Source organism: Heterocephalus glaber, unplaced genomic scaffold (genome assembly GCF_053883595.1).
Source record: "Heterocephalus glaber isolate CG9 unplaced genomic scaffold, H.glaber_assembly_v1.0 deba00001538, whole genome shotgun sequence".
NCBI classification, from domain to species: domain Eukaryota; kingdom Metazoa; phylum Chordata; class Mammalia; order Rodentia; family Bathyergidae; genus Heterocephalus; species Heterocephalus glaber.
In genome coordinates, this window is record NW_028258333.1 from 31927548 (window position 1) to 32068521 (window position 140974).

The 140974-nt window shown below is 39.5% G+C and overlaps 1 protein-coding gene across 1 annotated transcript; it reads right to left on the reverse strand.

Moving 5' to 3' along the window:
• Positions 1–6074: 6074 nt before the first annotated feature.
• On the reverse strand, positions 6075–76019 carry Emb (embigin). The gene is made up of 10 exons (XM_087189224.1): positions 75876–76019; positions 63089–63593; positions 54965–55054; positions 32523–32706; positions 32212–32300; positions 17467–17594; positions 14493–14775; positions 13611–13644; positions 10844–10898; positions 6075–10131 (listed from the first exon to the last, which is right to left on the reverse strand). The coding sequence occupies exons 1-10, from the start codon at positions 76017–76019 to the stop codon at positions 10114–10116; spliced, it is 1530 nt and encodes a 509-aa protein (XP_087045350.1). The 3' UTR covers positions 6075–10113.
• Positions 76020–140974: the final 64955 nt, after the last annotated feature.

Here is a 140974-nt window from a genome sequence, read left to right on the forward strand (position 1 = left end):
CTGATTTCAAGTTTGATTTCATTTTGTTTGAAAAGCATACTCTGTATTTCAATTATTTCATGTCCATTAATGTTTCATGGTGTATCCTGGTATATGTCCTATAGGTGCGTCTGCATTGTTTTGAGTTAGTGCTCTCTATATATAAGTCAGATACTGTTCATTAATAATGTTGCTTTGTATACCTATTTTCTGCCTAGCTGTTCTATGCGGGGGGGGGGGGGGACGCCTGTTGACGTCTCCAACACTAATTGTGGATTTGTCTACTTCAGCTGTATCAGTTTTTCTCATAGTTTCATGACAATTTATAATTCGGTTGTTCAGTCTGTATTTTCTTCCTGGGTTAATGTTGATCATTATGTAATGTCCCTAAACATCCCTGGTAATCTTTACTGATATCCATTTCATCTCATATTAATAGTCACTCCTGCTTTTTTTTAAATTAAGGATTACATGGAATATATTTCCATCTTTTTACTTTTACACTACTACACTGCTACATTTGAATTGCATTTTTTAAGACAGCATATAGTTGTTTTAAAATCCATTCTTGCCAATCTCTACATTATTGGCATAGAAGCCTATTTAGGTTTACAGTATTGTTATTACAGTATTAGGATCTAAGCCTGACATTGTTTCTTCTATTTTTCCCATTTTTTCTTGTATTCCTGAGTCACCAGAACATTTTTTACAATTCCACTTTGATCTATCTGTAATGATTTTATCAGGTCTTTTATGGTTTTCTTAACAGTTGCTCTAGATATTACATAATTTATATATAACTTATTATAATCTCCTAGTGTGTACATTTTACCAGTTTTAATGAAGTGTAAAAACCTTACTTTCCATGTCCCTTTGTATCCTTATTTCAGTATTTCCTTTATGCACGGTGACAGCTAGATCAGTATAATTTGTTCTAATAGTCAAATGACAGAAAAATCAGGGTTTATTGTATTTATAGTTTTACTCTTTCCATTGTTACATGGCTGTTGTTTCTCTGTCATTGCTCTAAGATTATCATGGTCTGTTTTCCTAATATGGAAAACTTGACTTAGCATTGGTTTTACTGGACTTCATTTTATGGCTTGCTCAGTTTCTTCAATCTATAGGTTAACGTCACTGGTCACATTTGGGGAAATCTTCAGTCATTATTCGAACGTTTTTACGGCCCTTTCTTTTCTCTTCCTACAACACCAATGACACAAATATTCTTTCCTTTTTTATAATAATTCCACAGGGTCCTGAAGCCCTGTCCATTTTTTTTTTCAGTCCGTATTTTCTCCATTGTTCAGACTGAATATTCTAATTTTTATTAGAGATGGAGACGATATGTAGTCCAAGCTGGCATCAAATTCTCAATCCTCCTGCTTCAGCCTTCCCAGCTCTGGGAGTATAAGTGTTTGCCACCACACTTAAAGATAATTTCAGTAGTTTATTCTTCCATCATTTCCACTTTGTTGTTGAGCTTATCAAGTTTTTTCATTTTTAAATTGTGGTTATTTTATAAAATGGAGTACTACTCAAACACAAAGAATGAGAAACTAGAGACATTTATAGCTAAGTGGATGCTCATTGAGGCCATAAGTGAAATAAATAGGACACACATGTGTAAACACTGAATAGTTTCTCTGCTGTGAGAAAATGAAAGTGTAAATGAGGATCAAAATGTATGATAATGTGAAATAGGAAGAAAAGGTCCAAAGGGGAAGGGGAATAATAATGAGGGGTAGGGGTAAGGAAAGTAGGGAAAGGAATAAACATGAAAAAAGGAAAAACTGGAAAACAAAGTCTTTGTAAACAGGGAGGGGCTGCGGGGTTGAAGGGAGGGCAGGGGAAGGGGGAAAAAAACTAAGAACCAGGATATATACATGTAAAGGTACAAATTCCCAGTGATGAATGTCATATTGTATACCTACAATGTACCAATAAACTTAATGAGATTTTTTTTTTAATTGTGGCTATTGTGTTTGTTTCTAAAATTTCTATCTGGTTCTTTCTTGTATCTTCTGTTTATTTCCCAACACTTTCTATTTGCTGAAGCTTTCAATTTTTATTGAAGCATTGGATGATGGTTGTTCTAAAATTGTCAGGTAATTCTAACAGTATTTCCATCTTGTTATCTGGTGATCTTTTTTGTTTCTCAGTCAAGTTGAGAATGGATGATTCTTGGAATGAAATCACTTTTTAATAGAAACGTGGATGCTTAAGGCATTATGAAACTGTAGATCTTATTTAAATCTTCTGTTTAGCAGGCCTCCTGTGACATCAGTTTGGTGGGGAGAAGGGTACTTCACCTGTTTAGTGTTGGGCACAGTTAGAAATCCAGTTTCCTCACTGCTTTGATTGACAATCCTGGGGAGAAACAATACCTGACTTCTCTAGGGCAGGAATGGGCGTTCAGGCTTTAAGAGTAGCAACATGATGGCTTCTTCATTGTTTGGGGTGAAAGTTTTGGTTCCCAGCTCCCAACTTCCCACTGAGTATTTGCTATTAGAGGTGGGGATGGGGTAACAGTAGTACTATTTGGGTAACATCACAATCTTTTACTGTTGGTTTACATTGTTAGTTGTATTTACCAGAAAAAGAAAAAGTATATTTATTCCATATTTCTAGAAGGTACTTCCCAACCACTGTTTTTTTTTTTTTGTATTAAATTCTTTTATTGGTACATTGTAGGTATACAACACAATTACATTTCTCATTGGGAATTGTACCTTTATATAATGCATCTTGGTTCTTATTTTTTCCCCATTCCTAGCCCTCCCTTCACGCCCTCTACCCTTCCCTATTTACAAAGACTTTATTTCCATTTTTTCCATTTCTCATCATTTTTTCCTTTCCCTTCTTTCCTTTCCCCTGCCCCTCCCACTACCCCTACCCCTTTGGACCTTTTCTTACTATTTTACATTATCGATTATTCATTCTAATCATTGGTACATTTTAGGTATACAATATAATGACATTCATCATTGGAAATTTGCACCTTTACATAGTCTCTCTTGGTTCTTATTTTTCACCCTTGCCCAGCCCTCCCTTCAACCCCTCCAGTCCTCCCTATTTACATAGATTTTGTTCCTATTTTTCCATTTTCTCACATTAATCCCATTCCCTTCTATCCTTTCCCCTAGCCCTCCCACTTCCTTCCCCTTTGCCCCTTTTCTTCCTATTTCACATTACCTATTATACATTTAGTCCTTATTTACACTTTCAGTTTCTCACACCAGAGAAACTATTCGCCCAACCAGTGTTTTTAATCCAGTTACTGCAAAACACAATTGCTCACTTCCTTTAGATTGTCCTCACATGCTTTAGAGCACAAAAAGTTCTTTATTAACCATTAATCTTAACACACAGATTAAGCAGGAGTCAAAAATAGCACATATTAATATATTCTACTAGCATCCTCCTTTTTTCCCTCAACTTTAAAATGTTCCATGTAGAACACTAGTTCTCTTTTACAGTAGTAGACATTTGCAGAGAATACAAATTTTGATCTACTTTGCAACTATTTCTGCTGAATCTAAAATGACATTAATTGAAAAAAAAATGTTACTCAGGACAACAAGCAAATTTCTATCAATTTCATTTTAAATGTTCATTTGTGTCAAAGTCAGAGCTGACATTTAAATTTTCCAAATGAATTTTGGTACATTCTGAAAATTGTTTTCGAATTTTCAATTCGATCCATCAAAATACAATGTCACAGCTCTGGTAAACTTTTTTTGTGGCACTTAAGAAATATGAATTGTTTAATAAATTTCTTATGAATATATAAAAGGGGAAAAAATCAATGTTCTCTATTATCTAGTCCTCTACATTTACTTTTAAATCATTCTAAAAATGAAAAATTTGGAAGTATATTTTCTAATCCTTAAAAGTTTTTTTTTGGTACCAGGGATAGAACTCAGGACCTTGTGCTTGCATGGCAGGCGGCAGAACTACTGAGCTAAATAAATCTCTGGCCGTTCTTAAAATTTTAATTCAAAGTACGTTTTGTTTAAGTTTAAATGCCTATTAGATATATTCTGAATTATATATATGCAACACAATTTTTCAGAACATTCCTTATTGACATTTGTTGTGCTATTTACACAATACAGAAAGACATCAATGAGAATTTAGATCCACATGCAGAAAAAAAGAGAACAATTATTAGGAAATAAGTCATAATAAATCAATGGTCCTTAATTTAAATAAAACCGAAGCTTATGGTCAAATTCCTGTCTTAAAAGGTATAAAAGCAGGCAATACAATCATATTTTGGTGCTATGTTTACAGCATTAAGTAGTATTACATTTATAATAAAGCTAATCTTATTTAGCAAATAAGCTTTAGAAAAATAATCTGTGCTGTTGTATTTTGAATTAAAAATTGCATAGCAAAATCCTTTTTTATAGCTTTTGAATGTAATAGACAACACACCAGTATAATATATAGCTTTTGACCAGTACTCTCAAGAGGTTTCCCCTAGCATTTTCCCATTGATGTAATCAGACTAAGAAACAACGATGTTACAGGTTAATCACAGGATTGAAAGTAATTTTGACAATGCTAATCATGAGTAGTTTTCACTGATTTCATAGTAAATTTTACCATAAAGACATAATCACTAATTCACTGAAACCCACACAGGTATTTCTATCGACGCACTAATCAAAGGATACGCAAACCCAGAGTTTCAGCCACAGGCCAGCAAAAACATGCCTTTGCCAGCTTACAACTTGTGAATCGTGTTTAAATATTAATCATACTGGATTTTTGTGTGAACTAATAACACCTGAAGCTTACTAAATGGTCTCTCATTAGAGGCACTTCTCTGTGGTGATACTACAAATGGCTGTTACTACAAATGGCTATTTCCTTGCATTACCTAAAATTGGCTATTCCCTTGAAAGTTAGCTTCTGTTAATCACTCAGACTTGCATTTTACCACTGTCTATGGTAGGGCATCCAGAAAGTAATTAGTTCTTCCCTGCATGCTAAAAGTGTAACCATGAGGTCAATTTTCTGCCTCTCATCTTAGTGAAATTAAAAATAGCACCTTTGTCATATTGTTTCATGAACTTTTGGATCTCCCTCACTATTGACAAGTAGAAGGAGAAACAAAATTAAGAATCTTAAAAGAAATGTGTTGTTTCCCTAGCACCACTGCAGGGACACAAGAATGCCAAAGCATGGCTTCCATAAACTTTGAGACTAAGACTATGAAATTTACAATATAACTGCCTACCTACAAGAGTGAAATTTTAAAAAGGGAAAAAAACTAGACATATGACAGCCTCATTTTCTTTTTTTTTGGTACCAGAGATCGAACTCAGGACCTTGTACTTGCAAGGCAGGTGCAGTACCACTGAGCTAAATCCCCAGCCCAACAGCCTCATTTTCTAAGAAGCATGTAACTACCAGGTTAGAGCTGTTTAAAAAGGTGGGTAGGGTGTGGTAGTGACACCTGTAATCCCAGCTCTCTGGGAGCCTGAGGCAGGAGGACGACAAATTTGAACCCAATCTGGCAATTTAGAGAGACTTCATCTTAAAATAAACATTTTTTCTAAAAGAAGAGCTGGGGATGTAGCTCAGTGCAAAGGCCCTGGGTTCAATCCCCAGCATTGCCCCACTCCCAAAAGGGGTGGGTAAACTGAGGCTTCTGGAGCAGACTCTTTGGATTCCAATCTCAATTCTAACTACTTACAGGCAGGGAGACATTAGACAGATTATTTAATCTCTCTAAACTTGAGTTTCCTGATTTATTTAAAACAAATAATACTTTTATCCATATGATGGAGGAATTAAATGAGAAAAAAATTTCAAAAAATTGCAGTGCCCCCCATGTGTTATGCAATGAACAAGTGCGTTATTATAAGATAATGTGATTGATATTAATGAATTCAATTGTTAGAGCATATAACTTTCTACATACACTGTAAATACATTCCTAAATACCATATGAAAGAAGTGTACAAGTTTTAGTTTTACTTTTCTCTATTTCTATAATAAAGGCTAAATTGAGTTAATAAAATTAAAGCAGAAACTATGTGTGTACAATTTTAAGATTTAAAAGTAACTCCATCACTCCTGTATTTCTCATTTATTCAGTAAATATTTATTCAGAGCCTGGTGCAAGGAGGACACTATGCCCTTTAATTAACACTAGAACACAGTGCTTGCCTCAGCAGCTCATACGCTAACACTGGAACACAAACCTGAACATATTTCAGACTAAAGTTGAACAATGCTAATTGGAAGCACGTCCCTAATTCTTTGCATAGATTTTTTCAATTACAGAAGATTCATTGTCCTAGGGAGAACTATACTAGAGATTCATTAAATCATGCTGCATAAACCTATTTAAATGCCTCTAAGATGAAGAGCCAGGAATAAGCAGGCAGATGTTTTTTCTTTTGACAAATTTAAAGATACACTTTCAGTGATCAAAACTAAACAATAAAAATTTTTAATGTTTGTTTCAGATTAAATTTTGAGGGCTGAGGATTTACCTCAGTGGTTTCGGCACCTGCCTCACAAGTGCAAGGTCCCGTGTTCGATCCCCAGCAGTACCAGAAAAAGAAAGAAAGAAGAGAGAGAGAGAGAGAGGAGGGAGGGAGGGAAGGAAGGAAGGAAGGAAGGAAGGAAGGAAGGAAGAAAAATACTATGAGATTAAATTTTGAAGTGGATTATGAGATATTCTAAGGGGGTGGAGTGGAATGAAAGGTCAATAGGATGAGGAGAAATAGCAACTTTAGATACCATGCAAAGGATAAACTGCTGAAATTCTTTATAAAGTTAATAGCTTATTAAAATAAAGAATAAAGGTCTACATGCGTACTGTCCATGAAATATAATGGAGGAGAATAAAAACTTAAAGATGTTAAAAGCAACACATTCCATATAATAATTTAGGGAAGTTATTTTTTCTGTTAAAATATTTTTTCAATTTTGACTTGGCAAATTTTAAATTCTTTTCCTAAAAACAAGGATGAATTTATGAAAGTGAATTTTTCCAGTTTCATCTCCAACATACATACCCTAGTGGTGGGAGGTACAGGACAAAGAAATATAAGGCAGAGTCACGAAGGACACCAGTAAATCTGTATTTATATAAAGACAAAGATATGTAGAGCATAACTGCCTCACTGGGTATGAAGGATCTTCAAAGAGGGACAATCAGGTTAAAAAATCAGGAACCCTAATACTGAATGGATGGAACTGTGAAAAGTGTGGGCGAGGGTGTTCGCGGCCTGTCCTCTATGTGTCAAGGGTAGCTCAGAACACCGGAGGGAGATTAGCGGTTTCGTGCACTGCAATGCTAAGAAACGGCAAAGGTGAGCTGCAGAGGACTGGCATGGATCCAATCACATGACGGTACACAAGGAGATTTGTCTTTTAGAAGGACTTGGGCAATAACACAAAAGACTGTGAGACAGAAGATGGGACTAAGTTCAAAAATAAAACCTTAGCTGTTACACCAGGTATGAGTGGGATGGGAGAGGCGATCAGGGAGATTAATGAGCTTTTAAGAAGGCCAGAAACAAAGGAACAGTGATTCTTGACCAATAAGTGAAAAAGAAAACATCACAATGATTTTTAGGTTTGGGTTTGACTACTAAATACTGGAGAGGAAAACAGTAAGACTGCAGAAGGAGAAGATTAACATTTTAGTATAAACGAGTATGAAAGTATCTGGGAAGTTTATAACACCATTAAATCTAATTATGCTGAAAAACCCCATCAGCTGGAAAGACTGAAAGACTTTCCCAATGTGTCCAATATATAAACTTGGAGTAAGTAGTTTCCTATTTCAGCTTTTCTGCTGCTTAGTATTTGCAGTAAATTTACAATAGGTTCTTAAGTTAATTCATTTATTATCTTCATGAAGTTAATGGAAGCTATTCCATTTTTAATTAACAGTGGTGAAGTTATTTTCTAGAAGTCCTCCAGGGAGATTTTCAAAAGCAGAAAATCAACTTAAATGTTTGAGTAGTTTTTCTGCTTTAAGTTACTGAATTAACTTGTCTTTGGTAGAAAAAATAAATAGCAAGTATTGTCATTTAAAATTTCAATTTACTATATAAACATTTCAGATTATTTTACTTTTTAGCAACATTTTTTTGCTTGTAAACTATTTCAACCTAAACAATTAATGTTGCCAAAAAGAAGATTCCATACTGCACATGAGCTATATATTGTTTTGGGTTACAATATATAGCTATTTTGAATTGAACCAAATTAAATAACAGGTTTGACTCTCTTTTCTCTAAATTCTGTTTAGGTCAGTGAAACTAGCCACTATCATAGCACCCAAAATAATTGTGTCAAATTATGAATTAAATCAAAACAAAAAGCTCTGAGGCCAAGAATAAAGTTAACCAAAAGGAGTTATTTTCTAGTACAATAAAATTCCTATGTGTAGCTGACATGTTTCATAACAAAATACTGTTCTGTTGCAGCAAAATAAAAAGCAGCTTCCAAGTAACTATTTTATGTATGTATTACATGCTAGTAATATTGGTAAACATTAGTTAAGGTATCACCTAATTTTCACTACTAGAATCTTATTTTCTTAGCCGATAACCATGGTACAGATTACTAAAAGCATTTTTTCTAAATCATTGAGTTCTTCCTCAAACTTTAATCCCCAAATCCTTGAAAACTATGTCTTTTACATGGCCATCTGAAGCCCTTCTCTGCTTTTGGTTGCTCTTAACTCTTTTGCCCTGCAAACAGCAGGACACTGGGGCCTGCGGCACAGTGGACACCTAGTCTAGTATACTGCAGCATGATTTTCATATTTCCTTTAGAGTTATGGGCAACTTCCATGTACATCAAAATTTCATTTGATTTGATTATAATTCACTTACAAAATATTTCAGTTATATATGAGATAGAAACTATTCTACTTTTGAAGATACTATCTTAAGGCATTTGCAAAAATAAAAAGTACTTTAATATTTCTAGATTTCAGTCAAAAGAATTATTATTGTAAAGCATTAATAACACATTTTTATGTATTTAACCAGCCATGGATACAAACAAGCTAGTTTAAAAGGAAAAAAATCAAAGACACCAGGAAATCATGAAGCACAGAAGGATTCAGCAGACAGTGCTATTATCATTACAGGGATCTGCAACCCAAAGCATCAGTACATCTACACCTAGAGAAGTCCAACCTCCAGGGCTTATAAAACAGATTCGACAACAAAAATGCTCTACTTAAAGATAAGTAGCACTTTGGCTTGGAGTGGGAAAGACTGGGAGAGTTGCTTTTATAGCAACCATGCTTTGGAGCAATCATATTTTGGTTTTTTTGTTTTGTCTTTTTTGGTATTTGTTTTTGGTTTTGTCTTTTTCGGGTATTGGTAACTGAACCTGGAACCTTACATGTGGTAGGCAAATAAGTGGTCTGCCACTGAGGTACATTCCCCAGCTCTTTTTTTTTTAAAGACAGGGTCTCACAAAGTTGCTGGCCTCAAATTTGTGATCTTCCTGCCTCAGCCTCCTGAATAGTGGAGATTCCAAGTGTACACCACCATACCCAGCTAAAAACAAGGTTTAGTTCCCTGCCTTAAACCATTATTTATGGAAGAAAGATATGTCTTAGTTGCAGAGATTGTAACTACCATTAGCAAAAGCAAAGTATTAGTTTTTCAATACCAGAGAAGGATGAACTTTACATGAAATTGTTACATAAATTTCTTACATACTAAGCAGGACTAGAAAACTTTTTAAGACAAATGGTAAAGACTTTCTTTTTAGTAAGTTCTTTGGTCATAAATAGGTCTTTAGTGACGTGTGTTCTATCACCTATTATTTTGCTGGTGGCTTTTCTGCTACTAACTGATTTTGCTGATGTCCCTTAAAGACCAAGACAAAATTAATTACTCTGGGTTACAACAGCTCACACAATGTATTTCACAAAGTTTACCTTGCTTTAGTACAAAACAATTACATAATTAAAATATACCTTTAGATCTGAGATAGCATATATTATTTATGAAGCTACTGCTGTGCATGTTGCATAAACGTTTCATCTTTTAAAAAATAAAAACTCAGATTCTCTTAAAAGCTGAATCACACAGTCGTTGTACATCTTCCCAAGGCGCTTGATGTAATCTTTTCCATTCATTGGCTCACAGATTCCTGAGTGAAACAAAGCATAAGGAAACATAAATAATGTGTTTGTTATTCCATAAAATCTTACTATCACTTTAGCAAAGCCAAAAAAAAGTACAGGAAAATAGGGGTTACACTCTCCCAGCAGAACAAGGAGCTCTAATATCAATGATCTGAGGAAATTTTGAATCAGTAAAGAAAATTAGCTACTAAAGATAGTTCATACACCACATATATAGGAATATATGAGAATAAAGTTATAAAAGGGCAGTTGGGCCTGGTGCTGCAAGCCTGTAATCCCAGCACTTGGGAGGCTGAGGCAGAAGGACCACCTCCAGTTTGAGACCACCCCAGCCTACATAGTGAGTTCAAGGGCAGCCTAGACGTCACCCTGCCTCAAAAATCTAAAACCAAAAAAAAAAAAAAAAGAGTAAAGAAAGCTACATGAAACACTATAAAAGAAACTAGGGTGATAAAAGGATGCTGTTAATTTTTGTAAAAATATGTATTTTCTCCTGTAATAGCATCGACAAACATATCCAGACACATACTAAATAACTAGGCCCTTTTCTTGGTACCGGGGATCAAACTCGGGACCTTGAGCTTTCGAGGCAGGCACCGGAACCACTGAGCTATATCCCCAGCCCAATAACTAGACCTGGAAAGAACCTGGTTTAATAACAGCCCACATATATTGAATTTTGTCTTTTATTGAGACTATCATTTGAATGTAACTTACATTTTTTCTTTGCCTGGGGACATTATTTTCTACACCGTTGCTATCATCTGACTTCCTGTGTAGAAAACAAAAAGGAAAATCACCATATGTCTACAATGCTCAAAACTAAGTCAGTACACTGTTCATATCAGGGTTATCAGGGTAAAATGAAAGATTTCAATACAAACTTAGGCTATTCTTAAAAATGTTTTACTTATAATGTTGATTTTATTTTTACACAGCTTGGAGACTAATGCTGTCATGGATGCCAGTAAAAGACTTATGTAGAGGGAGCATCTGGACATATAACTGCACTCATGCATTGTTTCAAAAACATCCAAGAAAGATAATAGCCAATTAGGAACTCACCAGTTTGTGTGACACTGGAGCAATAGTTTGATGTTTATTACATTAAATTAGAGGTTAAACATGGTTCTTTACCTAGTGTGCATCGGAGCAAGACTACAAACATAGGCTTCCAATTCTTATGACTAAATAAGGTAACAATTTTGCATAATGAATGCCCTTACAAACCTTATGAGCAGCCTTGAACTCATTAAGCTATTACCATTAGATAATAAATTCCACCACCCAATCAATAATATGTCAAAATTGGGCACCAGTAGGGACTGCATGGGTCAAATACACAAGTGAATCAGATAAATAAGTGAGCTTCACTGTGAACTATATGATGTTAAACATTTAGTATTCTCTAAGAATCAGTTTCCCCAAGAAACTCCTATCCATCTAAACATATATCGGTATTATATGTAAAATGTTCTATATATAAAATATAAAAATATTTCCTGCCAGAAGAAATTCCTGAAATAATAAGTCTAAAAGGAGCATCGAAGGGCTGGGGATGTAGCTCAGAGGCACCGCACCTGCTTGGAAAGCAAAAGGTCCTGAGTTCAATCCCCAGTACTGAACGGGGAGGTGGGGGACAGACATGGCTAAAGCATTGCTCCAAATGAACTTTAAAATACCCTAGCTACTTGTTCTAATCTAAAGATGTTGAAATAATCTAAAGTGAGACACTTTCAGTGATATATGTGGTAGTTAAGTATGGAGAAAAAATGATGTATATTATCCCAATTTTTTAAAAAATAAAGTCCATTCTTTATATTTTGCATTGAATCATTTTGATACCGCTCCTAAGATATTCTAGGAAAAAAATCAAATAGGGTGTTTAAGTAAAAGGAACTGCATAGAACTGACAGTCCATTCCGACTGTCCTGCGACCATCCTTGCAGAGTGTGTCCTGCAGGAATCACAGTACAGCCACCACCTGTAACCCCAAGAGATGCTGGAGAGGCTGAACTGGGAGAGAAGAATCCAGTAAGGTGACAACTGTCTCCGAGCACGTGAATATCTGCCGTGTGTTTCATAACTCGAAGGATAAGAAGAGGACTAACACATAGGAACCAGGAAGGTTCAAAGTTCAGATTGTGAAGGACAATGTCCAGGTTCTCCAGGAAGGTGGCGGACCTGCCCGTGGAGAGCTGCAGTTCCCTTCCAACTCCAAGTGTTCTAATAAAACACTGCTTTTCCTCTGCCTTGTCTCAAGGAAACCAACTTTCATATCTTTGCACCCCTAACTTGGAAGCTATCTCTTGTTGATTTATTTTACCTGCTATATGGGAACTGAGCCAAAAGAGGCCTGTCTGAATAATGTCTGTGAACAGGAAGTACAAATGTTTGGCCCACTCCTGCTCTGCGGTATGGCTCCTGATGAAGACAGACATCCAGTGTCATTTTGTGCTAGAAACAGCTGCTTAGGCCTCTTGTCTCCCATGTTCTCAGTCCACACCCTACATTTTGTGACTCAAGACCAATCCCCATCTTGGGCACCTCTGTCTCTGGCCTCTCATTCTCTAGCTTGGAGAAACAGAAGCTCCCACCTTCCCCAAACCAAATTACATCCCTGGCAATTTTATTCCCAGTTCTCCTCACATTTTCTACTACTCTGAAAGGGACTAGCACAGAACTTACGGCAAAATTGGCATTCTTTCAAAAATAATTGCTAATAGAGCCGGGGATTTAGCTCAGAGGCACCATGCCTGCCTAGCAAGCACAAGGTTCTTAGTTCAATCCCCGGTACAACAAAAAAATAGTAATAATCACTAATGGAATACAAGGCCAATTGTCCTCAAGGCAACAAAGATCGAGAATCACTAGTAGACATTTTAAGAAATATAGATGCTCAGGCCCCAGTCCCCAAGACTCTGATCTGGGAGATCCAGCAAGATCTGAGCAACTGTATTTCTTTTTTTTTTTTTTTCAGTACCAGGGATTGAACTCAGGACCCTGCTCTTTCGAGGCAGGCACCAGAACCACTGAGCCAAATCCCCAGCCCTTGAGCAACTGTATTTCTAAAGAGTGTCTTCAGTGATCAAAACTATGATCAAAACTACAGGCAGATTGAGAATCACTGAAACTAATAATACTTCCTTAAGGTTACTGAACACTTGGGCAGCAAAGCCTCTGCTAAGTCTTCTTATACATATAAGATCATTTAATCGAACAGATTTATGCGGTAAATGCTATTATGAACCAATTTTGCAGAGGAGAAAACTAAGGCAGAGGAGCGAAAGCAGTAAGCTACGCCTGTATCACAGGCCTGTAGACTCTGGGTGCCTCCCTAACACCACATGGATATGAACACAAAATAACACGCACATCCTAATGAACTCTCAAGCTCTTTTGTTCCTAACTGTAAACATTTCATTCAATTTTGTATTTGTCTGTATTTTACCAAGGGAAAATCTTACAAAAGAATAATACTTACAGCTGCTCAATTTGTTCAAATTCTTTTCCTTCATCTGTGCAACAAAAGAAGAATTTGACAGTTCATCAGGGTTTATTATTTTTTATGGGACATATATGTACAGGTGAACCTGGCCCTGAGGGAGAACACTGTACTGCTTTCCTCTCTGGAATGAAGACAAACATGCTGCCGGAGACAGCTGCACTCCCTCCACCCTCCCTCCCTGTCTGCACTCTGCCCTGTATCTGCACCTCTGATCAAGAACAGGTTAGTACCTGGGGATTTTCAAAAAGATGATTCATTAGTCTATCATAAAGTTATTAAAAATTTAACATAAGTCGGGCATGATGGGGCAAGATTTGTAATAGTAGCACTTATGAAGCTGTAGCAAGAGGATGGCCAGTGTGAACCAGCAAGACCCTGGCTCAATAATTAATTAATTAATTAACTGGATACAAGATCAGGAAAAAATACAGGATGTAAAATGAATTTCCATCGACCACAGGCTATAAAACTAGGAAACTTGACAGAACAGTCTCTCTTCTAATGAGAACTTCAAAATGTTAGATAACGTATTTTTTAGTGACTTACCTTAAGAGAAAACATTTGAGAACTTTTATATCAATGAATCAGATTTTTTTGTAATATCCCATTGTCACAACACACACCCTAACTGGTACTTAGATATCACTAGCACCAAAAAAAATTAATTTTAATACTAAAAAATTTTTAAAGTTGAAACCAGAAGATCAATATAGGCTCACAACTCACTATTACCACTGTTACTAAAAGAAATACTCCTCCAAATAAGATAAACTGGATTTTCCCCAATATTTTAAAGTCACAGCAATGTTTTATCGTAGTATTACCATAATTAGGTGATGTTATCTAAAAGAATCCTACCTGGGTGCTTCTTCTTTTTCTTTTGTGTGTACACTTCACAAAGCAGAATAATAACCACTAAAACAAAAGCTTCAGCAATTATTGCAAGAAATGGTTTGAGGGGCACCAAAAAGCTCAGTACAACAAGCTCAAGCTGCTCCTCACTCTCGCCCAGCTGGAATACTGCATGGCACCAGTAGGACCCCCCATCTTCTTCCAGAAGATGCTTTATCTTTAGCTTTGTTTCATTGCTCTGTGTTCCGCTGACAAGATACTTATCATTCATGTGAACATCAATAGGAACCTAACATAAGGAGACATTAAAATCCATTGCTATCACATTCCACAAAAGACACATACCCTGTTTGACCTAATTTTAAGCAAAGCTGTAACAATGCCAAGAAAACTTCTTACTGGAAAAAGGCATATTAAAGTTTATGAGAAGTTATTTAGAACAGACTTTAAGTCTTACCCAAGTTTGGATCTTCCAGGTAACAGAGGAAGAAATACATTCTGCTGTAAGGATTTTACATTTTGTGTAAAATTTATCAGTGAATACTTGAAACTACAAACAAGTGAGCAGGTCATTACGGGTTAATATTAAAGGAGAATTAAAAACAGGAAAATGCAGCTACCTGGGTTTTACATTCTAATAACTAGCTGGCTTTTCACAAACAGAGGCACTCAGTAAAACAACTACTACCACTGAGGCTGCTATCATTCAGCGTTCATACTAAGGAAATCACTTAACAATGGGACTTTCCCAGGCTGTGACTGTAGCTGAAATCTTCAGCCCTCTGGAGTGGACGCAGAAGGAATGAGCGGAAACCCCCCATGGACTGTTCCTTGTGGTGGCCTGAACCTCTTCCTTCCTCTCACCCCAATTTTTTCTCTCTCCCCACCCTCTTCAGACCCTCTTCTGAGTCTCCAGGTTTTCCCCAGGCTCACAAGCCCCATACTGAGCCACTTGGAAGCTGCTCAACTTCATATATTTACATTAAATTTTAGTCTCAGGCCACTTCATGGCTTCCCTGTACTGAGTCAATGGCACTGCTCAACAAAGGCCAATCTGCATACAATATTCTCAGAGGTTATCTGAGGAACAACTCTGTGAGCTTATTATTTGCACACACACAAAAAAAAATTACAATGACTTGGGCCTGAGTGCCCAGTGATGTCTGGAAGGCTTGTGACAAACACCGTGCTCTCTGAGTCAGAGCTGATGAATCAAAGGGCTGGGTTGAAAATAAGTACACTGCTGGTTCTGATGCACTCTGCTGGCTACAGTCTCAAACAATACTTGACCTAAATTTTGGCCCATTCCCTCTTCCCAGTTCTTTTTTCCATACCCTACTATGAACATGCTTAGGACCAAAGTGAGAAGATAATGATTTGTACAGCAAATGGAGAGCAACTCAAGCATATGTAGCAAATGACATTTCTCAATGTTTAATTTGATTTAGCCCATTGGTTGTCTGGTATCACATATGCATAAATGCCACAGTTGATTATTTGATTTTACAAATATATTACGCTATTTAAAACCTTATATATGCCTGTCCTAATCATCAGTAAGACAAGAAGCAGAAGTATTAATGGATTAAGTATGTATCTATACAATCTGGAGCTCTTTTCTTCAAAAATTAAACCAATGTTAGCACACAGTCACTCTCCTTTCCAAGTCCTTCCTTCCTCTGCCAACCTTCAACAGTCTAGCACCAATTTTACCTCAGAAGGAATCTAATATTTCATTGCAAAATCCATTCTGTCTCTCATGTTCCTTTTAGAATTATAGCTCACCTTTAACATGACTTTAATTTAAATGATCATTAGCACCAGGGTGAGAGAAAAATGTTCTCTAAAGGATGATGTCTGAAATTCTCCAGTCACTCGAGGTTATTTGGGAGAATAAAGAAAGCTGGAAACAATTTATTGAATACCCCTGTATTTCTTCATATCAGCTTTTTCTCTAAGATATATCAGCTATTTCTCTATCAGCTATTTCTCTAAAGTAAAAAAGAATTAAAATGTACTTTATCCCTTTTCTCCAGTACATAAAAAGCCAAATAAGATCAATGGTATTTACACTAAGATCTAAGACCTAACTTTTTTCCCAGTTATATATTTTAACTTTCTTCTGTATTATTTTTAATTTTATTATTTCCCATTCTCCCCCTCAAACTCCCTCCCCTCTCTATATGTACAAAAGCTTTGTTTCCAGTTTTTCCTTCTATTTTCACTTTTTTCTTGCCCCTTCCTTCCTTTCTCCCCCCTCCCTTGTTCCCCTTCCTATTTGAACACTTTCTTCCCATTTCCCAACATCCATTATACAATCTCAGTCCTGATATCCACACTCAATTTCTCATACAATAGAAACAATGCAGTATTTAAACATCTGTATCCGCTTCATTTCACTTAAGAGTATGGCTAAGATTTAACTTTTACCTATCACATTTTCATTCTTTTACTTTTTTTGGGGGGGGGGGCATTACTAGCAATCGAACTCAGGACCTTGTGCTTGCAAGACAGGCACGGGTGCCACTGAGCTAAATCCCCAGCCCATTCCATTCCTTTTTCTAAATGATGCTCTAACCTTATATTCTACCAGACATTTCAGGACACAGAAACCCAGAAGACAGCCTTTTTTTTTTTAGTTACTTTCATGAAAGATAAAAGAATCTTTTCTGATGGGGTTATTTCTAAACTGGTCAACCAAACATGAACTGGAAATTCCTTTCTAAGAATTTAAATAAACTGCTACACCTAAAAAAACAAAGTACAAATTAATGAAACATTAAGAATATCTTCAGATATAAAATGTAATATGCTAAACACATCAAATGATGGCTCCATTTATCACTGTTCCTTATGAACACATATTAAAGAATAAGATTGTGGAAGTGGAAGTCATCCTAGGAATTGTGAGTATTATCTTGTTATTTATGAACTGAAGGGGTATTTCTGTTTTCTTCAAATTAAAGAAATATGATCTTACCTGTACACTCCCATTACTTCTGTACCAGGTCCAATGTAAAGGAAAGCAATGTTGACATTTACACACCAAGACAGTAGAGTCATCCACATAAGTGATCAATGGCTTGTTTTTTCCATGAAGTTCAGGAACTAAGAGAAATTCAAAGAAATGCGCATTACCAAAATAGTTTAAGCAAAAGAAATGTACTGTTTGAAGACATTATTTTATTTTCTCATTAATATATGATTTTCTGGGCCAAGGATTTAGCTCAGTGGCACCGTGCCTGCCTTGCAAGTGCAAGGACCTGAGTTCGATCCCTGGTACCAAAAAACAAAAACAAATATATGATTTTCTTTATGTCATCTTAGTTATATATAAAATGAAAGTAAATTATAGGCATTAGGGTGTACTCAGTATTAGTAATAATGGCAGTAGTTAGCTAGCTCTAATACAACTGCCTCCAAGGTAGAAATGGAAGAAAAGTCTTCTGTGACTGAGCCTGATAATTAGTTATTACAACATGTTCCATGTTTCAAGTAAGAAAAAAGCTTCATGTTCTCAAGTTTATAGTCTTTCTTCCCACCTACTATGTTACCTAGGACCATTCATTTTCTTCTTTACCTTTAAGTGGCATTTTGAGAGAAAAGAAAAAATTTCCAGGCTAGAATAATCCTTAGTTCACACAAATTTATATGAAAAGCCAGCAAATAGTGTGAGAACATAAAGAAACAAAGGAAAATTAAGAGAAAAGAGTGTAAGAAAATGAGATTTACAGACACACATGTTTAAATATCGCAGTTTCTCTGGTGTGAGAAAATAAAAGTGGAAATAAGGACTAAAATGTATACGAAATACTGGGAAATGGGAAGAAAATGTTCAAATGGGATAGGGAACAAGGCAGGGGGAGGAGAAAGGAAGGAAGAGACAAGAAAAAAAGGTGAAAATAGAAGGGAAAAATGGAAACAAAGCTAATATAAAGGGGGGGAGGGGGATCGAGGGGAGAGGGGAATGGGAAAAAGAAGCAGTAGGATATATCATGTACAGGTACAAATTCCCTATGAGAGTTACCATTATGTGTACCTAAATGCACCAATAAATGTTTTGCTTCATAAATAAATAAATAAATAAAAATAAAACGAGATTTAAAGGGCTGGGTATTTAGCTCAGTGATTCTGGCGTCTGCCTCCCAAGAGCTAGGTCCCGAGTTCGATCCCCAGTACCAAAAAAATGAGATTTAAAAACAACTGCATGTTGATTTGTAAGAACTGATATACTAATATTCATTGTGATAAATTTAAGTCAACAAAATATGAAGCAGATATCATCAATAACTAATGAGCACTGAACTTGGAAAAATTAAATTTTAAAGATGTCAACAATTTGGTTAAGCAAATTAAAAAACACAAGCAGTGCAATAAAAACCTCTGAATTGCCTGCATGATGAACAGTTCTTCTGAATGACTTCAAAGGATGTATTACAGAATATACACTGACAATGGAGATACAGACTTAACAAAAATTACGTTTGTTAATTCTTAAATTAATTTTAGTATGTTTTCACTTTTATGTTGTTTTTTTACTTATCTTTTATTTGATTAGTTTACCAATAGAGGAAGTATGAAAGTAAAAATTTTTTACACTACATTGACAAATTTTACAGATGTTCAAATTCTTAATCTATTTTTAGATTTTTATATTTGAGAGGGCCAGGGTAAGAATTAGATCAATTTCAATTGCTAGTTGGGTTTCAAGATTAAATATATTTTCAAAGGGCTTCTCAGTTTCTACTACCCAAAAAAAGAACTGTACTGATGGATGTATGAATTGTAAAGATGACCAAGCAAGTAAAAATGGTAAGAAATGACAAAGATATTCTAATTTGTGTAACCCCTAAATAAGAGGTAAAAGGTATGGCTGGAGAGCCAGTTTTCTTCATGGGTTGTTATTCAGTGATTCATGTTACAATAGTGAATGAAGCAAGCCATTTTTTTCTTTATGTTATGTTTAAAGTGTGCTTGAATCACTAGATATAATTGCAGATATTTCCCTGTTCTTCATCAGGACTGTTGGCTAGGAAAGGACTGGATGAAGCACTGCTAATGATAAAGAGATACACATAGACAAAGGTATGTCACCTGTGAAGGCATAAATCTTTCAATAATCATAAGAGAAGTAAGCAGAGCAATTTCTAATTCATTGTTGCCATACGTTTCATAACCAAGGAAGCATTTTTGTATTAAATTAAATAGTCTATAATTCTACATTAACCTGAAGGCATGAACTACCAATCAGAATTTGTGTTCACCCCATGAAGAGTCTATGGACAGCAATGGAGAAACTCCTAGGGTGCTCCTGAGATACAAGACAGGAGACGTGAATGCCTGTGACTACCTTAGGTGCTGGTAATTACATTCACCACAGCCAGAGGAAACTGGTTGCTTGACTTTCAGATATTCTGAACATTTCTTCTGACAGACTAACTCACCCTCTCTACTGGCTACCATTAACCTGAGTAGGGTGGTGTTCATTTCAAAGGTCAGGTCATGAATGTTTGAAGGAGTCAACAAAATGTGACAATGACAGGACAGATAAGATTGGGTCCGCTAAATATTTGACTTAGAATTACAGCTTTGGTGCTAAATACTTTAGAGGATGTGGCTCATACCAATCCGACAATGGCGTTTGTTGTAAAGAATTAAATAAGAGCCCATAGTATATATAAAGTGCTTGATGGTGGTCATACCTATGCTACAATGGTGTTTGTTGTGCTTGGTGCACGGTAAATGCCAACAATTTCAAACTTTCATTGGGATCATGCATTGATACTGATTTCTTAATTACACTTTCCCATCCTTCACCATGCCCATGATCTTCTACGCTGTGGTCATTAGCCAATTTAACAGTATCAATTATGTTTACATGGAAAAACAACTTCTAAGCCCACTGGCCTATGGAGAAGAGAAAAAAATAAATCCCAGAGATAGAGATAGACAGAAAGAGAACACTGGGAATTGACTTGAATGTACCGCAGAACTATAGGAATAATGGATATAAACTAAATCTAAGTACCCAAGAATGAAGAAAAGGCTCCAAACTGAATCCTTTTATGAACCACTCAGTCCATCTCAAAAAGGAGGTTGAAAGAGTAAAATGACAGTATTGTACACCTAAAATGTACCAATAAAAGGATATACAAAAAAAAAAGTAAAATGACAAAAAGTAAAGAATGAAATAAATAGGCGATCAGGGCCAGCAAAAGAGTGAAAAGACAGTAGCTTTGAGATGCGAGTGATGGTTGTAGTCCATCCTTGAACAACACATAGGAAACAACTTTTCAGCAAAGCTATCGAAAAAATTCCACCGTTCTAACCATACATTCAAGTTTGTGGCTAAAGCAGTTAAACAAGATTATGCTTGTATAAGTTTTTTTTTCTCCCAGTACTGGGGATTGAACCCAGGACCTGGCACTTGCCAGGCAGACACGGTGCCACTGAGCTATATCCCTGGCCTTGCATTTAGAATAATCTCAATCCAGAGCACCTAGTCACCATTCCTTACTGATAATAAGAAATGAAATGGGTTAAAAAGTTCAAAATAAAATCTTGTTTCCAGACCTGTACAGTATGTGAAGCAGAAAGAATACATGGACTAGTTTAACACATTATTTAAAAACCTATGAGTAAAAAAGGAAATAGTCAATTCACCATATTGGTTTTAATGCGAATGGGTAGGAAAAAAATCAAATACTTTGATATGACCAAAAACTAAATTTTTGATTAAAAAGACAATTCCAGTCTAAATGTCTTTTAATTAAAAGAAATGATAATAAAGAGGTCTTTCTCGAGTAGGTGTTCTGCCCTATTCAGTCCAACCAAGGGCCAGGGATTTAGCTCGGTGATTCCGCCCCCTGCCTTGCAAGGCTAAGGTTCCAAGTTTGATACCCAGTACCAAAAAAAAGACAAGAAAAGTCCAACCAGTTCTGTTAGTTTGGTTCAATTTCCTCAGCCCTCAGCTACCACTTCAGAACCTATTCATAAATTCAAATAGCACTGACATACAGAAAATAATCAATGTAAGAAAACTGGAAACAATTCTTGGATCCAAGAAAATAAGTCAACCATCTGTTTTGATAGTCATGTAACAAGCACATTTTAAGTTCTTGAGAAAAAAAAATGATTAAATGTCAAAATGTTAAAGGCTCAATTAGAGTGAATCACAAAGCATTTTATTCTGCATTGTTTTTCTTGTGGCAGGACCCATTTTTTTGCACTAGATATTGAAGGTTGTGGATAGAGAAGGCTGGAAAGCAGTCTATGGACTGCTAACCTCTACATAAAGTCCTTCTTCTCATCCCTCCTATATTCCAACCCTAGAGAGGAAGATTGTCTCAGGCTAGTCATGCTCCAGGGCACTGACTGTGCCCTGTTTTCTAGAACTGGAAATGTGTGAGCATAAATCACTTGGCCCAGGCTCAGTTTCCCCTCCTTGGTTCAGGTGAGTATGTCTTCTTCTCTAGAGTAAAAGGACCGAACTGAGTTTGGGTTATGAAGCAATAGACTAGTCTACTTTGGTTGCAGGTTAGTTATGTCAAGCTAAGGAAGAAGTCAGCTGTCCATTCATTCAGTAAAGCCTTCCAAGGATTTCTACACCAAAGCTTATGTCCAAGGTTGGCCAATGCTTTTTGTGAATTTCCATATCTGAGATTCAGTGGTGAGAAGGACTGACTAGACCAGTGAAGGACAAAGTTATTCCTGGATATCCTGACAAAGCACTATCAATCTACTGGCTCAATACCACTTCCCAATTGTACTTGTTTCAAAAATACCCATCACATTTTGCCGCCTGCTGTGCAAGTGCAAGGACCCGAGTTCAATCCCCGGTACAAAAAAAAATACCCATCACTGGCTAGGGATATAGCTCAGTGGTGCCGCACCTGTCTGGCAATTGCAAGGTCCTGAGTTTGATCCCTGGTACCAAAAAAATTAAAAAGAAAAATACTCATCACCTAACATGGTTTTTATTAATTAGATGAAACATGAGAACACAGAAGCATTTGAGGGTTATTGTTTCCCTTGGAAAGATCAACCCTATTTTAGAAGAGGTGTCAATTGGAGACCTGTAGATTAAGCAAGGATTAGAGCTTGGCTAAACAGAAATTCTGTTCTGAAGCCACAAGGTTCCTCCAAAGCACAGACAGATCAGAGCCACACTTGAGTCCCTCATGGAGAGGCACAAAGCACTTTAATGTGGCTCTGGTATTATTCCTCACACAAAGACTGGGAAGTGCAGACTGGGAAATCGGCCGCGATGGGCACTAGTTAGGGCACAGTTTCTGCTTTCCTGCAAACTATATGGGAAAATGAAAATGAAACTGAAATTTTGTTTTCTTTTCATCTCTTCTGTTCCTTGACTTTCTCCTAAACTAATGTCCAAGTTTACATTAACCATTGTTCTGCTCTTGTATATATGGTTAATAGCAGCAGTAAGGGTTTGAATGATAAAATGCACTATATTCAGGGAATATTCATTTGCTTGTTCTAGGGGTTGTAACTTGCTTCTGTTTGTAAACATTTATTAAAACATAGTTTAACTGTATTCTCATATGTCCTGTTGATCTTTTGAAACTTAGAATAAAATATGACATATCACAGTCTTCGGGTTGGAATAAACCAGGTTTGAAGTTGATAAAATTAATGATTCAGGCTAGAGTATACATATGAGGCTGTGTCTTGATTCAGCCAGTGAAGGCAACAGTTTTCAGAAACTATAAGTCAGAGATTGTTATCTGCATATTCATGGCCTAGAATAAAATGGCCTAAACATTATGTTTGGAAGGATATTATCATATTATGGCAAAGATTCTTCCAATCCAAGACAGCTAACTGGACTTCAACACTGGGATTTAGGGTTAGCATCCCAGCTGATTCTATTATGCTACACTTCCACACTTTCACCTCTTGGATACTTACCAGGGAAGACAGATGGCTAAGTCAATGACAAGTCTGGTACCATTTGGTACTATCAGTATCTCACCATGAATTCCAAAAAGTTCTTGTTTTTACCAATTAAAATTTTTACATATTTTCTCCTAAGAGGTTTTAATGCTAATGAATATTATGGACCCTTTCAGCAACTAACTCAGAATATTTGATCCTCTACTGAGAAACACTCATCTCCCACCTTTCTTAGATGAAAAGTAATCACCAACATATTAGCCGTTGCAAGCTTCCAGCATGCACTTTTGCTGTCTCGCCTGCTTTAGCACCAACAGCCAAACACATAAAGTCAGCAGGTATTTTTTTGCATCTTACTAATCAGTAATGTTGAGGTCCTTTTATACTCTTATAGCAATAAATCAACCACCTCCCAAAAGACAGAAACAGGAACTCCAAGGATGAACTGTTTCAAGGGTTCACGCTCATGAGCTACGGTTGACTTGTGTAGATGACACCAAAATGAAAAAAGTATGCATTTTTTTTGGCTCAAATAAAATAGAGGATAAAATAGGCTTTCATCCACATTCAATTGTAGCACTGAGAAAAAATAATTATTCTTAGGAAAAAATACAAGCAAAACATATGGAAAAAGTGTAACAGGACATTTATAAAACTATACACCATTCTATAAACCTTACTGACCTCATAAAATAATAATTATACTAGGAGATATTGTGTAGATGCCCTTAAATTCTACTCAAATGAAATTATTTCACCAAGCAATATTCAATTTAGATAAATTACAGAGTTGTTATTTTCACCAAGGAAAATCTGAAATAATTCAATTTATTAATTTTATAAATGTCTTCAGTATATAGTGCATACTTAAAAGCTAATGTTAAGTGGTCATTAAAAACAAATGAGGGTCAGCTGGGCGTGGTGGCACACAGCTGTAGTCCCAGCACTCAGGAGGCTGAGGCAGGAGGATCGCTGTGAGTTCAAGGCCAGCCTGGACTACATAGTGAGCTCGGAGCCAGCCTGAACTACAAAGGGAGACCCTGCCTCAAAAAACCAAAAAATAAAGCAACAAATGAGGGCCAGGGATTTAGCTCAGTGGTTTTGCTGCCTGCCTTGCAAGGGCAAGGTTCTGAGTTCAATCCCCAGTACCGAAAATAAAAATAAGATAAAAAACAAATGAGTTAGGGCCTGGGATTTAGCTCAGTGGTGGAGCCGTCTGCATCACAAGCTCATGGTTCTGAGTTCAATCCCCAGTACAAAAACAAAAGTTAAATTAAACTGTTTCAAGAAAATAAGAAAAGGAAAAAAAGTAAATATTCAGTGGCTCTTTGCATTCCGGAAGGACTAGATTTAAAACTTCACCCTTTTATTGGTCCTCCTGATGCCAGTTAACATCAGCTTAGTTGTGTCAAAATAGCTGAGGTGAGACAGGCAGGTCCTGAGTCCCACAGAACACGCCCAACAAGCCCGCTGCAGACAGGCAGGTCTGTGCACGCCCTACCAAGGTCCTGAGGCGCGCAGAAGTCGCTGAACCACCCCGCTGCAGACACATAGGTCTGCCCAAACCCTACCGAGGTCCCCAGTCACGTGGAACACACTCCGAATCAGCCCACTGCAGACAGGCAGGTCTGTGCACACCCTACCAAGGTCCTGAGTCGCACGGAAGACACCGAATCACCCCGCTGCAGACAGGCAGCCACCTGATTCCACACTACAAAGACGCAGAGGACACCAGACCACCAGACCAAGGTACTGAGTCCCACTGTTCCTGGCCCAGAGGTAGGGGCTTCCCAGCCACCATCTCTCCCACTGCTCCCAGCCCAGAGGAAAGGGCTTTTGGGCCACCTTCTGTCCCACTGCTCCTGGCCCAGAGGAAGGGGCTTCCAGGACACCAACCCTCCCACGGCTCCCGGCCCAGAGGGAGGGGCTTCTGAGCCTCCATCCCACTGCTCCTGGTCCAGAGGAAGGGGTTTCCCGGCCACCACCCCTCTGGCTGCTCCCAGCCCACAGGAAAGGGCTTTTGGGTCACCATCCCTACCGCTGCTTGTGGCCCCTGTCCCACCTCACCCAGGTCAGAGGAGGTAATCCGTGCAGGCACTAACAGCGCCCCGCCCCAGTCAAAATGAAAAAACATGTAAATAAGTCTCAAACCCAGACTTCCAGATCACCTACAGCAACCCCAAAGGGAAATGAGATGGAACACTCTGATTCTCAACCACTTGGACCCACTGAACTGGCAACAAAAGGAGATCTGGAAAAAAGGAAATCAGAAATAATTTCTCAGATAACAGGAGAAATTCTGCTCCTAATGCAAGACATGATTAATAAATCTAGAGAGGAGCTGAGGAACATGATGGAATCCCAACATAAGAAACAAATGGAATCCATAAAACAGATGCAAAAAGATTTCCAGGACATGAAAAACTCCACTGAAAGTCTACACATCAGAATGAGCCAATGTGAGGACAGAATTTCAGATATAGAAGATAAGATTGCAATTAGTGACCAGGAAAAGAAAAATTGCTTCAAAATTATAAGGGAACATGAGAAATCAACCCAGCAGCTGCTAGATGATGCAAAGAAGAATAACATAAGACTGATTGGGCTCAATGAAGAAACAGGAGACAGTGCAGATGACATAAAAAATCTTTTAACAGAAATAATGGCAGAAAACTTCCCAAGCAGGGGAAAAGAGCTTGATATACATATAAGTGAGGCATATAGGACTCCAAATAGCCTTGATCAAAAAAAATCTACACATAGGCATATAATTGTGAAGATTCCAGAAACACAACAGAAGAACAAAGTTCTCCAAGCAGTCAGAGAAAAGAAACAAATCACATACAAAGGAAAGCCCATCAGAATCACAGCAGACTTCTCAACACAAACCCTCATGGCAAGAAGAGCTTGGAGTGACATATTCCAAGCCCTAAAAGAAAACAGCCTCCAACCCAGATTGATGTACCCTGCAAAACTATCTTTCAAAACTGATGGAGAAATAAGATACTTTCATGACAAAGAGCACCTTAGGAACTTCATGAATACCAAACCAGCACTCCAAAGAATTTGACACAATAGCCTAGGTACAGACATTGAGGATCACAACCCCAGGAAGCAAAGCAGAATGAACCCATCTGGCATGACAAGAAATTAAATGTAAAGGGGGAGAACCCAACAAAAAGAAAAAGTCATGGCAATGACAAGTCAATATGTTTCAGTTATAACCATCAACGTTAATGGTCTCAATTTCACCAATCAAAAGAAATAGACTGGCAGAATGGGTCAAGAAGCAAAATCCAACAATATGCTGCATACAAGAAACACACTTAATTCAAAAGGAAACTCACAGACTGAAAGTTAAAGGGTGGAAAACAATACTCCATGCAACAGGAACCTGAAAAAAAGCAGGAGTAGCTATCCTCCTGGCAGATCAAGTAGATTTCAAACCAACACTGATTAAGAGAGACGAAGAAGGACACTACATCCTTGTAAAGGGAAGAATCCAAGAGGAAGAGATGACAATCATAAATATCTATGCACCAAACACTAGTGCACCCAACTATATAAAACAAATACTAACGGACATGAAAAGTCATATATGCACTAATACAATTGTAGTGGGGGACCTCAACACCCCACTGGCACAAATAGATAGATCAACTAGACTAAAAATAAGTCATGAAATACTAGAACTCAATCAAACTCTTGAACAAACGAACTTAACAGATGTTTACAGAGTCTTCCACCCCACAAAATCAGAATACACATTCTTCTCAGCTGCACATGGCTCATTCTCCAAAATAGACCACATACTCACACATAGAACATGTTTAAGTAAGTGCAAAGGAATTGAAGTTATCCCCTGTATATTATCAGACCATAGTGCGATGAAATTGGAGATGCACAGGAAAAGAAACTCAAAAAATTTCATAAACATGTGGAAATTGAACAACACACTTCTGAATTACCAATGGGTCACAGAGGAAATTAAAGAAGAAATCAGACAGTTCCTTCAATTAAATAACAATGACAATACAACATATCGGAATCTATGGGACACAATGAAAGCAGTTTTACGAGGGAAATTCATAGCAGTGAATATGCATATTAGGAAAACAGAACGAGCCCAATTAAACAACCTGATGCTGAAGCTCAAGCTTCTAGAAAAAGAAGAGCAGGACAACCCCAGAGCTCATACAAGGGAGGAAATTATAAAGATCAGAGGAGAAATCAATGCAATGGAGACTAAGAGAACAATACAAAAAAATCAGTGAAGCCAAGAGTTGGTTCTTCAAAAGAATCAACAAAATTGACAAAACTTTAGCCAACCTTGTCAGAAAAAGGAAAGAAAAGGCAATTAGGAATGAAAAGGGTGAAATTACAACAGACCCAGCAGAAATCCAGACGATCATCAATACCTACTTCCAGAACCTATATGCCAATAAGATGGAAAACACAGAAGAAATGGACAGATTCCTAGATACATATGAATTACCAAAGTTGAATGAAGAAGAACTAAAAATTTTGAACAACCCAATATCAACCAATGAAATTGAAAATGTAATTCAAAACTTATCAACTAAGAAAAGCCCGGGCCCTGATGGCTTCACTCCTGAATTCTACAAGACATTTAGAGAGGAACTGCTGCCACTACTGTTTAAACTCTTCAATGAAATTGAAAGGGAAGCAATACTCCCAAATTCATTCCTGGAAACAAGCATCACCTTGATCCCCAAAGCAGAGAAAGACCCAACTGAAAAAGAGAACTATAGGCCAATCTCACTAATGAACATAGATGCAAAAATCCTTAATAAGATACTGGCAAATAGAATGCAGAAGATCATCAAGAAGATCATACACCCTGATCAAGTGGGATTCATCCCAGGGATGCAGGGATGGTTCAATATATGAAAATCAATTAATGTAATACACTATATCAATAGAGCCAAGGACAAAAACCATATGATTATCTCCATAGACACAGAAAAAGCATTTGACAAAATCCTAAATGCATTTATGATAAAAACCCTACAAAAAATTGGAATAGATGGTCTCTACCTCAAACTGATAGAAGCCATCTATGAAAAACCAACAGCCAATATCATACTAAATGGTCAAAAACTGAAATCCTTCATACTAAAATCAGGAACAAGACAAGGATGTCCACTATCACCACTCTTCTTCAATAGCGTTCTGGAAACATTAGCCACGGCAATTAGACAAGAGAAAGAAATAAAAGGAATAAAGATAGGTAATGAAGAAGTCAAATTGTCATTATTTGCAGATGACATGATACTCTATATAGAAGACCCCAAGAACTCCACCAAAAGTCTTCTAGACTTAATAACCAAATTCAGTCAAGTAGCTGGTTACAAGGTCAACACACAAAAATCAATAGCTTTCCTCTACACCAGTGACAGACTCACTGAGAGAGAAATGGGGCAAATAATTCCTTTCACAATAGCATCCAAAAAACTGAAATACCTAGGAATCAACCTAATGAAAGAAATCAAAGACCTCTTCTCTGAAAACTATGGCACTCTGAAAAGAGAGATTGAAGATGATATCAGAAAATGGACAGACATCCCCTGCTCCTGGGTAGGAAGGATTAATATAGTTAAAATGGCCATACTTCCAAAACTGCTATATAGATTCAATGCAATTCCAACTGAGATCCCAGCAGCATACTTCATAGACCTCGAGAAAAGAATCCAGAAATTCATTTGGAACAAGAAGAGACCCAGAATAGCAAAAGCCATTCTAGGTAACAGAGACATGGCAGGGGGTATCACAATCCCCAACCTGCAACTCTACTACAAAGCTACTGTGATACAAACAGCATGGTACTGGCAAAGAAACAGACTTGAGGACCAGTAGAACAGATTAGAAGATGCAGAAACAATGCCAGACACACGCAGCCATCTCATCTTCGACAAAGGAGCCAAACACCCTCACTGGAGGAAAGATAGCCTCTTTAATAAATGGTGCTGGAAAAATTGGGCTTCAACTTGCCAAAGATGAAAACTAGACCTTTATCTCTCACCATGCACTAAACTAAAATCAAAATGGATTAAAGATCTAAATGTTAAAATAGAAACTCTGAACCAGTTGGAACAGAGGTTAGGTAGAACCCTTGAAGACATTGGTGTAGGAAAAGATTTTATGAACAAAACCTCAGTTGCCCGTGAACTAGCACAAACAATCAACATATGGGATCTCTTCTTATTAATAAGCTTCTGCACAGCAAGAGAAACCACCAGCAATGTGAAGAGACAACCCACAATGTGGGAAAAAATCTTCGCCTGCTCTTCCTCAGAAAAAGATCTACTATCTCAAATCTATAAAGAACTTAAAAAGATCAGACCTCCCAAATTTAAAGACCCAATCCAAAAATGGGCATCTGAAATGAACAGACATTTCTCAGACAAAGAAGTAGAAATAGCAAATAAATACATGAAAAAATGTTCAACATCACTGGTCATTCTAGAGATGCAAATGAAAACAACACTGAGATTCCACTTCACTCCAGAAAGAATGGCTGCTGTCATGAAATCAACCAATAACAAATGCTGGCGGGGCTGTGGGGAAAGAGGAACCCTGCTCCACTGCTGGTGGGAGTGTAGACTGGTGTAAGCACTGTGGAAATCAGTGTGGAGATACCTCAAAGAACTAGGACTGGAAGTCCCATTTGATCCCGCTATTCCACTGCTGGGGATATTCCCCAAAGATTTAAAAGAATCATACCACAGTGATATATGTGCACCCATGTTCATAGCAGCACAATTTGTAATAGCTAGAACTTGGAAACAGCCCAAATGCCCATCAACTGGAGACTGGATAAAGAAAATGTGGTTTTTTTATAAAATGGAGTACTACTCAGCCATAAAAAATGAGAAATTAGAAACATTTATAGCTAAGTGGATGCACATTGAGTCCATACTCTTAAGTGAAATAAATAGGACACACATGTGTAAATACCAAATAGTTTCTCTGGTGTGAGAAACTGAAAGTGTAAATAAAGACTAAATGAATAATAGGTAATGTGAAATAAGAAGAAAAGGGGCAAAGGGGAATGAAGTGGGACGGCTAGGGGAAAGGATAGAAGGAAATGGGATTAATATGAGAAAATGGAAAAATAGGAACAAAATCTTTGTAAATAGGGAAGGGTGGAGGGCGTGAAGGGAGGGCTAGGAATGGGGAAAAAATAAGAACCAAGATGCATTATATAAAGGTACAATTCCCAATGAGAAATGTAATTGTGTTGTATAACTACAATGTACCAAAAAAATAATTTAATACAAAAAGAAAAAAAATAGCTGAGGTACCAAGAGGCCCTCTATAAATACTTGGCATTAAATTGACTATAATGTTGAAAAGTAAAATGCTTCTGATAATCTGACATCAGAGGTAAAAATGGTCACTTCATATAATTTAAGGTGAGTGTTAATAAGAAATGTAGTGCCTGCCTGGCAAGCACAAGGTTTTGAGTTTTATTCCCGGTACCAGGAAAAAAATGAAAAATAAAATTTTTTAAATAAATAAAAATAAATGTAATATAGTTAATACTTAAGCTTTGACTAAGCATGACTGTTACATAGTATTTCCAGAGAGCAATGCAATCTAGAAGACAGAGAACAACAAAAAACACGTTGTAAACATGTTTTTAAAAACTTAATAGAATAGGGGGGCCGGGGATTTAGCTCAGCGGTTTCGCTGCCTGCTGCACAAAGCACAAGGACCCGAATTCGATCCCTGGTACCTAAAAAGAAAAAAACTTAATAGAATAAATTTAAAAAGAAAACATTTTGTACTTATGTAGTGTCGTGTTTTAAGCTAAATATTTTGGCAAGAGTCAAAAAATGTTTAAGAAATGTAAAAGGTGATAAAGTAAAAGATATAGTAAACTAAGCTTGATTTATTGTTGAAGAAAAATATTTTATGACCTTAGCTTGGCCTAAGTGTACAGTGTCTACAAATTTACAGTAGTGTCCTAGCTTGCACATTCACTAACCACTCACCGGCTCACCTGGGCCAGGCAACCTGCAGTCCTGCAAACTCCATTCGTGGTAAGGCCCAACACAAGTTAACTTTTTATCTTTTACACCATGTATTTACTGTACCTTTTCTATGTTTAGATAGACAAATATTTACCACTGTTATAATCATCTACATACAGTATTGAGTACAGTATCAGATCATGCCAGTTTCTAGCCTAGAAGTACTAGGCTGTGCCATATTTCTGTAGGCTAAATTATCCAGATTAATTTAAATATATGAAATCATCTAATGAGGCAATTTCTCAGATCACATGCCTACTGTTAAAGGATGCGTGACTGTATTTTAAATATCCACACTTGATGACACAAAGTGTGGATAAGTCTTTGTGCATTTCCATATTATTCTTAAATTTTACAAATCCCTAAAATGCCAAGTCCTGGAACCAATGATCTAGAATACCAAACCATACTCTCCGAGTCTAGGAACACAGTAACTCAGAAATCTGGAGGATGACTCTAAACACTTTGAATTTAGAGGGCTAAATTAATAAATTTAAAAGACTGATACAATTTATGACTAGGTGGCAGGCTGACCTTTTGAATTAAATTCTACGTTTTAAAGTGGGAGATTAAGCAGGACGGGAGGAGACAGGGGAATGCATATCATGTGCAGTGTCACCTCATATGATCCCATGGAAATCATACAATTTTTTTCACCTTTATTACGTTTATTATAGTAGTAATTTTTAAACCAAGGGATTTAAAAATCTAAGAACATAATTCAAGTTATTATTCTGCAAGTTATTAATACTGACCTTTGATATTAAATGTTCCCCTTTGTTCCTTTCCTTCTTCAAGGAGACAAGAATAGCTTCCCATTTGTTTGCTGTTAATGATGGTGATCCTAAAGATAATTCAAGTTATTAATACAGCCTTAGTTCTCAAAAACACTCCTTAATGAACACTTAGCCATAATCAAACTTTTAAAATAATTCTGTAAACAATGCAAATTAAAATACTAGCATAACATTTAAGTGGCTACAAGGAAAGAATGCTCAGTCAGTAAAAATATTTAGAATTCAACTATTTTCTGCTAGTACTATAGGTTAAAATCTCATCTACTCACGTGTACTCGGTATACAGAGTGTTTCCTGTTATAGTGAGAGAAAAATTCTTAAGTAGCTCATCATCCTTTTTCCAAGTCACGTTGACTGAATTCAAATCCCCTGAAGTTGTGTACTGGCAGGTGAGAGTGATAACAGAAGAACTTTCCAACGTGATATTTTTTTCTACTGGCATACTGGAATGTTCTATTAGTCACAAAAGGAAAAAAAAATGTGAAAGTTACATTTGGAGGAAAATACAATATATAAAAATTTTTAAATTTTCAACAGTGTTCTATCTATGGTTTCTTAATTTTCATTTGTTTAAAGAATCATTCTTCCAACAACATAGACCTGGTTACTTTTCTTCTTTCATAGGCACATCTGAAGAGAATAAAACCACAAAAGCCTACGGCTGTAATATTTATCACCTTAAAATCTCAATAGCAGCATATAAGGTAAAGGAGAGAAAGAATAGAAAAAGGTACTGAATATGCTCTGACAGTGTGGAAACAGTATAGTTGCAAAAACCATAACAGGGTAAGAATGGGATGGGTGCTTTAACTCTTTTCAGGAAATTCTGTGTGCCGCAGGGATTGGACTGATACACTATATTCTATCACTGGCTGCTGAAGAACCTGTAGAAGCCCGGGATTTAGTTCAGTGGTTCCACCGCCTGCCTCAAAACCTCAAGGTCCTGAGTTCCATCCCTGGTACCAAAAAAAGAACCTGTAGGAGCTGAATAAAGATACAGACATAGGATTTAGCTCAGTGGTTCCGCTGCCTGCCTCGCAAGCGCAAGGTCGCGAGTTTGATCCCTGGTACCAAAAAACAAACCAAAAAAAAGATACAGATATAGGGCCAGGGATTTAGCTCAGTGGTTTCACCACCTGCTGCACAAGCACAAGGACCTGAGTTCGAAGCCCAATACCAAAAAAAGATACAGATATAAAACAGAATTTACATAAGCCCTTTGTAGTTCTAAATAGTAATTCTAAATGTCATTATCAACTCATAATGTGTTATATCTTAAAAGAAAAAATATGTATGTAGATACTGAAGGGACCCAAAATATACCAATAACATATAAAAACTATTGTGCAGAGGGCTGGGAATTTAGCTCAGTGGCACAGAGCATGCCTCGAAAGCGCACAAGGCCCAGAGTTCGATCCCCAGTACCACCAAAAAAAACAATAATAATTGAGCAGAAGGTATTTGAGTTCTTGCAATCTCTTTTCTGACTAAACACTGAGCCTCTCTAAATCCCCTCCGCAGGAACAATGAGGGAAGATTAACTGAGCACAGGAGAAGTCTCCACACCACACCTGAACAAACGCTGTCACAAGTGTTCTACTCCCAAGCTGTTTTCCTAAAGGCTGGTTTATCTTCCCAAGAAGTCTTTTGTTTTTCTCTAAGAGATCCCCCTTCTCCCCCACCCCGCTCCTATTCAAATAGTACACAGGTAAGCCTGGAGCACAGAGTGTTAAGCAAAATTGCAAGACCTGGAATTTAAGTACTGCATATTCCCACTTACATGTGGGAACTATAAAAAGCTCATCTCATAAAAGTAGAAGGTAGAAAAGAAGGATGGGAGAGGGAAGATGAGAGAGGATGCTTAACAGGTACAGGGTCACAGGTGGGTAGAAAGAATAAGGGGTAATGTTCTACAGCACAGCGGGGTAAATGTGGTTGACGACAATTAACTGTATGTTTCAAAATAGCGGGTACAGAGGATTTTGAATGTTTCCAACACAAAAAGATGATAAAAGTCTGAGGTGGCAGATATGCAAATACCCTGATTTGATCATTACGCCTTGTGCACAAGCTGTACGCAAGTACTGAGATGTCACACTGTACATCATAAATACATAGCTATTATTATGGATCAATTAAAAATTCAGAGTTGGGCCAGGGATTTAGCTCAGTGGTTTCAATGCCTGCTGCACAAGACCAAGGACCCAAGTTCGATCCCCGGTACCAAAAACGAAAGAAAAGAAAAGAAAAGAAAAGAAAAAGAAAAAAATTCAAGGTTGGGACATACCCCAGTAGAATAGCAGTTGTCTAGGATGTGTGAGGCCCTGGTTCTGATCCTTAAAAAGGAAAGTAAGAGAAAAATCACAAAATATTTTTAAGATAGTATATAAGCCCCGAAGTTTAACAGCCACTTTCAGTCATATTTTTTCATATGAACTACTATATATATCTATAGATAGATAGATAGATAGATAGATAGATAGACAGACAGACAGATAGATAGAGGACTAAACCTGTCTTATTTTCTGGCTAATCTGTCTTTTGTTGGTTTAATTTGTGGAAACTAAGAGGGCCGAGTAAAAGCATTTCCACCCCAACAGTTTGGCAAGGAGGACGGGGGTGGCTGAGACGTCTCTCTGCTCCACATAACCCAGGGCCTGCAGTTGAGATCTCAGGATTCTGAGCAAGCCAGCAAAGTAAGCTTTATTGACCAAGTCAGTCACCCAGGTTTCAGCCAGGTGTCCAGTTCAGCAAGGCACTCTCTGTCTTTTCTTTCTTCTGTTTTAATCCTCACCCCCCCAAGACTGACTGTTAAGACCACACACACACACATATATGCATGCACATATCCCCCACTTATGGGAGACGTATGGTGCCAGCTTTAATTCTGACCTGTGGTTTAAATAAGAGAGAATGACCAGGCATATACCTGGCTAACCAAATAGTAGAGGAAGAAAACTTTCTCTTTATAGAATTCCAGCAAATAAATAAAAAATTATATACAGAATAAATGTAATATGATGTCACAATACCTAGTGAATCATGGATCTGTGTATTTTGTTTCAAACCCTGCAGGCACCCCAAGATGTGCATAGATGCACCTGGAGGAAGGACACCCTGCCATCTCTGGAAGTGATCTTATTTTTTTAAAAAAGGGAAGGGGCAGGGTCATGAAACTAAGACTGAGTCCCAGTTTATAGGACATAAAGAGGATAGAGGAATATGTTTTAAATCCTATCCCAAGAATAATCAACAAAATCTACATTGTTGGAAAATAATAAGATAAGTGCTTTTTTCAACAGATAAATTTAAAAAGAGTCTACACCACATTTCAGAAACCTGAACAAGATATTTTTTAAAAGTCTATTTTTTTGGCAGGGGATTTAGCTCAGTGGTTCCGTCACCTGCCTCAAAAGCTCAAGGTCCCGAGTTCAATCCCTGGTACCCAAAATAAGTCTTTTTCTTTTATTTCTTTTGTTAGGTTGATTCCTAGGTATTTCAGTTTTTTGGATGCTATTGTGAAAGGAATTGTTGCCCCATTTCTCTCTCAGTGAGTCTGTTGTTCGTGTAGAGGAAAGCTATTAATTTTTGTGTGTTGACCTTGTATCCAGCTATTTTACTGAATTTGGTTATTAAGTTTAGAAGATTTTTGGTGGAGTTCTTGGGGTCTTCTATATAACGTATCATGTCATCTGCAAATAATGACAATTTGACTTCTTCATTTCCTTTTTTTTTTTTTTTTTGGTACAGGGGATCGCACTCAGGTCCTTGCACTTACACTTACAAGGCAGGTAGCACTTCATTTCCTATCTTTATTCCTTTTATTTCTTTCTCTTGTCTAATTGTTGTGGCTAATGTTTCAAAACTATATTGAAAAAAAAACTATACTGAACAGGAGTGGTGATAATGGACATTCTCCTTGTCTTATTCCTGATTTTAGTGTGAAGGATTTCAGTTTTTGATCATTTAGTATGATATTGGGCTGGGAATTTAGCTCAGTGGTTCTGCCGCCTGCCTCACAAGCAAAAGGACCCAAGTTCAATCCCCGGTATTGGGGGCGGGGAGTGGGCGGGAGAAATAGTATGATATTGGCTGTTGGTTTTTCACAGATGGCTTTTATCAGATTGAGGCAAACCTATATCTCTCACCATGCACTAAACTAAAATCAAAATGGATTAAAGATCTAAATATTAAGACAGAAACGTTGGAACAGAGGTTATGTAGAACTCTTGAAGATTTTATGAACAAAACCTCAGTTGCCTGTGAACTAGCACAAACAATCAACAAGTGGAATCTTTTCTTACTAAAAAGCTTCTGCACAGCAAGAGAAACCACCTACAGTATGAAGAGACAACCCACAATGTGGGAAAAAATTCTCACCAGCTGTTCCTCAGACAAAGGTCTACTATCTAGAATCGATAAAGAACTTAAAAAATCAGACCTCCCAAATTTAAAGATCCAATCCAAAAATGGGCATCTGAAATGAACAGACATTTCTCAGACATAGAAGTAGAAATAGTAAATAAACATATGAAAAAATGTTCAACATCACTGGTCATTCAAGAGATGCAAATGAAAACAACACTGAGATTCCTCCTCACCCCAGAAAGAATGGCTGCTATCATAAAATCAACCAATAACAAATGCTGGTGGGGCTGTGGAGAAATAGAAACACTGCTCCACTGCTGGTGGGAGTGTAGACTGGTGCAACCACTGTGGAAATCAGTATGGAGATACCTCAAAGAGCTAGGACTGAAAGTCCCATTTGACCCAGCTCTTCCCCTGCTGGGGATCTTCCCCAAAGAATTAAAAGGATCATACCACAGTGACATATGGGCACCCATGTTCATAGCAGCACAATTTTTAATAGCTAAAACTTGGAAGCAGCCCAATTTCCCATCAACTGGAGACTGGATCAAGAAAATGTGGGCTTTTTTTATAAAATGGAGTACTACTCAGCCATAAAAAATGAAAAATTAGACATTTATAGCTAAATGGATGCACATTGAGGCGATATTCTTAAGTGAAATAAATAGGACACACATGTGTAAATACCAAATAGTTTCTCTAGTGTGAGAAACTGAAAGTGTAAATAAGGACTGAAAGGTATAATAGATACTGTGAAATAGGAAGAAAAGGGGCAAAGGGGAAGGGGAAATGGGAGGGGTAGGGGAAAGGAAAGAAGGGAATGGAATTAATATGAGAAAATGAAAAAATGGAAACAAAGTCTTTGTAAATAGGGAGGGATGGAGGGGTTGGACGGCAGGGGAAGGGGGAAAAAATAAGAACCAAGAGAGATTATGTAAAGGTGCACATTTCCATTGATGAATGTCATCATATTGTATACCTAAAATGTACCAATAAAATTAAAAAAATTTAAAAATACTCCTAAATTCTTCCTTTTGTCCTCAAATTTATTCTTCAGTTTTAGGAAACCACTCAGATTTATACAAAATTAATTCTTTCATAAACTGATTCAATTTCCTTCCCACAACATCACATTTGTCCAGTTCTCTCCAATCTTCCTGACTCCAGCCAGTAGTCCCAGCACTTAGTATTGTAGATTGGTTAAATTAATCAGATATCGAGGGGTCCAGGGATTTAGCTCAGTGGTTTCGCCGCCTGCTGCACAAGCACAAGGACCTGAGTTTGATCCTGGGTACCAAAAAAAAAAAATTTAATCAGATATCTTGTAGACAGGACTGCCCTCAAGGAGCCAACACAGAAAGGAGCCAACATAGAAAACAAGGCATATTTACTGGTTAACATTATAAAAAGGAAAAGAGGTACTTCTTCCCCTAGAGAGAGATTGCAGTGGTTTGATATTCTAAATGGGAAATTCCTTGTATGTGACTTGTTTTCCCATTTGATCCCCATTTAATCAATATTACCTGGGTGACTGTACTTGTAATCTTATTAGTTGGCCATGGTTTTGTCCCACCTCATGCCCACCTTGTAAATTTCCATTGGGTTTGACAGTTTTGTCCCACTTTGTACTTACCTCACCTCATGGCTTTGCTGTATAAAACATCTTTGAAAAATGGCGTGGATAAGCAACTTACTTTCCGGTCCCCCTTCTGTCTCTTTTAGACAGAAGTTATCTTGCTCCCAATAAATTTTCCTCCTAACTTCTGTTGTTCCTAGAATTCATTCTTCAATTTTAGAGAACACGAACTAGCGTTTTGGATATCTAGTAGGTTTGGGAGATACATCTATTACCCCTGTATCATTGGGAGGCTGAGGCAGGAGGGCTGCTGTCAGTTCAAGGCCAGCCTGGGAGCTACACAGTGAATTCAAGATCACCCGGTCTCATATAAGAGACAATGAAAAAATGAAAACAAACTCTTTGTAAATAGGGAGGGGGGGAGGGGTTGACGGGAGGGCAGGGGAATGGGGAAAAAATAAGAATCAAGATATATTATGTAAAGGTACAAATCTCCAATGATGAATGTCATTATATTGTACACCTAAAATGTACCACTAAAATTAATTTTTAAAAATCAAACAAAGAAAAAAAAATCAGCTGGTCTCAAAAAACTAAAAAAAAAAAAAAAAAAAAAAAAAAAGCAAAGCACTAAAGAGGTAGGAAGGTGTGGCTAACACTAGCTGGGAAAGAAGCCCCCACCCGTTGATCCCAGGGCACTGGGGAGAACAGTTCTCAAAGCCCTGAACGTGAACTTCTCCCAAGAGCTCTAGCAGGCTTTTGATAGGATGGCTTGGACGTGACAGCAGTCAGTGTGAGAAACATATGAAAAAGACAGTCGCCATTAATTAAAGCACGGCTATCACGTCTCTTCACAATAGTCTACCCCCCTGCTGGAGCAGGTATATTTTTCGTACTTTTACTCTTGGCCCAAACTGCACTCTTTGTTTTCTACTTTTAATAAACGTGAAACTTTGCCAGCATTTACTCTTGCTTCAAACAATTCTTTGGGACAGAAAGAACCTAGAAATCATCTGTAGAAGGAGACACCAGCACTCAAAAACTGGTATTAGTAATGATGGTACTAGCAACACTAGTAATGATAGTAATTGCTCAATAAATGCACACATGCTTCTCACCATTCTCTCCACTGGGGAATACACGGTAATAATATCTGCCATGAAAGGTGCTAAAGTCACAGACTGGTCTAAGGGTCACCAGGGCTGAAACAAGGAACTTAATCCACCCTTTAACATAAGGATGCAGGTTCGCTGACTCCTGCCACAGAAAAAAGAATTTTCAGGACACCTCAGTAAAAGAGGCATGAGAAGGATTTATTAGCAGTAGCTATCAGATGCACTCTGGAGTGGCAGAGAAAGGAGGCACCATACAGCTGGGGCTCTTTGATGTGTTTCAGGAGGTAGAAATCTGTGGACTTTGGTAATCTAGTCTTACTTAGACTTAGTGGGTAATCGAGGATGGCCCACTCCTAGTGAGACAATTAATGGTCTATTCCTATGGGAAATGCCAAAAGAGCGGGCCCCTCAGGGGTTAAAGAGGACCACTTGCAGGCAAAAGGGAAAGGGCAAACCGGTTTTCAGCTGAAAGGGAGTTAGTTGCCCAGATTTTCTGTCTTAAAAGAAGGAAAAAAAGCAAATAAACCGTGGTTGTGTTCTGAAGCTGCCGTCTTTCTTTAAAGTACAATTTTTAAAATCTTGACTTCATGTCTCTTTTCTACCTAGTTTTACCTCCTCCACCCTATGCTACCAATAGTTAAATTTTTTAAATTTTTCTTCACAGTTTTTTGTTTTGTTTTTTGTTGTTTGATCTCACTACATAGTTCAGGCTGACCTTGAACTCACTATGCAGCCCCAGGTGGGCTCACAGTCTCGGTCTCACAGATGTCACCTTCCTCCCTCAGCCTCCCAAGTGCTGGGATTACAGGCCTGTGCCATCCTTCACAACAGTTCTGAGGTGCCTATTACTGTTTTCATCCTTCCCTTATAGATGAGGCAAAAACATGCTATCATACACAGTGGTAACACATCAAGACATTCAAATTTAGATGTGGCTAGGGCCAGGGATGGCACCTGCCTTGCAAGTGCAAGGTCCTGAGTTCGATCCCCAGTACCACACACACACAAAAAAAATTACATGTGGCTAAAATGCAGACTCTTCTAATCAATATATACCCAATGTTCAAACATATGAAATTCTCATGATAATGGAATTAACTTTGCCTTCGAAGTGTTCAACCAGTACTTTACAGGAAGGAAAATAAAAACAGAAGAGGTACTATAGCAATGAATTATAAAAATACAAACACGGGCCAGGGATTTAGCTCAGTGGTTCCGGTGCCTGCCTCACAAGCGCAAGGACCTGAGTTCGATCCCTGGTACCAAAAAAAAAAATACAAACACTACAACAGTTCAATCATATAATCAATACAGTCAAAATTTTACGTTTTCAGATACAAGTTCTTTAACATTATTTAAACTGAGACACAACCTGTTAGTGGCCAGCCACCCCCAGAACCTGTTATTTCATCATCTGCTATAATATTTCTACAGCTTGCTTTCCTGCCAGCAACTCACAGCATTGTAAATTCACATTAAAATATTTTGTGGTTAGCCAACAAATTAAACGTGAGCTCAATGAACAATGTTTCCGCTTCCTTAATGCTGCCCAACTGTAACGAATTTCTACTGTTTTAAATTTTTACCACAACATCCACGATATCTATATTTCTAAGAAATTTGTTTTTGAAATATATTGTAAAAAAAAAATCTTAAAACCATGTAGTAATTTTTATCTGTCTAAATACTGTTATTTTCATAACTTAAAATTTTTAAGTTCTAACATGGACCTCTGAACAATTTGCAATTTTAAGAGAAAAGATGGTTAGACCTTCTTGGTTCTACTGAGCACCCTATGGTCTTGAACCGTATTACCGGAAATAAAAGTCTACTACTTTGTTCTTTGATAAAAAGGCAAGGAAACGGAAAAGGCCAATTTAATTTTCAGCACTGAATAGGGTTTTCAGAGCCTAGACTCTTACTAAAAAGAGATAAGGCCACTGCAACATAAAGAACTGACAAATAGGACACAGGATACCAAATCAGCATTAAAAAATATATATTGTAGCTTTTGTGTACACCAATAATGAACTAGCTGAAAACTAGGAAAATAATTCCATCCATAGCAGCTTCAAAAAACAAAAAAAAAAACCTTAAAGATCAACCTAACTAAGGAGGTGGAAGACTGGTACAATGAAAATTAGAGAAGGCCGGGGATTCAGCTCAGTGGTGCCACTGCCTCCTCACAAACGCAAGGTCCCGAGTTCGATCCTCAGTACCAAAAACAAAAAAAAAAAGAAAAGAAAATTATAGAACACTGAGGAAAGAAACTGAAGACACCAGAAAGATCTCTGAAGAATTCATACTGCTACAATGACCATACTACCAAAAGCATTCCAGATTTAACGCAAACCCCATGAAAATTACAATAACATCCATCACAGAACTAGAAAAAAAATCCTGAAATGCATGTGGAAAACCAAAAGAAGTGGAATAGGCAATAGAATCCTAAGCAAAAAGGGCAAGACTGCAGTAGCACCACACCTGCATGGCAAGTGCAAGGTCATGAGTTCGATTCTCAGTTCCGCAAAAAAAAAAGAGCAAGACTGAAGCCCAAAACTCATTTCAAATTATACTACAAAGCAAGCCATAGTAGTACAACATCATGGTACTGGCACAAAATATTTATGTACAGCAATGAAATAAAGGATATAGAAACAAACCGACACAACTACTGCCATCTGAGTTTTGACAAAGATGCCAAAAACACAACTGGACACAAGACAGCCTCTAACATTTGTGCTGAGAAAACTGGTTATCTGCATGTAGAAGATTGAAATTAGATCCCTGTCTCATCCTGCACAAAAATCAACAATTTTAGTCAAGGCACCGATGTTTGATGTTAAAAGTCCAGGGTCAACCGAACTTGGTTTTCAGCCTTCTCATCAATTCTGCTATCCAAAATCCATTTAATAAATTATTTTCTGCTTGTGTGCTTAAGATCATGAACCTGTCTCATACACACCTATCAACATTTACAACGGAAATTTCAACTGATCCTCTCTTCCACTTAATGATTCCATAGCATTTATATCATTTGATGCTTACAGACATCTAGAACTTAGGATAATGCTTGGTTCTCAGAATGAACTCTGAAAGCTGACAATTATAACACCAGTTGAGGCCACCTGCAAGACAATGGCTGAGGTTATGGGACAGCAAATTGAGCATTAGCTGCTGTACTCCAGGACACAGAACAGCCCACCCCGGCCCAGTATATTCCAGTCCACAGCCAGTCCTCCTCCACTGTACTTGGAGCTGTCCATCACATTTTACTATTTTTCCCTGTCCCCTTTGCATTTATAAGTCAAGAGCATCTCAGGACATGGTATCTCCAATTTTTTATCTAACTTCAGCTTTCTCTACCATGATTTCGTCACTCTTATTTTCTTCTACTTATTTTGAATCATTTTGCATTCCTTCCCTTTAATACAATGGAAAAGTACAGCAAAGGAAAATGTCATATCAGTAGACTCCCCGATGAATTATTTAAATTTTGAAACGGGGGGCTGGGGATTTAGCTCAGTGGTTTCACTGCCTGCTGGACAAGTGCAAGGACCCGAGTTCAATCCCCAGTACCAAAAACAAACAAACAAATAAATAAATAAATAAATTTTGAAATGGGTTATTCTACTGGCTTTTTAAATTATTTTCACAGCAAAACTATTTTAGAAATAAGTCAAGGGAAACAAGCAGAACTCAAAAAAAAAAAAAAACCAACTCCACATACACATACTATATAAAAATGACAGACTTGTGGCTGCAAAGAGTGAAGATTAGAAAGCATTCAAGATTGGATGCTTCCCCCCTTCATCTTCCTTCCCCACTGTGTATTCATCACATGGAACAAAGGATTTTAAAAGAACTGAATTTCGTCAAAAAAGCCTTGAGGGCTGGAGATTTAGCTCAGTCATGCGGCGCCCGCCTGAAAAGCTCAAGGTCCTAAGTTTGATCCCCAGTACCCAAAAAACAAAACAAAAAAAGAAGCCCTCAGACCCACCAAATCAAGAGGAGCTCGTAAATGCCTAATGTAAACTGAAAGCGTGACACATTACTTTGGTAATGAAATTCTCCAAACCGCAGGCATGGAAAGGTCTCTGCTGTACATTTAGGCCTATGGCAATGGTTTATGTCTCACGCATCGACAACTTCAGAAATACTAAAAATGCAGATGCCCAGGCCTCTTCCCCAAGATTTTGATTCACCTGGTCTAGGAATACACATTTTAGCACACACACAAATGCCTGCTTCTCAGACAGGGCTCTGCTGTTACCTTTTTCTAACTTTGCTCTCCCACAGCTACTCTTATCATGCAAGCTTTATTTACTTGCATTTATTTACAGCTCTTGACACTGTCTGGCAGTTATCTTTTTAATTTGTTTACTTATGTATTCATTGCCTCTTTCCACTATAACACAAGCAGTAAAATATTTGAGAAAAGGCAACAGAAAGATACCCGCCCTGTTCACCATGGCAATCCAAGCTTTCAATAATTTTTGCTGAACCAATTTGAATAATACAAGTGGCCCGAGGATGTAGTATATAAAATACTGAGTCATTTCTCTAGGCAGATAAGGTACCTTGCCTTAGACTGTAGTTTCAGGCTTATTAAAACTTTGCCTCAGCAAACATATAAGGAATTTTAGACAGGAAGTATACAAGGAGATTGCAGGCAATATATAAGAAGTTCTCTCACACAGTTGATTTATTCATGAGCCAAAACAAATTTCTTCACTGTTATTATATGCCATCTATGGTAGAGGTGAATTAAAACTTGTTCTTGCTAGCAGAGAAGACAAATTCAAACATAAAGACAATTAAGATGAACTGTAGTAGAGGGCCAGGGATTTAGCTCAGTGGTTCCGGTGCCTGCCTCAAAAGCACAAGGTCCTGAGTTCGCTCCACGGTACCAAAAAAAAAAAAAGATGAACTGTAGTAGATGTTCTAAATTAAATGAGATCTAAATCACAAGTGGCAATATAACATTGGAAAAACATTTAGTTCTCCGAAAAACTAATCTACAGATTCAGTGAAGAATCAACTGAAATCCAAAAGGTACTTTTTAGGGAACTTTATTTTAAAATACCTAAATGAGGGTCGAGGTTTTAGCTCAGTGGTGCGGCTGCCTGCCTCACAAGCGCAAGGTCTGGAGTTCGATCCCTGGCACCAAAAAACAAAAACAAAAAAAATCTAAAAGAAAAAGCAAAAGTTCAAGCAATATAAAAATTGGGATTCTTTTAATCAAAGATACAAGAATATTAACATTAATAATAAACATGAAGAAATTAATGGAATAAAATAGGCAGAATTTTTCAAATTGCAAGCTAAAAATCACCTGGTGAAGAAATCAATTTAGTAGTTTTGCTGAGTTAAAAGAGAAGAGAAATTATCAAAGTTTAACACATCCATTAGGGGTGGATTCTGTTTGATGAACACCTTGCTTCATGTATGTGAATCAGGTAAAATATGCAAGGTAAAATATATTTCTTACTTTGGGTAGCACCTTAAAAAGCTTGAAGACATTGAAACAGAAACAGAGTAACACGGAAATTGGGAGTAAGATTAGGGTGATATTTAGAAGTCACAAGAAAAAATGAGAACTGTTCAGTTTAAGACTATAATATTAATATCTGTATAAAATAATAAGTTAGTTACCTAACATACAGAACTGTATTCCAGATGGATTAAAAAGTGAAGGATGAAAACAATGAGAAAACAAAGTATGAAACTTCTTCACAAAAAAAATCATCTAAAAGTTTAAAGGCAAATGGGAGGCCAGGTATGGTGGTACATGCCCATAATCCCAGCACTTGGGAGGCTGAGGCAGGATGTCTGCAGCATGGGGCCAGCCTGAGCTACAAAGGGCCTCACTCAAATGGCCTTAACTCCAAAAAAAAAAGAGAAAATATTTGCAACTTTTATAAAAAGTTAGATAAAATCAGTATACAAATAGAAAAATTGGTAAACAGTATTAACAGATACTACATAAATACATACGGAAGCAAAAGTATGACTAAACTCCAAAATGTAAATCAAAACAACAATAGTAAAGCTTTTCACTTGCCAGAAAAGATCAAAAGTCCTGTAATATCAAGTGCTATTTCATATTTAGGGAAGGTTGTGCTCGGATACGTGGATGGGGAAGGAGCAAGCCACCGAGTTCTTTTGGAGGAGAACTTCAGAGTATCTATTAAAATAAAAATGCATGTAATTCCTGACTAAGTAATTCCACTTCATGATGTTTACTCTAGAGAAACACTCAAAATTATGCCCAGAGAGTTATATGTAGGGTGCTCATTTCTACATGGTTTATGTAAGTTAGAAAACAATATAGAAACAAACTCATTAAAAAAAAAGTCTAAGTAAACTGCTATTTTTACACTGTATATTAAAAATAAAAGAAACAAGTTAGATTCATATGTAATATGGATAGATTCCCAAGGACTGATGTTGAAAGATAAAAAGCAACTTTCAGAACAACACAGAGGGGCTTATACCACTAATATTAAAAAATATATGGGCCGGGGATGTAGCTCAGTGGTTCGGCCGCCTGCCTCACATACTCAAGGACCGGAGTTCGAGCCCGGTACCAAAACAAAAAAACAAAACAACATAGAAATGAACAATGCATAAGATTTAAATGAGGCACCATTCTGAGTACCACAATGAAATCTTGCCATCAAACCACTCTGCCAGTCCAGAGACATGATCCATTCTTTTGTCCAGCATGTCCACTCTGTGTTCACTACTTGCCTGTTAAGCACTTGGCAGCTGTCTTAGTTATGACATTAACTGTCCCAGTACATCTAACCGATTATGCTCAAGTAACTTTATTTTACATAATAATGGCCCCAAAGACCAAGAGTAGCAATTCTGGCAACTCAGGTAAGCCACGAAAAACCACAAAATGCTTTATCATCTCACATTATCACAAGGAGGGTGAGTACAATACAGCAAGCTATTTTGAGCCAAATTTTTTTTTTTTTTTGGTACTGGGGATCAAACTGAGGATCCTGCACTCTCGAGGCAGGCAAGGTGCCACTGAGCTAAATCCCAGCTCTCTACAATGGTACACATTTATAGTCCTACCTATTTGGGCAGCTGAAGCAAGAGGACCATATATTTGAGGCAGACTGGACAACTTGGCAAGACCGTTTCATAATAAAATAAAAAAGGGCTGAAATGTAACTCAGTGGCAGAGAATTTGCCTAACATGAACAAGGCCTTGGAGTCTGATCCCTAGCAAGGAAAAAAAGATACTTTGAAAGACCACACTCATACAGTTATTACAGTATATTGTTTTCCTATTTTTAGTCATTGTTATTAATCTCTTACTATGCCTAATTTATAAATTAAAACTTTATCATTGGTACTCATATATATTCATAGCAAAAAAAAAAGTGCAGTCATCCCTCAGTATCTGTGAGGGATTTGGTTCTAGGACCCCCTGTGGAAACCAAAAACTATAGATGCACAAATAGCACATAACCTACACACAGCTGCATTCTTTAAGTCGCCTCTAGATCACTTATCATACCTAATGTTAATTCTGTGTTAACAGTTATTATACTATATTGTTTAGGGAATAATGACAAGAATAAAATACCATATAGGTTCTGCAGGGTTTTTTCTTTAATATTTTTAACCTACAACTGTTTGATTCAAAACCCATGGACATAGACTGACCATATATATAGGGTTCAGCATGACCTGTTGTTTGGGGCATCTACTAGGGGCCTTGAAACATCCCCCACTGATGGGGGGGGCTACCATGTATATAGTTCTTTTTTCAATAAATCTTCTATTTGTAAATTATATACAGAATACACTTTATGTTATAATAAGATGGGGAAGAAAGAAGAGCTATCACCCTCCAACCAGTGCTGTTCACGTTCCTGCTGGAGATGACCATCTTTCTCTGAATATAGTATACAATTCAGCTTGGATTTCCTAAGTTGGAAAGGAGAATTTCCTAAAGCTAAACCAAAAATGTTCCTGTACTGTCACTACTTGGCTTATTTCCAAATGTTTTTGAACCCTGCTAACTCAAAATCTTTAAGAAATTTCTGATAGAATTTCATAATGAAATTCTATAATTTTATAATGAAAAACAAAGTATAACTACCAAGAACAATGAGTTTAAGTATTTTGCCAGGGATTTAGCTCAGTGGTTTCACCATCTGCTGCACAAGCTCAAGGACCCGAGTTCGATCCCTGGTATCAAAAAAACAAAAAAAAAAAAAGTAAGTTTAAGTATTTCAACCTCAAGAAATAGTGGAATGGCTACATAAACTATGAATAATCTGAAATGTTTGGAGTTTATTCTTTTATTTTGGTTAACCTAACAGTAAAAAAACCATATAACGGGCCGAGGATTTAGCTCAGTGGTTCCGCTGCCTGCCTTGCAAGCGCAAGGTCCCCAGTACAAAAAAAAAAAAAAAAAGCCATATAACTATCAAAACTGGCCTTAATCTAAAGGTCACTGTGGAAAATGCACCTCTGATAACTATCAAATGAGACCTACTTAGTGAAAAATTATCAAGTGCATAAAACTTACTAATGGCTTTATACTGTACCAATAATAATAGTACCAATATTCTATAAAATAAAAGACTGAATAGAACTGCTTGGTTGTCAAATACTTTCAGCAAATGGACTTAAAAGAATGCTACAAATGTCATTACGTATGTGTAGTTAAAAACAATCTATATAGAATATGTATGGTAGTAAACCCTAAAAAATATTATATAGTTTTCAGGGATACACACACACACAAACAGCATGAGAAACAAACACTTTAAACTAAGGTTAGCACTGGAAAAGAGGAGACAGAGCAATACAGAAAAGATGGGTCGCAACGGGGCTTTGACTTCCCCTGTCAAGTTTTTGACTTTCTCTCCAGAAGTTCTAGTTGACTCTTTTTCAAACCTTTGTCTTGTTTATAGTATAATGTTCTTTTCTCATGTTTCTCATGTTCTGATTGTTTCTTTTGTGTCCCTACCTAGTATCTTTGTGATGGAAAGCTCTGGAACTTCTGATCATTGCTACCTGCTGCTTGGTGTGTCCCTTTCTCAGTGGGGACTGCACAGCCAGGTGGACACCGCGTCCACTCCATTCCTGTGGCAGCATCACCTGCCAGGGTCATCTGTGTGTTACGTCTCAGGCTGCAGCCTCCTGTGTAAGGCAAGTTAACTAAACCTCCTTGAGAGAAGGCTCTTGTCTTTCAGAAGAATCTTTGAGGATTTTTACAGGGTTCTCCCACATTTTTTTATTAGTTCCACTTTTTTTTGGTACCAGGGATTGAATTTAGGACCTTGAACTTGTGAGGCAGGCAGCTGCACCACTGACCTAAATCCCCGGTCCTAGTTTCACTTTTCATTAACAGATAATACCTAGAGTCTTTTAAGGCAAGCAAAGACAACAACTTGTCATCTCTTTATGCGGTCAGCTGATTCTTTTCCATCCTAAGTCAGACCTTCCACTGTTAGTGGCCTAAAAAGGATCAGCTTTCTGGAAGATTCCATTTCCTGCTCTGCTTGCAGATTCAAGGCTTTGTTTTTATAACTCTATGGCCTTAAGACTCAAGTACCTTGGCCACAGACACAAAGAACATCAGTTCACAGGTTTGATGCCCTTGTCAATGTCACGCAGTGGGAAAGATTTTTACTTTCTTGTGTACATAGCTATACATTTAAGAGGTTTACTATATTTTTACTATGCCTAGGTATGGCAGGAGGATTTTTAGACTCTGGGAATAATGTCTTAATATTTTTAAAATGAACTCAGTTTTACTTATAAAATTCAAGTTAATAAAAACAGTAAGTACATATCTGAGAAACAGTACTTCTCTATATGAGCCTTATTGAAGATGTGACTTTAGATTTCATTTAAAAAGACAGGGAGGATTTGAACACCAGCGGGAAGGGATGGGATTCTAACACACTGGGATTTGTTGTTCTTCTCCTGCCATATCCTGTGCCCAACAACACCAACTCTAACTTTCTGGTGAGATAATTTATTAAATGTTAATAACCCTGTGGTTATTAAATTCTCTCTTCCTAGGACGGATGGGAGACAGTTCAGGGGTGGCACAGTTTGGGATTCTGATATCCTCCCCAAGGTTCTCTTGCTGGAGGCTTGGTCCCAGGGTGGAGGTGGGGCCTAGTGAGAGCTCCTGAGGTGGCTGGGGCCCTGTGAGTTCTCTCCAGAGCAGAGCTTTTTTTGGTACCGGGGATCGAACTCAGGACCTTGTGCTTGCGAGGCAGGTGGTAGAACCACTGAGCTAAATCCCCGGCCCAGAGCAGAGCATTTTTAAAAGAGAGCTCCTGCCCCACCCAGTGCCCTCTGTGTCCTGGTCTGAGATGTGACCTGTCCTCCCACACGCACGCCCATCATCTGCCTCACAGCCTGGCAAGAGCCTGTTTGGACTTTGAGTCTCGTAACTGTGACCTCTTTTCTTCCTACGCAATCTGGTTCAGGTATTTCATGATAGTGACAAAAAAACTAAGTAATACACAGGCCTACCTTCTTTCAGGTGTAGAGCCGTGAGGGTCACAGGGAGATGTGAATCCAGGGAGGGGATAATCTTGTTGCACAGGTAACATTTGGCTTCACATCCAGTAGGAAATAAAACAAAGGGGGCTAGGGATTTAGCTCAGTGGTTCCGGCGCGTGCCTTGAAAGCACAAGGTCCCGAGTTCGAGCCCCAGTACCAAAAAAAAAAACCAAGGATGCTGTGAAACACCATACAATGCCCCCAGACAGCCCCCCAAAATAAAGATTATCCAGCCCAAAACATCATAAAGCTGCTGCTGAAGAACTCTGGAGAAAACAAAAGCTGCCTGTACTGCTGAGCTGGAGCCCTGTTCTATCTTCTCTTTCACTCCCTGGACTCATATCTTTCTTCTCTATTCATCGATAATCTTCACACCTGGTTTGATAAAACTGCCTCTGAAAAAACAACACACTTCACTGGACACATTCTCTGTACAAGGGTCTTCTCCTGCAAGGGTCTTCTCCATCACCTGATCCTAAAACCCACGTGGTACTAACCCACACCTCTTGCCTAACTGTCTAGGCAATGTGACTGTCTTTCCTTCTCCTGACTCATTTTCCCAAACCTCACACCAAGCTTCAACTGCACATCTGCACCTCCAACGTCTGCTTATGCTGCCTCCTCCCCCACCAGGACCTTGGAAGGTCAGCTGTCCACATCTCAGCTGGTAAATACATCTTGCCATTGGGTCAACAAAATAAAAGCCAATGGCTACGTCACCAGGCTGGTCAAGAAAACTGCTGGCTGATGTTTTGATTTTAATTACATTGGTTAAACTATAACACACTATTGAGACACTAAACAGTACAATATGCAGAGGGAAAACAGACATTGAAATTTATCAAAGCAGAGACTCTTTAATTGTGGTAATACAAACCTTCAAATCTTATAGACAATGGAAAACTTAGAAAAGTGATGTAAAAGTTTTCATTTTTTTAAAAATCTGTTTTAGAAACACAATGAAGGAAGGAAGGAAGGAAAGGAAAGGAAAAGAAAGAAAGAAAGAAAGAAAGAAAGAAAGAAAGAAAGAAAGAAAGAAAGAAAGAAAGAAAAGAAAGAAAGAAAGAAAGAAAACTTTCTAGTCCTAGTTAAGGCAATTGTATTTTCACACATTCATTATTCAACAAATGGAATTTGGAAGACTAAGCTACTTGGGGTTAAGGCAATTAATACAGCTTTATTTTCATAGGTTTTGAATGTCACTGAAAATTAATATGCCTACTTAAAAAGGCAGAATTGTTTTAACAATGCCATTAAAAAGAAATGAGTTTCCTAGCATTAAAAAAGACTGCAGTTGGGCTGGGGATTTAGCATAGTGGTTGTGCTGCCTGCCTCGCAAGCTCAAGGACCCAACCAAGTTCAATCCCCGGTACCAAAAAATAAAACAAAGGCTGCAGAGGGTTGGGGGTGTAAGCTAGCTCAGCAGCATAGCACCTGTCTGGCAAGTGCAAGGCCCTGAGTTCGATTACTGATAGAGGTGGAGGTAGAATAATAGTTACTAGCACTGACTCTGGTGCCAGACTGCCTGGGCTCAAAACCCGCTTCCAAGGGCCAGGGATTTAGCTCAGTGGCTCCGCTGCCTGCCTTGAAAGCACAAGGTCCTGAGTTCAATCCCCAGTACCAAAAACAAAACAAAACTTATCTTCAAAACCCACTTCCAATTTAACACCTGTGATCTTGGTCAATTCATTTAACCTCCTTGAGCTCCTCTTTTCCCACCTGAAAATTACAAATAATAACAGTACTCAACCTCATAGGGTTGTGATGAAAATCAATTATATTTAGAAATATGTGGGCCGGAGACTTGGCTCAGTGGTTTCGCCACCTGCTGCGCAAGCGCAAGGACCCGAGTTCGATCCCTGGTACCAAAAAAAAAAAAAAAAAAAATATGTATGTGCCACACAGTCAATAGCATGAGTTTAATAATTAATAACATTTCTAAAATATTAAATAAGTTAATCTCCAGGCCCTTTGAATGCAAGACCATGTTTTTCACTCTCCCAGGCACAGAGCCCCAAGTGCTTCATTCCCCTTAAGGACAGCCAAGGTTGTCATTCTGGCCTAAAATTTCTAACTAAGTTAACTACTTGAATCTCTCTACAAGAAACATTTTAACCTAACATAAAGCTCTGCTTCTAAAATGGGCAGAGAGAAAGAAGAAATACTAAGACACAATATAGCAATGTTCTAAGAAGTGTATACTGACAAATAGTAATGGTAAACTCAGTATTGGCGCATTAAATGGTGTGACTATATAAAAGCATTCTATCCATGAAGCAGTAGATTAAAAATCCTAATGGCTAGCTCAGTGGTTTCGTCGCCTGCTGCGCAAGCGCAAGGACCCAAGTTCGATCCCCGGTACCCCCCCCCAAAAAAAAAAAATCCTAATGGCAGCAATAAGAAGCAAGCTATGGGGCCGGGGATTTAGCATTTAGCTCAGTGGTTCTGGCGCCTGCCTCGTAAGCGCAATATCCAGAGTTCAATGCCCAATACCAAAAAAAAAAGAAGCAAGCTATGGCTCCGGACAATCAGAAGTATCCCTTCAGGGTCGAGGATTTAGCTCAGTGGTTCCGTGCCTGCCTCGCCTGCCTCACAAGCGCAAGGTCCCAAGTTTGATCCCGGGGTTTTTTTCAAAAAAAAAAAGTATGCCTTCAAACTGAGATTCTAGGGCCAAGGTTGTAGCTCAATGGTGTGTAGAGCCTGCCTGACAAGCATAAGGTCCTGAGTTTGATTCCCAGTACCAGAAAAAAAAAAATTGTGATTCTATATTCAAGTACACATAGCTCCTAAGACAAAACTAGAGACTAAACCCAGGGTCTTCACACTGAGCTACATCCTCAGTCCTTTTTTATTTTTTATTTTGAGACAGGGTCTCAGTAAGTCACTAAATTGCTCAGGATAGGTTCGAACTTGTGACCTTCCTGCTTCAGCTTCACAGAATACTGGCATCACATAAGCCACTACGCCTGGCTAAAATCAAACTTTTTGAAGGCAAAGCAACCACAACAGTGATCCTAAGTGAAAATGAAACTCCTGGTTCATTTCAAGGACCCAGTACTTCAAAATTAATATTGGAGCTTTTCTTTTGTCAAATAAAAACAAATTAAGACTTTAAAAAGACTATTTCAGAAAGACTCTAGCAGGGAAAAAAAGCTTCACACTTAAGATCTTTTTTTTGTTTTGTTTGTTTTTTTGGTACCGGGGATCGAACTCAGGACCTTGCACTTGAGAGACAGGAGCTGGAACCACTGAGCTAAATCCCCAGCCCTAAGATCTTTAACTGCTTCAAAACCAAACAGAAAAAGGGCTTTCCTTTACAGGAAGGGGCAAGCAGACTAGCAGAACTTCTGTGGGAAACAGGGCACACAGGTGAGTGCACGAAGACAACGAAATCAGGCTGTGCCATGGATTCTCAGATGATCTGCATTTTGTGCTTACTCAGACTTGAGGCAAGCTGAAGTTCAGGGGTCCATGACAAAGAGAAAAGCCAGGCTGAAGTTCAGGCCAATCAAGGCAGCAGGTAAATAATGGGCAACTGTGAACAACTGTTCTATTTATAACGGTGACAAAACTGATTTTAATTGCATTATTACAACAAAAGAGCAGCTAGGATTTAAATCTTCCAACCTGGGGATTAAGTAAATATTCAACCTGGCATCAGTTTAAAGGGCCATGTTTTGCTCTTGCCCTGAGCAAAGACCTTTTGTTCCTAGGCTGTCCTGGGTAAGGCAGGGGGTGCCTTGCTGCCCATACTGCCAGACTGGTCAAAGAAACTGCAGCCTTATGTGTCCACATGAAACACTTTTTTTTTTTTTTTTTGGTACTGGGGATTGAACTCAGGACCTTTCACTTGCAAGGCAGGTGGCAGAACCACTGAGCTAAATCCCTGGCCCAGCACAAGAAATTCTCTTGAAGCACTTCCTCTGAAGGAGGCAACCAACAGAACACACAAAAAATAAGAGAACAAGTACCAACACAGAAATGGTGTCATTTTTTTTTTTTACAAGAATACATTGCAAGTCGGGCGTGGTGGCACACATCTGTAATCCCAGCACTCAGGAGGCTGCGGCAGAAAGATCACCAAGAGTTCAAAGCCAGCCAGGGCTGGGCTATACAGTGAGTTCAGGACCCGCATGAACTACAAAGTGAGACTCTGTCTCAAAAAACTTTTAAAAAAAGAATACATTCCAAATATTGGAAAGGAGACACTTGGAGACAAACAAGAGCTACACAAAATTATAATAACGTTCTATCAAAAAGCTCACTGCAAACATTCCATTGGCCTCAAACTAAGAACACACATATACTCACTCCACTCCTTCTAGTCATATGAACAGAAGTAAAGAACCTAAGACTGGAAGCAATTAACAATTGGACATAAAAGTAGAAAATACTAGTTCCAGAGCCAGGGATTTAGCTCAGTGGTACTGCCGCTGCCTGTCTCACAAGCGTAAGGTCCCAAATTCGATCCCTGGTACCAAAAAAAAAATACTAGTTCCAGATTTAACAAACAGATTTAAAATACTTCAAATTCTAATTATACAATTCTATTTTAATATTGTTACTGAAACAGATTAAAGAACTGTGCAATTACTTTTGAAATACTGGAATCCACAGCTGTGAAAGCCAACACGACAAAAGCAGACTTGAGTTTAATTTTAGAATTCTTCACTTGCTTGCCCACAACACTGTCATTGACTGATTTGATACCATCATCATTTGCTTTGGGTGAAGGTTTCCCAGTAAATACGTGAATTTTCTCCATCTAGAGTAGAATTATTGGATGTATCAGCAGGAACTGACAAAAAACATTAAGAATATCTGCAAATCAAAATTAATCCTCCCCTTCTAGATGTCCTTCTTCCAACACGGCTTCCTTAACCCAACCAGGTCTGAAATAGCTTTGTCCTCCCTGAACCTGGGGCCCAATGTCCTCATGTATCAATCTATCATGCTGTGTTTAAGTTATTGACATGTTTCTCCCATCAGACCATGAAAGGAGATTGGTACTTGTGAGACAAAAAACAGTGGCTTAGTTTTTTAAAAAAACAAACAAACTAATTTTAGCATTGTAGCATTTGAAATATGTGACATTTACCAGTTAGTGATATGTTATGACTCTCCAAAGAAAGATTAGAGTATTTTCCCATCATTTCTTCTCGAACAGGTAGACTTGTAAAAGGTGAATCTGTAAGAGAAAGAAAATGGGTTACACATCCTCATCAAGACTAAACAGCTATCTGAAAGCCAGTTATAGCAACAGCTTAAATGCTAGTGTGTACTCTTTATGGAAAATAATTTTCAGGAAGCTCTTAAGTCTTATATGGTTCAAAAATATACTGGACTATTAAATATGACCAAATTACTGGGTATTTCCCCAATGTTCCGTATTTACCTAAAAATTTCTGACTTTTTTCTTCAATTAAAAACTTCACTGTATTTAATTCTACAATTAGTATCTACAAAACATAAATGAAAACACTGAGGAATTAGATAATAGTGACCAAAAGGGAAAGGCAGGAAGAAACAGAGAAGAAAAGAGAACAAAGAGGGATGAAGGGAACTCTATTAATAAAGGGCATGAGGAAATAACCTGAATAGAAAGCTCTGGCCACTGGGGTCACAGAAGACAAAATGGCTGCATAGTGAATTGTGCTGTTCTTCATTTTCTACCTGTGGTTATAGTGGAGCACTTTCTTCACATAGCCCCTTCCTCTAAATTCTCATTTTCTGTCCCTGTTCACAAAGTGTTTTTTGTTTCTGTTTTTATAATACTACTCCTTTGACTTAGAGCACCAGACCTTAGCCCTCACAAAAACAAACCCAGCTCCATCCACCAAGTCAGAAAAGGAAAAGGATTTATTATTGTAATCTTAACTACTTTTTTTTTTCTTTGTATCAGGAATGGAACTCAGGACCTTGCGCTTGCAATGCAGGCAGTGGCACCACTGAGCTAAATCCTCAGCCCCTTGACTACATTTTTTTTTTAACTTAACTACATTTTAAAAATCTTCCATTTGATTTATTTTTTTTCTTCCATTTGATTTAAATTAAATCCGAACCTTTTTTGTTGCACTTAAAAGAATACTACTCTGTTCAGAAAGTTATTCTTAGTGCAAGATTAGATTTCCAATCCTTTTCTTAAAGGTATAAAAACTGACTGGTTTTCACATGGCTTTTACAACACTATCTAATACAAACATGCACCTAGCAGAATATAATTCTACAGGTAGGTTGTGTTCCAAAGGCTTAAGCTTAATCACCTCTAATACAGCTTTGGAACCTGGAATGCACCTTCTTATAATACAAAAACATGCTTAAATCATTCCATCTCTGACATTGATTACAAAGAAAAATGTCTTGAGTTTCTTACTGGGCTTGAGAAACAGAAAACCTGTCTTCCATCCATGTCCAGTATTCTTTCATTCACATTCATGTTCATCTTCATATCCTCTCCCCACCCTTGCAACACATAAACATAAACACACACACAGAGAGATAAAAAGGTCCCCCAACAAAATTATTTTCATAATAAAAACTTTTTTTCCATTACTGGGTATAGCCCTCTTAAAAGGATCTATTAAAGAAAAATATATATATATCTCAGGAAGATTAAGGCAAATGTGGCTCACTTTGGGAACAGGAAGCCAAGGGGGGCAGTGAGAAGGGACAAACTAGTCTGTGTATCATCTGATCTGCAAAGTCTGCAAACCATGAGCTTTGCTGCCTTTGCTTCCTTGCTAGGGAGTCCTCCTTTCTTGGCCTAGCTACTACAGAACAAAGTACATTCATGAGGGCTCTCACTACCCTTCTCATTCCTGATATAAGTCCATAACCCTTTTGAGAGTGTCCAGCAGCATTTATTATTATTCACACTATCACTGAGAGAATGGCATAAGCTAAACCAAAAAATGCTATTATTCTCACTCTAATTTCACTTAAACAAGTGAACATATAAAGTACCTGATACATGCTTGACAGTGAAAGGAGTAAAAAAGCTGAGTAAGCTTGGTCCTAAAAGGGCCGGGGATGTAGCTCAGTGGTGCCCACGTGCCTGCCTGGCAAGCACAATGTCATGAGTTCGATTTCTGGTACAAAAAAAAATCTTGGTCCTAAAAGACTTCATAGATCGTAACAATAGCTGTGTGGGCCACCATTTGTGATGGGGAGTCGTTAGGATTTCAGAGGAGTGCAAGTTGTCCTGCAAGCTGCAGTGTGAAGCCCAGCTCTGGAGGCGGGATGAGGGCGAAGGTAATGCCGAGATGAGCAGAAGCTGGGCTACTTTACCTTTGCTCAGCACCAGCACCTGTTACGGGAGAACCCATGTAGGATCCACATCAGTACAAAGAGAGCAAAGGGGTCTAAGCTTTGTTGGGCAAAATCTGAGCTTAAAGCATTTGAAGGACTAGGAGAGAGAGGAAAAAAAAACAGGGCTAATTCCAGGATATATTAGTTGTTCTGGCCATTTCCAATTGCCAGTTTACACTTAAAATTACCATCAGATAGCCATAAACTTGACACTGCTTGTACTTAACTTTATATTCCCTTCAAAAGATCAATCTTCATCAGTCTCCAGTTTCCACTGAACAAGTGCTAAAGAACATGTACAACATTGAGATTTTTTTGCTTTGGAAAAAGCACCTTTATGAAACAATATATGCAAATGCCTTGAGAAGGGCAGGAGGTGCTAGAATAGTAAAAATGAGAAATTATTTGTTTGGATGAGATAATCTTTAAATCAAAAAAGTGAGAATGTAAACTTTATTGCTTTCAGTAGGACAGCCAGCAGAAGAAAATTAACAGGAGTTCAAGCAGATGTGATCTGAATAGTTCCAAGAAAGTATTGGGCTGAGTCACAAAAAGAAGAATAAAATGGAAAGGCAGGAATTTGTATCCTAATCCAAGTTCTGCCAGTTACTTGGGGCTTCAAAACATGATTTCCCAGCTCAGTTTTTTGATAACAGTATGTCTCCATCATAAAATTCATTTCATAAGAGAAAAAAGATCAGCAAAGTTGTATAAATATTGGGTGATGGGGCCAAAATCAGAAAAAGTCACCATAATTGCTTAGTCAGGCGGAGTGTGTAGTTCATCTTGCTCAGTTGTACAAGTCCTCGGGTGTGATCCCCAGGACCACACACTTGAACACCATAAATACACCAATAGAAGTGTAAAGTCATTATTAAAAATAAATATATCACATCTGTATGTTTCTTCCAGTCAGTACTCATGATTAAAATTATTTTAACAAATCTTACTATACATAGCATGATAAATGTGCCACCCAATTATTAAAACTCTACAATTTAGGAATAGATATAACTACTTATAAATCAGGTCTGAGTATTTTTTTCATGGAACCAATATTATTTATAGTCATAAGATCTTATGCCACATGGCAAAAGCATTTAAGCCATGATATGGCTAACCTATAGCTTAAAATATCTAATTACCAATTATAATATTCCTTATAAACAATGTACTTAGAATTGTATTTCCGGGTTCTAGGAATAGTGTTCCAAGCTCCGTCTATGACCATAGAAGTAGAAGGGAAAAGACGAATAAGGCTACTTTGAGTTCTGGACACTGTACTCCAGAGAGAATTTGTCAAGAAAGAAGAAAAGAGAAAAGATGATCTTTCAAGAAAACACAAGTAAGTTATCCTAATGAGGCCATTATGTCAGGCTTTATAAGTCAGAGACAGGTAGCAGTTCAGACAGGAACTGGTATTTTTTACACAATATGGCAACTATTGCACAACAAGGCCTTTTATAAATTTTTTTAAATGCCTAGTGAGAAGCACAATGTGTGCTTTTTCAGACCTATAAAATTTCCCACAAGGGCTGGGGATTTAGCTCAGTGGTGCCGCCGCCTGCCTCACAAGCGCAAGGTCCCGAGTTCGATCTCTGGTACCAAAAAAAAAAAGTTTAAGTGAAACTTCCCACAGTTAACAGCCCTATGGTAATTTTCCAGCCCACAATGGCAATGATTCCAAAGTTGAGAAACTGATTTTTTTTTTTTTTGTAAAAAGGCTGTTTTAGGATTAAGGATGATTAGTTATGATATCTTAATAACGTTAAAAATACCAGAAAAAAAATGTCATTTTCAAATGAAAAGTGTAGCATCATTTTTAATGATAACACTTATGATTTCTATACTAATATTACTGAGTTATTTTGTTATGCTTTAAGAGTGATGATGTCTTATTAGGAATAGACAGTTTTTGTCTTTTTTTTTTTTTTGGTACCAGGGATCAAACTCAGGACCTTGTGCTTGCGAAACAGGCTGCAGAACCACTGAGATAAATCCCCAGCCCTAACAGTTTATTTTTAATAAAACTGTGTAAGATTTTATACCTTCTACGTCAGTTCATGTATCCTAAGTTGTTATTTCTAAGGTTCACCTTATTTTGTGAAATATGAAATAAACTCTATACATCTAGAATCAAAAGATTTCAATCTAGAACAAACAGACTCAACATATACAATCTGTTTCTGCTTAAAGATGTATAATTCTTTGGAAAATGATACCAAAGGACATAAACCATTAATCATTTCTCAACTATTGGTTTAGTTTAGTTCCTTATGTTAAATCAAGCTTTTTGGACTCTTTTTGTTTCTCTAAAAATAATCTCAAATTAACAAAAATTTCAAGAGCAGAACCTTTTTTTTCCACTGAGCTATGGGAGAGTGAAGATCCCAGCCTCACGATCAGTGGGCCTAAGATAGTGCTGTGTATTTTCTACAAAGGAAATATCACGACATCATGGAGACCCTGCATGCAGATCAAGGAACTGGTATTTACATACTACCAGCTCATTTCCATACTTCAGCCAGGTCTCCCTGTGACACACTTTTTAGCAAAAGATCCAGCGCAGAAGCTCATGCTGCCATATGCTGCCAGGTCCCTCAGTCTCCTTCACTCTGGAGCTGCTCCAGGCCCTCCTGCCTTTTGTGACCGTGGCACTTAAGAAAATCCAGGAGAGTTCTATTGTAACATGAATTACATACACTTGGGGGAGGCACTTTGGGGCAAATATATCACCAAAGAATGGCTGTGCTCTTCTGACTGTCCTATCAATATTTTTTGCACCTTGATTTTTTTTTTGAGACAGTCTCACTATATAGTTCAGGCTAGCCTTGAAGTCCTGGCAGTCTTCCTGTCTCAGCTTCCAATTGTCTGATTAAAGTGGTGTTTCTCAGCCTTCTCTGCTCTAAAATTACTTTTCTTCTTTGTACTTACAAGAATTCTGTGAGGAGTTACAGTGGACCCTCAAGTTACAACCGGCCTGGCACACAAACAACTTGGGTTAGTTAGGTTAACGGAAGATTCATCTGCCTTTTGTTATCTATAGTGTGTACCTAGGTAAACATCCAGAACTCAGCTGTATTGACAGTTGCAACCAGCCCTTGGGAACCAATCCAGTGCGTAAGTCGTGGGTCCATTCATCCTAAAATTCATTTGGAACCAGAAGAGACCTAAGATAGCAAAGGCAATTCTGGACAATAAAGGCAGAGCAAGGACCATCACAATCTGACCTGAAATTATTCTACAAAGCTGCTGTGATAAAAACAGCATGGAGTTCCACCACCTGCCCCTTGAAGGCACAAGGACCCTAGTTCGATCCCCAGTACCAAAAAAACAGCATGGAACTGGCAAAAAAAAACAGACTGGAGAATCAATGAAACAGATTAGAAGATGCAGAAACAAGTCCAAACACACTCAGCCACCTTATCTTTAAAAAAGGGGCCACATACCTTCCCTGGAAGGCAGATAGCCTCTTTAATAAATGGTGCTGGAAAAACTGGTTTTCCACGTGCCGAAGATTGAAACTACACCCTTGTCTTTCACCGTGTACTAACCTAAAATTGAAATGAATCAAAGATCTAAATGTTAAAACAAACACTAAATGTGCTGGAAGATAGACTAGGTAGGACTCTCAAAGACACTGGTGTAGGCAAAGACTTTAAGAACAAAACCCTAATTGCACAGGAACTATCCCAAACAATCAACACCTGGGATCTTATTAGTTTTTGCACAGCAAGAGAAACCACCAACAGAATGAAGAGACAGCCCATAGGCAGGGCAAAAATTTTTACCAGCTATTCATCAGACAAAGGACTACTATCTAGAATATATAAAGAACTCAAAAACATCAGATCCTCCCCAAATTTAAAGACCCAATCCAGGAGCTCCAGTGGCGCAATCGGTTAGCAAGAGGTACTTATATAAATATCCAATCCAAAAATGGAGATCTGAAATAACAGACACTTCTCAGATGAAAAACAGCAAATATGTGAAAAAATGTTCAAAATCACTGGTCATTCTAGAGATGCAAATTAAAACAATGCTGAGATTACATCTCACTCCAGAAAGAATGGCTATTATCAAGAAATCAACTAGAGGGCTGGGGATTTAGCTCAGTAGTTCCGCTGCCTGCCTGGCAAGCACAAGGTCCCGAGTTCGATCCCTGGTACCAAAAAAAAAAAAAAAAAAAAAAAAAATGCAAAACAAAAATTATAAACAATCAACACTCACTTTAAAATTTGTTTTTTAAAAAAAGGTCTTTAGAGCCGGGGGATTTAGCTCAGTAGTTCACTGGCACCTGCCTTGTAAGTGCAAGGTCCCCAGTTCAATCCCTGGTACCAAAAAAAGGTCTTTTTTTTTAAATTGGTACCAGGGATCAAACTCTGGTCCTTGCACTTGTGCAACAGGCGGCAAAACCACTGAGCTAAATCCCCGGCCCAACAAAAGGTCTTCAAAGATAAAAACTGTTAGCATTTCTGAGGTAGACTAATACAATATCAGGTAGTGTGGGCTCTTGAAAGCAATTTCAAAATATTTATTCCTAGGCAGTTTCTGTAGGAGAAACGAGTAGGGAATGGGATTGATCAATCATGTCCTCTGGAACTTAAAATGCTAATTTCACAGGACTCAACTGCAAATATTTTTCAAAAAATAAAAAAACTCAATTCCTCTAATTTGTTCCATGTAACAGTAATAACAGCGATTTTGAAATAGTCCCATTTGCACATTATTCCTCCCCTATAAAGATATTTTAACTTCTCCCTTAATTGAAAGAACCTTCAAAGTGTCAAGGTGAGTCTCTGTGGGTGAATGAGGGGAGAAAAACCAAGTATTCCCAGGAGTAAAATGTTCTGGACAATTCTTTTTAAGTGGTATAAAGAGAGATTAAGGGGCACAGACACTTAAAGACGGAAATATCCCATAACATTTTCTCCATGTGAACTAAACCTTTTTCGTAGTTTCACCCTTTGATTATCTTTTCTTTATGCAATGTTACCAAAAAAATCTACTCTATAAACTGATAAAAATAAATTCTCGCTGGGTGTGGTGGAGCACGCCTGCGATCTCAGCACTTGGGAGGCTGAGGCAGGAGGATCCAGCCTGGGCTACATAGTGAGTTCAGGGCCAGCCTGAACTACAAAGGGAGACACTGTTTCTAAATCAATCAATCAATCAATCAATCAATCCCCAGGAAAAGCTAAAAAAACCTTTGTGTAGAACAGCGCCCTGATCTTAGTTCCTGGTAACCAGTCATTCCTAACTTGAGAGGTAGCGGTGTTCCCTTAGCCTTACTAGATGCTCCAGAGATTTATTATCCCAGAAACTTGTAAACAGGTTAAATGAAATGCTTTCCACACAAAAAGTAACTACGAACAGGTGAGGCCAAAACGGCAAAACTGGACTTGGCTTCGGTCATGTTTGTACATGAATTCCCCGGTCAAATAAACAACCAGCACAAAAAATTGTCTTTAAAGACCATGATTTAAAAAAAAAAAAAAAAAAAAAAAAGATAACACACATATTATCCTGCAAGTTGTGGGGTCTTGGCTTGACATGTTGTTTAGCTATGATGCTTTTTCTCCTCCGCTATTAACGATACATCCCCAGCAGTCAACACCTGCCAGGAGGAGAAGAGGTGGCAACTGAGCCTAACTCGATCCTGGAAGGGAGCTGGCCTGGCCGCGGAGAAAGACGATTCTGAAATCGCTCCGCCCGGGCAGAGGCTACGCCGGCGGCCACAGCCCACCCACCAGCTCTCCCCCGGGGAACCCTGACCTGGGCGGCAGCCGACTGCGGAGAGCGCTCCGTCCCCGGCCGCCGCCCTGGCCGTGGGGACCGCGCCGCGCGCCCCGCCCGAGAGCCACGCATCTCGCCCTAGAGCCGCGCACCCCGCCCGCGCCCGCCAGCACCCCACCTGCGGGGCCGCCGTCCGCCGCGCCCCCGCTTCCCGCGGCGAGGAGGTGCAGCAGCAGCAGCAGCAGCAGCGGCCGGGCCGCGCGCGCCCCGTGCGCCCCGAGTTCCGCCGGGCTAGGTACCATGGCGCCGGCGGGCTGCTGCGGTTCCGAAGCGGCTGCGGCTCCACACCTCGCCGGCGGCCGGTGTTCTGAGCGGATCTCCGCCGCGCAGGCCGGAAAAGCCGGGGGAGGGGCCGGCGCCGCCTCCTCCCCTGAGACGCGCTCCGCATCAATTATGCAGCCCAGACGGCTGCGGCCTCTCCCTGCGCGCGGTGCCACCTCCGCTTGGCGCGGTGATACCGACCCGTCCCTGCGGGGAGAGGGTGGCACTGGCCCTGGGTGTTCTTTGCATCCATCGCAGGCCGGGATGGCCAAGTTTACTGGGATGGGACAGATGAGAGGACGCGAGATAGCTGCTTCCCCCAGACATCGCTGGGCGTCCTCCCTCCGAGGCTTATTTTCGCTCTGCCCTACACCAGGCACTTATCTTTCTTGGCTCTGCCTGCAGTCACGCACACCCTCCCTTGCAATCTCTGAAGGCTTAACCGGTTCTCTCCGGATTAAGGTTTCAGCGTGCCAAGGCCCTGTAGTGCACCTGTTTTTATTTTCCTTCTGTTTCCTTAACCTAACAGATTTCAAGGAACCAACAAGAGCTCAAGAAACAAAAACTACTACATAAAAGATATACTGTACAAACTGCACAAAGATGTTGACCTTTGTCAAACTCGAACAGTGTGGACAGCACAGAAGACAATGTTGTGCATCACTCATCAAAGCTCCCAGCTTTGAAAATTTTATGCTCCCACCAACATACAAAAAGAAAGTGCTTGGGGTGGGGATTTAGCTCAGTGGTGCTGCCGCCTGCCTGGCAAGCACAAGGTCCCGAGTTTGATCCCTGGTACCAAAAAAAAAAAAAATGTGCTTTATTGGAGAGGGCAAAAGGAACATTATAACGTAAATATTTTTAATCTTTTTTTGCCAGCTTCTGTGTTGGCCAGACACTGGCATCCACTACCAGGGCTGAAGCACTCCTCCACCTCAGCTTTCCAGCTAGTCAGGCACTGTAACCCACACCATAAAATGGAATTTTAAAAGTTAAGATTTTTTTTTTCCTTTGGATATAATTGACCTCTCCAAACTTCCTCAAGCCTAGGGCATAAACAGCGGCTCCCCCACTTCTCAGCCCAGAGGAAAGGACAGAATGTGCAGATGCTGGCACCAAGAGGTCGGTCAAGCTCACTTTCATTTTCTTAGGCAAGGGAGGCAGAGTCTCTGCCTCTGAAGGAATGAAACAAGCCTGAACTTATCTATAGGTTCTTTGCATTCTCTTCCCCGTTGTCCTTTGATATAAAAGACCCAATGCACCTGTACACAGGGGAATGGTGATTTAAAGCAAAACAGACATTCCATCTCCTTGGAGCTATCTTTGAATAAACTCTTTTTTCTTTTTACTAATAAGAATAAATGTCTGCCTTTGATTTGCTTAACAGCAAGCAAACAAACCTGTGCTTATGAACCGAAGTGGTGGGTAACGGGATTACCAGAGCAAGCCACCACGCCCGATAGTTTATATTGGTTTGGTTTTGTTTGTGGCATTGGGGATTAAACTTGTCCCGTCCAGGGGTGGACAGCAAGCCATTGCTCTGCTGGAGAACCCAGCTGCTGGCAATCTTAAACCCTACATCAGTAAAGAACTAAAAAAGCAGAATTTAAGAGGATCAGGCCGAGGGATTTAGCTCAGTGGTTCCCGCGCCTGCCTTGCAACCACAAGGTCCCAAGTTCGATCCCCAGTACCAAAAAAAAAAAATAAAATAAGATAGGAGGATTTATTTAAAGGTATGGAAAGGTGGAAGAGAAAGAGATGACAGCAACTCTGGATGAGCAGGGAATATTCAAAAGTGAAACACTCGTGGATCTTTGTCTTTAGCTCCCTTTAATTAGGACTAGTCCTTTACCATCCCCCATATGGGTACCTGAAAGTTATCACCATCTGACTTGCTCTCTTGGCTATCTTGGATCCTGACCTAGGCATGTCTGCCTGGACTGGCAGTTTTTTTTCTGTCCCTTTGTGATAGGTAAGTATGGGGGGAGGCTCATAGAACAGTAACTTCAAGTTAATAGTTAAGTAAAGGGACATGTGTACATGTGTGTATCTGATGCGATACTATACTGATGTGAAAGTGGGAACATACATGGGTATATGGATGGAGGGGGTGCAAGCATGTCTTACACACAAAATATGAGTCTTGAGCCGGGGATTTATCTCAGTGGCACCGTGCCTGCCTCTCATGAGCAAGGCCCTGAGTCCGATTTCCGGTACCTGAAAAAAAGGCAAAAAAAAAGAGTTATTAGAGGAAGATATAGGACGAACTCAAGCAGAGTGTAGGTGCTCAAAGAAATAGGCACTGTGCAGTTGGGAACGGGGGATCTTTTATGTGTTTTTGTAGGTGGGAATCTGTAGAATTCGATAATCTATAGTCTTAGTCTCAGTCTTAATCTTAGAGGGGGGAGAGCATGGCCCACCATTAGTGAGCTATTCCTGTGGGAAATGCCAAAAGGGTGGTCCTTTCGTGGGTGCAGTAGAAAGAGAGTTGCCCAGGTCTACTGTTTGGGGAGAAGGGAAGAAAGCAAATAAACCTCACTTGTGTTCTGAAGCTACAGCTTTTCTTATTGTTTTGTTTTGTTTTTTTGGTACCGGGGATCAAACTTGGGTCCTTGCACTTGAGAGGCAGGCAGCGGAACCACTGAGCTAAATCCTCGGCCCCTATACAGTTTTTCTTCAAGTACAATTTTTAAAATTTTTATTCTTTGTGTCCTTTCCACTTAACTTTATTTCTTTTGGGGGGGGTACTGGGGATTGAACTCAGGACCTTGCGCTTGCAAGGCAGGCGCCAGAACCACTGAGCTAAATCCCTGGCATAACTTTATTTCATCTCTCCTTCCTCACCCTGCCCCTTGGTCTCTTCTTTTTTTTTTTTTTTTTTTTTTTTTTTTGTCCCTTATTCTTAAGGGTGTGCAGAAGGCTAATGGTCCATCTTCAGTAACTGCTTCAGGCTGAGGAGGGGCATACCAAGATACCAGCCAGTAGTATTACAGGCCTGGGTCAGAATCCAAGGAGCTGGTTTTCTTGGTCTTTTAGGTGTCTGGCTTCCTTAGTGTTCTTTTAATTCTTCTTGATAAATCCTTATGGTAATTGTGTTACCTGGAGCCTAAATCTAGCTTCTCTCTCCTCTCTCCCTCGTTTGCCTTTCTAATTGCTTGAACTATAGTCAACCAGTAGAGGCAAAAACTGCCTTTAGTAAGGTTTCTTTTTGGGGAGGTGTATGGGGTGGGGGGATGGGATCGAACTCAGAACCTTGTGCTTACAAGGCAGGTGCGGTGCTGCTGAGCTAAATCCCTAGCCCAGTAAGATTTCTTATTAATTTCTTTGATAAAGTTTAATGAGATCTTACTTTATCATTTTGAGGGTTTTTTTGCCCATGACCCTCATCCCTATGAACTCAGGGCGTTACACTCTACCCCAGCCCTCAGATAAAAAATATTTTTAAAAAGTATTTCTCACGAGGTTTGTTCCCTTAGATAAATCCAAAACAGATCAGGGTCAAAAAAGGAGAAGAGAGGGGAGGAGAGGAGAGGGAAAAAGAAAGGAAATGTTAGATTTTTGCAGATTGAACTGCCAAACACACTAGAGCTATGCGTACTCCAGACAGGAATGGTTACTCTTTAAGTAGTATGTGTATCTAAAATATTCCCATTCCCACTTTAATATTATATGAACAACACTGTGGAAGGTAGTATATTCCAGTTGGTATTGAGAGAATATGATGGATACAATTCATTCAGCAATATTAAGCATCTACCAAGTGCTAGACACTATGCTCAGCCTGGGCTGCAAGTACAATAAAGACCTCATGTGTGTGCATACACACACACACACACACACACACACACACACACTGTAATTAACCTAGAAAGCTGTTTACCTGTGAACTACAAATCCAGGGGAAACCTCTTCTTGCTCAGACAATTTATGTTTATAATGATTAAACCTTTCTGAGCAAAGCCTCACGAGACCCTGAAAGACTAAAATTTATAGCTGTGACCCTCCAGGGCCATGGAGTGCCTTTCTAAACTCACACAGCTGGATCTGTGGCTGCTGAATCCTGCTCCTGTTTTGCTCCCCTGTATCTTATTTCAGTGGTAACTACAAATATTTCCCTGCACCTTGGGAGAATTTTAACATTAAACATCTTTCAACACACACTGAACTCTGACTGACCTCTCCCAATTAGTCTCATAAAGTCTTTATTTAATGTCATATTCACGCTTCCATTGATGACCTCACTGAAAGAAAAATTGTCTTTTCAGTTGAATCAGTCTGTTTCTGAACAGGAAAAAGTGACTTGCTCAAGCTGAGACTATTCCCACTGTAAATTTGTTGTTGAAGAAAAACAAGTTGAGAAAGAAATATAATTCTTGTTTTGTTGAGCATTTTGAAAGTCTTATCGCAACTGTTACTGTTTTGTTTTTTTGGTACCAGGGATCAAACTCTGAACCTTGTGCTTGTGAGGCAGGTGGCAGAACCACTGAGCAAAATCCCTGACCACAACTGTTACTGTTTTATATTTAGATATTTGATATTTTTGGCCTCATCTCCACACCACTTTTTTAAATGCTCTTTACCTTTTAAAAACCAGCTAATCTACAACTATTTTCCCTGTAAAGTCTTTTTCTAATCTTTCTACTACAAACTGACCTTTCCCTGCATGACGAATTAAATATGTCCAAAAATGTTTTGACAGCTCCTCTTGTGATGTATTGAGAAGGAAGGAGAGTCCTGTTTCTCCACTCCTGGAGCTAGGAGGGCTTCGTGACTCCTCTGCCTGTGAATGCTGCTGAAGTAAAACTGTGTGAGCTTCTGGATCCAAACCACAAGAATGTCCACTTTTTTCTCTTGGCTGCCTCCACCCTAGAGGACAGCTGCCCAGTGAAAAGTACTATTACCCTGAGATTGCCAAGCTGTGGGAAGCCCAAGATACATGGAGGGCCTTGTCAAAATAAAATCAGGGCAAGTAAGAAAAGAAATATAAGAGTTTATTGTGCTTATAAGGGAACAGTTTGTGAACTGGGAGTCTCCAAAGCAACAGTGGTAAGTTCCGCTCTCAAGATTTACAGGGTAGTTTATAAAGCATAAATGAGGAAGTACACTGGTCTCTATTGAGATTGACTGTTGAACTCGTGCAGTATTCCATCCAGAGTGAGGATGTTACCTGCTACACTTAGGTTCATAACCTCAGGTTCCTTTGCTTGCTAGCTCCGAGGAGGAGATGGAGGCCCCTATTTGCCTCAGAGCAGCATTTCTGCTGTACTGGTGGGTGAGGCTCCTTTCTAGTAAGAAATAGAGGCAGGCAAAGGCACACAGAGTGACAATGCAGATCTCCACAGAAGCTTTCTCACTTGTGACTATCTTCTGCTCCTCTGTCCTCTTGCTTGCGTAAAGGAAATTGGGCTCAAGGCCTTCATTATAGGAGTCTGCGAATTCTATCACTTATTTTGGTCTGAGGAGAAGAGGGAGTGTTCCTTATTTGCTCAACAGGAAGCAGTTTGGAGCAGTTGCTTATCTCTAAAAGAAAAAAAAAATCTAACTTTTGAAGTCCCATTAGAAGTAGAGCTGCATATTTGTCTATGGCTATTTGTGTTCGGCTTTGTCTTACTAACAAGAAAGGAAAGCTTTTGTTTTATTTACAAGCTCGCATTTCAGGAAAACCAGGATAGCTTGTTTCTTTTAGGAGGTTAGGGCTGGTCTACCCTAGAGTACACCCTGAGAGTGGTTTCCATTTTGATTACATTTTAACACCACCACCCCCAGCACACTTTGGATCATTTTTTCACTTCAGCCAAGAGTGTGACTAGGTCTTTTTAAACATTGCTCTCATTAGCACGTTTCTCTTTTTCTGATCATCTGCAGATCACAAACCAGAATTTCAAACAGTCAAATTCATATCATTTTGTTGTTCAGTCCCCACAGAGTTCATTTCCTGAGCCAGGGACCAGCTGACAAGCACTTAAAACACTTATGAGAACATAGTGCAAAGGGACGTTATCAGTATGACTATCAGGTAAAAGGGCCAAAGACCAAGACCAGACCAGGCCACAACAAGCCTTTATTAGGGGAATAGATCTGCCAGGCTGTCTCTGAACAAAGGAGAGACAAAAACAATATGGCTAGGACAGGGAGTGTCTTTTATAGAGACTGGGGTGGGGCTTGTAGGGGCTGAGGGGGGTTGAGTGAGGTAGTGATGAGGGAGTGGAGGAGCCGGTGATGTCACTAGGTGATAGGAGGTGAGCGAGTATTAGGTTACTCTCTAGGTGGGACCAGGGGCATGCTGGTAAGAAAGGTTTGTTCTTTGGTGGGAGCAACCATCTTGGCATGATGTCACACAGGGAAGGGGGCAAGGCACAATAGGAAGAGTGCAGCTACTATCCATAATAGCTGCTGAGGTGGTGGGAGACCTATCATTCCAGGCTTTTGTTTTATGATACTTGGGCAAAGGTCTCTTCTGGAGCTGCTTCCTGCTGACAAGGGGCAAAGATTGAGGCTAGACCTGGATCTGATGAGGTCCATGGCGAGTGGGGACCTCCTCCTTTTGCTGTACTGTTTGGTACCCTGCCAAGATGAACTCCGTGACTGTCTGGTTGGTGAATGCCCTCATTTGGTCCTGCAAGAAATTTTGAAAACAGCGAACCAGACAGGGTCCAAAGAGTAAGATAAGGCAGATGGTGACCAATGGTCCTATCAGAGGAAGGAGCCAGGGCAGCCAACTATTTAGGGAAAAGAGATTTTCATTTACCCAATTGTTTATGTGTTGATCCATGTCCGAGGCCCTTTCAGTGAGCTTTTTTGCTCCATCTCGTACAATTGGGTATACCCAATATATAGTATACCACCCTTCTCTGCTGTAAGGAGATCTAGATCCCTCCTATTTTGGAGAGTGACAGCCACTAAGGAATCTATTTGTTTTTGTAAAGTTGTGATTGATCTAGCTATTTCTTTTAGGCTGTCACTTAGCTCTTTAGAGAGAGTTTGGAATTGAGTTAGTGAAGTAGCTAGACCCCCTACTCCTGTCCCTAAAGTGGCAGTGATGCCTAGTCCTACGAGTAAGGGTATTAATTGGACAGCTCGTATATGTCTGACCCGTGTTTCTGTTGGCACTGATAAAGTTTGATTGTTTGGGGCTATATCAATGTTAGGGCTGAGGTAAACTAGAGTGCAAGTCCCTGTCCAGTTAGTTGGCAGGCACAAGTGGGCTGAAGTTCCACAAAGGAAGAAGATGCCTTGACTGGGTAAACAGAATTGGTTGTGTATGTCGAAAAGATGTGTGAGTTTGTTATTCTCCATTTCCCATATTCCTAGTGTTCCTGCCAATGCAGAACCTGTTAAGGGTTGAAAAGGTCTTTGGCATGAGATTTGTTGGGCATTGCTGGTCCTATTTTCCCATTGGAGGAAGAATCTCCCGGTATCGACCAGAAGCCATTCTGGAGAATGGTTAAATGTTGGAATAAGGAAGCATTCTGAGACTGAGGGGGCTATTTTGCAAGGGGTCCAAGGATGTATAGTCATGCAAGGCATATGGTGACCATTGCAAAACCCAGAATTTTTATTTTATTAAAAATTATTGTCATAATTTTTGGAGCCCCAGTAAAGCAGACAGGCTGAATAAAGGGGGTATCTTGGGTGACCTTGTAGTTAGCATGACCTGACGAGGCCTGTAATTGTAACATGTAATTACACTTCTGAGAGGGAAGATGTCCCAACATGGAGTCCATGGACAAGTTATGCTGAAAGCAAAATGAGGCTTGAAAGTTCAAGATGATGTTATCAGCTATAGGTCCAAGTATAGGCTTTTCCTTACTCTCATATAGAGACAGGTTAGCCATGTAAGATTGAAGGAGTTGGGCTGCATGACCTGTTTGTGTTTTTTTTGTCATATCAGTGATGTGAAAGTTGGTGAGGGACTGTTTATTACATAACTGTAGCGGGCCTCCCATCTTATATTGAGGATGGTAAGTAAGATTGGTTTTAGCCCAGACTTTTGTAGGTACCGGGATGGCTATATAAGAAGCAGTGGATAGGGACATACAGAGCCAACAGTTACTGGCTAGATTCGGGTTGAATTGATTTAATAAGGAGTGGGTTAGCTGGAGCATGTTATCCAGATAGTGTGGAAGTGAGGAGTGAGTCAATTGGAGGTCATTGTGTATGTGTGTAGGGTTGACAGGTAAGGGTGGAGCCATGGAAACTGCATGTAGAGGAAAGAGGAAGATGAAAATGAGGGCACTTGGGAGAATTGTGATATGGACCCTGTAGTGTATGATGGAATGGTGAAGAGTCTTGTCAAAGGGAAGAAGAGAAGAGTGAAGAAACATTTTTGTGTATTTGTAAAGACAAATAAGAATACCAAGAAGGGTGATAATTAGGTAATAGGTTACCATGAGAAAAACTCTTGTGAGGGAGCCCTAATAACAGCTGTCAGTCACCCTTGATAAATTACTGCAGACATCCAATAATACTAATGAGGCTAATGATGAGGTAGTATATTGCCACCAGAAGACACATCTACAGTTTTGTAATTTTGGGGGGCAGTGGCAGTGAGCCCAATCCCAAAGAGAAGGCCCAAAAGAATTAATAAGAGAAGGCTGAGGATATCTGTAGGTGACCCTATGTGTATGGAATCACAATATCCCATGGGTCCCCTAACAAAGGGGAATGTCTTGAGGCAGATGAAGGTGTGTGTACAAACAGCAAATGAGAAAAAAAGAAAAGAGCTCTATCTCAAAACATGAAAAATCACTAGTGCTCCTTGTAACCAGAAGTCTGTTACCCACTGGAGGATTGTCTCAGGGATGTCATCCTGTGGGCAGCACCAAGTGATGTTTTCCAGAGCACACTCAAGGAAGACCCAAAACTGCGCTGTAAGAGGATGCACATCCATATTACCTAGGAAGGTCAATTGGATTTTGAGCTGATAAGGTTAGAGATGTCAGTGAGAGAGAGAGAGGGAGAGAGAGAGAGAGAAAGAGAGAGACGTTAACTTTCCTCTGGAATCTGTGAGAGCGTATGGAATAATCTGAGTTTAGCAGGTCCTGTGAGAATAGAGGAGTATCTGGCAGTGTTAGATTGTTGTTCAGGCTGTTTCATTTGGTAATCTGGAGGAGTCTTTTTTATCCTGGAAAGATGGAACCAGGGGACTCTTTCCTGGAGTTTTACCGCAGTAGGAGTTATTAATGAAACAGTGAAAGGTCCCTCTCAACATGGCTGGAGGGGTCTTAGGGACAGGGTCTTGAGATATACCTGGTCACCTGGAGAAGAGGAGGAGGATGTAGAATGCCTGATGAGTCTGGAAAGGGGAGCGTTTGGTTAGTCAGGGTTTGAAGGAGATGACGGGCATAATTAAGTGTTGGGATATAATCAGCAAGTGCTAGTGATGGGTCTGGTAAGTTAGAAAACAAGAGAGGTCATCCATACATCAACTCAAAGGGAGTTAAATTTAATGGTTTTTGGAGTGTCGAGCAAAGCCGCATGAGAGCTAAAGGGAGGAGGGTAATCCAATTTTGCTTGAGCTCTATTGAGAGTTTAGTTAGTTGAGTTTTAATTAACCCATTGGCTCATTGTACCTTGCCTGATGATTGAGATTGATAGGGGATGTGTAGTTTCCAGTGTATGTTGAGTGTCTCTGTTACCTGTCGGGTGATCTGAGAGATGAAGGCAGGTCCATTGTCTGATTGAATGGAATGTGGAAGGCCAAATTGAGGAATGATTTCTGTTAGGAGCACATGAACTACAGCAGCTGCTCCTTCTGACCTGCAGGGAAAGGCCTCTATCCACCCCATGAAAGTATCTACCAAGGTTAAGAGGTATTTAACCTTTTTTACAGGTGGCATATGTGTGAAATTGATTTGCCAATCTTCCCCTGGTAGTTGTCCCCTGGACTGGTGAGTTTTTGTGTGTGTTTGAAAGCCACCTTGGGGACTGGTGGTTGAGCAAATGGGACAGGCCTATGTTATTGTCTGTGTGTGTGTGTTGCTAAGGATGGGTGGTATAGAAAAGGCCTGAGAAGTTGCAGGAGGGGTTGGGTTCCTATATGGAGTGAGTTATGTATGTCAGTGAGGAGAGGAGTTATTTGATCATCAGGTATGACATGGCATCCCCGATATAGAAGCCAATCATTTCTTAGTGTAGCACCCTTTTCCATGTATTTGGCCTTTTCCTGAGAATAGTTAGGCTTTAAGGGTGGAAGGATTAACAACTGATTTTGGCTTTGGGGAACACATTGTTGTGCCATGTTGCAGGCAGTTTGATCTGCTCTATTGTTTCCCTGAGCTATAGGAGAGGAAGAGGATTGATGTCCTTTAAAATGAATGACACCCAATTGTGTTGGGAGGTGGCCACTTGGAGAAGGGCATGTATTAGACGTCCATTAATAATGGGTGTCCCTTTTGTGGTCATAAAGCCTCTTTCTCTCCAAGTGGAATTATGAGAGTGTAGGATGTGGTATGCATATTTGGAGTCAGTATAAATATTGCCTCGCCTGTTGTGAGCTAAGGTAAGAGCTTGGGTGAGTGCAATTAATTCTGCTTGTTGAGAGGTAGTGTTGTGTGGGAGTGCGTTAGCCTCAATGGTCTGTGTGAAAGAATCTATTGCATATCCTGCCCCCTTCTGGCCAGGCACATGGGTGGAAATTGAGCTGCCATCAATAAAACCATGTGAGTTCTGGATCTGAGATAGCCTCTGAGGAGACATTAGGGAGGAAGGGAAGAAGGTTTTCCATTGTTTCTGTGCAGAGTGGTAGAGGATCTGAACAGCCTCAGGAAGAAGAGTGGCTGGGTTAAGGGAGGGGCAGAACTGAAGAGAGAAAGATGAGTTTTCTATAAAAGTGGTATGGAAGAGCTGTAGCCTAGAGGGGGGCAGGTGTGAGAGGCTATAATGAGTGAGTAAGTCCTGTAAGTGATGGGGGAACTTTACTGTTGTTGGTTGGCCAAAGGTAAGTTTGGAACTTTCTTGGGCTAAGAGAGAAGCGGCCACCAGAGCATGTAAACATGTAGGCCAGCCTTGAACTGTGTAATCAAGCTGTTTAGACAGGTAGGTGACTGGAACAAAGTGTGATCCTATGCTTTGTCCTAGAATTCCCAAAGCCAATCCTATTTGTTCAGTGACATACAGAGTGAATGGCTTTTGAAGATCTGGGAGAGCCAGTGCTGGGACAGAGAGGATAGCGGCCTGAAGCTTGAGAAATGGTCCCTTGATAGAAGTGTTTTTTATAGGTTCATTTGGGTCTCCCTTGGGAGCATCATACAGAGGTTTAGCAAATAGACTGAAGTTTGCTATCCATAAGTGGAGAAAGCCTGTGAGCCCCAGGAAAGACAGGATCTCAGCCTTGGAGGAGGGGATGGGAAGGTCCCGAATAAGTTGTTTACAGTCCAAGGTGATCTCTCATTGCTGATATGAGATCTTAACCCCAAGGTATTGTACTGTGAGTTGGGAGAGCTGGGCCTTGTCCCTGAAGACTTGGTACCCCTTTTTATGTAAGAAATTAAGAAATGAGGCCATGTGTTGCTGGGAGAGTGTGAAGGTGGGGCTGTACAAAAGTAAGTCATCTACATATTGGAGTAGCTTAGAGGGAGACAGGTTTAATTTTAAGAGGTCAGTAGCCAAGGCCTCTCTAAAGAGGTGTGGACTATCCCAGAAACTCTGTGGAAGAACTGTCCAAATAAGTTATTGAGAGTGCCCCATATCAGGGTCAGTCCATGTGAAAGCAAAAAGATTTTCTGAGTTGGGGTGTAGGGAGATGGTGAAAAAGGCATCTTTGAGGTCTAGAACCATGAAATAATGTGAAGAGGAGGGGATGTGGGACAATAACGTGTAGGGGTTGGGAACAACAGGGTGTAAAGGAGGTAAAGCAGAATTGATGGCTCTTAAGTCTTGTACTAATTGGTAGGAACCATTTGTTTTTAAAACTGGAAGAATAGGAGTGTTGTAGGGGGAGTGAGTTGGTCTGAGAAGTCCCTTGTCAAGTAGACTGGTAATTACAGACTTTAATCCTTTTAAATGTTTTAAGACTAAAGGGTATTGGGGAACATTTGGAAATTGAGTGATATCTTTGAGAGAGGTCTGAATGGGAGGGTGATATTTAGCCGCAGAAGGGGTGGAAGTGTCCCAGACTGAGGGGTTAATATAAAGCTCCCTAGGAGAGGGTGAAGTTAGATTGGGAGTTGAGTCTGTCAGGGGGGCAGCCAGGAGCAGCAGAATACCAGTAGGGTCTGAATTGGCTGAGTGAAGAGTGAGTGACGCCCTGAATTTAGTTAAAATATCTCTCCCTAAGATGGGGGTAGGGCAGCTAGGAATAACCAAGAAGCTATTTGAAAATGTACTGCCCAGCAGAGAACAAGCTAGGGGTGGTGTACTTAGTGGGCTTGAGGGTATTCCCTGAACTCCCATGATAGTTACTGTGGAGGGACGTGTAGGGCCTGAGTACTGTGGTCAGGCTGAATAGGTAGCCCCTGTATCAAGTAAAAATGAAATAGGCCTACCTGAGACGCTGACAGTTACCCTAGGCTCATTGAGAGTGATGGCCATGGGGGCTGTGGATGACCCTGGGCACCATCAATCCTCCATCACCAGGCTGACGAGCTCTGATAGAGATGTCTCCACACCTGCTGACTGGGTTTGAGGAGGGGATGGCCTCTTACCTCTTTGGCAAAAGGGACAGCCAACCTTCCAGTGACCCATCTGTTTGCAGTCAGGACAAGGGCCAGGCGGTGGCTTAGGATTGGGACATTCTTTAACCCAGTGTCCAGTCTGATTACACTTAAAGCAGGCCCCAGGAGGCCCATCATGAGTAAACATCCTTTTGTAGGATGGTGGTTTACCCCGTAGGGCTGCTGCCAGCATCTGGTAATTGGCCACCTTTTGTTGCTTTGCTTGTTCTTCACAGTGATTGAACACCTTAAAAGCAACATTGAAGAGCTCAGTTTATGTGGCCTGGGGGCCCTCCTCGACCCTTTTTAGTTTTCTCCTGATTTCAGGGGCAGACTGTGAAATAAAATGGGTGTTAATAACAATCTTGCCTGCCTGAGAGGTGGGATCAATTTTGGTATTTTTTGAAGAGCATCAGCCAACCTAGAAAGAAACTGTGTTGGATTTTCTTGGGGGTCCCTGAGTTATTTCCCTAATTTTATCAAAATTAACTGTCTTTTGTGAAATTCTCTTTAAGCCTTCTCTGAGACAAACAATCATATAGTCTCAGAGATCTCTGCCTAGGTCTCCATCCTGGTAAGTCCAATCAGGTTGAGTATCTGGCACTGCCTGGGTGCCCACTAGTTTAGTTGGATCTGTGGCATGAAGATTATCCGCTGCTGCCTGGGCTGCCCTCCAGACCCTCTGGCATTCCTCTCGGGAGAGAGTAGTTGAAAGAATTCTATAAATATCCCACCAGGTCATATCATAAGACTGAGTAAGGTAGCGAAATTCTTTGATATAAAAATTGGGATCAGAGAAAAAGGAGCCTAGGCAATTTTCAATTTGAGAAAGGTCAGAGAAAGAGAAGGGAACACATACTCTAACAATGCCCTCAGTCCCAGCTACCTCTCAGAGGGGCATCTGTGTGGCCAGGGCGGATGGTGGAAGGGTGGGATAGTGAGAACGAGTGTGGGGCAGGGAGATGTGGGGTGGTGGGGATGGGGTAGGAAGAGGTAAAGGAGGGTCACAAGATGGTGGAGGAGGAGGGTCACAAGATGGCAGATAAGGCCCATGGGGTGAGGTAGAAGGAGACAAAGGAGAAGTACAAGATGGTGGGGGAAAAGAAGCACAGGACAAGGCAGAAGAAGAGTTTGGGGGGTTATAAGGTGGGGGAAGTGTGAGTGGTGAGTGATCAGCTGGATCGAATGTTTTGGAATCAGAAAGAGTAGAATTGGGAAGGGTGGACTGCAAAGTTCGGGCTAGGAGTACTTGAGGAGAACAGGTTTGACAGAGGGAGGGTCGAGAGCGTAGGTAGAAAAAGGCTTGTATGTAGGGGATTTCTGAGCATTTGCCATTGCTGTGACAGAAGTTGTGTAAATTGTGCAGTATATTGAAATCAAAAGTGCCATTTTTAGGCCATTGAAACCCATTTTCTAATTTATACTGAGGCCAATCCTGATTACAATAGAAAACAAGTCTTTTTGGCTTAAAGCCTGGTCCCAACAATCTGAGGAGTTTGAGTTGTGCCAGGAGGCAGCCCAGAGGCATTGAGGGAGGGGGTTTGGATTGTTGGGCTCCCAAGTTAGAATGGGTGAGGAGGAGGCAGCTCCCTGGGAGAGGGACAAAGGGGAGAAGCATCCTTGTCCCCTTTGACAATCTCCAAGTGAGTCTCCCAGAGGGAGAGAACGAGAGGAGCTGGGCCAGTGGGACATCTCCCAGGGGCACAGTCCTGGGTCCAGAGGCCGTGGAGGATTCTCTGACCAAGCACTTGGATTTCTGAGAAGTCCCCAGAGGGAGAGAGAATGAGACAGAGAACCCAACAAGAGGGAGGCTGAACTCCCTATTCACCCAGACATTGGTGACCGGTGTGGATGTGTAGAGTCAGCAATGGCAAAGGTAGAAAGCCCTGGAGGGTCCTGGCAATGGCAGATATGGTCCATCCAATGGTGATGGCCAAAAGGTCAATCAACCCCATCCCATGGGGGATCATCCATTAATGGACCATCTACCATCCAAGTCACAGCACCAGAAATGTCAGGTAAAAGGGCTGAAGACCAAGACCAGACCAGGCCACAATAAGCCTTTATTGGGGAATAGATCTGCCAGGCTGTCTCTGAACAAAGGAGAGACAAAAGCAATATGGCTGGGACAGGGAGAGTCTTTTATAGAGACTGGGGTGGGACTTGTAGGAGCTGAGGCAGGGTTGAGTGAAATAGTGATTAGGGAGTGGAGGAGCCGGTGATGTCACTAGGTGGTAGGAGGTGAGCTAGTATTAGGTTACTCTCTAGGTGGAACCAGGGGCATGCTGGGAAGAAGGGTTTGTTCTTTGGTGGGAGCAACCATCTTGGCATGATGTCACACAGGGGAGGGGGCAAGGCATGGTAGGAAGAGGGCAGCTACTATCCATAATAGCTGCTGAGGTAGTGGGAGACCTATCAATGACCAACAGGATGATAATACCAAGAGAGAAAAATACCCCAAAGCAAGAGTTAACCAGCTAAATAGATCAATTGATTGTGGCTTCTCTATCAGGTGGGCCATCTGGATCTGATTGTTCCAAACTCTAAGATGTAAAGCTATGTATTTGCTTTTAAATAAAGACTTCCAGCTTGTTTCTTTGACAGACAAGGTGAAGAGCTTAGAATGGGGAAAGGGTGTGGTGGAATATGCCTACAATCCCAGCCCAGCATCTGAGGCCAGCCTAGGCTACATAGTGAGTTCAAAGACATTCTAAATTACACAGGGAGACACTGTATCAAAAGATAAATAAATAAAAGCTGGGAGGTTCTCACAGAGGAGGATTTTGCCATACAGATTTAAGTTCAGAAGGAACTTCTGATAGTTTGTTTACCAAACAGGAAGTTACTAAGGGCTATTTTTAGTTTGTTCTTAGGCAGTGGAGGCCATAAAGAAAAACGGAGGATCAAGTACCTGCAATATTCCATAAGTTCAAGAAATGCTCTAACTTGAATTTTAGTCATAAGTCTAAGATAAGTTTGGATAGTGTTCCCGCATGGTGGATCTGACAGATGACTCCAGGCTCTTGTGTGTGAGGAGAAATCAAGTGCAAGCATACATCCGATGGTAAAAGAAAAGCAGTTACATTTATTGAAGATCACAAGAAGATCAGTGCCAGCAAAAACTAAAAGGGTGGCACAAACAGAACAGTGATGTCCAGAACACAGGGAAATATAAAGCACTCACAGCACACAGCTAGCTATACCAGGCTTTCAGATTTTTAAAGGAAATCCACCCCAGTTTGTATGCCTCTCATTGAGTCTTTAGATCAACAGGAGCGACTGACAGGGTGCTGAGTAATCTCAGGTGCTTTCTGTGAGCATGTGTGTCACAGAATTCAATCTGATTAAATCATAAACATGAGATCCAGTCCATATTTATGAACGATTAATAAGTTTCCAGTGGGGAAATGGTTATTGAAGGTCAGGCTGGCCTGGGGCTTCAAGGACTTCCTGGGTCTTTGTTATTTTGTTTTCTGCTGCTCTCAGAACAACAGAAGGATGGGGCCTGCCCAAACTCAAGTGAGTGGGAGGGGCTGGTCTCCCAGCCCCCCATTGTACTACCTACACTAGATAGTATTTGTCTCTTCTGAAAGCAGAAAGACTTATTTTGTGGATAAGCCAGGACCTAGATAATGTACCACCTCTTGTGAGAATTAAAGTTTATTTCAATACGTGTTACTATTATAGACAGCTATATTAGATAGAAATATTACAGCAGTCAGATAGGGCTAGGCCTTCGAGAGAGTAGGACAAAGGCGAAACACATCCCAACTGCAACCAGAGACACCTCTGGTGGAGACCTGCCTCAAAACCAACACAAAATGACCAGGCCTGCATAATTCCTCAAAAGACAAACACCAAGCTAATGAAATCTGGATAGACATTAATCACCCTGTGGGTGTCCAAGGCCCCTGGATCCATCGTTTCCTAGGAAAGTCTTTGTTCTTTCCATACACATTTATTATGTGACTTGTTTCCCCATTGGATCACTGTAACCTAAGTGACTATACTTGTAGCCTTATTGGTTAATCATAGCTGTACCCCATGTTGTACCTACATCCCTGTAAAATGTCACTGTAAAGTGGGGTCCCCAGCTAACCACTCAGGTCCCACTCAGGAGCTATCCTCTCAATAAATATTTTCCTACTCTTAACATCCATTGTTCCTAGAATTCATTCTTCGATTCTAGAAACCATGAACTCAGCATATCAGATAACAAGATTGGAAGATATAATATTTTCATATTTCATCTCTTGTATCATATAGGCCCCAATAAGCCAGTCATTGTAACAAATACATTGAGTCCTTGTTAGATGAAGAAATAGAAAAAAGTGAATCTTCTATATATTGAATCACAGTAGAATTCCAAGGAAATTACGGTGTTCAAAAGCAGGTGTAAAAGTGAAAGTTGCTCACAACCCTCACTTAATTCATGAGGCAGTATTGTCCAAGTACATTATTGGTTTTTTAAATGGAAACTAACAAATTTTTTTTTTCACAAATATTGACAGTCTTTGTCTATGTCAGACCCCAGCCCAGGCAGAAGAGAAAAAAACTTCCCAGGCAACACAGTTACACATCCTTCAAGTGCAAAAGATAGCAGGAAGCCAAGGCCTGGATTTGAGACAAACACCTGCAGGTCCAGATACCCCTGGAGACCACCAGACTCCCTCCACCCCAGAACAAAAGACTTGCTCCACTCTGAGACAAAAATTTCCCACTCCTCTTGGCACTACCCCTCCCCTACCCAAACTCCCCTAAAAAGTTTCCCTTGCTCAAGCCCCCAGACTAAAAGGCTTTGTTGCCCTTGACTCATCTCACCCAGGTTGGAAATAAAACCTCTCTTGTTGCTTCATTTTTACCTGTTCTGGTGGTCTCATTCATACCTCAGTTTACCCTAACAGTCTACAGGAATATTAAGAAAATTTAAAAAATTTAAAGCCATATAAGTGTACTACTAGGAACTACTTGAATTCAGTTGGTACCATTAATAGTAAAATGTTTATAATTGATACCACTACAAATCTTGGTATTGTCATGGGCTGGGGCTGAGGATCCCCAAGGCTGAAGTAAGCAATTTAACCACTTTAACATAAGGTTGCAGGTTTGCTGACTCCCCTCATGGAAAAATTTTCAGGACATGTCAGTAAAAGAGGCATGAGGAAGATTTATTAGAAGTAGATATTGGATGCACTCAAGAGCGGAGTGTGGGTGCTCACAGAAATGAGGCACCAGGCCGGGAATTTAGCTCAGTGATTTCGCTGCCTGCTGCACAAACACAAGGACCGGAGTTTGATCCTCGGTACCAAAATAAGGGAAATGAGGCATCATACAGTTGGGGATCTTTTCTGTGTTTGGGGAGGTGAAAATCTGTAAAATTTGACAATCTAGTCTTAGTCTTGGAGGGTGGGAGAGCATGGCCCACCCTTAGTGAGTGATTCTTATGAGAAATACCAAAAGGGTGGTCCCTCCATGGGTGGAGGAGGATCATTTGCAAGTAAAAGGAATGGGCATCCAGATCCTTTGCAGCTGAAAGGGAGTTTCCCAGGTTTGCTGTTTTGGAAGAAGGGGCAAAAAGTAAATAAAAAAGGTTTGTGTTCTGAAGCTGCAGTTTTTCTTTAAAGTACAATTTGTAAAATATTTCCATCTCCTTTCTACCTAACTTTATTTCTTCTATCCTACCTCAGTATTACAAATTTCTTTATCCTTGTCAGGTTCTGTATAGCTCTATCATTGTCTGTGGAGTTTATTCACAGGTAAGGTTCAAGAGGTACAAGGGTTAGTGCATGGAATAGTCCCTGATTTATTAGGCACCCTTTCGTCAGAGTAAGTAAGGCTCCAGGTGTCAGAAAGTGCTTGAGTAATTTAGGAAGCAATTGAAAAAGGTCTATCGGGGTGCTGGGGGGTGTTGCTCAGTGGTAGAGTGCTTATTGAGCATGTATGAGGACCTGGGTTCCATCAGCATCCCCAAGACAGGGAGAGAATCAATCAGAATTCTAGTGGGGGGCCAGGGATTTAGCTCAGCAGCACAGTGCCTGCCTGGCAAGTGTGAGGTCCTGAGTTCAAGCCCCAGTACCAAAAAAAAAAATTCTAGTGGGGTCAGTGCTTTTGATCTTTGCCACATCTGGAAAACAAGAAGCCTATAGAGTGTCAGGAATTTCACAAAGTTATATATCTGTTTGTGTATGAAATTTAAGTTTACTGGGCCTGGTGGTGCACAGCTGTAATTCTGTGAGGTAAGAGTTCATGACCAGGCTGGACTAGCTAGTGAGCTACCAAGACCAACCTGAGCCACATAATGAGACCCTGTCTCAAAAAAGATAATTGTCAGGTAAAAAGGCCCAAAACCAAGACCAGACCAAGCCACAATAAGCCTTTATTAGGGGAATAGATCTGCCAGGCTGTCTCTGAACAAAGGAGAGACAAAAGCAATATGGCTGGGACAGGGAGAGTCTTTTATAGAGACTGGGGTGGGACTTGTAGGGGCTGAGGGGGGGTTGAGTGAGGTAGTGACTAGGGAATGGGGGAGTCGGTGATGTCACTAGGTAGTAGGAAGTGAGCGAGTATTAGGTTACTCTCTAGGGGGGACCAGGGGCATGCTGGGAAGAAGGGTTTGTTCTTTGGTGGGAGCAACCATCTTGGCATGATGTCACACAGCGGAGGGGGCAAGGCACAATAGGAAAAGGGCAGCTACTATCCATAATAGCTGCTGAGGTAGTGGGAGACCTATCATTCCAGGCTTTTGTTTTATGATAGTTGGGGGAAGGTCTCTTCTTCTGGAGCTGCATCCTGCTGACAAGGGGTGAAGATTAGGGCTAGACCTGGATCTGATGAGGCCCATGGTGAGTGGGGACCTCTTTCTTTTGCCGTACTGGCTGGTACCCTGCCAAGATGAACTCTGTGACTGATAGGTGAATGCCCTCAATCGTTCCTGCAAGGAATTTTGAAAACAGCGAAACAGGCATGGTCCAAAACAGAGAATTAAACAGATAATACTGAGGGGTTCCAAGAGTCGTAATAGCCAGGGGAGCCATGAGCTCCAGGAACCAAATGTACCCCACCATTGATTAGTACCTTGGGGGGCATATCTATCTGGCCCATTAAGTTTTAATTTTTTTCATTTGACATGTAATTTTTTTATTCATTATTTACATAGGTTTTACAGAGACAGCTGGATGTTTAGGGGCTCATCTGTTATAGAAGTAAGAGATCATAGCTCCTGATCTAAGGGCCCATGTGTCATGTCCTTGCTCTTAGAGAATAAGTGGAAAAGTGATAAACACAATTTATATAATCTTTATAATCCTTTTTTTTTTTTTTTTTGGAATATGAAAGGTGTATGTAACTGAGCAAATGTCTTTTGAAGGCCAACATACCAATGAGTGTAGTGTTACTATGAACCTGACTTGTCCTTTAAATTCAAGGCCGTGAAAACACACATTTTAGGTTGATAGCTCCAGCAAAGCCATGGAATAGTTGTGTAAAGGACAGTTTTATTCCTGTATCTCTCAGTTTTTGGAGGCCTCCTAGATATATTTAAAAATAAAGAGAACTGATAACCTCAACAAGGACACTGACCAATTTAAGGCAATCAAGTGTAACATAAAAGGCTTGATCTTTTTAGACACGGGTAGGTATCCAGGAAATATGAGCACAATGAGAGAAGAGGCAGCATAAACAGAGAACAAGGATGTACATTTTTTTAAAAGGAATAAATCTTGTAGCTGCTTGGTATAGAACTTATCCTGACTGTGGCTGATAAGCAGGTGATTTTTTCCCAATACTCTTACTTTATGGTTTTTTGGGGGGGTTTTGTTTTTGATCACTATATGATAGTTAATTAGTTATCACAGAATCAGAAAAACACTTATGTAAAAGGAGAGATCTGGAGACCAGTGGTTTCTAGGATTGGACACCACCTGTAAAGAACTTATTTTAACTTTTCTGAAAAGAATCTATATTCACTTGTAGCTAATTAAAGATTTTTCCATCTATTTAGTACCCAAAGTTTTGTCTTTTTGAAATGGCTGTGTCATGAGTGAACCAAAAGATTTTAATGGGTGGGCTATGTCTTAATTTTTCTGAAGTCTAGCTTTATTATTATGTCATTGTTTTACATCTCTTTTGGTTATTTTTTCTGCTGGGTGTTTAAGACCAAGTCAAAGCGAGGCCTGTGTCAATCAATATGAACCTCTTGTTATCTATTAAGATCAGTTAAGTCTCCCCAGGCCATTACTTTGGAACCATGTATAGTGCCTCTCTGCTTTTCTGTCAGTGTCAGCTGTCAGGATGGGTCATGGCCTTGCTTGACCAAGTTGTTTTCAGTGAAAGCATTGGAGATTTTTTCTTGGTGACCCTCCTTTGGCACACAGTACATTGTCCTCTGGTGTCCAGCAATCTCCCAGTTTAGGAGGTTGAGTGACTTACCAAAGATGTAGGACCCTGTAGAGAAGGTTCCCTCATGTCCTGGAACTTTGTTGACCTTGAGGGGCCAGGGCCAAAATATTGGCTGTCCTCATAGCCCAATTACCTTTTAGTTTTGGTCTCCAAACTTCAGTTGTTGAACACCCAGAAGAGAAGGTCAACAGCCTTAGCATTGTAACAAGAGTAATGAACTTAACTATTATAATTTTACCTGAATAACAAGCATTTTTGGAATTTAAAATATAGAGAACTGTTACTGTTATCAGTCATGGTTGTTTTTTAGTAGTTGAATTCCTGTAGAATATTAACAGAAAAAGAGCCACAAATAATATTTTAACATGACAATTATGATGACTTTACCTTTGTAACACATTTAAATGTCCATCTTTATATAAAAAGCCATTGTTAAACACTTATTTTTTAAAAAAAACACCAAAAGTTTTTACCTAAATTATAATATTTTTAAAAATAAATAACCAAAATTATTATCTTTTGATAGGATACCATCTAAAGAAAATATCTCAGCCCATATATGTATCTGTTGTCATAAATAGCTGGAGTGTATGAAAAGGCAAATACCTGAATCAGAAAGAGGTTATTATCATAAACAAATATTAGAAAACCTGTACAGTCAGAAAGTATAAATACATTTAGTACATTTAGTGCACCAGAAAAAAAAAAACCTTGTTATTGTTGTTTTTACAGGATATTTAGTCCTTTGAAAATGACCAGTGTAAGCATACCATAATAACATATTTAGAATTTATTCCTTTGATGACAACTGATGTAAACATAGTATAATAATATATTTAAGTAATATTTATTTCTGTAAGTCTTTCATAAGGCTATGAAAACTATCGGGTCAGTCTGTTGTAAGATGAAAACTGTTGAGGTCCCCCTAGTGAACAAAGACTGGAAAATATTTCCATGCGGCTGCTCCTTTGTTCACCAAGGGGAGCATGCGTTGAACTTAATAACCTTTATCTATAAACAAAACAGCTGTATGATTGGACAAAAAACAAAGATACAAGACAATTTATAAAACTAGAGTGCACTCAAATATATTTAGCTCAATGGAATTAAAATATCTTTATAATTTTAGGTTTATAATTATAAATAAGAATATTTAGAACTTTTCATGTCAATTAACAGATCTCTTGCAGAATTAGAATCAGAAGGAATGAAAACTCTATTCCTGCAAACCTTTATAACAAACTTAAAACCAACAAGCAAACATATATATTTCCTTCACAAATCACTTTTGCACACCTTCTTGACATACCTGGGCCTTTTGGTCTTGTCCTTTTAACCAGACATATAAAATCCTTTTATATCAAAAATATATCTTTTACTTATAGCTTTTTTAATATTTTGTCTCTGACTCACTATAAACCTTTCATGAGGCAGAGAGTCATATAGTCTCTGTGGCCTCTGTCTGCCTAGCCTAGCTGAGAGTCCCATTGTGGAAAATTTTTTGATATAGACATCAGGATTAGAGAAGGAGCCTAAGCATTTTTTAATTTGAGAAAGATCAAAGAAAGAGAATGGCACATGTACTCTAACAATGCCCTCAGTCCTGGCAACCTCTCAGAGAGGCATCTGTGTGGGTGGGGCCGATGTTGGAAGGGTGGGTAGTGAGAATGGGTGCAGGGAGATGGTGGGGATGGGGGAGGAGGAGGTAAAGGAGGGTCAGAAGATGGCGGAGAAGGGCCATGTGGTGAGGTGGAAGGAGACAAAGGAGAGGTACAAGATGGCAGAGGAGGACAGTCACAAGATGGTGGGGGAGAAGAAGCACCAGAAGAGGCAGGAAGGTTTAGAGGGTTATAAGGTGGGGGAAGTGTGAGTGGTGAGTGATCAGCTGGATCGAATGTTTTGGAATCAGAAGGAGTGGAATTGGGAAGGGTGGGCAGTGAAGCTCGGGGTAGGAGTACTTGAGGAGAACAGGTTTGACAGAAGGAGGGTCGAGAGTGTAGGTAGAAACGGTTTGTACATAAGGGATTTGTGACCATTTTCCATTGCGCTTTTCCATTCCATTTCCATTCCATTACAGAAGTTGTGTAAATCACACAGTAAGTTAAAATCAAAAGTGTCATTTTTGGGCCATGGAAAGCCACTATCTAATTTATACTGAGGCCAATCCTGATTACAATAGAAAACAAGTCTTTTTGGCTTAAAGCCTGGTCCCAACAATCTGAGGAGTTTGAGTTGTGCCAGGAGGCAGCCCAGAGGCATTGAGGGAGGGGGTTTGGATTGTTGGGCTCCCAAGTTAGAATGGGTGAGGAGGAGGCAGCTCCCTGGGAGAGGGACAAAGGGGAGAAGCATCCTTGTCCCTTTTGACAATCTCCAAGTGAGTCTCCCAGAGAGAGAGAACGAGAGGAGCTGGGCCGATGGGACATCTCCCAGGGGCACAGCCCTGGGCCCAGAGGCTGTGGAGGATTCTCTGACCAAGCACTTGGATTTCTGAGAAGTCCCTGGAGGGAGAGAGAACGAGACAGAGAACCCAACAAGAGGGAGGCTGAACTCCCTATTCACCCAGACATTGGTGACCAGTGTGTATGTGTAGTGTCAGCAATGGCAAAGGTAGAAAGCCCTGGAGGGTCCTGGCAATGGCAGATATGGTCCATCCAATGGAGATGGCCAAAAGGTCAATCAACCTCATCCTGCGGGGGATCGTCCATTAATGGACCATCTACCATCTGAGTCATGGCACCAGAAATGTCAGGTAAAAGGCCGAAGACCAAGACCAGACCAGGCCACAACAGGCCTTTATTGGGGAATAGATCTGCTGGGCTGTCTCTGAACAAAGGAGAGACAAAAGCAATATGGCTGGGACAGGGAGAGTCTTTTATAGAGACTGGGGTGGGATTTGTAGGAGCTGAGGCAGGGTTGAGTGAGGTAGTGATTAGGGAGTGGAGGAGCCGGTGACATCACTAGGTGGTAGGAGGTGAGTGAGTATTATGTTACTCTCTAGGTGGGACCAAGGGCATGCTGGGGAGAAGGGTTTATTCCTTGGTGGGAGCAACCATCTTGGCATGACATCACACAGGGAAGGGGGCAAGGCATGATAGGAAGAGGGCAGCTACTATCCATAATAGCTGCTGAGGTAGTGGGAGACCTATCAATAATAAATTAATTAATTAATTTTAAAAGAAAGAAAGAAATTTAACAGCGTTTCCTTGGGACAATCAGTTTGAGCTTGGAGAACCCACAGTGTTTCAGGGTCTGATGAATCTGGGACTTTTTTTTTTTTTTTTTTTTTGGTACCAAGAATCAAACTCGGACCTTGTACTTTCTCGAAGGAGGCAGCAGAACTACTGAGCTAAATCCCTGGCCCTAAATCTGGGACTTCCAAGGTCATTTCTCCTGAGGAGTTTTATTTAGCCTCCTACTGAGGTAAGGGGTCTCTACCCAGGAGATTCACACAGGTAGAATCACATAATAGAAATATAAAATTCTCTGGAAAGGGGCCAGTGATAATAGTGATACCATGTGTACCAGGCTCAGTTCCCCAAATGTCAAAGAATAAAGCTGTGAATCAAAGAGGAGGTTAGGAGAATTTTATTGGAAATAAAAAGAAAAACAGCTTCAGGATTTCAAGGATCTGCTGCCTTTACTAGGTGCCAAGAAAATGGAGTCTTCTTGGTTTTGCTTTGCTTTTTTTAAATTTTGGAAGCAAAATATTTATTGGTACATTTTATGTATACACAATGTTAACACTTATTGTAGGGAATTTGCACCTATACATGATATATCCTGCTCCTTCCCCTTTTCCAATGCACCCTACCCCTTTCTGATTTTGGTCTGTGAACCTCCAAAACTGTGAGGTAAGTAAAATTATTTTTCCTTATAAGTAGACTTTCTCAGGTACTTTGTTATGGTAACAAAAAGCTGACCAATGTAGGCTCTTAGAAAAATTTTAAATTCTCATGTAAATTTGGTTTGATCCTTTTGGCAGCCATAAAAAACCCTGATCCATACTGGAAATACATGTAAGAAGCAAGAGTTTTAGGGAGAGGTAGGGAAAAAGTCATAGATCAGATAGAACCTACCTTTGCCTTCAATTTCCAGAGGCTGAGTCAGTAAGATCACAAGTTTGAGCCCAGGATAAGCAACTTAGCAATACCCTCTGTTGCAGTCAAGGTTTGTAAGGGGATAGATTTAATACAAGACCCATATTTTATAGGATTATTTTATAATATTCACCCAAAAAGTCAAATCCAGAGAAATGCACCAGATCTGTCCATTGTCAGGCCTGCCCTGAACCAACAGGAAAAAGCAAACAGGCTGCTCTCAGCAAACAACAGTAGCTTCCTAGTAAATAGGGTAAATGGACTCAAAATGTGGCATATAAACCCTCTGGCTCCAAGAAGTCCAGTAACTGTGTACACATCTGAACAGACCGTCCCTGGGCATCCAAGTCATAAATATCTCACCCCAGATTCCTTTGTCCCTTCAAAACCTATATAAGCCTAATTCCTTTCCCAGCTCATTGCTAATATCTCTCTCCTCTGGTAATAGCCAATCCACCCATGGATGAAATCTCTCCCAGCTACTGGCCACTATCTCTCTCCCGTTGTCAGCCCATCCACACACAGATGTGATAAACTGGCCCTTCCCCAGATAGCTGCTAGAAAGAATCTCCTGATTTTCATCCTTGTTAACTAGAATAAACTTTTCTTTTTCTCACAACAAAGAGCCTGCTTTTGACAAGTGGATTCTTTATGACATCCACGTAACAGAGACCAGAAGAATCCAGCTAAGGGCCTGGGTGCCATAGCAATGTCCCTCACAAGTCCAGCTAAAGGGCTAGAGCCCAAGGCAATGTCTCATGCAAGTCCATATCAAGAGTCTGTCCTGAGAAGGCCCAAAGGGCAGTGGTGGAAGCTAGAAAGTCTGGGCTGGGGGGTTGAAGGATCTGGGCGTCCTTGCTGAAGGATCTGCACTGGAGTTAGGAAGCAAAGCCCAAGGCAAAGACCAGAGCTCCCCTGACCAGAACAGCAGCCAGGACCTGGGCTTCTCCATGGTGAGATCAGGAGATCAGTCATTCTTATCAGGAAAACTAGCCCCCCCTCAAGCTTCTCCAGGAAAATCAACAGCATACAATCTAACCCTCTAGTTCTCCTTTTATGCCATTGACAACAATTCTAAGGTAGGTCTTCCACTCGCAGAATCACACTGACTCAATTCAGTTTGGCATTCCAAGTTGACCATTAGTTAATCTACCACACCCTTACTCAATATAAAAATTTTTTAAAAGGGCTGGGAATGGGGCCAGGGATTTAGCTCAGTGGCATTGTGCCTGCCCCGCAAGCATAAAGTCCTGAGCTTGATCCCCAGTACCAAAAAAAAAAAAGCACTGGGGATATAGCTCAGTCCAAAAACCCTCGGTTCAATCTCCAGCACTGCAATAGTGGTAGTAGTAGTAGTAGGAGGAGGAGGAGGAGGAGGAGGAGTAAAATCCTTAAAATGACTGCACCTGTCAGTTAGTTGTCTGGTGATTCTACTGCTGTCCAGAAACCCAGGGAATAATAGGTTTTCTCATGTTACAGACAAAAGGGTAACTTGTCAAGAAGTTTCAACAAAGTATAGGTGTGGACAACAAAGTTGAAGAGACAAAATGGAAGCACCAGAGCTTGGATCTTGGAGAGGCTGACCCTTGAACTCCACAGTCAGCAAGAGCGCAGTGGACTCTAAGGTTATCAGTACCTCTTTACACTCCCCAACCTCAGGGCTCATCAGCAGTCTTCTTCACTTCTCACTCTGTCAAGGGCCATTCTACATAATTTGGGAGGGAAAATCATTTCATAATTAATGTATGACTATGGCTAAGGCCCAATGTCACCTTGCTGGAGAGCTGGCTATGGCATGGGGAAACATAACTCCCGTTTTGCCTCCAGTCACAAGTTGAGGCCTCAATGGTCCTGTGATACTGTGATGCTCCAGGCCAGAGTACATCAGCTGAAGACATCCTTCTTTTTTGAGATCAGAGAACTGAGTAGTAATAAAAAAAAAAAAAGAAAGATTTCACTTGGGAGAAGGACTACCTCTTTATTAGCCTGCTATCTCATCCCACCTACTATTGTGAGAATGCTCTCCTTACTGCCCTCATCAGCATAAAATCCTCAGCGACCTAAGATCTTCAACATAAGATTACTGCCACCCCCTAAGTCACCCTATTCTCCCTCCAATTACTGTGTGTACCAATAAATAATGGCTAGCTTGGCAGTCTTTGTCTTTGATCCCTCTGAGGCACTGACTTCCTGCCCCCACCAAGTACTTTGAAATTACACAAGTCTCTATTGTCTCTCTTTCTTTAGTCCTTGCCATTCCCCTTTCTAGGCAGTTGTAGGATTAATTGCCCTCTGATATCACTCTGACACTAGAAACTGTCAAAAGTAATATGGGATGAAGTACCAAAGAAATATATAAGAGTGTGTTGTGCACGTGGAAGAGCAGTCTGTAAACTCGAGACTTCAAAAGTGGTGAGAAGCTCAGATCATGGGAGTCCCAAGGTGCCTTAGAAAACATCCATGAGGAACTGTATTGATCTCTATTATGATTGGCTATGTGATTCTGTTACTGAATGTTGTGGTGCCCAGTGGTCCTTTCCGTGTTATTGCCCTAGTCAATGAACTGGACTGGACAACTGAAGAATGTATAAGCTTAACATTTATTGATGGTAAAAAAGGAAGAAAAGGCTGGGGATTTAGCTCAGTATTTCCTCTGCCTGCCTCACAAGCGTAAGGTCCTGAGTTCGATCCCCAGTACCAAAAAAATAAAAAAGGAAGAAAAGAAGTGCTCCAAAGAAATGCCCTGCAGAAGAGAGAAAATAAGTCTTGAACACAGGATGAGCCACTGCAAGAGTGAGAAAACCACAAGACCAATGGCCGCCATCTTTTTACATCTTCTTCTGTTGTCTGATCCAGGCCATCTCATGCAGGACTCCCTAGCTGCTCTGCACATGCATGCACCCCAGGTGTAATGGATAGGTCTCCATGATTGACAGATCATCCCCAGTTGCCCAGCCACCTTGCCATACCCTAATTTCCTACCTTAATGCCTTTTAGGAATAAGCTGATTGTTTCAATTTTATCATACTGACAAGAAAGAAAAGCTTAAATTTTGTTTATGGTTAGAGCCTGCATTTTGGGGAAATCAGGAGAGCTCAAGGATCAGTTATGGGGTGATGGGTGGTTGTTCTGGGGTATACCCAAACTGTGACTTCCATTTTGGTTTATTTCTTAAAAGTCTGGATAATAAGATGTGCAAAGAGGCAGAAGCCAAGGAGCAGTGAGGTGGTAGATTTGCGAGGGACCCATCATGGAGCCCTAGAAAAGGCCTGCCCCAACCGAGTGCCACTCAGTGACCCCATTGTTCTTTGGAACAGAAGAACTGCCCACCTAAGCCCTGCCTGAACTCCTGGCCTAGGAAATCATGATGTATAAGTTATTGTTGTTTTAAGTCATTAGGTTTTGGAGTAACTTGTGCTACCACAATAAATAATCCAAACCTTCTCCTCTGAACTTGTGCTGTCTATAAGATTAATTTGACAACTAATAATTTTTTGGTTTTTGGTACTGGGGATCGAACTTGGGTCCTTGCGCCTGCGTAGCAGGGACGAAACCACTGAGCTAAATCCCCGGCCCAAGACAACTAATAATTTATAATCTTATGACTTGACCTTCATTGCTGGCTTAAATTTCAATTTAAGTATTTCTTGTTATTCAATCTGTGAGGTAATTATATCTTCTTTCCCAATTAGAATACAATACCTGCCAATAATACAATAAAGGGCTGGGGATTTAGCTCAGTGGTTTCACTGCCTGCCTAGCAAGCTCAAGGACCCGAGTTCAATCCCCAGTACCAAAATAATAATAATAATAATAATAATAATAATACTACAATAAATAACATTCTTGAGGTACTGTTTTTTATTTATTAGAAAATTAGTGTAGGCAGAACATTTTTTTCTTTTTTGCTAAAATTCATATTGTTTCCAAGAGAATCCTATAAAATCTTTTTTATTTCCCTTTCAGTATATAAGCTGTCATTGAATAAAAAAATGTGTAATAGCACTGCATGCCTTGCAAGCACAAGGTCCCGAGTTTGATCCCCAGTACCAAAAAAAAAAAATGTGTAACAGGGCTAGGGATTTAGCTCAGCAGTATAGTGCCTGCCTGGCAAGTTCGAGGTCCTGAGTTTGATTCCTGGTTACGTACCCCCCCAAAAAAAGGTGTAACAGAGTCCTGGGAAGATATGGAAATGATAGTGGGAATGTATGTGTATGGGTTACCTCTTACTGAATATGATATTTTATTTTTTAATTATTAGAGAAAAACATGTATCTGATACTAAGTGGTATAAAAAGTGCTAAAATAAAGATAAGGCTTTACCAGTGATCATTAGTATAAAAATAAACAAAAAATGCAAATACAAGTCCAGGCAAGTTTCTGTGATGGCTTCCAAGATACCTGCCCCCTGGTACACATATCTTCTATAATTCCCTCTGCTTGAGTCGGGGCAGATCTGTGAACATGATGAAGTAGTCACTGCTTTGATTAGGTCACATTTGACAAGACTCTAGCCAATTGGAGGGGGAGATTCCTACAGAAAGAGAGATGTGCTCCTGCTTGTGTAGAAGTAAACAACCACAGTGGGAATGGTCTATGGAAAGAGGTGACACTGTAGACCTGAAACCACGAGGATCAACTGTGCTGAACGGTGAACTTGGAAGAGACCCTCAAGCCTCAGATGAGAATGCAGCCCCAGGAAACATCTTGAGTGTAGCCTTCTGAGACCATGAGCAGAAAACCCAGAAATTGTGCCTTTACTCCTAATTTAGGGAATGTGTCAGACCACAAATTTGTGTTGTTTTAAGCCACTAAATTTGTGATACTTTATTAGACAGCAATAGAAAACTAACACAGTGTTGCCTATCAGCTGTGATTCTGGTTACACTACAAGAAAATGGTCCTATACTTGAATAAGGTCGAAGATCAGAAATGGATATGGAAACAAAAGGAAAACTCCTCTGGTAGTGGTATTTATAAATTAAGACCTATTATAACTATTAGTATAGCACTGTTTAGATTTTTGGTTAATGACAGCTGAATACATTTCTATCTGTCCCAGGGCTTTCTGTGGCTTGCCTTATTTTAAATATAAAGCTTTGCTCTGTGCCTCAGAATTCCCATTTCTCCACACAGAAATCTTCTTCTATGTCCTAGATTTAATGACTCACTTTTGCTGTGAGGATAATATCCAATATCTACAATCTTTCATGGCATGGGCTTTAAATAAATGTTGAACTACCTTGCAACATCTTCCTCCACTCAAGCCCTACTTACCCAGAAATGCTTGAAGTTCCCCTGAGGTCAGCTAACACATTTATCTTTTAATACATGACACTATGGTCATCAGTATTATCTCTTACAATTTAGCTCCCTGAAGGTTGAAACAGTATTTGTGCCATAGTGTCCAGCACACTGTATGACAACATAGGCATTTGTTGCACAGGTGAGCGAAGAAATTCAATAGCTACACACCTATATTCTTTCTTTTTCTTTTTCTTTTTTTTTTTTTTTGGTACTGGGGATTGAACTCGGGTCCTTCCACTTGTGAGGCAGGCCACTGAGCTAGATCCCTGGCCCTACACACCTATATTCTTGAAAAAAGCCACCATCTCCTAACCCCCACCCCCAGCCTCTCTCCACAGAGATGAACCTCATCAATTGCTGCCTTCCTCCAGAAATGTTCCAATCTATGCAACACTCCTATTTGCCCATATCTTTCCCACAGGCGTAGTTTTCTTACTCACTCTCCCACACTTAGCTTTTCTATTTCAACACTAGCTCTACAAATTCCCGTACCAACAGGCTGGGGATGTAACTCAGTGGCGCTGCGCCTGCCTGGCAAGCACAAGGTCCTGAGTTTGATCCCCCAGTACCAAAAAAGAAAAAAAAAATTCCCATACTGAGCTTTTTCCCTTTAAACTGCTAAATTTCACTACATTCCATAGCTGTTCAACTACATATTTGCCAGTTCCCAACTAACTACATTTATATCAGCTTTGATGCCTTCTATTTACAAAAAAATTCACAAAGTAAATCGTGGTACATTTATTAGGTTCATATGAAAACATAGGTAGAAATGGAATATTTTATAGGAATATTCTATGGAATAGGAACATTTCTATAAAAGTTATATTTTCCTGAAAAAGAGATATTTGTGTTTTGAATTTTTTTTCCTTAAATTCTGTTACTGGTACATTTTAGGTATATAATACATTTACATTTATCATTGGGAACATACCTTTACCTGATGTATCTTGGTTCTTATTTTTTCCCCATTCCCTGTCCTCTCTTCACCCCCTCCACCCTTCCCTATTTACAAAGACTTTGTTTTGAATTTTGAAAGATATTGCCACTTACTATCTTACTTCAAAATTGAGCTCACATTCTTACCATCAGTGACAGGGTCTGTTTCTTCTTGCCAATGCCTGCAGATCAAATTTTACATTTTTATCAATCTGATAGAGGAAAAATGGCATTAACTTAGAGTTTAATTTGTTTTTCTTTTCTTTTCTTCTTTTTTTTTTGGTACCAGGGATTGAACTCAGACCTTGCGCTTGCAAGGCAGGCAGTGACACAACTGAGCTAAATTCCCTGCCCGTGTTTTTCTTTTCTTATATGGTCTGCACACTATATGTTAAATATATATGTAAATCTTGTTGCCAACAACAAAGTCTAGTCTGGCTAGTTTAGCCAGAACTACAATCTCTTAAGGGTGATTATATACTACTACTTGAGATTGCTGAAGAAATAGACTTAAAGATAAACTTCCAGGAACACCAAAAACCATGCAATAAGCTGATTTGAAATGGATACTACTAGTACCTCCTTCATCAAACATGAAATATCAGAGACTCAACACCCCTGTTGCTACTACTGCCTTCATCCTAGATGCTACCTGTAATTAGGTAGTCACATTTGTACTTTCTCATGTCACCTACACAAACAAAACAAGAATCCTGCTTTGCTCATCTCTAAAGCAGTCTCGGGGTGCGTCTGTTAACCAAAGTCAAGGTTGCATCCTTGGCTGCTAGCTGGGAAAGGAACTGGTGATCAAGTTTGATCACCAGTGGGGGAAGGCAAAATTCATAATGTGAATATTTTCCCAAATATAGGCAAGTACTCAAGTTATGACAAGAAGTCTTGAATATATGAAATAATCCACCCTAATACTCTATACCAGCAAGAGGCAACCACTCTTTGTATTTAGTTTTTAATAATAAAAGCAGATGCTCCCCTCAATATCCACTCACTTCCTTCCTTCCTAAACACTTTTCTTTCCCAGCAAAAGACATATAGTTTAGATAAAACATGACTCCAAAACTCTCACGTGCTTAGAGGAGGAGCTGTTGGAAGGGAATTGGATCATGGGGTGCTATAGCTGAATGTGATGTTAAAAGGTGGGACTTGGTACCAAGAGGCAGGTCAGTGCATGCATGACATGGAAGGCTACATCTCCCTCTCCAGCTCCTCCTCTCTCTCCACTTCCTGGCCACCATGATTTGAGCAGCTTTCCTCCTCCAGATCCCTCTGCCATGCCATTTCTTCCTTGGAGCCAGCCAAACATGGACTGAAATCTCTAAACACTGTAAGCCAAAATAAATCTCTCCCTGAAGTTGTGTGTGTTAGATATTGTCTCAGTGACAAGGCAGTGACTAAAACACCTTTAAGTATAGATTTATTATAATATAGTTTGTGTTCTTTGATCACTTTTGTGTAGAAGCCAGGTATTGCTAGCCAGATATTTCTAGTGTAGAAATGGTTCCAAGTCATATGCAGCTTCTGCTGTGCAGTGGACCCAGCACTGGGGCTGGGCATTCCAACTTGAAGGTGCAGTGCTCAGGATTAGGATCCCATACCCCAGTATCACTTGGCATGAGAAGTAAGGAGTAAAGGAGATGCCAGGTTACAAATTCATGGAGCCAAGAGCTGCTCCATGGAAAAAATTTCCAACTATCTGAAATTTAAAGGAACTTTTCAATTTATTACCATTTAGTCAGAACTTAAGTTTGTCCTATCAGTGATGTGTTTTATAATGCAGCACATTTAATTACAAATTCACTATGACTTTTTCTTATGATGCTAATAATGTGACATAGAATGTATCAAGAAAGGATGGCTAGTGGGAAGAACTAGAGCACTTACCGTAACAGGGCTAGTCTTGGACATGCACTTGATACTTGTGGTTTCCTGTTATGCTATCCAGTGTGTTTTCTCTGGTCATCAGAAAGCTTTCTGTTCTGGTTCCTTACTTGCATACATAATGCAAACCCTCATCTCAGAGGAGATGGAGTCTGTGGTCACCATGCCCTTCTTAGACTCTCATGATTGATTGCAATGCATTCACCATAAATGGATCACTTCAGTGCCAGCCCTTGAGATGGTTGCCCTCTTCTTGTCTTCTGTCATGATGAAGGCAAAGGGTCCTGCTGTCAGCAATAGCTTTTAACTAATTACTCTTTCTGTATGCTAGTCTTCCATAACCAGAAACTATAAACTCACAGAACCTAGAGGTATAGGGATAGGAAATAATAATTCTCTAATTTCTACAGCTTGATTCCTGGATCTGTATAAATTTGTCAAATTCATTGATTTAAAGTATTTACTGTGTCTTTAAAGTTATCCCCCTGTAGGGAACGTTACTAGAACCTCTGCAGTAAGTCCTAGTCTCCTGCGAGCCCTGGCAGCACAAGGCAAATTAACTTATTATACAGGAAAGGTAGAAAAAATGAGACTTGGAGAAGCTGAGCTTTGGGCCTGATCAGTGCTGCTCTGGGCAGCAAAGACAAAAGGTGCCCCCCCCCCCCCGCAGCTTGCTGCACCTTTTATTCAGTACATAAGGAGAAACAAATGTAACAGATAATGGGAGTAGCGGAATTCCTAGATCAATGAGGAACTATGTAGATGAAGATTTGGTTCCTCCCAGGGTGTCTTGTCCTGGAGCATCACAGCATCAGGGGATCATTGAGGTCTCAGTTGTGACCGGAGGCCAAGGTGGAATCATGTCTGGAAATGCCATAGCTGGCTGTAGGCAGGAGAACTAGGCCTAATCAAATGATTTTTCCCTAAAATTATGCAGCATTGCTCCCAACATCCCCCATCCTCTCAGAGTATAATTCCATCCATCACTTTTAGCCATAGCTTCAACAGGTACCTCTGTCTCTTTGTCAGACACCTTCTAGATGATGCACATGTAACGTGATCAGTGAACCCCAGGCTAATGTTTTCATTCCTACATCTCCTTTGCAAGAAAATGAATCCCTTTATCTGTCATAATGTGTGAGATTCTGGACCAGAAGCTAAGACTCTTGTGAGCTAGGAAAAATCATACCAAGAACACAGGTCTATTTCTGTTAAAATGAGTCACTCTTCTTTCCAAGGATTGAAGTGGAAAAGGACAATCAAGCTGATTGGCTCCTTCAGGTTCACTGTTGTTTCATGTCAGGAATGCAGTATCAGTCGCTGTGTTAACAGGTAGAATGTTTGGCATCAGTACAAGCTGGGTCATCCTTACTACTTTGTTGGTGGTGGTGGTGGTGGATTTGTGTGTGTGTGTGTGTGTGTGCCTGTGACAGGGTCTCACCGTGTAGCCCAAGCTGGCCTTGAACTCACTATGTAGCTCAAACTGACCTCCAACTCATGGTGATCTTCCTGCCTCACCCCCTGAAGTCCTGGGATTACAGGTGTGCACCACCACACCCAGTGGTCATCCTTACTATTGTAGATTGAACTGTGTTCTCCAAAACTCCTATGTTAAAGCCCTACCCACCAGTAGCTCAGAATATGACCTTATTTAAAAATGGAGTTCTTAGGAATTAGTACAGATGAGGTCATGGACCTCAAGGGTATGGACCCTTAAAATTCACATGTTGAAACTTCAACACCAACACCATAGAATGTGACTGGGGCATTTTCTTTTTTTTGGTACCGGGGATTGAACTTGGGTCCTTCCGCTTGCACAGCACGCAGCAAAACCACTGAGCTAAATCCCCAGCCCTGACTGAGGCATTTTAAAAGGTAATTAAGATTAAAAGAAGCCAAAAGGATGGGCTCTAATTCAATACGATTGCTCTGTGTTTTCTCACATGGCCTTTCCCCATGTATGCCCAAGAGACACTGGGGCTGGGTGCACTGGGAGAAAAGACCTTGTGAGAAAGAGAAGGCAGCCATCTGCTGGCCAAAGAGAGGGCCCGCAGGAGAAAACAAAATCAAAGCCAAGCATTGTGATTTTGCCTTTCCAGCCCCCAGAACTGTAAAAGCAGACGTCTGTTGTTTAAAGGACCCAGTCTTAAAAAAAAAAAAGAAAAAAGGGCCCAGCCTTTAGTATTTGGACAGCTCCAGAAGACTAATATGAATAGCCATATACTATGCAGCTAAGATTGTGTTAAGCTGCTCTAGAAAAGGTACCACCTCTGGCCTAGCAGCTTCAGCTGAGACTACTTCTTAGATAAGTTAGTGTCAGGGCTGTCATCCTACAGGAGCCATATATTTTTGCTTGTTTTGTTTTTGTCTTTTGGAGGTGGTGGGCAGACTGATGAACTAAAAGGAATATACTGAAGATCTCAACTACTGCATTCTTTAGGCTTTAACAATAGCAGGGATAGGGCTGAGGATTTAGCTCATTGGTGCCGCCACCTGCCTAGCAAGTGCAAGGTCCCAAGTTCAATCCCCGGTACCAAAAAAAAAAGAATGGCAGGAATTTTTGCATTACCCAAGGGTGTGATATTTTATTTTGATTTGCTGTTTTGGCTGGGACTAATGGAATTTTCAGTCTTCCACTTGGCCTTGCCTATTATAATAACTCTTATTCCCGAGTCTGAGAATCTAACATGGGTGTGATGCCAAAACCAAGTATGTTTATTCCAGTTATGAATTCAGATTCAGATTGCCAAATGGGTTTCTGGTTGATATCACCTACAGTGGAGCAAGCTTGGACCAGAATTTTATTTACTACATGGCCTTAAGTAATAAAAGGCCTTCAATTTTATGGGAGTGATTTCTCTTCAGCTCCTGGTCACCTATTCATGATTTCTTTTGAATATCACTGTTGACTGACTGCTTTTCCTAAGGGTGTTATAGTCTAACCATTCCTATGGACCCCTGTAAGCTAATATCCTCAGCTACCCCTCCAGCCTTTTCACTCATTACAGTAATTTTAGTAATTTTAGGGGGTTTTTTGGTACCGGGGTTCGAACTCAGGTCCTTGCACTTGCAAGGCAGGTGGCGGAACCACTGAGCTAAATCCCCAGCCCTCCATTTAGTTTCTGATGATTAAGTGCCACGACCTACCTAAATACCATAATTTCAGATCACTACTGCTATCGTCAGTGAGCCTAGTTCAACAATCTCTTTCTTTTTTTTTTGTACCGAGGATCAAACTCAGGTCCTTGTGCTTGCAAGGCAGGTGGTGGAACCACTGAGCTAAATCCCTGGCCCCAGTAATCTCTCTTCTTTACAGGGGAGAGCCACCTTTGAACATTCTGGTGATACTGATTCCCACGTGCCCACTACATTTTTTCTTGCTTTCACAAATGACTTATCATCTGTGTCCTGGAGCATAGCTATATGGTAGCTTTTCCAGTCTTGCCTAACACTTGATTCTAGTGCACCAAATCTCCGAGCTTTTGATTTTTCATTCCTCCAGCAGACATGGAAAATTCTCATCTATTTTTTTGGTGGGGCGGTACTGGGAATGGAACTCGGGACTTTGCGCTTGCAAGGCAGGCGCTGGAATGACTTAGCTAAATCCCCGGCCCAGACAAGGAAAATTAAATATGGAGTGTGGCTTTATCCATATTTCTAGGAACTAATTAATTAGCAATTTGTATGTACCATCTCTTGGAGTCCTTGACATTGTGTTAATCATTTGTCCCAGAACAGTGTTCCCCAACCTAAAAATTTTTCTTTATTCCACTATGTTCTTCTTATCTTTCACTTCCCCAGTCAAATGCCCTCAGAATGTAACCCCCTGTGTACTTTTGTGAGCATCTGTTGGAAGTGTGAGTCAACTTCTCATGCAGTGTAACTTCCTCTGTGGGCCTCGAGCTGGATATCTCTCCTATTATCCAGTTCATGGAGGCACACTGCTGAACACTCTGACTTTGTAGTTTGAATGATATTATCCTCATAATGAGCTCAGCTGGTATTTAACAACCAGCAGAGATTAGGTTACATGCTTATATCCTGGTTGGTTGGGTAGGCCTACTCCCAGTAGACATTTCTCAAAATACTTAACTTTTGGCGGGGGGACTGGGAATCAAACTCAGACCTTGCACCTTTGAGGCAGGTGGCGGCACCACTGAGCTAAATCCCAGGCAATGTTTCTCAAAATAAAAGAAGGCTATTCAAAATATGATGGTAAGCCAAGAATAGGATAAATGGATATAATATAGTATATGTATTTCTTTTTATTTACTATTTGTCTGTTTATTTAGTTTCTTGTATTAACTTTTTTCACTATGCATTCTGTATTGTGATATTATTTATCAGTAAAAATTGATATACAGTCAGACTAAACAGTCTTTTTTTTTTCTAAACAGTCTTTTTAAAATTTATTTATGGAGACCGGGGATTTAGCTCAGTGGTTCCGGTGCCTGCCTCACAGGCGCAAGGTCCTGAGTTCAATCCCTGGCACCAAAAAAAAAATTATTTATGCTTTTGTCAAACCTAGAAAAAACTTCAATTAAAACAATAATACATGGACCGGGGATTTAGCTTAATGGTTTTGCCGCCTGCTACGCAAGCACAAGGACCAGAGTTCAATCCCCGGTTCCAAAAACAAAAAAACAATAATACCCTATGTTTCCTTCCAGTATTTTTTCTTTTTCTTTTTATATTTGATATGTTTACCAATTTATATTTAATAGTTATGATTTGATTTCCATTTAAATTCAACCACTTTTAATTTAGAATTTCATATTGTGTTTGCATTTTTAGCAATAAAGTAATTCAGTTATGTAAATGAATAATTCATTTCTAAATTTCTCAACTCTAATTAAAGCAGTGGGAGAAAGTGATTAACTAAATATATGAATAGGAAAGGAAAATTTATCCTAACAGAATTAATAGGTTTTTGCTGGACTGAATATTAAGAAACCTAGTTCATATCCATATTTTCAGATGAAGCAATTTATAGAAGCAAAATCAGAGATATCAAAGCCCTTACACATGAAATTTTGTCAGACTCTTTACAATGGGAAAGTAGGGGAGGAAAGGGAAAGACAATATTTTCTGCAATCAGTAATTTAAAAGTCTCAATTTGTATCCAAATCTTTGAGTTATGCAGATGGTTTTATATCAAAATAGAACAAAAATGGGCTGGGGATTTAGTTCAGTGGTTCCACCGCCTGCCCTGCAAGCACAAGGACCTGAGTTTGATCCCTGGTACCAAAACAACAACAAAAAAAACCCCACAAAATAGAACAAAAAGATTATTTTGTACAGCACTTTATATTGAAAATTTTTTAAGTTTAAAAAACATTTAAGCAATTTAAACATTTAAAAATTTAAAATGATGGAATGGAGACTAAGAAAAATACAGCCTCTCTAGGACCTGGAACTGAGAGAGTTGGAAAACAGCAACTTGGTGAAAAGGAAAAAAAAAGAGTAGATAACAGGGAATCAAGAGAGAGCTGACAGAAAAACTAGAAACTATGAAGAAGCTGGGGAAATAGAGCACAATGCAAAGAAAAGAACAAAGAAGTCTGAAAAGCTCACCCTGGCTCCTGGAGAAAAGGCCCTGTTTCCACTGCTCAAGCGAGAAACAACACACTGGGCTGGCATTGCTAATCCTAAGAAAAGTCCATAGTTATTGTAGACTACAAAAAGAGCATAGGGTCTTTACTCTGAAAGTGACTCCTTCTGTATGGCAGGCTAGAATTAGAGGAGAAATCCAGTGTAGCATCTGCCATATTCCAGAAGATTTAATCAGAACACATATGGGGAATGTATTAATTGTTTAAGACTGAGCCACAGAATAATTATAAAACAACTGTACTTCTAGGTTTCTGGTGTCACACTCCTACAGTGACTGGGTGGGAGGTGGCCACAAGAGACAGTTGCAGAGAGAACACTGGCTAGATATAGATCCCCATGAGAAGCTTAAGCTCAGGTCAGGAAGGACAAAGGCACCCTGCCCTGTGTGATGAGAAGCCAAGTCAGCGATATGTAGCTTTTGGAGTAAGTTGGTTCTGAAAGTGCTGGCATTAAGTCCAGCGGTCTGCTTGAATCCTTTCCCTGCTGCCTAAATCCCATACAGAATTCAATGGTCTGCTTGCTTTCTCTACCTACCAACATGAGGAAGGGTATTCCTCAGCTTAAACAGTAGCCACACCTTGGGGTGTATGGACAGAGAGTCCTCTGGAGCAGGCAGCACTCCTCACAAACTACAGGCCATAAAGATAAGTGAAGAAAGTCATGACTTAAGGTGCACAGAGGAACATGGAAAATAGGAGTTGCTGGAGTGACTACAGTTTTTGGGCAACTGAACATGCCCAATAGGAAAAGCAGGTCAAGATTCAGTATTCACACCCAAAAATGTGACTACAGGGAAAAAAAGTCTTAGCATTGACTTAATATCCCTCCCTTATATCTGGTAGATTTCAACACTCAGGCTAGGAAAGAAACTATTCCTGAGAGCTGCTCCCAGAGCCAAGGAGGAGCCTTCTGGGCAGCTGTGCCACTGCCCCCAGTTCAGAGGAGGTGAGCCTCCTGGGTTCCAGCAGCATCCCCCACCCCCTGTTGAAATGAAAAGATATGTAAATCAGTCTCAAAATCAGACTTTCAGATCATCTAAAGCAATCCCAAAGGGAAACGAGATAGAACACTCTGATACTCAACCATCTAGACTCCCTGAACTGGAAACAAAAGAGGACCTGGAAAAAAAGAAATCAGAAATAATTTCTCAAATAACAGCAGAGATTGTGCCTATAGTGCAAGACATGATTAATAAATGTAGAGAGGACACAGATTAAAAAAATAGAGGAGCTGAGGAACATGATGGAATCCCAACATAGGAAAAAAATGGAATCCATAAAACAGATGCAAACAGAATTCCAAGAGATTAAAAACTCCATTGAGAGTACTACTCAGCCATAAAAAATGAGATATTAGAGACATTTATAGCTAAGTGGATGCACATTGAGGCGATACTCTTAAGTGAAATAAATAGGACACACATATGTAAATACTGAATAGTTTCTCTGGTGTGAGAAACTGAAAGTGTAAATAAGGACTAAATGTATAATAGGTAATGTGAAATAGGAAGAAAAGGGGCAAAGGGGAAGGAAGTGGGAGGGCTAGGGGAAAGGATAGAAGGGAATGGGATTAATATGAGAAAATGGAAAAATAGGAACAAAATCTTTGTAAACAGGGAGGACTGGAGGGGTTGAAGGGAGGGCTGGGCAAGGGTGAAAATAAGAACCAAGAGAGACTATGTAAAGGTGCAAATTTCCAATGATGAATGTCATTATATTGTATACCTAAAATGTACCAATGATTAGAATGAATAATCGATAATGTAAAATAGGGAGAAAAGGTCCAAAGGGGTAGGGGTAGTGGGAGGGGCAGGGGAAAGGAAAGAAGGTAAAGGAAAAATGATGAGAAATGGAAAAAATGGAAATAAAGTCTTTGTAAATAGGGAAGGGTGGAGGGCATGAAGGGAGGTCTAGGAATGGGGAAAAAATAAGAACCAAGATGCATTATATAAAGGTACAATTCCCAATGAGAAATGTAATTGTGTTGTATACCTACAATGTACCAATAAAAGAATTTAATACAAAAAAAAAAAAAACTCCATTGAAAGTTTACACAGCAGAATGAGCCATGTGAGGATAGAATTTCAGATATAAAAGATAAGATTGCAATTAGTGACCAGGAAAAGAAAAATTACTTTAAAATAGTAAGGGACCACAAGAAATCAATCCAGCAGCTCTAGACGATGCAAAGAAAAATAACATAAGACTGATCGGAGTCAATGAAGAAACAGGAGAGAGTGCAGATGACATAAAAAAAACTGTTCACAGAAGTGATGGAAGAAAACTTCCCAAGCAGGGGGAAAGAAATTGACCTACAGATGAGTGAGGCATATAGGACTTCAACTAGCCTTGATCAAAAAAAATCTACACATAGGCATATAACAGTTAAGATTCCAGAAACCCAACAGAAGAACATAATTCTACAAGCAGTTAGAGAAAAGAAACAAATTACATACAAAGGAAAGCCCATCAGAATCACAGCAGACTTCTCAACACAAACCATCAAGGCAAGAAGAGCTTGGAGTGACATATTCCAAGCCCTACAGGAAAACAGCCTCCAACCCAGAATGACCTACCCTGCAAAACTATCTTTCAAAATTGATGGAGAAATGAGATATTTTCATGACAAAGAGCACCTCAGAAACTTCATGAATACCAAACCAGCACTCCAAGAAATTTTAGACAATATCCTAGGAAAAGACAATGAGGATCACAACCCCAGGAAGCCCAGCAGAATGAATCCATCAGGCATGACAAGAGATTAAAGCAAAGGTGGAGAATCCAACAAAAAGAAAAACTCATGACAATGATAAGTCATTACATATCAGTTATAAATATCAGTGTTAATGGTCTCATTCACCAATCAAAAGAAATAGACTGGCAGAACAGGTCAAGAAGCATGATCTAACAATATGCAGCATACAAGAAACACACTTAATTCAAAAAGAAACTCATAGATTGAAAGTCAAAGGGTGGAAAACAATACTCCATGAGACAGGAACCAAAAAAAAGCAGGAGTAGCTATTCTCTTTGAAGATTAAGTGGAATTCAAACCAACACTGATTAGGAGAGACAAGGAAGGACACTACATCCTTGTAAAGGGAACAATTCAAGAGGAAGAGATGACAATCATAAATATATATGCCCCCCCCAAAAAAAGAAGAAAAAAAAATAAATATATATGCCCCAAACACTAGTGCACCCAACTATATAAAACAAATACTAATGAACATGAAAAATCAAATAAGCACTAATACAATAGTAGTAGAGGACCTCAATACCCTACTGTCACAAATAGATAGATCAATTAGACAAAAAATAAACAAAGAAATACTAGAACTCAAACTCTTGAACAAATGAACTGAACAGATGTTTACAGAGTCTTCCACCCCACAAAATCAGAATACACATTTTTTTCAGCTGCACACAGGTCATTCTCCAAAATAGACCATATACTCACTCATAGAACATGCTTAAATAAGTGCAAAGGAATTGGAGTTATTCCCTGTACATTATCAGACCATAGTGTGATGAAACTGGAGATCAAGAGCAAAAGAAACTGCAAGAATTTCATAAACACATAGAAATTGAACAATACAATTCTGAATAACCAATAGGTCACAGAGGAAATTAAACAAGAAATCAGACAGTTTCTTCAATTAAATGATAATGACAGTACGACATATCAGAATCTATGGGACACAATGAAAGCAATCTTACAAGGAAAATTCATAGCAATGAATACTCATATTAGGAAAACAGAGCGAGCCCAATTAAACAACTTGATGCTGAACCTCAAGCTTCTAGAAAAAGAAGAGAAGGACAAACCCAAAGCTAATACAAGGGAGGAAATTATAAAGATCAGAGCACAAATCAATGCAATGGAGACTAAAAGAAAGACATAAAAAAATCAATGAAGCCAAAATTTGGTTCTTTGAAAGAATAAACAAAATTTTGCCGGAGATTTAACTCAGTGGTTTCGCCGCCTGCTGCGCAAGCGCAAGGACCCAGGTTCCATCCCTGGTACCAAAAAAAAAAAGTCTGTTGGCATTTCACAGCTTTCCTCACTAGGCTCCAAACAACACGAATCTCAGTTCAGAGCTTCTTGCAACAGGCCGGAAATATAAAGTACAGACAGAGCCATCAGCCAAGTGACTGTCCCAGGCCTGAAAAGTGACCAGTGAGTTTGTTTGGATCACAGAGTACATAAAGCAGCCAGGTGCAATGTAAATACAACAGGATCTCCACATTGTCCTGATGTTTGATTGGATGAATTCTAGTCTCCATCTGTTTGTGATTCAGCAAGCCTTCTTAGCCAAGGAAAAAACTGTTCTATTGTCCCACTGATGATTGAAAAAAGCCTTTTTGGAAATGCTACCCCCTTTTCAGTGAAGCCAGTAAACAGCATAGAATTTGAGAAGATGGTAGCAGTGTGAGACCAAATGATTTGGCTACAGCAGGCTAGCAAAGAAAATTTGGAAAGGTTTGCTCCAGTGAGGGAGACAGAAACAATACAGTACTAGATAATTATCTGCAGCAGCACTAGGAAGACAACATGGTGACCTCACTGTGGTTGTGGTATCTTCTTCAGGGCCTGCATCAACTGGGCAGGGACAGCTCCATAATCTGCAGGATTCAGTAAGGAATATAAACACCGGGCTGTGTTATTCAGCTTTTCATTACTGTAAAAAATAGTTGAGATAATCAACTTAAAAAGAGGAAAGGTTTATTTTGGCTCATGGCTTCATAGGTTCCAGTCCATGATGAGTTGCTCCTTGTTGCTTTGGTCTTGTGACAGCACAGTATGGCATGGTAGTGACAGCAAGCGGCAGAAGAAGCTGTTCACTTTATACCTCTAGGAAACAAAGCCAAAGAGGAAGGGTCCCAATATTCCATTCAAAAGCACATCTCCAATGACCTAACCTACTTCTGCTAATGTTCCACCACCTCCAAGTAGCACCTCAGGCTTGGGAATGAAGCCTTCAACACATGGGCCCTTGGGGAGCATTCAAGACCCAAATTACAATGTAGGCCCCCTTGTATGCAATGCACAAAAATGTCTATTGAAGCTACTAACCATCAATCTTCCACCCTTCTACTGTGGTCTTGTCTTTTCTTGACTTGTCATGTCTTTTTATTTGCTACTTAATATTATTGTAACTAAAAACATTTTAATTATTAGAAAGAATGCTCCCATTCATCTTCATAACGTATAATACCAGATGGAGATGTCAATATACAGCCATTTAATTTATGTGCAGAACCACTGAAATTATTTCATATTTCATAGCTTATACATACATATATATTTTAATCTAACCAAATAAATAGAAAAACTGCACAAAAGTAATTCAACTTTTTTTGTTTTACTCTTTTATAAAAACCATGTGTATGTGCAGGACTGATAAGCAACAGTCAGAAATGGATGTAAATTCATTAGTGGTACAGTTTGTTTATTAAAGTTTTGATTATGTTGATGTTTCCTGATCATTTCCCATAAGACACATGATTTCCTTTATAAATTAGTACATCAAAATCTATTCATTTGGAGATTGCTTAGTTTGATGCATATTCACATCTTCAGTTCTTGTAAATGGTTTTGTCAATAAATGTTCTGGGGGGCCGGGGATTTAGCTCAGTGGTTCTGCTGCCTGCATTGCAAGCACAAGGACCCAAGTTCAATCCCTGGTACTAAAACAAACAAGCAAACAAAAAACACTTGTGGGGTGGGGATTTAGCTCAGTGGTTCCACCACCTGCCTCACAAGCTAAGGACCCGAGTTCAATCCCTGGTACCAAAAAAAATGTTCTGGGAAGAATTAAGTGCTGAGATTCATTGGTAGATGCTTATGTCTAATTTTAATTTGCTCCGTGGTCTTACATTTATAAGATACAGTGGTACCTGGTTCCAGAACTCTGGGGTCTCCTTCTTGAGGTATTTTCTAGGTTCTTTCTGTCCTCAACAAAGAATTGGTCAAGTAGGACATGTTGGAGCACGCTTGTAATTCCAGCAATCAGGAGGCTGAGGCAGGAGAATTACTGCAAGTTTGGTGGCAGCCTAGGCTACCTAGTGAGTTCAAGCCCAGTCTGAACTACACAGTGAGACCCTGTCTCAAAAACCAAAAAACAAAACAAAACAAAAAAACAAAGACTTAGTCAAGACAAGTACAAAAGGCAGCGAAGTTTTATATTTAGCAAAGATAGGAAAAGAAATGTGCTCCGCAGAGCCAGTGCAGGCCAATTCAAAGGAGGAAAAAGGGCCAGGGATTTAGCTCATGGCACCATGCCTGCCTTGCAGGCACAAGGTCCTGAGGTCGATCCCCGATACCAAAAAAGAAAGAAAGAAAGAAAGAAAAAAGTAGGAAAAGAAATTTTAAAAAGCTAGGCATGTATTAACATTAAAAAAAAAAAAGTAGGAAAAGAAGTCCACTCTGCAAGATGTGAGCTAAACACTGTGGAAGAGAACACAGTGCCAGGAGCTCAATGGCAGCCATCTTTGTATCTCCCTCTCCTCAGGCTGATGTTAGGCCTCAGCCATTCTGCCTGAGTTCTCAGGAGATGAACTGAAGATAGCACTTTCTGAGTGTCACAGGTGCAGGGCTTGGCCTCATGTCTCTGGGATCTCCATGACTGAAAGGTCACAAGCACTTACTCATGCAGCTGGTTCGCCACATCCTAATCTCTAGCTTCACTTCCCCCTGAGAACTATAAACTCCATAATTCTTTATGTGTGCTGAGGGAGTGGAGGTGTCTGTCTCCATATGGCTACTTTCTGCTGAAAGGAGCTATAGGCCCTATCAACTGGGGATTATATGCTCTCCAATTAGCATGGGATGTTTGTGGCTCACTGGCTGGGTTGGTAAAGCAAAACAAAACAAAACAAACCTGTCAGAAGACAGTAAGAAAGGAGCTAGAGTCTGTATGTGAAAAATTGTTGTCTGTTCAATGGGAGAGAGCTTGGTGAAACTGTCAGAAAAATAACTTTACTATTAGGTTGGGGATATAGACCCCAAATATGAGAAGGGCACTGAGGTACCAATATGCATTTTCCCCCCAAGAGTGAGGAAGCTGAGCAAAGTATTGTGGCGAGCAGATATGAGGACAAAAAGTCCTAGGAAACTCTAGGTCACACACACAGAGCCTGCACAATTGTTCTGAGACTGTTAGTAAGCTGTATGGTAGTTCTTCGTGGACTCATACCCACAGTGCATGATGGAAAAATGGGACAAAGAAACAAAAAGGGGAGATAAATCTGAGGTGGGCCTGTGGACCTCTCTGATGAGCTGGGAAAAACCCAGAGGCCCCACACTTCCCCAGAAGGCCTTCCCATGTGGTGGGGCACACTAGGAAACTCTTCTCAGAGCCTTGAAAAACTTCCAAGTTTCCCAGATTCCATTTGTTCTTACAATCCTCTAGTTCTCTGCTTCTCTCACCAACAAAATGGCCATCGTAGGAGAGAAGGGATGGGGAGTGAGAGAAGATAAACTAAAAAACGAAATCAGTCCTTCTCAGCTTGAGTCCATAGGTTTCAGAGGGGCAGAGAAACAAAACCGTGCCCAAAGGGCCTGATCTACTCCTGGCTGGCTGCTCAACAGTGTCACAGGTTCTAGGGTGCTGGGGACTCCTTTCAGAGATTCTTTCTAGGTTCTTTCTGGCCTGAAGAAAGAATTGGTCCAGAGAAGTGCAAAAGGTGGCAAGGGTTTACATTTATTAAATGTAGGAAAAGAAATGTACTTTGGAGAGCAAGTGCGGGCCAGTTAAAAGTGGGAAAAGGAATACACTCTGTAGGGTAAGAGTGGACTGCTGTGAAAGACACAACGCAGTGACCTTTCTTTATTTCACTTTTTTTTTTTTGGAGACAGGGTCTCCCTACATAGTTCAGCCTGGCCTTGAAATCACTATTTTATCAAGGGAGGGGTGAAGAAAAAAGACAATAGAAACTTGTGTAATTTCAAGTATATGAGGGACCAGAAGGTCAGTGCCTCAGAGTAGGCAAAGACAAAGACACCCTGAGCTTGTAGCTATTTATTGTGTTCATAGGGAGTATCAGATGCCTCAGAGGGTGGCAATGATGAGGATCTTATGCTGATGAGGATCTTAGGTCAATGAGGAGTTTAAATTGATTAGGACAGTGAGAGGAGCAAAGCATTCTTACAACAGGTGGGACAGTTAAACTGATAAGGAATTTGTCCCTCCCCAGGTGAAACCTTTCTCTTTTTGTATTACTTCTTCTTGTCTTCAACTGCTGTAATCTTGCCCTTGAGTGACACAGCATCTCAGAACCACTGAGGCCTCAGCTGTGAGCAGAAACAAGATGGAGTGAAGTTTTGGCTGCCATAGCTGGCCTGCAGGCAAGAAAAGTAGGCCTCGTACATCTCTAATCATAATTTAATTGTGAAATGATTTTTCTCCAAAATTATGTAAAATGGTTCCTGACACTATGTAGCCCAGGCTGGCCTTGAACTTGTGGTGATCCTCCTGCCTAAGCCTCCTGAGTGCCGGGACTGCAGGCATGCACCATCACACCCCACCTTTATTTCAATTCTTATACATGTGCAATCTACCGACACTCTCTGAAGGAAAAGAAGACAGGAAAAGGAAGCAGGGGTTGCTCTGTCTTTTCTTTCCTTTTGTCTCCTTCTCAGATGAAGTGGTTGGCTGATTCAAGGAAGGGACATGAGTACCAAAGGACTGTGTCTCATAGAAGGTCACTGCCTTCTTTTTGTATTTGAAGCAAGTTCTTGTTCAAAGGAAAGTGTGGCCTCTAGGGGCTGTCAGTGTCCTGTGCCCCAGTAGGAGATGTAGAACACCTTGTTTCACTTTGAGTCTCATGTGGGTGGGTCCACTAACATGCTGAATTTAGGGGCTGTTGTAAATGCTATCTGAAAATGGAGGTCAAAAGGATGACAGTACACACTTCCATTAGTGCTCATGTTCACATTCCACCTTCCCATCAATCTCTACTAGAAAATAAGTTCAAAGGTAAAATTAAGGATGTCAAGAAAGTGGCAACAGAGTTAATCCATTCTGAAAATAAAGCTCTGTGTGATCGGGCAGATGCTAGTACTAGAAATTAACTTTGCAGTCTTGTTTTCTAAATAAAAAGATATCCAAATACAAATTTGATTATTTTTTGCTTACATTTTAGATAATACTCTGGAACGTTCTCTGAAATATACACAATTCACGTTGGAAATTGCTGATTTAGAGAAAAAAAATTATTTGAAAGTGACGGATGATGGCTAATAGTTTACTACATTGACTTTAAAGGTGATGCATTCTTTTATCCTGCATTCATTAATTGACTATTTGAGACTTAGAAAGATGATGTCATGCAATATAATATATATAGTGTGTATATATATATATATATATATATATATATCTCACATTCCAGTAATTACTTATTTTCCTGAATAGAATCAAAACATTAAAAAATGATATTTTTAAAAAGGTACCCTCAAAAGTTATTCATGGAAACTGGGCATGATGGCTGGTGGCCCATACCTGAAATCTGAGCTACTTTGAAGGCTGAGCCAGGAGCATTGGAAGTTTACAGCCAGCCTGAGCAACTTAGTGAAACCCTGTCTCAAAAAAAGAACAAGAAGTACCAGGGATGTAGATCGCTGTGAGGACTTGGGTTCAATCCCAAATATTCAAAAAAAGAAGTTATTCATATATAAAGTGAAATATGCTGATGAATGATATATGAGAGTGAGTGCTAAAAAATGCAGACATTTTGGGTAAACATGCATACTCATATGCACACATATATTCATATACTTCCTCAACTTTTGCTCAAAACTGAAAATGAACGTCTTTTAAAAAACCATATTCTGGGGCTGGGGATCCTCAGTGGTTCTGCTTCACAAGGACCCAAGTTTGATCCCTGGTACCCCCCCTAAAACAAACCGTATTCTGGGGCCAGAGATTTAGCTCAATGGCACCATGCGTGCCTCACAAGCTCAAGGTCCTGAGTTCGATCCCTGATACCAAAAACAAAACAAAAAATATTCTGGTCTGGGATGTAGCTCACTGGCACGGCACCTGTCTGGCAAGCACAAGGTCCTGAGTTTGATCCTCAGTACCGGAAAAAACAAAAAACAACCACCATATTCTTCCCCAGCTTATGTTTATGATTACTATATAGCTATTTATAAAACACTGTGATTTCTTTATTAAATGTGTTGCTTTCAGTAAAGATTATATACTAAAATGTTGTAAACTGTCAAGAAAAAAAAATTTTTTTTAGACAAAATTTCACTACATAGCCCAGGCTGGCCTCAAACTCATGGCGATCCTCCTGCCTCAGCCTCCCAAGTTCTGTGATTTACAGGCACGAGCCACCACACTCGGCCAAGAAAATGTTTAATACCTAAAGTTCATTAAGTATTTTCTACTTTAAAATGTTACCAGAGCCAGATGTGGTAGCGCACGCCTGTAATCCCAGCACTCAGGAAGCTGAGGCAAGAGGATTGCTGCAAGTTCAAAACCAGCCTGGGCTGCAGCGTGAGCTCAAGACCAGTCTGAACTATATACTGAAACCATGTCTCACAAAACCAAAAAAAAAAAAGTTATTGGAAGTAGTTTGTGTTTTTCGTTGTTGTTTTTTGAGACAGGGTCTCGCTACAGGTAGTTCAGGCTGATCTTGAACTCACTATGTAGCTCAGGCTGCCCTCAAAACTGTTGTCAATCCTTTTTCCTCAGCCTCCTGAATGCTGGGATTACAGGGATACCATGCCCAGTTTAGAAATAGCTCTATAAATAAATAGCAAAACACTTTAATTAACCCCATGCCATTTTTAAAGCTACAGTATTTTGCAATTTCTGAAGTAATTCCAAGTAACTGACTTTCCTATCAGTTGCCTTACAGACCTATGATCCCTATTCCAGCCAAGTCCCTTAACTTTGCGGTGGAATAGTTGAGATCAGATCCCTGCTCCTCAAGGAATTGAAATTCTAGACAACTGTCTTTCAGCTTCACTTCTCTAACGAACTCAAGTTTGCAGATGAGAAGTCAAGTAATATCTTCCATAGAGAGAGCAGGAGAAAGACAGAGAAGATGGCCTTGTGCCAATCTTCTTGTTTGAATTTCCTTTCTTTCACAACTAGCACTATTCTAACTTTATGTACAATCAAGGTAGTATTACGACTTGACTAGGTTAGCATTTCTGCATTCCTAGTTATTGCTTATTTGATAGTAACGGTCAAATTTTTCTCTAAATTGAATTTCTCAGAGTCACAAGTAGAATTGGGCCCTTTAAAAGTGTAGTTGTGGGCTGGGGATTTAGCTCAGTGGTTCCGGCGCCTGCCTGGCAAGCGTAAGGTCCTGAGTTCGATCCCCAGTACCAAAAAAAAAGTGTAATTGTGTATGTGTGTGTGCAGATGTGTTTGTAATATATGCAGTTACTAATTATGCTGAATTAGGCTCCATTCCTTATCTCTACCAAATTTAATAAGAGTAAATTTAAAACTGTACTATCAAAATTATAATATATTCATCAGATAACGTACTCTGCTTCATTCTGCCTTTGTAGAATACAAAATAGTGTTTTCCCCTATACAATCATTTAATGGGGAATGTCATCAACATTGTGCTGTAGTACAGACATGAGGTTTTTGGATTATTTGTAGTTATCTTTTTACCATTTTTTATTTGACTGAATTACAACTAATCATCTAAAACTCTTTTTTTACACCTAGTCTAAAGCATTTGCCTTAATTCTATTTTGTCTATGGAAAAGAACATTCAGATATTTTCAAAGAAAAGGTTATGCACTTAGGGCATGGAAACACATGAGACTGCCCTAAAATACATAAAACAATGTCAAATCACACATGTATTGTATATAAATGTATATGTTCATATATATAAAATTCTAAATTCATGTGTATGACAAAATTTTCAGTTTAGTATATTGTATCCACCAAAAAGTGAGATTAGGAGAGGCAGAAATATTTGACTAAAAAGTCTAAATTCACCACAAAAAGCAACATTTAGTGTGAATTACTCCTTAAAATATGAAATTATGTACATAACTTATAAATTATCAGAACTGTTGAGTGTATGACAGACTAATGGTTCTGAATAGCAACTTAATCCTGCCAAAGAGTAGTGAACTCTTACTTTCTCAGCCCTGGATCAAAATCCAAGTTTCTTTCAATCCTGTCTTTCTCAAATTGTACCACATACCCTAACATAGATAAATCTGCACTGAAGCACTGATATTGATTTTTTTTTTGGTACTGGGGATTGAACTCAGGACCTTGTGCTTGCCAGGCAGATACAGGGCAACTGAGCTACATCCCTGGCCTGATAGTGGTTGATTTTTAGAGATATTTTACTAGAAAATAATTTTAAACCACTTAAAAAAAAAAGTATCTTGAAATATAACTATTGAGCTGGGGACATAGCTCAATGGTGTCGCCACCTGCCTCACAAGTGCAAAGGCCCAACCTCAATCCCTGGTGGCCCCCCTGCCAAAAAAAAAAAAATATATATATATATATATATATATAAAACTATTGTGGCAAGGTACAATTTTAACATTATAACCAATTATAATTAATTCTGCTTAAAAGTCAAAATTCTGAATATGCAATGTTCTCCTTTAATACACCTATATCTTATTAAAATAAACATTGAATTTGAAATTTTTTATGGTTTCAAATTTTGTACGGTTGTTCTTCTTTAGGCTTGTTCTACTGCTAACATGTTATTATGGAATAATTCAGAACAACTTTCTAGTTTGTCCTTGATGTGAAAAATAGAGCCAAAGTCTAGGCCAGGGATTTAGTTCAGAGGTTCCGCCACCTGCCTAGCAAGTACAAGGTCCCGAGTTTGATCCCTGGTATAAAAAAAAAAAAAAAAAAAAAAGTTCCATTATTTTTGGGCCAGGGATCTAGCTCAGTGGTTCTGCCACCTGCCTCAAAAGTGCAAGGTCCTGAGTTCGATCCCCAGTACCAAAAAAAAAAATAGAGCCAAAGTGCACATAGCCTGAAAGGGAGCAGAGTCTGTGAGGAAGAGCAGCCGGCAGCTTGATGTTGGTGTTGGAGGAAGAGAGATGTCATTAGAATATAAAGATGAGCTTCCTATTTTAAGCTGTTCCTTTTTCCTTTAGGGATATCCCCCCTCTCCTTCTCATTCCATACTCACTTTCCACTATTTCTTTTTTTGAGGGGAACTATTGCTAGTAAACCTCTCTCACATATGCTACTGAATTGATAAGCCTATGATTTAACTGATATGGAAGAGAAATAAGTCAGACATCAATAGAAATACAGTATAAATGAAAAAAACTCTTGATGCCTCAAATTGTTCTACTTGCAGACAAAAATACTGTTAAGAGTGCAAATAAGATATGAGAGCATCTTTTCAAAGATCAGTTTGCTAAAAATGGATCAAGTAAGAATACTTCTACAGTTTAATTTACAAATGACCTAGGGCAATAGTAGTAAAATGCAATCCAGAACCAGGTAGAAATTTGTTGATGAAATTGCAACTATAGTTGTCACTAATATTCAAGTGGTAGATTCTTAGCTCACATGAAACACATATTATAGGCAATTGTTTGTGCTTGCAATGGTGTTCATTTGTTTAATCAATTTATTACCATGTAAGACTGAGGGCCTTACTAAACGCTCCGAGGAGCTGACTGCAGCGAAGAACACCCAGGACAAGTTGGAAAGTAAAACAGACCTTAGTCTGGCCAGACGGCACTCCCAAAGCAAAGTAGTTTAGAGAGGCGACTAGCCCAGAGTCCAAGGCTGTTTTTATAGGGGGTTGCAGGAGAAGTTAACAGGCGAAATTTACAGAAGAGGAACAAAGGTTAGTGGTCAGCTGACACGTACTGATGGTCAGCAGATGTTTGTAGATTGTTCTATAGATAGCGGTGTTCGGAACATCAGTTTCGAACAGAGTTGAATAATTTACTTTGGGACCTTATGGCTGATACAGGTCTTATCTAGTGTCCGGGAACTAACAAGCATCTTTATCTATTTACTCACATGCAATCACAGTTGGGGCTAGGGGAGTTTTATGATTACAGAGTTATGCAGTCCCACAATTATTTAGTGAATGTACTTTTCCATTAATTTCATAACTATTACCTAATATATAATCCTTAGGACTGTGTCTAGCACATTTTAGGCACCTCATAAATGCTATTAGTATTAGTTGTCTTTAGGGGCCAGGGATTTAGCTCAGTGGTTTCGACGCCAGCTGCGCAAGTGCAAGGACCCGAGTTCGATCCCCGGTACCCAAAAAAAAAATAAATAATAGTTGTCTTTAGGGGTTCCAGAAGCTGGAAAATTGTACAATTCTAGAAGCCCATTATCATTACGTCCTTTTCCCCGTTTTCTGCCCTCTAGCGGTAACTCCAAATATGGCATCTGTGCTTGATTTTATGTGAAATTCTTAACACTTTATTTACCTATCCTATTAAGCCAACTTATTCAAAGTTCAATATTATATATATGCATGATTGCAAACAATTTGAAACAGTTTCTTGTGGTTTTGTTAAGAAATGGTTTGAAGATTTTTTGTAAGGGTAACTGTCTCTTCAATATTGGTTTGGATTCACGTGTAAAAAAGAGCTCCATTCTAAAGCAATCTTTTTCTCTAGAAGAACTTTCCTTTTACCTATGAGATCTCACCCTACATTAAATCCTTTACAAATCACCAAGCATTTTTACATTAAAGATATTACTTTCCTCCTTCCTGAAAAGTAAGGGTTTATCTCTGAAAATAACAACAACCCAAAGATAGAACGGTAGCATCCATAAACTATTGAAAGATTTAACAGAAGGGTAATAAAAATATTTAAGCCATAGCATCATCTTAGGAAATATGTCACCTGTTCTTTTCCTTTTACCACAGCCTCACTCCCAGTATACTTTATATTCAATCTGACATTAGGATAAAGAAGAATACTCTTAGCTGCTGCCTTATAGTGAAGACAGATATGGTCAGTTAGTGTAAACAACTGTTCAACCCACTCTCATTTCTCCTTTTCCACAGTCTCAAAACATAAATAATAGAAAGGACCTCCTTGACACCCTTGAAAGCAGAATTTTTTCTGTTTTTACAACACGTCTTTATACAGATTTTTAAAATACAATCTGAAACTCTACAAATTTAGCAAATAGATATGTCATAAAGAAGCCTATATTAAACTGTAGGAAATTAATTGAGCTATCAGAAAGGGCTTGCATTTTATAAGTATTAAACAGGAAACGGGGTCAGAAAGGAGAACTGAAGAACTATAGTAAATAATAAACTACAAGATTTAGTAAGCAAATCGGGTATTCAAAATATGATCTTGAACTATTTAATATGTCCATATACTATTTTGTCGTTGATCAGGATAAGATTATAAATATGAGAGAATGACAGAGCCTCCTTGCTGAACAAGTCTGTTTGGTTTGACTGATAACATGTATTTAACACTTCTTAAAAAGTTCCTCTAAGCAGTTCTTCCTGAAGATTGGAGTAGGAAGACACTTGCCATAAATAAAATTCTATTATTTTCCCTTTCTGGGTTAGTGAAATAACCAAGACATGTTCTTCTGATGTTGGAGGTATAAGATGTAAGTTTGCAATAAGTACGTCAACAAAGGAAAAATAAGAATAGAATAAAGGGCAAGCTTGCCTATTTATTTCAAAAAAAGATTTTAGAGTTATCATGGGAATAGATAACAATTCAGGAATATAGACAAACCTTATACACAGCAGCTATTGCTAAGCAACAGCACCAGTATTAGAAACCAGTTTCTTGGCACCAATTCATATCAACTTCCTTTAAATCCCAAATTTTACACTAATAATTAGTGTAACCTAATTGTATTAAATTATACTACTTACTAAGATTTATTTGCTATACTTAATTTACTTTAATCCTCACTGGATGGAAAAGTTAGCAAAGGCAAAAGAGATTTTGGAAATATTCAGTGAAGGAAATGAGGAAGAAGGAGGAGGAGAGGGGAGGAGGGGAGGAGAAGAGAAATCAAGTAGCCCAATCTAGTCCAACTAATAAAACTAAAAGGAAACATGGATTTATCCATTCAAACTGATTTTGAGTGTTTATTATAAGTAAGTATTACACTAAGTGTTGGAAACCAAATAATAAACACAAGGATGTTACTTGTAAAAACTGGTAACATGGTGACCACCTACTTCCAAGAAAATGTGTAAGGGCAGCGATGGGGCCATGGCTACAGTCTTCAGAGAACTTGGCCTGGGAGTCAGTTAAAATTTACCATGGGAGGGCCGGGGATGTAGCTCAGTGGTTTCGCTGCCTGCTGCGCAAGCGCAAGGACCGGAGTTCGATCCCCAGTACCAAAATAAATAAAAAAATTAATTAATTAATTAATTTACCATGGGAGGGCCGGGAATTTAGCTCAGTGGTTTTGCTGCCTGCCTCGCAAGTGCAAGGTCCTGAATTCGATTCCCGGTACCAAAAGAAAACAAAAAAAATTACTACGGGAAAGAACATCACAGATGAGCCTTGAAAGATAGGCGAAAAGCTGACAGATAAAGAGCTGAGAAAAAGAGTGCATTGGATAGAGGGAGGATTTTGTGTAAATGCAAGGAAACAAGGAAAAAGAATCCATAAGCACAAGTGAATAAACAATCCAAGTAGCTGAATATAATTCAGTATAACTGGAGAGGAGAGAGGTGAGAGGGCAGGAAGTAGTGATAGAGTCAACCTGGAGGAAGAAGAAAAGCTGAGGCCAGATCTGAGAAAGTCTCTTAGAGTATGTTACAGAGTCTACACCTTATCATACAGAAGGGGGAAATATACGGGCTTGTAAATATAGATTAGTGTGTGTGTGTGTGTGTGTGTGTGTAAAATTGATTGAAATAAACAAGACAGGAGATGGAAGTAAATGGATTTATTTGAACATTATTTAGGAAACAGAATGAAAAGGAATTGGGGATTACTTAGCTGTGCGGTATAAGAGAGATAAGGGGAGAAACTAAAGGTGGAATTTCTATTTGGGACATGGGTTGGACAGACTGGTGCTGCCAAATCGCTAAAATAAGAAAGGCAAGAAGGAGAGCTGATTGACTGGGGAAAGAGACAGATGTGTTCTGTGCTTAAAGATCCACTCCACACTAACTTACAGATGAGGAAACTGAGATACTTGTTTTAATCTAAAGTACATGTACCACAAGACCCAACTATACTCAAGTCTGTGGTTAATTATCTTACCAGAGGGAAGAAATCAAAGTACAGAATTCAATTAGTACAGCTACATTTCCTCTATGCAAGAATAGGATAATTAAAAGGAGAGACTGTACGAAAGAGAATACAAGTAAACAACAAAGACAAAAAAATTGCATTCAGTGGAGTAAAGAAGCAAATAAAGACACCCAAGAAGTTGGACAATCAAGAAGCTAAAATATGTAAATAGGTAAGGAATAGGCAGATAGAAATTTTTCATTACTTTTCAAGTTATATTTAGGGGGCCAGGGATTTAGCTCAGGGGTTCCGGCGCCTGCCTCGCAAGTGCAAGGTCCAGAGTTCGATCCCCGTTACCAAAAAAAAAAGTTTTGTTTTGTGTTGTTTTGGGTACCGGGGATCGAACTCAGGACCTTGAGCTTGCGAGGCAGGCGCCGGAACCACTGAGCTAAATCCCCAGCCCAAAAAAGTTATTTTTGTTTTGTTTGTTTGTTTGTTTTTTGGTACCAGGGATCGAACTCAGGATCTTGCACTTTCAAGGGAGGCGGCAGAACCACTGAGCTAAGTCCCCGGACCCCAAAAGTTGTATTTAAAAAAAAATTTGCAAGATTATCAGCAGAAGAGACCAGACCTCAAAAATCTAACTGCATATAGATTTTAGTTTAATTTTTAAAATGTTTACATTTCTTAATATATTTTAATTATATTTTTAGTCATTTACTAAAATATGCTACTTGTTGGAAAATTCTGAAGTAGGAAAAATTTCAAATTTTTTTCTTTTAGATAAAAAATGCATGCTATGAAACATAAATTTAGGCAAAAGATCAGCAATGAGGAACTTCTGAAGTCTGTTCATTTTATTCCCCTCTGTTCTACATCTACAAAATTACCCCCAAACTCCCTACAACTCTATGTTTTTGCCACAAAATTTCATGATAGTATAGGAAAAGTCACAAATTAATACTTCACTGAAATCCTATATTGCTTATGTTTTTCTCATTTTGGGGGCCATTTGTTCACCTATAAAAATGTGCTCATCTTTACTGCAATATGGACACTATTTTAAAGTGCTGGAGATACGAGGGGAGGAAAACCACAAATGGCCTTGCTTTATGGCACTTGTGCTCAGACTAATGTCCTACCGCAAAACTAAGTAAAGGTGCAGAGGACATGGAGCTATGTAAATCAAAGATTAGTGCCAAGCAAAAAGAAAATAATAATAATGATGCTGTGATCTATTTTTGCCCTCAGGAAATGAGGCTCTGCTTCAAATTTTATTACACTCACAAACTATAAATATAATGCCACCTGAAGGGCAACACCTAAGATCAAGACTGGCAGTATATTAAACTGTGCGAAGCAGTGGGAGGAAAATGACTGTATTTCAAGATTTCTAGTGAGTGATATTGCTTTTTTAAAAAAACTCAATTTATATGTATACATTATGCACATACTCTCAAAGTATCTTCTGGGAGAGTTGAATAATATACAGTATTCATTCCTGCATTACTGTACTCACCATGACTAAATGTTTATGCCTTGGACTTTGTGAAGTATTTGACGAGTGTATTTCTTCCTCTCACTCAAATGACTTATAATACTGTGATTCATGCTTATACCCAATTTTGAGGAGGTTTTTTTTAAAGGTCTTCTGTATGTCCTCCCAAGAATACAGCTTACTTTTAGGGCTTTAGCCATTAGATTTTTCTTCCAGTTTTACTTGTTTGTTTGCTTGTTTATGTTTTTGTCTTTTCCATGGAGATTTAAGAATGGGTTAAACTTTTTAAAGATTCTGATGAAAAGCTTCCTAAGAAAGAGTCCACTGTAGCAATTATTAGTCAAGTTTCTTAAAAGAAACAGAACCAGTGAGATGACATGTGTGTATATGTGTGTACATGGGTGTGCGAGGGTGTGTATATGTGTATATATGTAAAATTGTAAGACATTGTACCTCATGTTATATGTAAAGAGATTTGTTATAAGAAATTGACTCATTGCCGGGGATTTAGCTCAGTGGTTCCACTGCCAGCCTTGCAAGTGCAAAGTCCTGAGTTCGATCCCTGGAACCAAAAAAAAGAAAAGAAATTGACTCATGTGATTATGGAGATGAGCAAGTTCCAAGATCTTCAGACTGTCTTGACAAACTGAAGACTCGAGTCAGCCAGGGGTGTCATTCCAGTCGAAGTCAGAAGGCGTGAGAGCCAGGAGAACCAATGGCGGTATCCAGGCTACTGGCTAGCAGGGTGGAGACCCAAGAAGGATCAATAGAGACTCAAGTCAAAGCCAGGAAAAGCCTATGTCCTGTTTGAAGGCAATCAGGCTGGAGGAATCCTTTCTTACACAGGGGAGGGTCATCCTTTTATTCTATTCAGGCCTTCAGCGGACTTGAGGAGCTCACCCACATTACAGAGGGCAAGCTGCTTCACTTAGTCTACCAGTTTAAATGTTAATCTCATCCCCCTGAAGCCACCCTCATAGAAACACCAAGAATAGTATTTCACCAAATAGCTGTGCCCTCACAACCTAGTCAAATGGACATGCAGAATCAACCATCCCCAGAGTAGTCAGTATACAACTCTATGTATATAGTGCTTTACACTTTTAAAACTGTTAGGATGTATGTTATTTTTTAGCCTATTAACAATTCTGTGAGGTAAACATTATTATTATGAATTTTATAGTAAAGAATCCTATAGGTATTGGAACTGTCATCTGATTCCTACCTCAGGACCCTCTTCCTATTAAAGTGGCAATAGGGAACCATTATGGTTCTTGAACAAGGGGGGTCTACTAATAAAAATAGTGCTTTACAAGGTTTGAACACAGTTTATAAGATACATCGAAGGGTTAATTCTCAGAAGCTGGGAAGACAGCAGAAGTGCCTTACACTTATCCAGGCTTTAAGTATTACCCGTTGGTGAGTTCATAACTATTAGGAGGTGGGGCCTAGTTGGAGGGAGAGGGTCATGGGGGTGTGACTTCGAGGACTATATCTGGCCCCTGATCCCTTCCTCTCTGGCTCTTTCAAACTGCTTTGTTTCCCAGCTACCATGAGTTGAAAGACTGTGTTCCACCATGCCCTTCTTACATATTCCTCTCCTTTAGAGTCAGCTAACCATGGACTGAAACCTAGGAAACCATGAGCCAAAATAAACCTCTCTTCCATTAAGTTGTATGCATCACAACAGCAACAGAAAGCTGACCAATACACCATGGACAAAGAAACAAAGACAATGGACACAAGAGGAGTCATGTTTAAAGGAAATGACAAGTTTTAAAAATAGGAACTATTGGACTGGGGATTTAGCTCAGTGGTTTCACCTCCTGCTGTGCAAGCACAAGGACCCAAGTTCAATCACCAGTACCAAAAAAAAAAAAAAAGGAACAAGGGCTGGGGATTTAGCTCAGTGGTTTCGCCACCTGCTTCAAAAGCGCAAGGACCCAAGTTTGATCCCTGGCACCAAAAAATAAAATAAAATAAAATAAAAAAGGAACTATTAAAGGTATGCAATAAGACAGGCAGTACAAGCATGGAGATAAGAGGAGATAGTTTGGGGGGAGTTGGGATAAAATAAAAATTTATTTAAAAAGAGGAGATAGATACTTCTATCAGAAACTTTCAAGGATAAATTTTATTCTTAAGTTTAAAGTCAGCTTAGTTTTAAAGCTTACCAGAATGCTTCATTTCGTATGTAGCCACTTGAGTCTTACATAGTCTTATATTCTGATATAGTCTTATATTCTTATATTTTAGTCTTATATTCTTATAGTCTTATATTCTTACATAGTCTGATATTCCTCGCATTTCAGGGAAAACAGCTCTCAGCAGTTTGTCCTCATAGATTTGCATAACTTCTGGAACAGACAACAGGTTCAATTTCACAACAGACGTTTATGTCTCTTGGTCTATTTGTGCTACTATAACAATGATCTGAGACTGGGTCAGTTATAAACAGTAGAAATTTATTTCTCATAGTTCAGGGGACTGAAAATTCCAAGATCAAGGCACTAGCGCATTTGGTCTCTGGGGAGGGCCCACTGTCTTTTTCCAAAGTGTTTTAGTGTCCTGTAGAAGGGATGAATGTTGTCTTCACATGGTAGAAGACACAGAAGGAGGGAGGCAGCTCTCTGAAGCCTTTTTATAAGAGCATTGATCCCATCCATGGAAGCAAAACCTTCCTGGACAAGTGACTTGCTGAGGACCCTACTTCTCAGCACCACTCCCTTGGGGGATTAATTTCCAACATATGAGTTTTATAGGGACACATACATTCAAACTATAGTAATTGCTATGTTCAAAACATTTCTGTTTTCTTCTGTTTCTCTCTTTTCTCACAATAATGACTGGGGAATTATGGTTATTTTACCATTGCTTCCTTAAGGCCACATTGCAGTGGAGCAATCGCCTGTAGTAGAATACTAATTTTTCACCTTGCAGGCTACAAGAACTGTGCATGCAGCACTAGATGACCTAAACACTTGTCTTAAAGAATGTCATTTCTGCCCAGGATTTAGCTCAGTGGCACCGTGCCTGCCTGGCAAGCGCAAGGTCCTGAGTTTGATCCCTAGTACCAAAGAAAAAGAAAGTTGTTAAGAATACTATTTCCTCCTCATCTCAATATAATGTCAAAAGTTCCTTTTTTTTTTTTGGTACCAGTCATCGAACTCGGGTCCTTGTGCTTTTTTGGGGAACGGGGATCGAACTCAGGACCTTGTGGTTGCGAGGCAGGCGTGATGCCACTGAGCTAACCTCCCCCCCTTTGTTTTGATTTTGTGAGGGAGGGTCTCACTATGTTCAGCCTGGCCTTGAACTCACAGCAATCTTCCTGCCTCAGCCTCCCAAGTGCTGGGATTACAGGAAAAGTTCCTTTTTAAGTGTGTGTGTGTGTGTGTGTGTGTGTGTGTATTGTTCTGACCCTATTGATCACTAATCCTAATTATCCTACACAATCTATTAATTAATCCTACTTGGAAAGGCTGTTTTTGTTTTTAACAACACCAGGAACATGGAATCCTATCAAAGGAAACATTACCCTGTCTCCAAGCACCACTTGGCTGTCCTCAGAAATGAGGGGGTGAGAATGAGACCACCGTGTCCCGATGCAGCTTTCCTGAGGTGACCTCCCCACACCCACTCCTCAGGTAAAATGAAAGAGAAATTTCCCTGCACCCTCCCGGGGTACTGTGTCTATAGACCCTTCTCTTACTTTGCCTATCGGTAAATTCTTTTTACTACCCGTGGCACAGGCCTCTCACATGCCAGTCCCCGCACGGTAATGACCTTCCCTCTAGTACCACAAACTACTTTTTTGGTTTTTTTCCTATACTGGGGATTGAACTCAGGACCTTGCGCTTGCCAGGCAGATGAGGCACCATTGAGCTAAATCCCCGGCCCTTACAAATTGCTTCTTACAAACACCTTCGGAAAAGGTTTGGATATAGTTTTCTTTTCTTTTCCTTTTACTGCAGACGGACAAAATTGGAAAATAGGCCATTAGCTAGAAAAAACGAAGAGACTATTCTTTTTTTTTTGGTACCAGGGACAGAACTCAGGTCCTTGCATTTCAAGGTCAGGCAGCAGAACCACTGAGCTAAATCCCCGGCCTGCCAAGAGACTATTCTGAGAACTTAAGAATCAAGACCAAAAAAAAAAAAGAATGAAGATAAAATAAATCATTAAATTTCTGACTATTTTTAAGTTACCTGTAGATAATGACTTTTAAACGCATTTGACTCCCTTTATCTCTTTTTGGGTTGATAACAAGAGGTACATGTTTTATTAGGAAAAGAAAGTGCACACATGAATAGAATAAGAATTGTTGTTGTAGACGCTTACAGTAAATCCAGTCATTCAAGAGACTTTTATGTTTAGCCTGAGAATGGCTTTACAGGTAGAGTTTAAACGGCCAATTCTTATTTTTGTTTTGTTTTGGCCCTTACTCTAGAGCTTCTCAAATTTAAAGAAATAAAATACTTGTTCTTTATTTCTTATTTAATCATTCAAGGAATAGAAAAAAACAAAATGAATATGATATAGTTTCTATTCTTCAAGAGTATAAAATATATTTATAAAGTGAGTGTAAGAAGAGTTTAGTTATGTTTTTAGCCAAACATACCACATATGAAAAATAAGAAAGTACAAGTTGGCAGTTTATCCACATTTAATGGTTCAAGAACAAGGAGACGCTGGGCATGGTGGTGCATGCCTGTAATCCCAGCACTTGGGAGGCTGAGGCAGGAGGATGGCAGCAAATTCGAGGCCAGCCTGGGCTACACAGTGAATTCAAGGCCAGCCTTAACTATATAGTGAGACCTTGTCTCAAAAAACAAAACAAAACAAAACAAAAAAACAAAAAACACACAAACAAAAAACAAGAACTAGGGAGACAGAGTAGTTGCAGCCAGCATCAGGTGAGGTTAAGGAGAACCTGCACTTCATGACCCTGAACACAGATCTGTCCTGAAGGACGCAGAGACTTAAAAGGCAGCAGGGAAGGGCAAAACAAGCCAGCTGAGTGGGAGAAGGACTTAGAATATTGGGAAGTTTAGATGGGGCAAGGTATATTGTATGATTAATACAGATTCTTAACTCAGTGGGGGTAAAAAAGCGCTGTGAGAGCCTACGATAAGACTTCTACAAAATCAGTGTGCTTCAAAATGAAACCGCCCAAAATACCGAAACTTTCATATATTCCTACCAAATGGAGAAATTGAAATTCTTTCTAAAAGTACTGTGCTGGGTGGAGGGGAGGAAAGGAAGGAAGAAAGGAGAGGGAGGAAAGAAGGGAGGAACATTTTACCAGGTTAAGTGAGGTACTGTGTTACAAAACATTTAGTTCAGGCTCAGAGTTTCTTTCCTGTTTTCCTATTCACAGAGAAAACAAGCAATGCAACCACAACCTTAACATAGATCATATTTTCTTCTTTGTTGGCTTATGACTAATTTAGTCACATGTGGATTATCTGTTCTACCTAAAGATTATCTGTTCTACCTCTTGATCTTTTTCCGGTATGTTTCAAGAGTACCTTCTTGTTTGAATTTCATAATGGATTGCGTATATTTCAGTTTATTATTCTTTTAAAAATTTCATATCAAAATGTGAAAAACATCCTTCCTCCATTGTGAGCTAAATTTAAAATTGTCCAGGTGGTGCTGACAGCAGCACTTTACCTATCTTTATGCAGATATGATAATCATCACTTTGTGTTTCTTACAAGCCTTGTAATTTCCCCTAAAATACTGATTTCCTGTTGATATGCTTCAAATGTAGATACACCATATTTTTGTTTTCCTTCACCCATCTGTTAACCATAAAGACTAAATTGTAACTATTGAAATAAATAGGAGCAATGTCTGCATATAGTAGGAACTCAGCTGAAGAAGGAAGGCATAATGAATAATGAATAAATTAATGTGATTAGAGAAAAGCGTTGATTATATCTGTAATTGGCTAGGAAAAAACACAAACGAAATACCTTGGTAAGATAATACTCAAATCTCAGTTAACATTAAACTAAAATCTCAGTCAACATTAAACTAAAACTGCAAGTAGAGAGTAGCAATGATTTTTAAATTTATAATATATATTTTTGTAAATTTTTAAAAATGCTGTAGATAAGATTAAGTTCCTTTTTTCTTTCTTTTCTTTTTTGAAGCAAGGTCTCGCTGTGTAGCTCAGGCTGGCCTCAGACTCATGGCGATCCTCCTGCTGTGCCCTCCCTGGTGCTGGGAGCACAGGTGTGCGTCACCATACCCAGTTTAAATTTTTCTTTCTTTCTTTCTTTCTTTCTTTCTTTCTTTCTTTCTTTCTTTCTTTCTTTCTTTCTTTCTTTTCTTTCTTTCTTTCTTTTCTTTCTTTCCTTTCTTTCAAAACTTTCTTTCTTTCTTTTTTTGGTACCAGGGATCAAACTTGGGACCTTATGCTTTAGAGGCAGGTGGCGGCACCACTGAGCTAAATCCCCAGCCCTTAAATTCCTTTTTAACACAATCCCTTCCAACAGTACATGATACAGTTTTTTGTATATGTGCAATTTTTCCCAAATTAAATAGGTGTTTCACAATAAGAGTGAGGAACAAAACTAGAGCAGACTCTCCAAGCAGTAATAATAGAAGTATTTAGTATCCTCGAATTTCACTCACTTTCCAAACTATTTTATGCACAGTGACACACGTACCCTTTACAAGCATCATTATTCTCATTATGCAAATGAGCAAAGTGAGACTTTTAGAGGTTAAATAATTTCTGCAAGGTCAAAGAATCTGTGCACAGTAGAGGCAGTATTTGGCCCTAAGAAGTGAGAATCCAGAGCCCATACATGAATCCAGCACCTCAGATACAAAACGTACAGAGAAGAAAGGAGTTGAGAATCGAATACAGATTATGCAAGCATCCAATGACATGCAGCATTCCTCCGTATTGGTGCAAATTTATCTGTCCAAGTTAACTCACATATCTTACTTTCTCCCCACTTGACCCCATCTCAGTTTTTCATTTGTTTAATTTTTTTTTTTTTTTTTTTGTACTGGGGATCGAACTCAGGTCCATTCGCTCTCAAGGCATGTGGCAGCACCTTTGAGCTAAATCCCGGGCCCTGTTTGTTTTAATTTTTTGAGACAGGTTCTCACTACAGTGCCCAGGCCAACCTTAGACTTGTAATCTTCCTGCCTCAGTCATCCAGGTACTGTAGCTGGGATTATAGGTCTACACTGCTGCATCCAGCTTCTAGTGTGCTTCTTCTACATTTAAAATGCTGGGTGGGGGCCATGGATTTAGCTCAGGGGTACAGCGCCTTGCAAGCATAAGGTCCTGAGTTCAATCCCCAGTACCAAAAAATAAATAAATAAATAAATAAATAAATAAATAAATAAATAAATAAATAAAATGGTGTGTGTTTTTAATACAATTATAGTCACACTCTATAAGATTATGTAGTTTGTTTGTTTGAAAAGGGACCTCACCAGGTTGCCTAGGTTGGTCATAAGTGATCCTCCTGCTTCAGCCTCCCAAGTAACTGAGATCACTGGTGTTCACCATCACACCTTGATTTTTATTAGTCCTTCTACCCTGATGATACTTCTGTTTTGTTCAAGTTTTTCGTAAATTGGTTGGGCCTGATGATACATCTCTGTAATCTCAATACTCTGGGAGGCTGAGGCAAGAGGATTACAGGTTTGAGCCTAGCACCTCAAAAAAGAAATAGCTGAAATTTCAACAACGGTTTAAGGATCCATAGGAAAATTTTTTCAACACATAAGCCTTGACAAAAATTTCTTAGGAGGGCCAAGGATTTAGTTCAGTGGTGCTGTGCCAGCCTCAAAAGTGTAAGGCCCTGCGTTCAATCCCTGGTACTACAAAAAAAAAAAAAAATATCTTAGGATACAGATGACAGTAACCTAAAAGAAAAAATAGACATACTCAACTTTATCAAAGTTAAAAAGTTCTGCTCATCGAAAATAGAGCAGAGCCAGGCATTGTAATCCTAGCACTCAGGAGGCTCAGGGAAGCATGACTCAGGTTCAGTCTCCAGTAGGGCAGTGAGTACATGGGTGCATGAGTGAATGAGGAAATGAGTACATGCATAAACTTACAAATGGATGGAAAAAAATAAAGGGCTAGGGATGTAGTTCAGAGTTCATTGGGTTAAATATCAAGTTGGCGGGTTAAATATCAAGTTGGAAACTAAAGGCTTTATATATTTTACTTTCTAATTTGCTGCTCTTCTTTTCAATATGCTTGAAATCTGATTCAGCTGTGTGTGTGTGTGTGTGTGTGTGTTTGTTTTTGTTTTTGAAACAGGGTCTCACTATGCAGTCCAGGCTGGCCTTCAATTTACTATGTAGCCCAAGCTGGTCTCCAACATTCAGTGATCCTCCTGCCTCAGCCTCCCTAGTGTTGGGATTACAGGTGTATACCACCACCCCCAGCCTGCTTCAGCTGTTGAATTTTTTTTCCTTGATGAATAAGTGAATCAAACTAACCAATGTGGACTCATAGTTCAAAGTCCTCTGGCTGCAACTATGTGAATCAATATTACCTTGTTCTTCTTCAATACAGATCATCATAACCAAGTATCATTTCCATTAAGCTGTACACCAACATCTTAAGAGCCTTCCTTCACTGTGTGTGAAATGTCCTTTCCTTATGCCAGAGCTTCATCTTTAAAACTCTTGCCATGATCCAATCTCCAGTCTTCATTCCCTGTATTATTTCCTTGCCTTGTACAGGGTACTAGTACTGTACTGTAGCTTGGGGATTTTTGGGGGGGAGGGATTTAGTGCTATTTTTAAATTAAGTTCACAAGTAAATAAGATCACTGAGAACAGTTGTCATATTTGGGTATCTTTGGGTCAGTGTTTGAATGCATTAGATGCACCACATATGTTTGTATAACTGACTTGAAACCCAGCTATTATATCAGCATGTTTGCAGTCTTCCAATCCTTTATACAATTACCTGTATAAAGCTGGGGAATGAATGAACACATATATGTAGAGGAGAATTCATTCCATATTTCTCTCAGAGCTTAGTCTTTTAACATATCTTATTTCCCTAAAACCTTGTGGTGACATTATTAGCAATATTTCACATTAAAGGAAGATTTTTATTTATGTCATTATTAAATTTAGAAAGAAGTCTACAAATAAAAAGCTACCACATATATGTGGTTGAATTTTACCTAATGCTTATTTAAGAAAATACACTTCAGGGCTGGGAATTTAGCTCAGTGGTTCCAGTGCCTGCTGCACAAGCGCAAGGTTCTGAGTTCGATCCCCTGTACAAAAAAAAAAAGAAAGAAAATGCACTTTAGCAGAATAAAAAACAGCATCTAATCATGCCAAAATAAACTTACAAACCATTGTTATTCCTATCAAGGGGATAAATTTTCTGTTCAAACAATTTTTCCTGAATATAAAGATTTATAAAATGTAACCTCTATTTCTGGCAGAAAAGCTGATTACAACGACTAGAAACCCTAACACTGGAAAATACTTAGATATGATAGGCAAAATATACTGAATTTTATTTATTTATTTGGTACCAGGAATCGAACTCAGGGCCTCATGCTCACCAGGCAGGCACTGTGCCACTGAGCTACATCCCTGGCCCTGAATTTATTTTAAATGCATGGCTGTTTTCAACAAGGGGAAAATTGTAAGCATCAGAAACAAAATGGAAAATGAAAACCAAAAGGTGAGTATGTGAGTGGAACATGTGACTGCCTTACGATATCATTTTCCTCCCGTTATTTTAGGGCCTCAAGTTGTACTTCCCACATGAGACAAGGGACACAACTTGGGTCCTTTAAACAGAGAGGAACAGGGGCCAGGAATTTAGCTCAGTGGCACAGCACCTTCTTCTCAAGCTCAAGGTCCTGAGTTCGATTCTCGGTACCAAAAAAGCAAAACAAAACAGAGAATCAGAACTGAGAGGCTTGAACGAAGCAAGTATCTCACATGTCTACACATTTGGTGTACAATTTGCTTTTTAAAATTTCTCACAAGGAGGTAGCAAAGAAGTTTGTCTCTGCTTATACTTTATGCTTATATTTCAAAATAAAAATGATATTCTAGTTTTATAGCTACCATAGGCTTGAGGCTAAAATTAAGATATTGCTAATTTCAATAGTATGCATTCTGTGGTTTCATTAGGCCACCTGGAAAAGCTAATGCACAGCTGTTCTTTAAAGGAACACCACAAGTAATCTCAGGAAAAAAGCAGAAAAAGATTCACTGAAATATACTCAGTTAAATAATAATAAAACATAAGGAAATAAACTATCACAAATGAAATTAAGTAGACATGATAGGAAGATTGGTAATGTAGATATAGAAAACATTTAAAAGCAGGTATAAAAGTAATATGTCCAGTATAAAAAAATTTTAATACACAGAGGTATTGGGCTGGGGGTATAGCTCAGTGGTGGAGTATGTACGTATGAAGCCATGGGTTCAATTTCCAGCATTTGTAAACTGTGCAAATTTAATGTTGAAATAAAACTGCCAAAAATGTACATAGCATCATGTTTTCTAAATAGAACTTTTTTTTTTTTTGCTACTGGGGATCGAACTCCGGTCCTTGAGCTTGCGCAGCAGGCGGCGAAACCACTGAGCTAAATCCCTGGCCCCTAAATAGAACTTTTTAAAGCTCTGTGTGTGCATGTGTGTGTGTGTGTGTGTGTGTGTGTGTGTGTTTGATGATCTATATATATACATAACAGATGCACACAGGCATGAATATGGTTTCACTGACAGGTAATGAAGGGGCCATGGAGAGGAAGAGATCAGACTATGTAGACAGGGAAAATAGAATCAAAGGTGATGTTTAAGAGGTCAGATCCATGTAGAGGAAACAATTTGAAGAATAAGAATTAAATAAAAATTGTCTAACATGGGTCCTTTTATGAGGAAGGCTGAGTCATGGAATCAATCTATTCCAGCAGGATGAGCCAGGCAGGCTAGAGTAAACATGGGGTCTGGTCCCGTAGCTTCCTCAGTAAGTAGCTTATATAGTTTGGGGACAGAAATTAAGGGTTGGCCTGAATGATTCATCATTCCCCTCCCAAACCACGTCTGACCCATAATACTTGAGTTGTGGGACAAGACCTGCCTAGGTCTCACTGGCTCCTTGTGCCACTGAAGGCTCCTTTGCTGTGTTTCTCTTTCCTTTGTTTTCTGGAATTTCCAGGGTCAAGTTGGGGCTGGAAAGGAGACAGGCACAAGTGAAGAGCTCAAAAACGTCGTTCCAAGGGCCGGGGATTTAGCTCAGTGGTTCCACCACCTGCCTCGCAAGTTCAAGGTCCCGAGTTCAATCTCCAGTACCAAAAATAAATAAAAGAAAAGAAAAGAATTTAAGCTTTGGAGAGTCACAGAATCAAGGGCCTACCAATGTTAGTAAGTAAAGTAACAAATTGCAGCACTTTTTGTAGCAGAATAAAAAAATAAATTGAGGGGCCAGGGATTTAGCTCAGTGGTGCTGCACCTGCCTTGCAAATGCAAGGTCCTGAGTTCGATCCCTGGTACCAGAAAAAAAATTGAAATCCCCATCAATTGGAAATAAATAAATTTTGACTAATCAATACATGTAAAAGTTATGTAGCAGAGGAGATAAATAAATTCAAGTTATATATATATATCAATATAAGTAAACATCAAATTTAATATTGAAATAAAATTTCCAAGAATATAAATAGCACGATGCTTTCTAAATAGGAGTTTTTAAACTTTCATGTGTGTGTCTGTGTGTATGTGTATAGTCTGACATTCATGGCAATAATAAACACCAATTTCGTACAAATGGTCATCTCAGACGCTGAAGGAAGTGTGATACTATTATAAAGAGATACGGAATCAGCATTAATTATATTCAAAATATTTCCTTTCAAACTGGTTTGAGTAGCAGACATTTTTCTTAACTTCTTTTTAGAAATGCATGAAATGTTCAATAATATATTTTAATTTATTTTTAATAAGATATTTTAATAAATAAAAATTTAAACTTTATGACTAAACATTTATAGCTTCACAAATATTTATGGGGCTTGAGTATAAGTAAATAGAATATTATCTCATGCATAAAAATCTTCATTAGTCTCAGAACCAGAGATAGTGACTTATACTTGTAATCCTAATAGTCAGAAAGCTGAGGCAGGAGGATCCCAAGTTCTAAGTCAGCATGGGACATAGTGACTTCAAGGCTGGCCTGGACTACATGTCAAGACCCAGTCTTAGCAAAAGAAAAAGAAAGAGGAAAAGGAAAAGAAAAACTTAGTCTTTTTTTACTTTCAAGTTCAGGAACTATTTTCCTCGGTATTTAAGTGTCAATGTATCACTGATGTTATTAAGGACTTTTTACCCAATTTCAAACTGTAACAGAGTAATTAATGAATAAAAAGTTCAGAATTAATAATTAAGAATAGGAGAAAAATGTAATCTCATCTAGAATAAATATAATGAAGATACACATTTAGTTTCTCTTTTGTTTTTTGTACCGGGGGTCGAACTCGGGTCCTTGAGTTTGTGCAGCAGACCGCGAAAACACTGAGCTAAATCCCCAGCCCCATTTAGTTTCTCTTTTATCCTCTATCTACATCTCGTTCCAGGAAGACTTCCAGGCTTTTCATAATCAGGAAGTCAGGATAATATGTGTGTGTGTGTGCTGGTGTGTATGCACAAGCATGTGTGCACATGAGTATGTGATACATGCATGTGTATCCAATGAAGTGTCCGTGATATACTGTTTTACTGTAGAAACAGAAAGCACAGAACACAAATTGTAATCAAACAGAAACATTTAGTTTCTTTGAAACTAACTTAAACATGGATTAAAGAGATTCCAGGATGTTGTGTCTCTCACCTAAAAATCCCTGCTTTGTCAACCTCAGAATTGGAATCATGTATTGGATATAAACACTGTTGGAATACCTCTAAATGAGCCTAAGAAGATTACGTCTTCCCCCCTCCACTGAAGTTTAAAGTCATATCCAGACAAAATTATCTTGCAATAAAATGGGCTTCTAGAAGAAAGAAATATGGTTAATCATTGATTTTAAAAGTTCTTGACCAATTTTGTAAGCTTACTTCTCCAGTCTTGCCACACTTTTCCTCACATATATAAAATATCTAGCACTCCATGTATAATCAGGTAATCAGTACTGATTATACTTGACTTTAAGTAGGCCCACAACATTTAATAGAATTCATACTTTCCCAAGAAAACCCATGACTATTCCACCTGACAAAAGTTTCCTAGCACTACAAAAACTGAAACAAGGTGTTTTCCTCTGGTTTATTCTTGGTGGAAAGGAGTGTGTGTGTCAAACTTTGATTACAGTGGATCTGAAAGAACAAGGAAATTTAGCTAAGTATGGTGGCCTTTGCCTGTAACCCCAGCACTCTGAAAGGCCGAGTCAGGGCAATCTCAAAAATTCATCCACTGCTTGGGCAATGTAGTGACTTAGCAAAAGTCTGTCTCAAAATTTTAAAAAAATCACAAATAAATAAGTAAAAGGAAAGAGAAGTGGCTGGGGATATAGCTTAGTGAGAAGAACCTAGATTCAATCTTCATTACTGAAAAATGAAAAAAAAAAATTTGAGGAGAAATGGAATAAAAGAGGAGCAACACTGTAAGTTTCATTGAATGCCTGGACTTTTCTTCTTAGCTAGGACCATGCCAGTATTTCCTTAGAGCTGCATAACTGATGTGACTTTATCAAACTCTAGCACAACTGCATCTTAAGGTTATAAAACTGTAGGTGGAAAATTCATGACACGTCAAAAATTATAAATGAAGGAGAACTAGTTTGTTTCAAATATTTAGCCTAACTCTTAAAATATTATTGGGGCCGAGGATTTAGCTCAGTGGTGCAGCCTGCCTCGCAAGTGCAAGATCCTGAGTTTGATCCCCGGTACCAAAAAAATAAATAAATAAAGTTTAGATGGAGAGGTAACTTTGTAAATTAAATCATATAGGGATCTAACTTGGGACCTTGCGCTGTTGTGCCCAGATCGCGAAGTCCCCAAAGACCACCAAGGAGCCGATTCCGATGCAAACACACAAGGGTCATTTATTCAAGCTCGAGCAGGGACTCACAACCAGTCACCAGCGCAGCGGATCAGGATTGAGAGCCCCAAATTTCAAATTAGCGGGGTTTTTATAGAGGTTACAGCAAGGTTTGGAGATTTTTCACTTAGCAGTTACATGATTGGTTAACATTTAGCAAGCATGAAGTGTACATTTCTGATTGGCTAGGTTCATCGGGGGGGCTTGAGGGGCGGTCACATGTAGGTTTTACGAGGGAAATGAGGTTAGTGGTCGACTGTCACGTACTGATGGTCAGCAGACACATTGACTATTAGTCAAGACCGTTACCTACTGACAGTCAGCAATCTACAGATTGTTCTATGGATAGGGCGCCAGGAACGTTCTTTTCCTAGGCAAACAGATGGTTGAGTAATTAACTTAGGAACTTTGCTTCAGTACAGATTGTGTCTTTTGTCCCAGAGCATGCACATTTTAACCATTAATTTGTGAGAGACTAGGGGAATGGTGCATTTTAGCAAAATGGAGTCACTTTGGTCTCACAGCGCTTGTGAGGCAGGTGCCGGAAATTTTATCCATTGAAGTGGTCTTCTTACTGAAAAGTTCTGGGCCAGGCTGGGCAGAGCGCTACTCTGCATTACATGGTGGTCTCGGTTCTCGGATCCTCCACTCGGATCTGCAGTCCACAGGACTCAGAGTCAGAAAGTAGCAATGTTTAGCAAGCGTGTTCATTGAGAAACAAACACAGCACACTCTGGGCAAGGCTAGCTTTCATGGGTGGGACTTAGCACCCTCACTGAGAAGGGATGGCAGGCATAGCTACCCAGAGACCCAGGGTTCTTGTTTTTCTTAAAATTTGGGGAGTGGCTGGGGCTGATCACCAGTGAGGCTCCTGTCTAATCAACAGTGAGTCTCTGGGAGGGGTTTTTGGACGTTAAGGGTTTAGTTGGAACCAGAATGGCGGCCAAGGCTCCTGAAGGGGTAAAACCACAATGCACTTCCTGTAAATGAGGCCTACTTGGGTCAGCAGGGTAACCACAGTTTAACTAGGGGCTTTGGCCCTCAGGGTATGACGGTGTGAAATCAAAAGGTAACACACTGGGTAAGGGGCGGGGGTTTGCCAGGGCTCACGAAGCTCTCTTCTCAGGAAGAGAAGAGATCACAAACTCAAGAAATGTAGACCACAGCCCTTCTTAGAATTTTCCCCCGGGGCCCTGCTGCAGGTTTCCTCCGTTGGTCTCATTTCTTTTTTTGTTTTGTTTTGTTTCTTTTTTTTTTCCATTGGTCTCATTTCTGATTCACTACTTGATCGGTCTATAACTTTGATTTAAAATTTATATTAATTGAACATCTTACATTAAAATGATATTATCTTTAAAAAGTTCTTTTTTGAGGGCCGAGGATTTAGCTCAGTAGTTTCACCGCCTGCTGCACGAGCTCAAGGACCGGAGTTTGATCCCCGGTACCAAAAAAAAAAAAAAAATTCCTTTTTTCATTTTTAATTAAAGGTTGAATTGCAAATGTGGCCAAACCATATCCTCAATATTAGTCCTTGTAGATGAATATTCTGAAATTTACAGTTTTGTAGTTTGATACAATAGTACAGATAGACTCATGATGGAAATAAAATACAGCTATACCCTTAAAAGAAATTTAAGTTGTGTTTTTTTGAGAAATGCCTGTGTATTAAGATAAATGCACAATTACTTAACAAATATATAGAGTTTAAAGCGGTAAACTTCCTTTCCACCCAGAAGGGGAAATGTTTTTTTTTCTTTTCATACCACCGCCAACAAAAATTTCCCCAAAACTTGAGAAGGCAAGTCACCCTGGAGTCACAAGGGCTCTGTGTCCTCTGCAGGGGGACCCACTTCTCGCACCTGCTTGGATTCCCACGTCCACCTCTGCCCCTCTCAGCCTCAACAGCCGACACTTTGCAATGGGCCACTGTCGCTGTCACTCTGGTGCCACAACTGCTGGCTGTCTCAGCCCTCCCAGGCGTCTGCCCGCTCCAGGGCAGCCTCTGTTCACTGGCCACATGGAACCACTGTGGCCCAGATGTCCGGGCCCAAACTGCGAGGCCCCACCGTGCTAGCACTCGGGCTTAAAGCTGGGAGGGCGGGGCGGGGCTGGGCCGGGTTTCCTAAACCGCTGATAATTAATCCAGAGGTAGGAAGTATAGTGCACCATGGGCTAAAATTTAAGCTGAGAATCAGAAAAATGGAAACAGAGTAGATAAAATCCTCTCATTGTGTCTTACACTGTGCTGAGTAGCAGGGGAGTAACTTCCAAGCTGCTTGGAAAACTTCCTCAGTGATTTCCAGCAAAATGTTGTTCACCTGAAGCTGTGGCCTCCTGAGCAATACACCACTTTTTCTCCTTCCCTGTCTCACTTCTTTATCCAGCACTCTTGTTGCCCTGGAATTGTTCCTCTCAAGAAAATTTAAGGATCTAACATTTGCCCAGGCTTTTTTTTTTAAAGAACATTTTAAGACTTTAAATTATATCCAATTTTATTTTTACATTTTTATTTTAGTTTATTAGTACATTCCTTGTGAGAAGTTCGTACATATACATAACAATCTTTTGTTTGTTTATTTTGTTTTGTTTTGAGACAGGGTCTCACTATGTAGCTCAGCCTGGCCTCAAACTCAGAGATCCTCCTGCCTCAGCCTCCTGAGTGCTGGGACTACAGGCATGCACCACCATGCCCCGCACATAACACATCTTGATTCCTTTTTTCTTCTCCTTTCTCTTCCCTTACACCCCTTTCCACACATCTTTTGATCACCTTCCACTTTCTTCTATATGTTTGCAGTACATAATACTTACATTCCTTGCGTGGAATTCGTATAAAATGTTAAGTGAAAGAAATAAGACACACAAGCTTAAGTATATCCAATTTTAAACATACAAAAAATGTTTTTAAAAAAAGCCAAGCATGGTGATATAAGCCTGTATTAGCCATACTCTGGGAGCCAGAGGCAGGAAGTTTCCAAGTTCAAGCCTAGCCTGGGCAACTTAATCACTTAGCAGATCTTGTGTCAAAAAAAAAAAAAAAAAAAAATTAAAGGGCTGGGGATGTAGCTCAGTGCAAAAGCTCTGGGTTTTAATCCCCAGAATAAATAAAAAGTATAAAATATGATAATAATGAAAAGTGAAAAGTCTTTCAGTATAATTTCCTTGAATATCCATAGTTTATCACATTTTAACAACAGTGCTTCTAATGTGTTCTTAAAAATTATGAGGCAAATATCTCCTAATGACAGTAAATTCATCTATTATAGGAAAAGATTTTATTTTTCTCATAACTCTGTCTCAAGCAATGTAAAATATTAATAATTTTTCTTAAAAAAAGAGCAAATCTCAGGACTGGTGAAGGATAATAAAGTAATAAAAACTCTTTAGCTTAAAAGAAATATTATTTAGTTTATTAAGAAAAGTAGATTTTATTTTAAAAAGATAAACATTAACAAGCCAGATCTATTAATTTTTTTTCTTTCAAATGAATTTTTTGAGGTAGAACTTATATGCTGCAAAACACACCCAGTGACTACTGACCAATACCTGCACCTGTATACCCACCTTCAATCAGGATTTAAAGTCTTCACAGCACCCCAAATAGTTCCCTCCCGATCTTCACAACAACACTTCCTACTCCTTTTTTTTTTTGGTACCGGGGATGGAACTCTGGACCTTGCACTTTCGAGGCAGGCGGTGGCACCACTGAGCTAAATCCCTGGCCCTTATACTTCCCACTCTTAGTCCTCAGCAACCACTGATTCATCAGGGTTCACTTTCTGTGACAATACAGCTTTGTCCATTCTAGAATTTTATGTAAATACAATGATCAACATACTATACACACAAGTGTCTACCTTCTGTTTCTCAGCATAATGCTTTTGAGATTCACACATGGAATTGAGTGTGTAAATAGTTTGTCCTTTCCATTGCTGAATAATACGCCATTATACTACAGTACCATAAATTGATAGATTATACATAATATTGCTGTAAACATTTGTGTGCAACCTTTTCCTTCAACACATGTTTGTTTATTTTGGGTAATATCTAGTAGCGAATTGCTGTATCAAAAGATAAGTATATGTTTACCTTTATAAGAAACTATGGAATTATTTCTAAAATAGTTGCACGTACAAGCAACGAGCAAGGGATCCAGTTGTTCCGCATCTTTCTCAACATTGTATTAGACAGCTTCACATCCTTGTAACCAATACCTGAGAGAAGCAACTTACAGAAAGAGGTTATTTTGGTTCCCAGTTGTGGAGGTTCCAGGCCATGACTGATTTTCAGGCCTGTGACAGGCAGGGCATGATGTAAAGGTGCATAGAGAAGCAAAACTGCTCACCTCATGACCAAGAAGCAAGAGTATGGGTAAGGGAGCCTGAGGCCCTAATCCCCTTCTAGGACAACCCTCAAATGACCTCCCACCAGGCCTCCCTCCTTCAAGTTTCCACAACCTCCTAACAGTGCCAAATTAGGGGACAGGCCACTAACACATGGGCTTTTGGAGACCACTCAAAATCCAAACTATAGCAACACTCTTACTCTCTATGATTATAGTCATTTCCCAGAGTAGCATTATCTCCTGGTAGTTTTAATTTGCATTTTCTTTTCTTTTCTTTTCTTTTTTTGGTACCGGGGATCCAACTTGGGAACTTGCGCTTGCGAGGCAGGCGGTGGAACCACTGAGCTAAATCCCTGGCCCTAATTTCCATTTTCTTATTGAATAACAATGTTGAACATCTTTTCTTGTTCTCATTGACCTTCTTGTATCTTTTTAGTGAAGTATCTGTATAAATCGTCTGTTCATTTTTATTGGTATGGTTGTCTCCTTACTTGCTTTTAATAGGGGAAAGCTGGCTGTGTCTTCTAAGAGATGTTGCGGCCTGCAAAAATGTCAGAAAATTTTAATTATATTCATGAAATAATCTATTAACAACAATTGATTCCTCTGGCCGGGGATTTAGCTCAGTGGTTCCGGCACCTGCCTCGCAAGTGCAAGATCCCAAGTTCGATCCCTGGTACCAAAAAAACCCCAAACAATTGATTCCTCATTGTCTGCCTTTATCTTCCATCCTGAGGATGCTCCTGCTTTTCCAGTCTTCTATGCACCCTCAGGACGGGCATAGCACCCTCCTCTGCAGCTCGCATTGCTCCTGCAATCCCAGCTCGGGATCTCATCCCTGCAATGTCATTCTCAGAGCTGCCTTCTCTCACTACTCAGATAAAAATGAAGCCTCTCCTACAATTTCTTACCGTGACACTCTATTCCATCAATTCTCATACTCTGCAGTAATACATTTTTATTTTCTTACTTTTTATTGTACATACACACAAACACACACACCAGGGTGTGCTGCATGAGCACAGCGATCATGCTCAGCCAGTTCTGCAAGGAATCTCCAGCATACTGCAGTGCAAGGCTCATTTTGAAGGTTCAATATATATTCTCGAATGAATGAATATCTCAGTTCTCTATGGGTTATCAATTTGGAGGGCCAGTATATTTAGATAAATTATTCCATGTATTTCTTTTTTTTTCTTTTTATTCTTTTTCTTTTCTTTTCTTTTCTTTTTTGGTACCTGGGATCAAACTCGGGACCTTGCGCTTTCGAGGCAGGTGCCGGAACCACTGAGCTAAATCCCTGGCCAGCCCCACGTATTTCTTTTTGAGATGCTACACAGCTATCAGTAATTCATAAATGGGTTTATCTTGGGAATCTTTTCCTTCTTGCCTATTCGTCTGGAGTTTCTTAGATGATTAGGTGCAAATATGGGAATTTCAAGCAACCACAGGTTGTCCTTTGAGTTTTTTGGAAGTCCATAGCAATGCTGAAGCCTTTTACAAGTTTCCAACCTTAGAAACTATATTAATGCATTCCTTTTTGGGGGAGGGGGGGAACCAGGGATCGAACTCAGGACCTTGTGCTTGCGGGGCACCACTGAGCTAAATCTCCTGCCCAATCCTAGAGAATTCCTGAAACCAACAGAGTTCTCCAAGCTCTATTGGGCAAAACTGGGTTCCCTGAGCGGCTCGGCTGACCACACACTGGGGGGAGCAGGCGCAGAAGACAGTGGGAGTGGTGTGGCGTCAAGG

What these genes read in the sequence shown, in the direction of transcription:
- Emb (XM_087189224.1), bottom strand. Translation starts at nt 76,019, where the DNA reads ATGGGCCTCCTGGGGCCTGCTTTAAGTGTAATCAGACTGGACACTGGG. An exon ending in ACTCTGTATACCGAGTACAC is followed by an intron (nt 32,301 to 32,522) that starts GTGAGTAGATGA and finishes AATTATCTTTAG; the next exon opens with GATCACCATCATTAACAGCA. An exon ending in GGGAACATTTAATATCAAAG is followed by an intron (nt 17,595 to 32,211) that starts GTCAGTATTAAT and finishes AATTTCTCTTAG; the next exon opens with TTCCTGAACTTCATGGAAAA.